Raw genomic sequence first — 144179 nt, 5'->3', positions numbered from 1 at the left:
AAAAGTTCAGTTAACATTAAAAACACATGATCGAAAGTAGATAGTGTTTTCTCTTCAAGATTACAGCTGCAAAAGTAACTGGTGATTTGTATTTAAAATAATTACCATGGTCTTTATTAATCCAGTGATGCCCTTTTATTTTAATGCGTGTTAGGGTTAGGGTCCGGGAAACCCTGTCAACAATAGAACGCATGGGCAAAGTCAGGAAGTATCCCTGGAACCAGGAGCATGTGCAAGACAAGAAGGAGGTTTGTAAACCAGGGCACTGTCCCTTTCAATAATGATATACAGGTTACTTATATCTTGGAGACAATCAATGTGAATACACATTTTCCCCATGACGCTAAAGGAGCACATGCCTGCATGCCTTCCCCCTACCATCTGGCAAATTTAGATTCATGCTCACACCCTTGGCTGGAACATGCATTCCAACATCACATCAAATTGTATCACTCCATTTTTTTCCTGATAAAACCTGGCTGCATTATGTTCAGTGAGTGTGGTTTTAAAGCAGCCCCCAGATGAACTGCAGAAATATTAAAGTGTACCTGCTCCTCTCTCATCTAGGCTGTAGCTGAGTAGATGTGAGGTAGTGAGGTACTGGCACACTCCCACAATGAGTTAAGAATTAAGTTGTGGATGGAAAAGGGAGAAAGGTAATCTAAAAACAGCCTCAAATTGCCTGGCAAAAGGCTGGATACTTTAGAAGGCCCTGGGTCACTTGGTGAGTAGCTTTGAGCAGTCTATCCTGTTTATTGTGTGTTAAAAACAGAAAGACCATCTGCAGTGATTTAGCCAACTGTACCTGATAAATGCAGTCAGAATTCTACAACCAGAATTTTAAGCCAGTTGTTGTGGGCAGACAAGTTATTTGCTTAAACCCTATCTGGAATAATGCTTTGATAGGTCATGATTGTTAGTCCCCTTTGATTTCAAACTGCTGTCCTTCAGGCAAGAAACAAGTGAGTTCCAGCAGATGAGTTTCTTGCCATGCTTTACACAGACGTTGGGATAGATTCACACATCCTCAATAAATCTAACCAGAAATGCATGCACCCCACTGTGATGACACTATTTGTACACATTACTGGGTCTTACTCTCAAAAGTTAAAAATTATTTATCACTTTAAAAGTTCCAGAAATGATTAAACAATATTTTAACTTTGACTTGCAATCCAATATAGGAGTTATTCACATGACTGGTGGTGGGGTTGCTGCTACTATACCTTTGTGATGAACCAGCCTGCCCAACACCCCACAGACAGAGTTTAAGGCTAAGGCCTAACGGGCCTTGTTTCTCTGTGGCAGGAGGGAAGCAACGGGCAGAGCAGAAGTTCAGACACCTGGATCCTATCACTGGGAACTTGTTGTAATGATCTCTGGCAGTCAAATAAAGGGAAAGTAATTGTTGCTCCAACCACAAAAGGGAAATCAAAAAAAAAACAAAATGCCTTTAGTTTTGACTTCATTAGTTTGTTCATAGAGATTTACAGTTAAATTTATAATCTGCTCACAACGACATCAGAATGTTACTTGTCATGAAAACAGCACTCTCTCTTACTCAGAAATCTACAGGAAGAAGGCAGGATCAGTTTAGGAAAGTTGTAGAACCTGTGTCAACTGCTACATTTCCGGCCAATCTCTGCCAGATGGGCAAGGTTAAATATAGCCAAGTTGCATGCAACATGAATCATGATCCAGCTGCAGATTTCCAGATGCTGTTGCTCAACTATCATTGCTAAAAAGTTCTCACTTACTGGAAACATAGGATCATTGAAAACACGCTTTGAACAGTACTGCTATTTCAGACTTTTGTGTTCAGCAGCATTTTGCCTCTTTTTTAACTGGTTATGTGCACTTGACAGGCAGTGTATCTTGACAGCTTTATCCAACAAAAGTATATGGTTCCTTTTAAAATTAGGCCAAAAAAGTTTTATTTTGTGAAGGAGTTAAGTTATGTAAGTTGCATAGATTATGTAATTCTTATGTAAGAATAACTTATATAAATGTCTGCACTTGCAACTTTGAAAACAGTAAGTGACATATTAAAGATGACACTAAAACATTTAATTCGATTGGAAGATAACTTGTTGTGCTACCCGCAGCCTGATTTGGATAACATAAACCGAAACTTAAACAGCATAGTGGTTTTGTGTTTCTTTCTTGTTTAATAAGGATGATAGTTACCCTTTTTTGCAGCAGGTTTCTAAATCAATTTGCCAGTAATGTTGCAAACTGGATGACAGGCTGCTGTTCACAGAAATTGCTGGATCTGTCACGGTTTTGTGCAGGGCTATGGGAGAAAAAGATGTGAAAGTGTAATTTGGCAAATGCCAATTCTCTATGAGGCTATGCATGGGAACTCACTATAAGTATAATCTCCCACGATAGCAAGAACTTGTAATGTAGCAATTCCCAATAGGGAAAATTTGGAAAATTTAAATCTGGTTAGTAATGAATGCCTGTGGTGGATAACAGAATATTGTAGCATTGAAGGCGGGCAAGAGTCAGAATAGTTCCTCTCTCCTTTTCCCTATTAATAAGGTGTATAGTTTGGCTAAGATCAAACATCCAACTTCAAGCCTACAGCATTTCAAGGTCACTTTCAGTGGCAGAGTCCTGCATAAAAACAGGTTATTTAATTTATGGTTGAGCAAGTATTCTCACTTCCTCTGAGGGTGATCTTATAGTTCAGACTCACATAGTTTCTGAACCAACTTTGGCACAGTATTTGAAAGGAAGTGAAATCTCATTTAATTAGTAGTTAAACTTCAGATATATTGTACATACAAAAAGACCAGATAGATAGACTGGACTGTAATATTTAAAAGATCAATATTTCTTAAAGAATATAGATTCTTTATTTTTTATAAATGCAGGTAAAAGTTCCATTTCTGATCCGGCAACAGTTACTAGATAAAAATGAATAAGCCAGTAGATTAGTCAAGAGATCCAGTCATTGCAGTGCTAAAATGAATTTTTACCGTGGTCATGCAGCAAACTTGCGCAATCATTTTCCCCGTTCACACCACTTATATTGTAGAGGCAAGAAACAAAATTAATTTCATCCCAGTGAGAATTGTTTGTTTTTGGATCAGTAGTCAAGAAGTCTGAATTAAGAAGTTGAAATAACACCAAAGTAGCTTGATAACTTTGAATTCTGTTAAAAAAAATGAAAGTGAAAAGCTGCTAATTATAAAATTATGACTACAAAACTGTCAGTTTGTTATAAAAACCAGCTGGGTTAGGTCCAAGCCTGTTTCTTAAGGAAGGAAATCTGTTGGTTTGGCCTTCAGTGACTTTGTTCTGAAACCTGGATATTTCTCCACAAAAAGCAAAACATACCAAATACAGCTAAGTACCACCTTGTCAGGCTGCTCCCATTGTCAACAAAGTGACAGAACGTGTTAACAATGCTATCATACAATGACCCACTCACTGATACACAGTTTAGGTTTTGCCAGGAATGTTTAGTTCCAGAATACAAAACAGTTTTGATCTAAAGATGGTCAAAGGAGGTGGGATGCAGAAGTAAGTTGCAGGTGACTGGTCTTGAAATCAGGGCAGCATTTACTGAGTTCTTCAAAGACCAAAAATTCTTTCACCACTTCTTCAATAACCTTCTGCCCTTTTGAGGGTACAAAACTATCATTCACAATTGATTAAGAAATTAAGTGCATAGAGCAGTAACTCCATAAAGCTTAAGAGGAAACAGCAAATGTAGAAACAGTTTTATCCTGCAAATAATCATCAGAAAGAGAAATTGGGTGCAATCTTGCAATTGAGTCTGTCTAAATTCTGCCTGTAGCCACTTGGTCCAAAGTACTCAGACAAGGCAAATCAGAGCCATGACTTTTACTTGATTTGTTGTATTTGCCAATCGATTTGCACTATGGGACTAGCTGTTTGGAGTCAACTTAACTTCTACAATTTGACTGATCCAAAGGCTTCTTGACTTTATAACTCTTTGGCATGTGGTATTATCACCCCTTTAGAAGACAAAGCTGCATGGAGTTTCTTAATTGAATTGAATTGAATTGACTTTATTTCTTACGTCCTTCACATACATGAGGAGTAAAAATCTTTATGTTAAGTCTCTGTCTAAATGTGCAATCATAGTAATTTATAATCATTTATAATAAATAGAACAGTCAATGTAATACAGAGTACACTCAAATCAGCGCAAGTTAATCAGTCTGATGGCCTGGTGGAAGAAGCTGTCCAGGAGCCTGTTGGTCCTGGCTTTTATGGTGCGGTACTGTTTCCCGGATGGTAGCAGCTAGAATAGATTGTGGCTGGGGTAACTCGGGTCCCCAATGATCTTACAGGCCCTTTTTACACACCTGTCCTTGAAATGTCCTGATTCATGGGAAGTTCACAACCTCAGATACGCTGGGCTGTCCACAACACTCTCTGCAGAGTCCTGTGATTAAGGGAGTTACAGTTCCCATACCAGGCAGTGATGCAGCCAGTCAGGATACTCTCAGTTGTGCCCCTGTAAAAAGTTCTTAGGATTTTGGGGCCCATACCAAACTTCTTCAACCGTCTGAGGTGAAAGAGGCGCTGTTGTGCCTTTTTCACCACACAGCTGGTGTGTACAGACCACGTGAGGCCCTGTGATGTAGATGCTGAGGAACTTGAAGCTGTTTACCCTCTCAACCCCAGATCCATTGATGTCAATAGGGGTTAGCCTGCCTCCATTCCTCCCGTAATCCACAACCAGCTCCTCTGTTTTTGCAACATTGAGGTAGAGGTTGTTTTCTTGACACCACTGTGTCAGAGAGATGACTTCTTCCCTGTAGACCACCTATTACATTGGGTAATGTAAACAAAACATTACCCAATGTAATAGCATTCTCATTAGTAAATCTTTAAATTTATCATCCCAACGGCATGTGGATGACACTAGCTTGCTAAATGTTTAATTTACTCTTACATGCAATCCTTTCAAATGAAAGAAAACACCAGCGGTGTGGAAACATCATTACCCTTGATTGGAAAAGCCTACAAAAATGAGTGGATATAGCCCATTTCATTACAGATGAAGCCCTCCCCACTACTGAGCACATCTACAAGAAGCGCTGCAGCAGGAAAGCAGCATCAATCACCAAGGACCCCACCATCCGGGCCACGCTATTTTCTCACTGCTACCACCAGGAAGGAGGAGAAGAAGCCTCAGGTCCCACACCACCAGGTTCAGGAACAGTTATTACCCTTCAACCATCAGGCTCCTGAACCAGAGTGGATATCTTCACTCACCCAATAATGAGCTGATCATTGAATACAACCTATGGACTCTCTTTCAAGAACTCTACAACCCACGTCCTCAGCATTAATTAATTGATTAATATTTTGGGTTTTTTTGTATTTACACTATGTCATCTTTTACATATTGGTTGATAGTCCGTATGTGTTTACGTGTAGTTTTTCATTGATTCTGTTGTGTTCCTTTAATTTACTGTGAATGCCTGCAAGAAAATGAATCTTAAAGTAGTGTATGGTGGCATATATGTACTTTGATAGTAAATTTACTTTGAAGTTTGAACTCTCTTTAACACTATTAAAGAAGAATGACCAAAAACCTGATTGCAGGACTAAGGTAACCAAATCTGAACTAGAGCATGTATCCTAAAGAAATTTGCAACAAGCAACTGGAGGTTTGCCAGCCCTTGTGGATGACCTTACAGTCACCTACAACACTAAACAGGAATAAAGTTCACAGTTTTTCACTGCGTCATCAATCTCTGTCAGTGATAAACATCCATTCTTAGCTCATATCCTTCCTTCCCTCGCTTCCATTGCAGCAATCAGAAGCAGAAATTGTTGGGGAGAAAATAAAGGATTTCTTCTCTGTAAGTGCAGACTTAAGCAGCTTTGTTTGTGCACTTCCCCTGTAATCTTCTATGCAGCAGCTTATTCCAATCTAGAACAGGGAATTTCTGTTACTTTCTGATCTGCATTCAGCGAGTTGCTAAAAAAATGTTCAGGCTGAAAATTCCATGAGTTTGGGATGATACCAATGCAGCTACAGATTAGTGTGCAAGAATTGTCTGGTGCTATTATGTTGTTATTTTCTTCAAGAACTCAATCATCTTTTTCAAATATTGATTGAAGGTCAAATACTCATCAGAGCACTAGGGATTATTCATCCATCTTCAAAATAGTGTGACAGGATCTTTTAAATTGGAAGGAGCTGACACGTTTAAGTTTAGCGTGCAATCCAAAAGATGTTAGCTCTGACCGTCAGTATTCCCTTGTACCATGCTCAAGTTTTTGGAATGAAGCTTCAAGCTGGAGCCTTCTAAGTAAGAGGTGCTACTGCTACCAACAAAACCACAGCTTACACTGAAGCTATACACACTTAAAATGCTGCAGGAACTGAGCAGGTTAGGCAGCATCTATAGAAATGAATAAACAGTTGACATTTCGGGCTTATGTTTTCCCACCTCACTGTTCAGAGGAGCAGGGCGTACAAGCCGGAATATAAGTCTGGTCAAGGAACATTGAACCAGGATTTTCAGATCATCACTTCAAGGAATCTTCTCCGCTGGCTGCCTGGAAAACTTACAGGCAGATTCTTTGTAACACATTCTCTTAGAATAACACACATTTCATTACTGCTTATGCCAAGATTTCAAGCCAATTTAATCTGTTCAGAATGAAACATTTACTTTGTGCCTCACTAAATAGCTATTCCAGTTCACCTCTTTCAGACCCCATAAAAATTTGTGAGCTCACAGAGCACCAGAACCAAATTTAAACTGCAGATTGTTATTTGATATGAATGTTATTTTTTTTTTAACATGGTGCTTTTCTCTTGCCTTTACCAGTGTATGTTTTAGGTATCAGATGAAGACTAATGCTGAGAGAGAAGGTTTCTCGCAGATTGTTAACAGCAAATGATTGAAAGATATTTTGTCACCAGGACTAGGAACGGACTACTTGAGTAGACTGGTGTTGCATCACTGCTGCCTCTGAACATGGTTCTGACAGATTTGGCTGGACCATGTGTCTTTTCCTAGAAAAAATGAGGTTACATTTATAAATGCACAGGACCTATAACTTGGCTATATGTCACAAAGCAATTCATGGAGATAAAATGAGAATCAGGTTTAATATCACTGGCATATGCTGTGAAATTTGTTAACTTTGTGGCAGCAATACAATACAATAGATGATAAATATAGAAGAAATAGAATCAAAAATAGGCAGTGAGTAAGTGATTGGACAATTAAGAACAATGTCAAAAGATTATAAAGAAGAAATAGCAAGGCATCTGGATAGAAGTGGTTTTATCGGGTAGGTGCAGCATGGATTCTTGAAGGGCAGGTTCTATATGACAAACTTACTAGAGTTCTTTGAGGACATAATGAGTGCAGTGGATAGAGGGGAAAAAGTAGATGGTGTAAATTTGGATTTCCAGAATGCATTTGATAAGGCGCAGCATAAAAGGCTTATCCATTATGATAGTAATGTGCGGAGATGAGGTATTAGCATGGATAGAGGATTGGTTAACTAATAGATAGTAGTGAGTTGGGATAAATGGGTGTTTCTCATGTTGGCAGATAATTGTGAACAAAGTGTCACCGGAGTGAGTGCTGGACTCAATTGTTCACAATATATATTAATGATTTGGAACAGGGGAGGGGACTCGGTGTAGGGTATCTAAGTTTGCTAATGACACTAACTTGAGTGGAAAAGCAAGTTGTACAGAGGACATGGAGAGTACGCAAGGACATATAGATAGGTTAGTAAGTAGGCAAACGTCTGGCAGATAGAGCACAACACTGGTAAATGTGAGATCATCCACTTTGGAAGGAAAAATAGATCACAAAAACACAAGAGATTCTGCAGATGCTGTAAATGCAGAGCAACGTACATAAAATGCTGGAGGAACTCAGCAGGTCAGGCAGCATCTTTGGAAAGGAATAAAGAGTTGACATTTTGGGTGGAGACCTTCAACAAGTTTGGAAAAGAAAGTGAGAGAAGCCAGAATAAGAAGGTGGGGGGGGGCAGTGGTAGAAGGAGTACAAGTGAAAAGGTGATAGGTGAGGGGAAAGGTAGATGGGTGGGGAAAGTGGAAAATGAAGTGAGAAGCTAGGAGGTGATAAGTGGAAAATGTAAAGAGCGGATAGGAGAGGAAAGTGGACCATGGGAGAAACGGAAGGAAGAGAGGCACCAAAGGAACATGATAAGCAGGGGAGGAGAACGGAAGAAGTAAGAAGTGAGCTAGAATGGGAAATGGAAAAAGAAAGAAGGGGAAGGGGGAGAAGTTACCAGAAATTAGAAAGTCAATGCTCATGCCATCAGGTTGGAGGATACCTAGATGGAATATGAGGTGTTACTTCTCCAACAGAGAGGCCCGATCGTGGCAGTAGAGATGGCCATGGACTGAGACATCAGGATGGGAATGGGGATTGGAAGTAAACTGGTCAGCCAGTGGGAAATCCTGTTTGATGCAGATGGACTGAAGGGTGATTGACAAAGTAGTCTCCCAATCTTAGACCTCAGCAATATAGAGGAGGCTGCACCAGGAGCACTGGATACAGTAGATGGCCCTAAAAGAGTTGCGGGTGAAGTGTTACCTCATCTGGAAGGACAGTTTGTGTCCCTGAAAGGAGTTGAGCAATGAAGTGAATGGACAGGTGAAGTGCTTCATCTGCTTGCATGGTTAGGTACTAGGACGGGGGAAGGAATGGATGGAGAAGGGAATCACATAGTGAACAACTCCTGCACAAAGCAGAGAGTGAGGGGCAGATTCCGGTGGTAGCATCCTATTGAAGATGATAGAAGTGTAAAATATAAGATCAGAGTTTTTATAATGGTGAAAGGTTTCAGCATGCTGTTGTGCAGAGGGACTTGAGAGTGCTTGTGCATGAATCTCAAAAGGTTGGTTAGAAGGTGCAACAGGTTATCGAGAAATCAAATGAAATGTTGGCCTTCATTGCTAGGGGGACTGAATTTAAGAGCAGGGAGGTTATGTTGAAGTGTAAAGGTTACTGGTGTGGCCTCACCTGGAGTGCTGCATGCAGTTCTAGTCCCTATTTGAGGAAAGTTATACTGGCTTTGGAGGAGATGCAGAGGAGGTTTACTTGATTGATTCCAGAGATGAGAGGGTTAGCCTATAAAGAGAGATTGAGTTTCATGGAACTATACTTGCTGAAATCTAGAAGAATAAGAGGGTATCTTATAAAAATGTAAAATTTAAGAAAGAGATAGATAGCATAGAGACAGGAAGGTTGTTTACACTGGTAAATATGACTAGAACTAGGAGCAGCACCTCAAGATTTGGGAGAATAGATTTAGGATGCTGATAAGGGGAAACCGCTTTTCCCAGAGAATAGTGAAATTCTCTGCCCAGGGAAGCAATAGAGATTACCTCATTAAATATACTTAAGACACAGCTAGATAGATTTTTGCATAGCAGGGGAATTAAAGCTTATGGGGAAATGGCAGGAAGGCCGGGCTGAGTCTATAGCCAGATCAGTCACGACCTTATTGAATGGTGGAGCAGGTTCTTATGCGGTGCTGCCTTTCTTTGCTGCCGCACTCAGTAAAATGCTTTGATAATGAGAACGGGGAAAATCCACCTCGCTATATCACTCTTTCAACCACTATAGACCAAGGCTACAGGAAAGTTAAGTAATTATAACATCATCTATACTTTAATACTTCTCTGTACTTTGACAGTTTACTTCCTGTGACCATGACGGTTGAAAGTTAATCATTATTGTACAAAACACTTTAGTTTTTAGAACTAATAACAGAGAGTTATTTATAATGTTGAATCCCAATGCTATCCTATTTCCATACCCTGACCCAGAAATTAAATTATATAGCATGGTTTATGTCAGTGCAGTTGAAAGCACATTTGCTGTACCAAGGAGTAGAATGTGAACCCATTTCTGGGTTGCCTACATTACCGTAGAAATTAATTTGGGATTTATTTCTGCAGAGTTGGGTCAGGCAATATTAAACTATACTAATCCTCATTCCCTACTTCTTTTGGGGTATTACAGTGGGAAATTAACAACATAATTCCAGGAATGAACATTGATCAACACTTCATGTTCACTTTGCACAACATCAAGCTAGATCCCACAAGGTAAATCCTACTCTAACATTTCATCCTTTGGCTCTTCTCCCACAGCTCACTACTCTCTAATTATTGATCCCCTCCCGGCCTACCAAGGATCCTGATTCAATGATTTCCTGATGCCTCAGATGGAGACTCTGATCTATGTAATTTTCCCATCACTTTGTCTATCTACGGCAACTGACCTGATCACTGATCCGAGATCATATCCTGATCTTAATCACTAGCTGACTGTTCCTATTTGTGACGTCCAGCCTCATCACTGTCCTCTTCCATTCCTGTCCCTCCACCTACCTGATCTCCAAAAGGAGCTGTGTAAGGCAGGGGAGCTCTAACAGTTTTTTTGGCCCTGATAGTCCTAGACTGCAGATCCCAGTGGGATATGAGCAATAATGAAGAGACCATTTTAGAGTAGCCATTGAGAGAGAGAGGGAGAGGCTGATGTGAGACTGAAGTGCTGTATTTGAGATACAAGTGCTAAGGTTTCAGCTTGTGAGGCATTGACATGGAGGCTAAGCAGTATGGTAAGATAAGGTATGCTTTTCCTCTGTGGCCTTGGTGTTTATGAGATGGCAGGAAGGTCAGCTGTTTGCTCCTCTTACAGGATGTGAGAGATCATAGAAACTTCCAGTGTCCCTGGTGTCTATACCCATGGGAAATGTGTCCAGTGCAGCTCCTGACTGACTGCATTGTGCAGCTGGAGTTGGACAACGGGTGGAGGAGGTGCGATGAAGTGAGAAGCTAGAAGGTGATAGGTGGAAAAAATAAAGAGTGGTCGGAGAGGAGAGTGGACCATGGGAGAAAGGGAAGGATGAGAGCCCCTGAGGGACGTGATAAGCAGGGGAGGAGAACAGAAGAAATAAGAGGTGAGCCAGAATGGGAAAAGGAAAACAAGAGAAGGGGAAGGAGAGATCCTCATTCACAATGCTGAGGACATCATATACAGGACCATTGATGAAATGGTCACACTGAATGTGCAGGCAGAGGGTTGCTGGGTGACAACTAAGAAAAGTAGAAAGGAAAGCTATGAAATGCAGAGTTCCCCGTGACCATTCCCCTCACTAACAAGTATCTCATTTTGCAAACAGTGCAGGAAGAAGGGATTCACGTTCTTGGACCACTGGGACCTCTTCTGCGGCAGAGGCCACCTGTGCAAAAGGGATAAATTGTACCATAACTGGAACAAGAGAAATGTCCTGGAGGTAAGATTTGTTACAGATACTCAAAAGGGTAAAGAACTAATCTGGCATGAGGGATGGGACCCAAAGAATGACAGATGAGAAAATTGGGGGAAGTATCAAAGTTAAGGAAAGCAAGTTCAGTAAGCAGGACACACAAGGATATTGCAGGGGTTAAAGAAGGTTTCATAAACTAAACTGTATTTACCTTAAAGCAAGAATACTAACAGGAAAGGCAGATTAACGTAAGGAATTGTTCAGTTCATGGTACTGGGGTGATACAACAATAGCTCAGTGTTCTGGGGTACTGATGCTACAGGGATGGTAGACGTGGAATTAAGAGAGGAGGAGGACTTCTGTTTTTCATTAGGCTGAACATTGCAGGTTTTCAAAGCTTGCAGAGAGACTTAGGCCAGTTAGAAGATTGGGCTGAAAGATGGCAGATGGCGTTTAATGCTGAAAAATGTGAGGTGCTACATTTTGGTAGGACTAATCAAAATAGGACATACATGGTAAATGGTAGGGCATTGAAGAATACGGTAGAACAGAGGGATCTAGGAATAATGGTGCATAGTTCCCTGAAGGTGGAATCTCATGTGGATAGGGTGGTGAAGAAAGCTTTTGGTATGTTGGCCTTTATTAATCAGAGCATTGAGTATAGGCGTTGGGATGTAATGTTGAAATTGTATAGGGCATTGGTAAGGCCGGACTTGGAGTATTGTGTACAGTTCTGGTCACCGAATTATAGGAAAGATGTCAATAAAATTGGGAGAGTACAGAGGAGGTTTACTAAAATGTTACCTGGGTTTCATCTCCTAAGTTACAGAAAAAGGTTGAACAAGTTACGTCTTTATTCTTTGGAGCGTAGAAGGTTGAGGGGGGACTTGATAGAGGTGTTTAAAATTATGAAGGGGATTGATAGAGTTGACGTGGATAGGCTTTTTCCATTGAGAGTGGGGAAGATTCAAACAAGAGGACATGAGTTGAGAGTTAAAGGGCAAAAATTTAGGGGTAACACGAGGGGGAACTTCTTTACTCAGAGAGTGGTAGCTGCGGGGAATGAGCTTCCAGCAGAAGTGGTTGAGGCAGGTTTGATGTTGTCATTTAACGTTAAATTGGATAGATATATGGACAGGAAAGGAATGGAGGGTTATGGGCTGAGTGCAGGTCGGTGGGACTAGGTGAGAGTAAGAGTTCGGCACGGACTAGAAGGGCCGAGATGGCTTGTTTCCATGCTGTAATTGTTATATGGTTATATGATATATACCGTGGTGGGGGGGGTGTGATCCAGTGATGGAATATGGGGAGAAATAAGAAGGCATGATCACTTTGATGTGAGTGTACTATGTGGCCTAAATTATCTAGTGGAAATTAGAGGATTAAATGTGAAAGGAGTTTGTAGATACTGTAGCCGTAGGAGTAAAAGAGATGTAATGATTGGTGATTTTAACTTCACTTATCTTGCTGGAGTTTCAATGAGACAGAATTTGTCAAGGGTGTCCAGGAAAGTTTTCGCAAGCAATATCTAGATGATGCTACTAGAGAGGGGCTACACTTGACCTCCTGTTGGGAAATGAAGCTGGGCAAGTGGCCAAAGTGTGTGGGGGGGGGCACTTTGGGACCTGTGACCTTAATTTTATTCTTTTATGGAAACTGTAAAACTATAATTGTAACTATGGCTGGTCCACAACTTAAAGTCCTAAACTGGAACAAGGCTAATTTTGGTAAGAGGAAATTGTAAGGATTAATTGGGAAAAGCTGTTAGCAGGTAAATGACATCTGGCAAGTGGAATGTTCTTAAAGGTGAGAAGAGGAGAGTTCGGGGACAACAGGTTTCTGTTAGAGTGAACGACAAGGCTAGTATGATTAAGGGACTCTGAGAGCAAGGAAAGACCCAAGGATTGATCGATTTCGGCATTTGGCCAAATTGGGAAGGTTGGGGGTGAGGCTAGGGTCTGAGAGAAAGAAACCACCTGAAGTTTGGACAATTTAAGCACCAGGAAATATTGAAATAATCAGGGTGTCAAGGCCAGAGGCGATGGACAGGACAGTTTAGCTTGTTGATCTGCGAGGTTTACTTGTTGCAGTGCTGAACTGAGGCTGTGGCCTGCAACTAATAGGCTCCTGAATCGACTGCAATGATGACTGGCTTCATGGCTGTGGACTCACTTTCATGAACTTCAGTTCTGAATCTTATTTGCTTACTTTCATTGGTCGCATGATTTATTTTTCTACACATTGTGTGTTTGACGGACTGTTTTTAATGGGTTCTACTGGGAGTCTTTGTTTAGTGGTTGCCTGTAAGAAGATGAATCTCAAGGTTGTGGATCGTATGGTTGGTTGGCACCCGTCTGTCTCAAAGGACAATGGGTGATCGTCATCATCACAAGCCTTGATAAAAGGTCTGGAGATTCTGGGATGCCCATTTGTCGAGATCCCCCTCTCAGCCTCACTGGTGTAGTCGAGAGGAAAGTGAAGCAATACCTCTGGCATCAGCTTGGCTGCAGGAGCCGGCGGAAGTGTGTTCAGTTATGTCCAGCCACCTTAGGGGCTCTACTCCAGATTTGCTGTCTGGGTTCACTCCTGGAGACTTCGTCTCTCCCGAGGCTGCCCACAAGGCAGTGGGGCTATTTACCATTGCTGGGGATCTGGTTCACAAGCACCAGGGCACGTCCACACGCTGGTGGGCCTGTGCGCTACGTATGCAGGGACTGGACCTCCTCCCCATCCTCTGTAGTTTAGCCGGAGTCCGAAAGGAGTTCAGTTTCCGTGTGTCGCCAGTGAGGAGGCACGATAGGAAGCTTGCTGTTGGAGTGGCCATATACTGGCAGGAGGAGACTTACACATTCAGCTCTCCCTTTTGTGAAACTGTTAGTCAGCAGTGGAACTGCACTTTGCGCAGATAAATGGAAAGGACTAAAGTCTATACTTTAAAATATGATCTTATGCTTTTAGATGATTCAGCTGTTCACCTCTGGTCAAATTCTGTGTAAAGCTGGCATCAGCAAAACACATTTATTTCAAGATATGATTTAACATTTTTTTATGATTTTGCCATGCAATACACTTTACCAACATGAAAAGTTCCATATACCTCTGTATAAAATCTTAGTATTGTTGAAAATGTTATTCTGTACACAACAAATTATGCTTCTTCTTTATGAAAAATCATTATTCTTATAGAAGGTAGCAAAATCAAATACTGTATAAATATGTTGCAACTATTTAATACGGAACTTTTTGAATGATATCATTTCTATTAATAGATCATATTTGATAGTAATGCCATAGTGTAATATTTTTTCACATTTAGTAGTCTTGTAGCTCAATTTTAGGAATGTCTTTTTGTTAATCCTTAAAGTAAATGTCCTAGGATTCAGAGTAATTTCTTCAATTTGTCTCTTTAGTCAAACTAATACATTCCATCTATTACCAGAATTCTTTGTCTGTTTCTATCTTTTCTTCAATTTCAATGCCGCTGAAATATCTGTTCATACTTTCATCACTTTAGAATTGGATTCTGTAATGTTCTGCTTACCAGCCTTGAATTGTGCATCCTTATTATTTATTTCTTACTTATATAACGTTTTGATTTTGTCCTACATTATGTTTTATTGATCTGAATTGGGTCCCTTTTCAATAATACGTCCTCCCACTCATGAAACTCTACCTACCTCACCTCCTAGCTTTATGCCACCTAATCTCTACATTAGGGTGGCAGGGTGGAGCTGTGTCTCTACCAAAGAAAGTGTAAGACGCTCCTTCCCTCTGCTAGCCTGCAGGTCACCCTTGGGCAAGGTTATCCCCTGATCAGTGTCATGTGCAGCCATGGGAGCTGGTGGAGGCAGGTCGTATGAGCAGCAGATGCATATAGCAAGTCCTGGTTATATGACCACTGACACCAGAAAGAAAATCTATGAAGAGTATTGATAATGGATAGGGTCACCCATCTTGTAAAGATACTGCCCAGAGGAAGGCAAAGGCAAACTACTTCTGTAGAAAAAATTGCCAAGAGCAATCATGGTCATGGAGACCATGACCGCCAATGTCATATGACACGGCCCGTAATGATGATGAATCTCTACATTAGAGACGCAAGAAATTGTAAATCAACTTACTGGATGAACTCAGCTGGGCAGGCAGCATACCTAGAGGAAATGGACAGCAATATTTACAGTTGAGGCCCTTCATCTGGACTGTAGTAAAGAAAGGAGTTATCCAGTGTAGAGAGGAAGTGGTGGAGTAAGGGCAGGCAAGTGATAGGTGGATCCAGATGAGAAGGGATGATTGGCAGATGAAGAAGGTAAGTGCAGAGAATAAAAATAGGTGCTAGGAGGTGATAGGTTAATTAATTTAATTTCCCTTCCCATTCCCACCCTGACCTATCTGTCCTTGGCTTCTTTCATTGCCATGATGAAGCCAAATGTCCTGCTGAAAATTCACCTTTTCAAACAAAATATTCATCACCATCCTATTTCAGGCATTGATGATTGGTTGTCTTCATCTGCTTTTTCTGCTGTTCGTTCTTTCAGATCTCCTTCTGTGACACATTTAGGATTTGTTTTAGATGTCTCAAGGTGCAAATTAAAGTTATGGTTATCATGCATAGTATGATTTTTGCAGTTGTGTGAGCGTTTCCCATTTTATGTGACATTTATATCAGTCCTTTTTTAGACTTGATCTATAGTTTTGATTACCTCTCAAGACAGTCCTTGAAAGGACACTCTGATGAAAAAGCATTTCCTGCTCAGAGGTTAAATGCAGATTTCCCTGATCAGAATTCTTCAGCATACCATAATGATCTGTTTCTTTGCCATTTGTGACAAGATAGACAATCTTTGAAAATAATTTTCATAACAAGCTTGGGCAGTGTCAAGTAGTTCTTTGTTAATGTGGGCTCCAACAAGGTAGAAGGCAATAATTTAATACAAATGCACTCAAACTTTGTGATCTCAGCATAGGACAACTACTGGGAGAACCTGAAAAATCACAGGGACGTTGTTCAAAATGCAATTATGAAAATGTGGCACAGCACAACATGGGTGTAAATAAAATGTTTATTATATTTGTTTTATAACTGATGCTATAATTGGAAGAAAAATGAAACTCCCATTTTGTGATGATATTTACCCTGGTGAGCCTAAAGTTTCTATGGAATTGTGAATTTGGAATTTACAGTTGTTGAAGTGGACAAGTGCCAGTGCACTCCATCATAACTGTGTAATGATCCCAGCAACTCTGGGATCCACACATGCATATGGAATATGGAATTAGCTTTCAGTGATTTCCTGCCTCATCACAGAGTGCACTGTTGAACTTTTCACAGATGTGATCAACACAGGTTCAGGGCATTGGCATAATCCTCAAAGTTTTACACATGATTTATGTAAAAACCATTGACATGGTTAACTTTTGTTCAAATACGTCAAGCAGCAGGTCTAATGTAAACTTACCTGCTGAGCAACCATTCTGACTTCAAATCCCTCCCTCACAACAGTAAAAATCCATGATTTTTATGAGTACAGAATACTGCATTTATTTCATTTTTCGAGTTTGTTAATTGATGTTAATTCCAAGCGTATGCTTGGATCTTTGCTCTCTGATGGAAATGTGAATTATAAAACTTGTTTTTCACTTCCAGGTCTGCCAGATCTATATACAGTTTATTACATTTTTAAATGAGTTCTTTTTTCCTTTAATCTTCATTTATTTCCCTGTCCGTTACATCACCTTCAACAAGGGTAAACCACGATTAAAAGATTACGTTAAAATATTTTGAAAAATGATTATGAGAAGAGCGAGACAGTGATCAGAGGAAATTTGTTAAATTTTCTTTTAAAAACATCATAACAATCATATATAAGTCATATCTTCACGTACTGAGTAACATGTCTAAACTCGGGCTCTTAATTTCCTGTCTACCAAACATCTTCTATTCCAGGGAGATATACTTCCTAATATTGAATGTTTTATTTTTAATAACCCTCTTATAAAACAACTTATGAAGTCTAACTGGAAGCCTAATGCATCACAACTTTATGTGCCTTTTACATTTCCAAGTAGCCATATTATGAAAGTTCTAATAATATATTAATGATTAACCCATGTGTTTTGATCTCAATCTGTAGATTCCCACACACCCTTATACTCTCTACACCAGAGGAATATAGGTCTGGTACAAATCAGAGCACAAAGAGATTGCTTGCTTTGTTCTTGTACCATGTCCTTGCCCTCCGCACTTTTAACCTGCTACCTATCTAGTGTTATATTTTTCAGGAAGGTAGGCAAGGGATTTGTATATATGTGGAAAATTGTGTTGATGTTACATCTGTTGTGTGTACTAATCTTGGGCTTAAAACCCTGACACTGAGCAGAATCATCCAAGTCCATGGTAATATTGAAATGTTAATTTTAAATAGAAATTCTGGAAAACCCCAAGCTTGCTTTCTCCACTCCTGAAACCACAAAGACTCTGTATCTCCTTTTACAACACTATTGTTCACTTGGTTCTTTAGTTAGTGTCCCATTCCCACTTGTGTCACTTTGTTATTTCCACAGTTTGAGCAGAAATACTACCTCCTGTATACTTTCCTCAACTAACTAGTCCAGCTAAGGTTGGCGCTTGCATTTCCCTCTTTCATGTTGCATGACATCCTCAGTTAACGTCAAGTTTTGAGTTTGCTCCTTGCTCCTAACTGACATGGTTACGCAAAGCATTCTTCTCCTAAATCGGGGTGAACTTCTTTCCAGTCCGAGAGGACAATTTGCAATTTAAGAAGGATTGTAAAATTGTGATGAAAGCCATTCCTATCTCCCTTCAGCAATATCAGCTTGCATGCCATAATGGCCAAATGACTGAAATGTATTGAATTCGGTCAATGTTTTTAGAGCCAATTCCTTTTGACAGGTATTTTTCACAAGTGTTCTACTTCCACTGCATACGCGTATATTGTAACTTCCATTGTCATTTGCAAAAACTGATGATTATCTGTGCCATATCTTAATCCTGCAATACTAGATTCCCTTCTTCTTTCCTGAATAGTCCTTTTCTCTCTTTTCCTTTATATACGCTGATATAAGCCCTTACTATTTCCTTTTATGTTATCTTCTGTGTTCCCTTTTAGCTTTTTAATCTCTCTGCTCTATTTTCCATATAGTTCAATGTTATCTATAATATTTTTGCATTTAGTTTTATCATAATGCTCCCTTTAAAGTTCTCAGGTGAATTTTAATCCTTCTATTTACGCATGAAGCTTTACACTTTGATGTATTTTATTTTGTCAGGTAAGAAAACATTTTCAATTCTATTCATTTTGATAATTTCCTGTAATTGATTATTCTAACTGCTTCCAGATTTTCTGTCTCATTAATATGAGCCAAATCCTTTTTTGTTAATTACAGCTATTTTAATATTATTTTCATTCCTGTCCCTGTGACTTTGAACTGTTATTATTATACTTCCTTCCTTCGTTGAATCGAACCATACTTTGGTCACTACTTTGTATTTGTTCTTTCATGTTGAGATCAGTTAGTTGTAGCACTTAATTCCTCAGTGTGATGTGTCTTACTTCTTGTACTGGAGATCTGCTGAAAGCAGCTTCAGATACATTCCAAATAATAACCCTCAGTTTGAGACAATATACTACCTTCATTTAAATTTACTGAATTAGAATTGCTTCTTATTCTTGGTCTGTTCTGTTACTGTTGCACTGTCAATTCTGCTGGCATCACTCAACTCAAGTCAAGTTTATTTTCATTTAACTATATACATGTATACCGTCCAATGAGACAATGATTCTGTGGACCACAATAGTACACATAACAAACATGTAACACGCAATAACTGAAGAAAGTGAGGATAAAATCTACAGATGAATTACATGTAAATGAACAAAGTAAAGTGCATAAATTAAATATTGTAAGGTCCAGAACAGGTTAACTGGTGTCACTTCGAATGTGATCTAGCAGGGAGTTCAGAGGCCTAAATGTTTGGAAGAAGAAAATGTTTCCCAGCCTGACCATTCTTGTTTTTATGCATCAGAATCTTCTGCCTGATGGTAGAAGTCAAAGAGGATGCTGGAATGATGGGTGGGATCCTTGATAATACCAATGGCCTTGCATTCGAAGTGCTCCTGATAAATGCCCCTGATGGATAGTAGGAAGATCCCTATGATCCTCTCAGCCATTGTCACAGTCCTTTCTAGGGACTTCTGGTCTGATGCTTGGCTGCTCCCATACCAGACGGAGATGCATCTTGTCAGGACACTCTCAGTGGTGCTCCTGTAAAATTCAGTTAAGATGGGTGAGTGGGGAGCCTTGCTTGCCTCAATATCCTTGGGAAGTGGAAGCCCTGTTGTGCCTTCTTTTTGAGGGTGGTGATACTGAGGGACCAGGTGAGGTCATCCGTGATGTGAACTCCTAAGAACTTGGTGCAGTTAACTCATTCTACAGAGAGCCATGTACTTGCAGAGCCACGTACTCCACTCTTCAACTATGCAAAGTTTGCTGTTAAGCATTTCTCAGAGTGCTGTAACAGTTCACAACCAATGAATGTATTTATTTGGGGAACACACACACACAAGTGCTGAAAGAAATCAGTAAGTCAGGCAGCATCTACGGAGGGGAATAAGCAGTTGATGTTTCAGGCCGAGAAACACATCCCCTGGTCGACATTTTCATGCTATGACAGAACCCAGAATCAGAATTAGAGTCAGAATCAATTTTAATATCACTGACATATGTTACAAAATTAGTTATTTTGCGGAGACAATGTAGTGCAATAAATAAAGTATATAAATTACTATATATATATATATATGAAAAACTAAATTAAACAAGTTGTACCAAAAGATAACAAAAATAACAGTGAGGTAGTGTCCATGGGTTGGTTCATTGTCCATTCAGAAATCTGATGGCAGAGGGGAAGAAGCTGTTCCTAAAGCATTCCATGTGTGTCTGCAGGTTGCTGCACCTCCTCCCAATTGGTAACAATGAGAAGAGAGCATGTCTTGGGTGATCAGGGTCCTTAATCATGGATGCTGCCATTTTGTGGCATCACCTTTTAAAGACGTCCTCGATGCTGGGTAGGCTAGTGTCCATGGTGGAGCCACTTGAATGTGCAAATTTCTACAGCTTTTTCTGACCTTATGCAGTAGCCCCACCATACCAGACAGTGATGCAACCAGTTAGAATGCTCTCCATGGTACTCTGTAGAAATTTACAAAAATGTTTGCTGACGTATCAAATCTTCCCAAGCTCCTAAAGAAGTATAGCCTCTGTCGTGCCTTCCTTGTAATTGCATCAATACTTTGGGCCCAGATTACATCTTCAGAGATGCTGACTTCCAGGAACTTGAAACTGCTCACAGGTTCCACTGCTCATCCCCCAATGAAGACTGGTGTGTTTTCTCTTGACTACCCCTTCCTGAAATCCACAATCAATTCCTTGGTCTTACTGACTTTGAGTGTAAGGTTGTTGCTGCAACATCACTCAACCAGCTAATGTATCTCACTCCTGTATGCCACCTCATCACCATCTGAGATTCTACCGATAGCAGTTGTGTCATCAGAAGATTTATGGAGCTGTTTTTGTGCCTAGCTACACATTCATGGTTGTAGAGAGATTAGAGCAGTGGGCTAAGCACACATGCTTGGAGTGTACTGGCGTTGATCATCAGCGAGGTGGAGATGTTATTTCCCATCCATACTGACTGTGTTCTCCCTAGAAGGAAGTCAAGGATTCAGTTGCAGAGGCCCAAGGTTTGAAGCTTGTTGATAAGTACAAGGTATGATGGTGTTGGACGCTGAGCTGTAATCATAAAGAGCAGCCTGACATAGATATTGCTGTTTCCTAGGTGGTCCAAGGCCAAGTGGAAAGCCAGTGAGATTGCATCCATTGTAGATCTATTTTAGTGGTAGGCAAATTGCAGTGGACCAAGTCCTTGCTGAGGTAGGAGTTGAATCTCACCATTACCAACTTCTTAAAGAACTTCATCACTGTAGATGTGAGTGCAACTGTTGAGGCAGCTCAACCTGACTCTTCTTGAGCATTATATGACTGAAACTCTTCTGAAGTAGCTGGGAACTTCTGACTGCAGCAGTGAAAGATTGAAATTGTCCTTAGTCACTTCTGCCAGTTGGTTGACACAGGTTTTTAGTGCCCTACCAGGTACACCATCTAGACCTGACACCTTTCAAGTGTCCACCTCCTTGAAAGATGTTCTGACATCAGCCTCCCAGTCGGTACAAACAATACTGTATATAGTGCATTGTTGTGGTGAGGTTTCTTTTTATTCTTCCATGCCTGTTTTGCCAACTGGCCCAAGTTGGTAGCTACCCTCACAACGTGAACATTAAATTGTTTAAGAGAAACCTTGTCTGTCAAAATGGAAAGCAAGAGTCTACATGTGTTGATTGTTTCCACCACAGTACTGTGGAATCTGATGGTGGACAAAGAGAAAACTTTGCCTCACTTAGCTTTCTTCGTACTAATGGTGTGAAAGAATATACAGTAGAATACTTCACTGTATTCTATGGAAAAGGCAATCCAATAAACCTCTGAAGTCAAAGCTTTTCTGAACAATGAGAGGAGCATCATTAATAGAGTGGAGTTCTTTCATCAGGGCTTGTCCACATTTATCTTAGCTTTCAGACATAACAGAGTAAAACAGTTTCCATCTTATTATATATGCAAATGTGTCTGTTAATTTTGACAAGGGAATAGAGAAGCAAAGAGAAAGAGATGCCAAAGAGAACATTTGCAAAGTGACTTGCTGATGTTTGCACATGTATATGCTGTGGAGTGGTTCCATCTTTCCATCAGAAGAGGAGGGGGCAAGGGAGGTATGGAAACAAATAATACCTTCCATCTTGAGAAGTTTAGCTGCACTTGGATACAGAAGGTTCAACATCAAGACTATCCATAACAGGTGGCTGTGGAAAGGATTCATACTCAGAGTGGAAAATCATCATCACTTGTAAACATGGTTGTGAACTGCCTTTCCCAGTGATTATTATATGCGTACTTCTGTTAGTGTTTCACCATCTGAATATTTTAGAGATTGGCTTAGGCAATGGTAGGGCCAAGTGTTTTTTGTTGTTTCTTGAAATGTGAATTCCTTGTCAGAGTTGATTTAATATAGGTTTGAAGAGAATCATGCTGTTTTGTGGCAGCTGCTTGGCTAGTTTAAAATTTGTCCTGGTTTATAATTAATCCTTAATTTGTCTGACAGATAGCCTCTGTTTTTTCAAGCACAAGATAATCTGCAGATGTTGGAAATCCAAGCAACACACAATGCTGGAGGAACTCAGCAGGCCAGGCAGCATCTATGGAAAAGAGTAAACAGTCAACGGTTCTGGCTGAGATCCTTCATCAGGACTGACATTTTTGCTTCAGTGAGTAGTTCTGTTTCTGTAAGTTGGATATAAACCAAACTTTATTCCAATATTTGGCCAAAGCCCCTATGATATTGGATTTAATTGAAACATGGAAACTATACTCTGGTAGAACTGAGGTTTTTTGTTCTATCTGAGACCAAGCCTAATGTTGTCATTTTGCCGACACAGGTTAATAGAAGATCTGTGAATTTTTATCTGCATTACTTTTTATTTTGCTATGACTAATCGTCTCTTCAATTTCTGAAACTGAAGCATTTTCAAGTATGATTTCTTGCCTACAAGTTAGTGAAATGAAGATGTGGGAAGAAACTGCCAGTGTATTGTTGATATCATGTTGCCATAAACGGTGTTTGCAGAGTGAATCGCTTTTTTAAGACTTCAATATTTATTATTCAGAAATTATGACAAAGGTCACTATCAGTTGAAATGGTTTCCACCAAGTATCTTTCAAGTGTAAGTTATTTTGCAAAAAGTTTTCTGAATGAAACTAGACACTTGATGAATCTCTTAGTGCATAAGTGACCTGAAAAGGATCATTCTAAGGGCACGATAACAAAATGTAAAGGATGATTCTGTGGGAAAATTGGTCAATTTCTATTACTACTTGAAAAATGGTCAATTTGCCACTGCTGAGCTGCACAGACAGTGTATAATTTAGCAAAAAAAATGGTTCATGTTCTCATTTGTTATTTTCTGGTGTACGTACAACAAGGAGCATTAGAGATTAAAGTAAACCAGATAGATACCTGACAGAGGTTTAGTTTGAATTATTATTCTGGGTTCATGAAAAGCATTATGTAGCTTTCCAGTTTATTGTGTGTTATCCTTATTTTTGATCTCTTTACAGGATTGCCACCGGAATTGTTTAAGGTCAGTCCAGGGGTAAAGCAGTCTAGTGAACTACGAAGCTTGTTTCTCCTATATTAAAAGGTTTGCTGAATTGAAAGTGAAAAAGGTTTCTGCAGGCAGAACGAGAAAGTACCGGCAATATGATTTTCAAAACAAGCAAAGAACAGATTTAATTTTTTTTGAATTACAGAAATCCAGGAAAAGGAGTGGGAATAAAGTACAATGTAAGTAAGGAATTTTAAAAAAATCTTCCAGAATATAGAACTCTGGAATTGAAAATCAAGCATACTAAGTGAATCTCGTGTTAATATTATAAAAATTAATACATACACAGTCAAAACAATAAACCCATATATATATATGGGCCATTTATGCTGATTTTGGCAACTGGCACCAGGAAATTGTAGGCTAAATGCAGTATGCATTAGCTGCATTGACTCTTTATAACGTGGAAGTATGGAATAACCCAAAGATCAAGTGGCTTTGCAACAGACTCGACTTCAATAGATTTAGACATGAAGGCAAAGTCTGGCCAGATCAAGCAGTTGTTTTTATTTTTTGGACCAACCCTTTCTCATAAATATGTAATACTAAATTTAATGTGTACATATCTATGCTATGACACGCACCCAACTGCGTCACATTCCGGGGTTTAAATGTTCTAACTCTCCAGAGTACGGATAGCTGGTGCAGTTTAGGATTTAGGACCGTCCTGTTAATTGACAACTATGTTTTGCTGCCAAGAATTCAGTATTTAAAGAGAACCTGAATGGAACCTCAGTGCTCAATTGTAAGCTCAACTAGAGACATTGTCCGGCCTTTTGTTTTGTGCTTGTCCAGATTCATACCGTGTCTCGATCCTTGCCTCGTATGCTCCGGCATTTGGGTCCTATACGATTGATCCAACATGGACCCACCAGGCTATCAGAACCTTTCGTCTTCTGTGGCTAGCTACAGCACCGTGCATCAACTTTCACAAGGAGGTAACCAAAGTTTCTCGAAAGAGGCTTTGCAGAACTAGGACATTTTTCAACCCCGGAGAGGCTCGATGGTGACCCAGGATTTTGCCACGGCTTTCTCACCAAATACTCACTAGCGTTTGAACTCCAGCTGCCCTGCTTCCCTTCCGAGCATGGGAAGGTGAGCTTCATTATCTCTCTTCTGACTGCATTGCATTGCCACCATGCATTGGGAATGAAGGTCGGAAATACGGTCGGAATCAGAGGAATTCAAGGCCACCATGAGGAAGGTGTTCCATCACCCCGCTGGGGGAAGCAAAGCCTTAGACCAACTGGTGAAGATGCGACAGGGTAGTTAGTCAGCGGCCGATTACGCTATCGAGTTTTAGACGTTGGCCCAAGAGAGTGGCTGGAACAGGGAGGCCTTGGCCTCTCTATACCACCACAGACTCCGAGACGAACTGAAGGATGCCCTTGCCTTGGGAGAGCTAACAGAGGACGTAGGGGTTCTGATTGACCAGTTCATCTACCTTGATAATCATCTGGCAGAGCAAAAGTGGATCTGCATCAAGAGGTCAAAGACGGTTAGCCCAAGCTTGGCCTCAGTGCTTCACAGACCTTGTACCATGACCAGCCCATCCCCTGCTCCAGATCCTGACGAGCCCATGCAAAGCGGCTGCACTAGACTCTCCGCCAATGAGAAGTCCTGGAATTGGAGAAAAGGCTGCTGCTATTCCTGCTGGGAGACGGGTCACCTGCAGGCTGAATGCCCGAGGCTACAGCTGCCAGGAGAACTGTTAAGACCCTCCTGTGCTGGAAGGACTGTGACAGTGAGGGTTTTTGTGGACTCTGGGACAGCTGGTAATTTACTGGACTTGGGGACAGCCGGTCAGCTCAACGTACCGCTGCGAGAGTTGAGCCTGTCCGTGCTCACAACTGTCTTGGTTGGCTGTCCATTAGGTCCTGGGCACATCCAGCAACAAACTGTGGTCTTGCAGACGAGGATAGGGGATCATGTGGAGGATGTTAGTTTCCACATCATTGACTCACCTCTCATACCCCTGATCTTTGGCAACCCCTGTTTTTACCAGCATAACACTTCTGTGAACTGGAAGGAAGGGAAAATCATTGCTGGTCCAGTCATTGTAAGGGGGTATGTTTGGGGCATGGAGATCTGACCCCCGGACTCTTCCATGACCAAAGTTTAACAAGGGTGTAGACCTCAGTGTGGGAGAAGTCTTCTGGAGGCCTAGAGACTGACAAGTCGCTTGGCCAATGGGATTGTGCAAATTCTGACCCTGTCTAGTTGGGGGCAAGCTGGGATTAGACAAAGGGAATCTCTAGCCTCGGGCGAAAACCAAGGAGATGCCCAAGCAGTCAGAAACTCTTGCAGCTAAGCCTAATGGATCCAGCCGCCAGGTCCTGACTAAAGAACAGACTCCTAAACGCAAACCTCTGGAGCCTCTTCCCAGCAGTGCAAAGACCATCTGTAACACATTGTTGCCATGGCCAGAGGGTACGGACAAGGATTTGGACTCTGAATTGTCCACTGGTGATGGAGTGAAGGGATAGGTAAATGGGGGTATAGACTAAGAATAATGATTAACTAATGATCAATCACCTTGTGGGCGCCTTAGCTTACTGTTTTGGACAGTCAAAAGACGCTTTACCCATCAACCGGTGATGTACTAGTCATTGTTCTCTAAAGATAGGCAAAGGTTCAAATAGGAACTAGCTGATCTTGCAGAAGCATCTCAAGGTATAGCTAAATATGGGAAGTATAGTGTAAGGGCTAGAATGATCTGGAGAAAAGGGGAAGGGTCCGAATGAGGAAATGCTGGGCTAGTTTTGGCTTAAAATAATTATAATTAACTAACCAATGACTATTTTACATCTAATTGTATCTTAGCATGTGATTGAAATGATTCTAATATTATCTAAACTTGTAATCGTAAGATTTCCTGCTACCTGACCAATGTTATAAATTGTGGAGAACTGTGTAATTCGGGGGCAGTGTCTGGACTGGCTCTTTTGGGAGATCAGTCTGTAACTTCCCCTATAGCATGCTATGAGTAAACAATAAAGGTTTGAAAAAAGAATTACGAGTGTTAGTGTATTTGTGGTACTGTTGTCTTTGCATCGGTCGGTCCAGTATGACACTGGTTCAACGAAAGAGTCTAGTGAACCTAGAGAGGAGACTGAGAGGTTGGTCGAACCATACCTGCCACTCAAGAAGCCTCAGGAGTCATTCTTGAAGGAGGGTTCAGAAGAACTTGCAACACCCCGACCAGTTGAAGTTCCTTCCATATACAAGGACTTGGTAGAGGTCTTCAGCAAGGGAAAGGCCTTGACTCTTCCACCACACTGACCCTACGACTATGCCAGAGATCTTCTACCTGATTACTTGTCCTCCATGGGGTCGATTATATGTGCTCTTAGCCCAGCGAGAAGTGCAATGGAGGAGTATATGAAGGGGCAAGAGTATTCACTAAACTAGACCTACGGAGTATGTACAATCTGGTCCGTATAAAAGAAGGCGAAGAGTGGAAGACTGCATTCAATACACTGACAGGCACTACAAGTAGCCGGTTGTGCCCTTCAGCCTTACAAATGCTCCAGCAGTTTTTCAGGTCTTTATAGTAGACTTGCCCCGGGATACTGTCCATAATTATGCCTTTGTCCACTTGAATGACATCCTAATCTTCTCGAAGTCCAGGGAGGAGCATGTTGCTCACATCAGGGACATGGTAAAGAGGCTTCTAAGCTATGGACTTATGTCAAGCTGGAGAAGTCCAAAGTTCATGCAATGACCATTTCTTTTTTGGGTTTCATCATCTCCAATGGCAATCTCAGGATGGACCCTATGAAGACCCAGGCAGTCAGAGATTGGCCACAAATATCTGGTGTCAAACATCCAATGATTTCTGGAGTTTGCTAACTTTTTCTGGACGTTCATTAGGAACTCTCAGTAGCAACTCCGCTGATGGCGCTAAGAAATCTATGGGCCCCTTTGGACTACTGAAGTGGAGGATGATTTTGCAGAGCTTAAACAGCGATTCACTTCAGCTCCCATCTTGATTTCACCCAACTGGACATTCCCTTCATCATGGAGGCGGACACCTCGGACATCAGAGTGGGGTTATTGTCTCAATGGTCACCTTCGCATAGTAAAAGGCACCCATGTGTGTTCCTCTCTAGGCAGCTATCCCTGGAAGAGAAAAACTATGACATGGGGAATCAGGAGCTACTTGTGGTTAGGTTGGCTTTGCAAGAATGATCTCACCAGCTTGAGGGGGCCAAGAACTCTTTTATCATTTGGACACACTTCAAGCCAAGAGACTGAATTCCAGGCAGGCCAGGTGATCTCTTTTCTTTAATCGCTATAATTTTGTCTTGATATATCAACCAGGGTCAAAAAAACAGAAACCAGATGCCTTGTCCCATCAGTCTTATGAACCCGAACGAGAGAAGCTGCCTACCACCATTTTGCCCCAAGATGACAGTGCCAATTAATTGAAGAATTGACGCTCTTGTTCGCAAGGCCCAAGCACAAGAAGAGATTCCTAAGAATAGCCTTCCAGGTCAGCTCTTCGTCCCAAGTTCCATCCAGTCTCAAGTACTCCAATGGGGAAATTCATCGAGAATGACTGTTCATCCAGGGATTGCCAGGACTCTTGAGTTCATCAACAGAAGATATTGGTGACCCAGAACGGTGAAAGAGATTTGGCAATACGTGCAGGCACGTGAGGTGTGCACCCAGAACAAAGAGCCATGTACCCAACCTTAAGGTCTTCTCCACTGTCTACCTGTTCTGGAAAGGCCATGGGCCCAAATCTCTATGGACTTTGTTATGGGTCTTCAGCCATCCAAGGGAAAAATTGTCATCATGGTAATTGTTGATAACTTTTCATAGCCTGCAAATTCATTGCCTTAGACAAACTACCATCTGCAATGAAGGCGGCCAAAATTGTCCTGGACCGGTTCTTCAGAATCCATGGATTCCCAGTGGACAATTTACATAACGTTTCTGGAGGACATTCTGTAAGCGACTTGGGGCAAGAGTGACTCTTCCCTCTGGGTTTCACCCACAGTCCAACTGCCAGGCGGAGTGAGTCAACCAAGATTTGGAATGAACCCTAAGAAGCCTGGCCTCAGGAAGACCTGGGGAGAGCTGCGACCATTTGATGATGTTACCCACAACACATTATAGCACTCGGCACTTGGGACGTCACTGTTTGAGTGCTAGTTTGGGTATCCTCCGCCACTCTTCCCGGAACAGGAGGCCGAGGTTGGGGTACCTGCAGCTGAAGATCTTGTCCAGCACTGCAAGCAGGAATGGACTACGGCAAGAGAGGTTCTACCTGGATGGTAGAAACCAAGGCTAACCGAAGGAGAAAACAGGGACCTGCTTTGCCACCTGAGCAACAGACCTGGCTGTCCACTCAGGATTTGCCTCTTCAGGTGGAGTGTAGAAAGTTGGCACCCCATTTCATTGGCTGCTTCAAAGTCCTCAAGAAAATAAACCCAGTGGCTTACACCTTGCAGCTCCCCAAGACCCTGAAGATCAATCCTATTTTCCACATCTCTAAATTAAAGCCTGTCAGCATGTCAGTGATTTCAGGCAAGACCTGTAGCGGTGGTATCTGTATTTACGTAAGTAAGACCTGGTGTACAAAGGCTTTAGCAGTCCCATCCCATTGTTCACTGATGATTAAGTTCATTTTTGTAAAATGCAGACCACTTTATATACTGAGGGAGTTCACTACAATTGTGTTGGTAGCTGTACATGTCCCTCCATCCTCTGGATGGGAGGGGAGGAAAAGATGGCAGCGCAACACAGCGCACGCGGCCGCTCCGAATTGATATTGCATTTGTTAAATAGGGGCCGTGCACAATCCTGATTTGATGGAGACAGACGTGAGAAGCACGGAAGAACATCTGGTGAAACTTCTGAAATGCCTGCTTCGCTGCCGCTGCTACTGTGCGATCGAGAATCTCCGGAGAGGAAGGCCCCAAATCCTCGGCTTTGCCTATTGCCTGTTGCCGGGGCTGGGGTCGAAGCGCACGGCAGAGATGGTGCTTGGTGTTCAGTGTCGGAGGCTCGACGTTTTCGGACAGACTCAGAGTCGGACTGTGGTTGGGTGCTTCTAGGATGCTGCATTGGCAAGTTTGCGGTGGTGGAAACTCATGGCAGGGAGAGTTTCTCTCGTCAACTGTCTGCGTGAGATGATAGAACTTACAAGAGACTTTGAGACTTTCTTTTACCGTGCTCATGGTCTGTCCTTCATCAAATTACGGTATTGCTTTGCACTGTTGTAACCTTATGTTATAATTATGTGTTTTTTGTTAGTTTTTTTTAGTCTTGGTTTGTCTTGTGTTTCTGTGATATCATTCTGGAGGAACAAATTGTATCATTTCTTAATGCATGCATTACTAAATGACAATAAAAGAGGACTGCGTGTCCACATAATCTAATCTAATGATGATGAGGCACTGCTTGAGTTCTACTGCACTATCAGTGACTTTCAAACCAAACACTCTGATGGTATCTTCATTATTGCAGGCGATTTTAACCATGCGAACCTAAAGACAGTCCTGTCTAAGTTCCACTAGCATGTTGGTTTTGCTACCAGATGTGAAAATACATTAGACTTGGTTTATACTAACAAACCAGATGTCTATAAAGCAGTCCCTGGACCCCGCATTGGATTGTCAGATCATTTATCTGTAACATTAATTCCAGCATACAAGCCAGTGATCAAACAGGTCAAACCAATTCTAAAGGTGGTGAAAACCTGGCCTCAGGGTGCAATCTCTTCACTGCAGGATTGCTTTGATAACACGAACTGGGAAGTGTTTGGGGAGGCTGCTACCTATGACAACCATATTAACATCAAGGAGTATTTGGATTCTGTGACCAGCTACATAAAGAAGTGTACTGAGGATGTTAACATCACGAGACAAATCCGGGAGAGGGCAATTCAGAAGCCGTGGCTTAGTGCAGGGGTCCGTGCACAGCTGAGGGATTGTGATGCTGCCTTTAGATCGGGGGATGCGACAGCTCTCAGGAAAGCAAGAACTGTGCTTTCCCACTCCATCAGGAGGAAAAAGTGGGAGCATTCTCAGAGAATTTACAGCCACTTCTGTGATACCAGAGACACAAGACGTACGTAGCAGGGAATTCAGAGGATTACAGACTACAACTCTACCCTGAACGTCAGTGACCAGGATGCTTCAATCCCTGGGAGGCTGAATGTCTTCTACACCAGGTTTGATGCCCAGAACAAAGTGCTAGCAAGGAAGATCCTGGCCAGAGTCAACCCGTGCAAAGCAGCATGGCCCAATAATATACCAGGTTGGATTCTGAAGGATTGCACAGTCTGGCTGATGGCGCTGCTGATGGATATGTTCAACATCTCTCAGGAACAATCCATTGTGCCTTTGGTTTTCAAAGTGGCAAGCATCGTTCTAGTGCCAAAGAAGGCGACAGTAACCTGCCTAAATGACTATCATCCAGTGTATTAACATCAACTATTATGAAATGTTTTGAGCGGCTGGTCATGGAGCACATTAAAGCCTTTCTCCCGGCTACATTTGACCCTTTCCAGTTCGTTCCTCATTCAACTTGATCCACTAATGATGCAATAACCGCTGTCCTCCACTCTGTCCTGTCCCACCTGGGAAATGGGGTCTCGTATGCCAAACTGCTGTTTATAGACTTTAGTTCAGTGTTCAATACCATCATACCCCAGAAACTGGTGGGGGAACTGTCCTCTCTGGGTATCAACACCTCCCTCTGTGACTGGATACTGGACTTCTTAACAGTAAGGCCACAGTCAGTCCGTGTGGGAAGCAATGTCTCCAGTCCCATTATGCTGAGCACTGGCGCTCCCCAAGGCTGTGTCCTCAGCCCACTGCTGTTCACACTGCTGATGCATGACTGTGTCACAGGATCCAGCTCAAACTGTGGCATCAAGTTTGTGGATGGCACAACAGTGGCTGGCCTTATCAAGAACAATGACCAGATGGAGTATAGAGAGGAAATGGAGCTGCTGGTGGACTGGTGTGAGAAGAACAACTAAAGACTGAACATGGAGAAGACCAGGGAAGTCATCGTGGACTTCAGGAAGATGCAGATAAACTAAACCCCCTCAGCGAATAGATGGCTCCTCCGTAAGTTAAGTGTGCCAAGTTCCTGGGAGTTCATATCACAGATGACCTCACCTCCCTGAACAAGAAGATACAACATCCACTTCCTAAGAAGATTGAGGCAAGCAAGGCTCCACCCCTCCATCTTAACTGCATTTTACAGGAGCACCATTGAAAATGTCCTGACAAATTGTATCTCTATCTGGTATGGGAGCAGTCAAACATTGGACCAGAAGTCCCTACAAAGGACTGTGAGAATGGCTGAGAGGATCATGGGGGTCTCCAACCATCTATCAGGGACACTTATCAGGAGCGCTGCATACAGTACATATGGCACATAGTTTCATTAAGAATCCCACCCATCCATCCAGCATCCTTTTGACTTCCTACCATCGGGCAGCAGTCTACGATACATAAAAACAAGAATGGTCAGGATGAGAAATAGCTTCTTCCCTCAGTCCATTAGGCTTCTGAACTCCTGGCTTCATTATATTCAAAGTGTCACTGGTTAATATGTTCCATACCTTACAATATTTAACATTAATGCACTTTATTTTGTTATTTATGTGTAATTCTTCTGTAGATTTTGCCCTTACCTTCATAAGTTATCATCTGTTATGTGTGTTATGTGTACTACTGTGCTTTACACCCTGGTTTGAAGAAATGTTGTCTCATTTCTATATACATTACATGGTTATATACATTATATACATGTATATACAGTTGAAGTCAGAAGTTTACATACACCTTAGCCAAATACATTTAAACTCACAATTTTTTCACAATTCCTGACATTCAATCCTAGAAAACATTCCCTGTCGTAGGTCAGTTAGGATCATTACTTTATTTTAAGAATGTGAAATGTCAGAATAATAGTAGAGAGAATGATTTATTTCAGCTTTTATTTCTTTCATCACTCTCCCAGTGGGTCAGAAGTTTACATACACTTTGTTAGTATTTGGTAGCATTGCCTTTAAGTTGTTTAACTTGGGTCAAATGTTTTGGGTAGCCTTCCACAAGCTTCTCATAGTAAGTTGCTGGAATTTTGTTCCATTCCTCCAGACAGAACTGGTGTAACTGAGTCAGGTTTGTAGGCCTCCTTGCTCGCACGTGCTTTTTCAGTTCTGTGCACAAATTTTCTATCAGATTGAGGTCAGAGCTGTGTGATGGCCACTCCAATACCTTGATTTTGTTGTCCTTAAGCAATTTTGCCACAACTTTGGGGGTACGCTAGGGGCCATCGTCCATTTGGAAGACCCATTTGCGACCAAGATTTAACTTCCTGGCTGATGTCTTGAGATTTTCCTTCAATACATCCACATAATTTTCCTTCCTCATGATGCCATCTATTTTGTGAAGTGCACCAGTCCCTCCTGCAGCAAAGCACCCCCACAACATGATGGTGCCACCCCCATGCTTCACGGTTGGGATGGTGTTCTTCGGCTTGCAAGCCTCACCCTTTTTCCTCCAAACATAACGATGGTCATTATGGCCACACAGTTCAATTTTTGTTTCATCAGACCAGAGGACATTTCTCCAAAAAGTAAGATCTTTGTCCCCATGTGCACTTGCAAACTGTAGTCTGGCTTTTTTATGGCAGTTTTGGAGCAGTGGCTTCTTCCTTGCTGAGCACCCTTTAAGGTTATGTCAATAGAGGATTCGTTTTACTGTGGATATAGATATTTGTCTACCTGTTTCCTCCAGCATCTTCACAACGTCCTTTGCTGTTGCTCTGGGATTGATTTGCACTTTTTCTGCCAAAGTACGTTCATCTCTAAGAGACAGAATGTGTCTCCTTCCTGGGCAGTATGATGGCTGCGTGGTCCCATGGTGTTTATACTTGCGTAATGTTGTTTGTACAGATGAACGTGGTACCTTCAGGCATTTGGAAGTTGCTCCCATGGATGAACCAGACTTGACATCATTTTCTGACCTCAATCCGATAGAAAATTTGTGGGCAGAACTGAAAAAGCGTGTGCGAGCAAGGAGGCCTACAAACCTGACTCAGTTACATCAGTTCTGTCTGGAGGAATGGAACAAAATTCCAGCAACTTCCTGTGAGAAGCTTGTGGAAGGTCACCCAAAACGTTTGACCCAAGTTAAACAATTTAAGGGCAATGCTACCAAATACTAACAAAGTGTATGTAAACTTCTGACCCACTGGGAAAGTGATGGAAGAAATAAAAGCTGAAATAAATCATTCTTTCTACTATTATTCTGACATTTCACATTCTTAAAATAAAGTAGCGATCCTAACTGACCTAAGACAGGAAATGTTTTCTAGGATTAAACGTCAGGAATTGTGAAAAACTGAGTTTAAATGTATTTGGCTAAGGTGTATATAAACTTCTGACTTCAACTGTAATTAAATGACAATAAACTTGACTTGACTTGACCAGCCCCTTAGTCCCACTACCATCAGCCTCCCAACACCGAGATTTATCAATGGGGAACAGGTATTCACGGTGCGAAGAAGTTTGGATTCACAAGCTGTGTGGAGTGTTTGGCAATACCTCGTGGGCTGGGAAGTATTCGGACCCGAGGAGAGGTGCTAAATGCCTGAAAAAAGACACCTTGGATCCATTTCTCATCCATGGCTACCATCACCATCTCTCCGTGCAGTTTGGGCCATCAGGAGTTGGCTGTAGGGGAGGGGGCCCTGTTATGAGCTGCACCAAAATGCACCAGCTTTCGGAGTTTAGACGCTCCAACTCTCTGGAGTATGGAGAGTGCGGACCCTTTGAGGGTTCAGGACCGTCCTGTTCAGGATTCGGTGTTTAAAGAGCACCTGAATGGAGCCTCAGTGCTCAATTGCTATCTCAACTAGAGATATTGCCTAAGTGTTTTGTTTCGTGCTCAGTTCTCATTCCAGTTTCAGACTGTGTCTTAATCCTTGTCTCCTAACCATTTGAGTCCTAACCATCCTCGTCAAGGTCTTTTGTCACAATCTGCATGGGAGTATTGTTGGTAAGGGCAGCATTTATTCCCCATTCCTAATTATCCTGAAGATGTGGAGGTAATCTGCCTTTATTAATTGCTGCTGTACTTCTGGTGAAGGTAGCTTGACAATGTTGTTGAAAAAGGAACTTTAGATCCAGAAATGACATTAAGCAATTTATTTTTTGAAATTGCAATATGGTGCAGTGGAGTAACTTCCTAGGCTATAAGAGGGGGTCATTTGAGTCCAGTCCGGTGCTGCGTGATTGTATTAGCATGTTGACCAGAGCGAGTAAGGACGTCAGATGCCATTCTTTAATGACATGACAGAAGAAAGGTTTTTAGAATAATCATTTAGTATCATGATCAGCATTACTGAAACTAGGTTGTACAGTAATTCCTAATGGTATTGGATCTTCCTGCCCCAGCTCACTAGCCAGACTAACTGCTCATGGTGTCTACCTGCACATATTTTTTTGCAGATGTGAAAGACTTGAGGAGCTGACCTTCTGGAACAACACACATAACATGCTTGATGAACTCAGCAGGTCAGGCAGCATCTATAGAGGGAAATTAACAGCCAATGTTTTGGGCTAAGACCCTTCATTAGGACAAGAAAGAAGCCAGAATAAAAGATAGTGGAATTGGTTTATGGCCACATGTACCAAGATACAGTGAAAAGTTTGTCCTGCATATTGTTCATACAGATCACTCCATCACATGGTGCATTGAGTTAGAACAAGGTAAAACAATAACCATGTAGGATAAAGTATAACAGCTACATAGAAAGTGCTGAGCAGATCATAATCGTGCACTTTATTGAGCGGTCAAGAGTCCATCTTATCATACCAGGGAGCTTTTTAATAGTCTTACAACAGCAGGGTACAAGCTGTCCTCGAGCCTGGTGGTTTCAGGCTTTTGCATCCTCTGCCCAGTGGGAGAGGGAAGAGGAACAATTGTCTGCTGGGATAGGTGGGGTCCTTGATTACGCTGGCTACTTACTGAAGCAGCACCAAGAATAGACAAAGGCTTTAGAGAGGGGTGGGGCTGGCTGGTTTCCAAGGTGCGCTGAGCTATGTCCACAGCTCTCTGAACGTCCTTGTGGTCACGTGCAGAGCTGTTTTCATACCAAGCAGGCACAAAGTAGCACAAACTGGCAAGGGATAGGCGAATCCAAGTGAGAGGGGATAGCTAAGTGGGGGCGGGGGAAGTGAGAATGATTGTGACTTTTCTCTTGTGAAAGCTGTTATTGATTTGAAGTTTCAAACAGGGAGTTTACCTCGGGTGCTGGATACTAAGAACCTCAGAAAGCTTTGACTGCCATTCACAACCAGCAAAGTGTCAGAGACAACAAACAACTTTATGACTAAAAACACTTCCAGTTCACGTTGGACTTCTGTCTTCTGCTCTGCATGTGTCGAAGCCTGAAAATGAGTCAGATACTCGATCTGCTGCCCTGCACTAGTAATCTCCAAATTTGTTTCTTAGTGCCATTTGTCCTGTCCCTGAATTACAAATTCATTAACATAACTTCCATGGTAGAATCAGTGTGAATTTACAGGATTAATTTTAGCCTTTGTAAAGTTGAAGACGATCCCTTCTGGCCATTCCTTGTCCTCTGCTATGATCTGTCTGGTGTTCAGGCATCCAGAACACAGACATTGCAATGACATCATCCCATCAATGAAATTACTGTTCTGCTGCTTTTGATGTTAAATTAGGTCATTGCCTGCCTTCAGCAGGAAGCTTGGCCAGTTTCAAAGTCAATGAAATTTCACGGTTGCCAGGTGGGAATAATGCAGCTTTAGACAGCTAGTGGGGACACGGCCAGATTTTAAACCGATGCCGTGCTCATATCACTGGCTGGAGAGTGGGGAGTCAAAACTGACAACAGAGAAAAAAATCAATAGAATTTAAGTAGCTCTGAAAACAGTAAGCAGAACAATATCCTGGTCTAGAAATTGCTTCAAAAAATATCTCTTAAAAAAATCTGTTCTTAAAATAAGATAAACAATGAGCTATGAACCTTCACAGATTGCTGGACAATTTGTGTCACTTCTCCTTAGCCTCTGTAAAACTAGAAAAATTACAACCTTACAGTGAGACTTCTCATTGAAATTAATTGCATGTCAGGAAATTGTTGGATTTGGGCTATGATGCATATTAATCTTGTCATTTTGAGCTCATAATTCAAACCTCAAGCCCCTGTTAACAGAAGACCTGTGACGGTGACATGAAATACATCCATTGAAACCCAGAATATGAAGTTATGGAGCTTCACTTCAGAGGGTGGGGAATTGTTCCTGAAGGTTTTTAAAATGTTTATTTTCTGACAACTGTAGTTCTGAGCTGAATTTGCTATACCAGCCAGGAGCAAAAATAATTTTCTACTTCCTTGCTGTGTGCCATGTGCAACCGATGTGACGGGGTGTGTAAAGAGTTGGACCTGTGAGTTTATTAAAGTTATGCATAGGCTTAAACTTAAATGCAAAGAACAGTGGCTCATGGGGCAACTTCTGTGCTATTTGTGTGGGAGTCTAAAGGGAAGGAGGACGTAATGGCAAAGTGAGTTTCTTTTATGATGCTGAAATAGGCATCAATAAAGTTCTGAGAGCAAGGAAGCAGGAGGATGATGAATTAGTGCATAGTTGACAAGAGATGGGATTAATTTAGATTGGCGCCATATTAACCAACATTATCTTGCAAAATTCTGGTCTAACAGCTTAAGTTCCTATTCTGATGGCATGCCATTAGAAATGTCTGATGTGAGCATTTCCCATTGGGGTATCCGTAGATGTTCCTAGTCAAATCAAACCATGCAAAGAGTGGATAAAGTGTCATTGTCGAATATAGATTTTGATGTGTAAAGTGAGTTAAAATGATTGGTGACAGGACTCTACTAATCCTGCACTGTTTAAATCACCCAGCATCAACCTCCAACCTATTTTAGTTAGCCGTGATCAGATTCAAAGCCATGAGAAAGTGTAACAAAATGAATGATGGGTTCAGATCTAGTCTTCTTATCTGACCTGTGTTCAGTTAATACATATGATGCTTGTCTGGGAGAGAGTATTACAAATTTCATGGGTTGGCTAAAATAAGTTGTGACTGAAATAAATTGTTGGCTAAAATAAATTAAGAATAACATAACTCAGTCATTAAGGTGATAATATCTTATTCCAGAATGTCAAAGTTCAAAGCAAACATATTATCAAAGTACATATCTGTCACTATATAGAACACTGAGATTTATTTTCTTGTGGGCATACTCAATAAGTCCATTATAGAGTAATTACCATAATAGAATCAATGAACGACCACATTAACTGGACATTCAGCCAATGAGCAAAAGACATCAAACTGTGAAAATACAAAAAGAAAGAAATAATAATAATAAATTAATAAACAATCTTCACTTCACATACAGATCAGTGGCAAAAGCTTGTCTATTCAATCTAGGTTTGATCTCCAAATAAACTACAGATTGAGAGGAAAATATTGTTTTTCTTTCTTTTCAAATTTTTTTATTGTATATATAGGAAAAATAACATGAGTACATCGAAGTAACAACACTTACAACGCCTCAAAAAAAACCCATCATCTTAAAGATTGAAAACAAAATTTTGTGATAACAAAAAAAACCTACTGAGCAGAAAAGTGAGGGAAAAAAAAAGAGAACCCATTAGGTGTACAACCCCGGAGCCATGCGTCATACAAAAAGCTTCTAAAAATGAACATCAAACCGCCAGCAAGAAAAGAAAATATACTAAAAAAATTTACAATTAGATCGTGGAAAAATTATATCAATTAACTCAAATGTTAATAATGAGCAAATGAACCCCATCTTTTCTCACAATCAAATTGATAGCTAGGAGGGCCATTTTGTTGAAGTGGAAGGATACATCAGCTCCCACTTTGTCACAATGGTTCTCTCAAGTGATGCTATGTCTTAGTTTGGAGAAAATTAGAAGTCGAACCTTTGAAAAAATTGTTTAGCCTTAGACCCTTTTTTTTATCTTCTAGTCCTCTTGAAATGAATGCTAACATTGCATTTGGATTCTCTACCACTTACTCAGCCTGCAAGTTAAACTTTAGGGCATCTTGCACAATGGGTCTTCAGCCATCCAAGGGAAAGATTGTCATCATTGTCGATAACTTTCCATAGCCTGCAAATTCATTGCCTTGGACAAACTACCATCTTCACTACACTGCATGCCATTTGCCACTTCTTTGCTCATTCTCATAATTTGTCCAAATACCTCTGCAGGCTCCCTGCTTCTGCCCCTCCACTTATCTTTGTATCATTCACAAACCTGGCCACAATACAATCAATTCCATCATCCAGGTCATTAACATATAATGTGAAAAGTAATGGACACATCACCGACATTGCAAGTTATTACCAGTCACTGGCAGTCAACCATAAAAGCCCCCCTTTATTCCCACTCTGTGCCTTCTGCCAGTCAACCAATCTTCTGCCCATGCTAGCAGGGGTTTCTTTTTTTTATGTCACTGCGTAGTCTAATTAAAATGGCTTATTTGTTATGTTATAATTGAAAGGGCTTCTTCGTTATGTTAACTGCTGAGAAAGTCCTCCCGCTAGTAGTTTGTTTGGATCAAGTTACTGATAAGAAGGTGTTATGAACCAATTGGGATAGTTGTTATGCTTTCTGTGTGTCTGTAAGATATTGTGATGCGCGGGTTTTTGGGGAGAAGGCGGGAGAGAGAGAGAGACAGAGGATGGACCAGGTGCTATGAGTCCGTTAACGGGGTTGGACCCCGAGCAGGAGTCTGAGGTCCAGGGTGTTCGGCGAGGAGAGGAGATGGAGATGGACTCGTGTGGAGTGTCTGGTTGACCACCGTTGTTGGTCCCAGGCAGCAGGTCAAGGTGGTCCAAGGGGATCGCAGAGTGAAGAAGGAGGGTCCTGAGCTCCAACTGTTTGTGCACGAAGAGATTGAATTCTGATAAGTGTGGCACCTTTTATTTTCCTTTTATATGTTATTCTCTATTAATTATATAGTTCCAGTAATATCTATAAACTGTCATTCATTTAATCGTATCTGGTGTATTGTCTGTTATTTGGCTGGGGTGGGGTACATCACACAGCATCCACACAAACTATTACCCAGTTTGGCGGGGCCGAGGGCTATTTCCCTAGACGACAGCAAGCTGAGCGACCCTGAGGCCGGCCGAAGGGCTACACTAGTATCTTTCTTGTAATACCATGACTCCTATCTTGTTTAGCTATCTCATGTGCTGTACCTGTCAAAGGCCTTTTGAAAATCCAAATAAAAGACATCCATTGACTCTCCTTTGTCTGTCCCTCCTGTTATTTTCTCAAAAAATTCCAATAGGTTGTGTCAGGCTGGACTTCCCCTTAAGGAAGCCATGCAGACATCGGCCTATTTTATCATGTGATTCCATGTACTCTAAAATCTCATCCTTAATAATAGACTCTAACATCTTCCCAACCGCGAAAGTCAGGGTAACTGGCCTATAATTTCCTGCCTTTTGCTTTCCTCTCTTCCTGAACAGTGGAGTGACATTTGCAATTTTCCAGTTCCCCCGAACCTTTCCAGAATCTAATGAATCCTGATAGGTCCCAGTTGAGGATGCCACAATTTCTTAAGCTCCTCTTTCTGAAACCTGGGGTGTAGTCCATCTGGTCCACAAGACCTATCTACCTTCAGACCTTTCAGCTTCCCAACCACCTTCTCCTAAGTAGTAGCAGCTACACTCATTTCAGCCTCCTGACATTCTTGAAATTCTGGTTTCCTGCTGATGTCTTCCACAGTGAACACTGATGGAAAATATTTATTCCGTTCATCTGCCATTTCTTTGTTCTCCATTACAACCTCACAAGCATCATTTTTCAGTGATCTGATGTCCTCTCCTGCCTTCCTTTTACTCTTTATACAGTATATCTAAAAAAAACTTCTGATGTTCTCTTTTTATTTTATTGACTAACTTACTTTCATATTTCATCTTTTCTAACCTGATTGATGATAAAGGGTCTTCTGTTTGTTTTTAAATATTTTCAATCCTCTAGCTTCCCACTAATTTTTGCTATATAATATGCCCTCTTTTTTTGCTTTTATGTTGTCATTGATTTCCATTGTAAGTCATGATTGCTTCGTCCTCCCTTTTGAATGCTTCCCCTTCTATGGGATGAACTGATCCTGCATCGTCAGAATTGCTCCCAGAAACCCCAATGAATTTTGGCCAGCTCCTCTCTCATGCCACTGTAGTTAATTTTACTCAGTGGTAATATTAATATGTACAATTTTAGCTTCTGCCTCAAAAACTGTAGGATGAATTCCATCATATCATGTTCACTTCCTCCTAAAGGTTCCTTTACCTTATGTTCCCTAATTAAATCTGTTTCATTACACAGCACCCAATCTAGAATTGCCTCTTCCTTCATGGGCTCAACGACCAAGCAGCTCTAAAACAACATCTTGTAAGCACCCTGCAAATTTATTCTATTAGGATCCTGCAGCAACTTAATTTTCCCAACCTGCCTACACATTGAAATTCTCCATGACCCTCAAAACATTGCTCTTTCTGTCTGCTTTTATCAGATGCTCACTTTCCTTGCACATGCTAATCATTACTTATTGCTGCTAAATAATAACACTTACAAAAATGCTGAGGGAACTCAGCAGTCATGCAGCATCTATGGAAAGGAATAAAATGCCAACATTTTGGGCTGGGGCCCTTTATCAGGAACAGAATCTCTTGTGCTTATTCTCAATAGTTCTTGTGTGATGGTATTGGATCTGATGACCATGAAGTTTTAAACTCAGATGAAGACCTTAAGCCCTATCGGACATAAATATAAATACCCTCACTAAAGAAGATTATACTATAATTACCCAATCTTCGAAGACCAGTTTCCTTCCCTGTTTACTCTCCATAGTGTGTTTATGTGCCAATACTCACTATTTGAGCAGTGGGTCCCCTCTCCCTACCAGCGAGAAGATACTTCCAGCTAACAAACTTTAAAACACAGGTCATTTATTTTCAGTGATACACATTTAAATACCATACAAAAAAATTCTTAAGACACATTTAAAACTCATAGAGGATTTCTACCTTACAGAACATTTCCAAACTACAAAACAACTCTTAAAACATAAATGATTTCCAAAACATAGGTACAATTCTTATAAGCCTAAAAGAAATACCAATGATGCAGACAAACAAATCATCTGTCCCAGAAATCTCTATGTTTCAGAACTGCTCTGAATGGGCTAACTGGGGACCGACACAAATGGAGATGACTCAGTCCTCAAGGAAAATGTCTCATCTGTCACCAGCTACATCTGTAAGTGTGCAGGTAATGTCAGTACCTCGAGAACGGTCACCTCATGACACAACCAGAAGCCCGGGCTGAATGCAGAGGTGTGCTTCCTACTAAAAGCCCAGGACCCTGCCTTCAAGTCTGGAGACTGAATAGCTTTCAGAGCAGCAGGAAAAGCCTCGTCCTTGGTATCAAGAGCGCAAATACCGCCTATGCACAAAAAGTTCAAGAATTCCTGTTTGATGACAATCCTCAGCATATGTGGTTGGGCATCAAGGGCATTATCGACTATGAAAGGAAAAACAGCATCAGATGTACTAGTAACACACACAAAATGCTGGAGGAACTCAGCAGGTAAGGCAGTATCTATGGAAAAACATACAGTTGATGTTTCAGACCAAAATCTTTCGGCAGGCCTGGAAAGAAAAAGCTGAGGAGTAGATTTCGAAGGTGGGGGGGGGAGGGGAGGAAGAAATGGCAGCTGATAGATGAAACTTAGAGGGGGAGGAATGAAGCAAAGAGTTAGGAAGTTGATTGGTGAAAGAGACAGAAGGTCATAGAAGAAAGAAAAAATGGGGGAAGCACCAGAGGGAGGTGATGGGTGGGCAGGGAGATGACATGACAGAGTGACAAGGAGATAGGAAGTGGTGAAGGGGTCGGGGAGGGAAGCATTACTGGAAGTTTGAGAGATTGATGTTCATGCCATCAGGTTGGAGGCTACCCCAATGAAATATAAGGTGTTGTTCCTCCAACCTAAGTGTGGCCTTATCCCAACAGGGGACATACTGCATATACAGAAAGTTGCCAGAAAAGTAACAGTAACATCTTGAAGGATCACACACACAACAGTTACTTTCCTCAAGCAGTAAGGCTGATAAACACCTCTATGCACTAACCCACTCTCCACACTCCCAACATCACTACATTATCATATCCTGTCAGAGTCAGCTTATGTACACACACTCCTGTGCCTAGCATCACATTATGGACATACAATCAATCTGTGTATATAAGCTTAGGTATTTATATTTATTGTTTATTTTATTATTGTCTTCTTGGTCTTATGTTTTCTGCTACTTTAGATCTGGAATAACAATCACTTTATTCTCCTTTATAATTGTGTACTGGAAATAACATTAAGTATTCTTGAATCCTGAATCTTGAAGCCAGAGGAACGGATTCCAGTTCACCCCATATTTCTTTCATGCTTCTTGATGTTCCTTACCCCATCCCTAATAAGTCAGAACTGCTCTCTACAGTTTACAGTTTATTTGTCACCTGGGTACCCTCACATGCTTGCATTTCCTCAAATTCTCTTTTTATACAAAATAGATTAATTATTGATTTGCTAAGTTATTTTCAATCTATCTGCAAGCTCCCTTGAATTAAACAGCTTAGTCAGTGTTCTCTGTCTGAAACATGTCAAATTAAATAATCCATTGTCTTACGCTGCACCTTTTCAGCAGCTATACACAGATGTTATGGGCTAACACTCTGCTCAAAAGAGAGCTTGTTTGGAAAACTGTATTTGTAACTTCAAACTGATTACTGCTTTCCATTTACATTTCAGGAACTGAGGACTGGCTCCCGTTTATGACCAGAAGCTAAACAAAGCATATAGTTGGAAGTTTAACTTAAACTGTTTGATCTTACAAATGGTAGCTGCTGAGTTCGGTGAGCTGAATGTGGCAAACACAAAGCTCCCTGGCCCAGGAAGTGAATATCCATCAGACTCCAAATTCTCAAGGTCCTGTATATCTCCTAGCAATTCAATCATAACCATCAGTTATTCTGTAGGTAGAATCCACTTGAAAATACAGTTACACACTTAAATAAGGGCAATGAGCTGGTAAAATATAGTCCACAATCAGCAAAGGCAACATTGCTAAAGTGTCTTTCAATGTTTCTGGTTGTAAAATGCAAATTGTTCCTATCTCCGTCATTCAGCCTACATCAACGTGCATCTTTATATATACAAATTGATTTCAGTTCCATCTCACTCATTGTACTCATTAAATGTAATTTCTGGGATAGTGCCAAGGTTACCAGCTCTGTACAATTAAAGCAGTTAATGGACCTTGGCTGAAGAATGTTAATAGCACATTAAGTGTCAAAAAGGTTACAAGCAATTTCATTGCTTCATTTTCTTATTTGCTCCATTCAAATATTTGCTTTGATTTAGACCTTCAATATATAAACATAATTCTATTTTACCACGCTTTCAGTCCTTCAAACAATAAACATCACTGGCCAAGGTAAGTGGGCCAATGGTATGGAAGAGGATTTCCGACTGTACTTCCTTCAACTAAATGTCTCCCACTAGAGGCCCTTGAAAGTAGGTTACTTCAAAAATGTGTTATTTCCTTTCTTTTCAAATCTTTTTGTTGTATATATATATATAGGAAAAATAACATGAGTACATCGAAGTAACAACACTTACAATGCCACAAAAAAACACCATCATCTTAAAGATTGAAAACAAAATTTTGTGATAACAAAAAAAGCCTACTAAGCAGGAAAGTGAGGGAAAAAAAGAGAACAAATTAGGTGTACAACCACGGAGCCTCGTCATACAAAAAGCTTCAAAAAATAAACATCAAACCGCCAGCAAGAAAAGAAAATATACTAAAAGAATTTACAATTAGATCGTGGAAAAATTATATCAATTAAGTCAACTGATAATAACGAGCAAATGAGCCCCATCTTTTCTCAAAATCAAATGTGTTATTTCCTAGTTAACTTACAACAATACTTCGGGTTGCCTGCCATTTCTAAACGCCTTCCACACTGATCTGTCTGTTCTCAGCGTTCTCTACTACCAGAGTGAGGCCCAACATAAACTAAAAGGAAAAACTAAAGGATTAAGGGTCTTAGCCTGAAATGTCTACTGTTTACTCTTTTCCATTGATGTTGCCTGGCCTGCTGAGTTCCTCTATCATTTTGTATGTATTACCTCAAAGTCTTTCTGGGTAGTCTACAACCCAATGGTCTGAACATTGAATTTTTCTATTTCTGGTAACCTTTGTCGCCAATGTTTCCCACACCTACCCTGCTCTTCTTCCCAGCCTTGTCTGATCCTTCTGTGTTTGTTCCCTTTCCCATACCTGCCCTTTAACCCCACCCCGATCCCTGTTACCCATCTTCATCCTCCAGATTCGTTCTACCCACTACCCACACATCTTACTTACCAGATAACCTACTCCCTCCTCTGGTTTCATCTGCCCTTCAACTAGCCCCAATTTGTTCCCATGATCATCTTCCTTACTTATTCGATTCTAGCTCCTGTAGGCTTTGTGTTCCCACTTGTCTCCAACTCCATTTTCTCTACCTAGCACCAAATGCCTATTTTTGCTGGCCTCTATCCATCATGCATGCACCTGATTCTGTCTTTGAATTCCACTCCCCCTGCTGTCTTTCCCTCTTCCATGGTCCACCAATCACCTATGGTCCCTTTTTGCATCTCTCCTTTCAATAAATGCTATTTCTCTCTCTCTCTCTACTTTCAATCTTGATTCAGGATCTTCACCCAAAATATCGACAATTCCTTTCCCCTTACAGATGTTGCTTAACCCACTGAATTCCTCCAGCAGATTGATTGTTGCTCCACATTTGCTAAATCCTTTATTGCTGTCCAGAATTTGGTGAGGTCAATCAGTAACAAGACGCAAAAATGTTTCTTTTTGCTACAGAGTCCTGGTTAAGTATCAGTTAAATCAGTGGAACACTATTACACAGTTAAAGAATTGTATCTGCCAAATCCACCCAGTGCAGGTCCTAATGGAATATATGGAGTTGGTAAAAAGGCAACTAAATATGGAGGCATAAACTCTTAGAACAGCATTTACTTGGCAGTTGATGTTTGTTCAAATTGCTGAAAACTTTGACTGTCCTCAAAGTTAGATTATTTTCATCATGTCCTCCAAAAAGTGTTTGGGTGGTGCCCAGTTGAATTGTGGTGAATATTTTGAGCCCCACAGTTTTCTCCTTTAGATGAAAGAATTGCTAATTATATCTATGTACACCTTCAATCAAAAGATTCATAATCCACCATGACTTTGTCTAACTCCAGGAAAGTGAATGATTCTATTAATAATGAAGCATTATATATATCATTTTCACATAAAAGGAGATCAGATTGACCGTATATAAGTTCTTTTGTGGCCTTACTTGAAGTTAGCATTGAAGAGACAGTACTGGAGTCGTAACAGTATGTACACATTTTTCTCTCTAATGTAGTTCAAATTGTCATTTTGACTAAATGACTGCATTAATTACAATTAAGATATATCATATGAGGGAGAAATTTATATTTTTATTTCTATTTTTCTAAGTCATCCTTTATTCTTCTGCATAATACTTTGAAAGATTTATGTAGAATATTTAAGATGTTAAAGACCTATGAGGAATTTATTGTCAGAGACGGTGCTGAACCTCTAGAATTTTCTATCCTTGTGGGTTGTGGAGGCCAGATTATTGGAAACAGATGCATGTTCGAAAGATCTGGGAAGTTAGGATGAGGGCGATCTGCCACAGAAGGTGCTGTGGGAGGTCAGATAGGATCATATTGAATAGAGTGGACTTCGGGGGGGGGGGTTTGCCTCTGTGTTCCTGAAGCCACTGAGCCTCTGCTGCTATCACTGTAATAGATTGGTTTTCATCAGACCCAAAAGGCCCAGGCAATTCGAGCATCTAGGAAATGTGTACAAGCACAACAAAGTAACTTAAGCCTGATTTATTATCATAAAGCAGGAAGCCCAAATAAACAACACTAAATACTATGGAGTAAGTTATAAAGATTTCAGGGCTCACGACTCTTCACTTCCACTTGATTGTTGCTGATGTTGGCGGACTTGATTGTCACTATTGTTGGGGGATCTCCGAATTCCACTTGTGAAAACATTCTGGGTGCGTCCTAGGCACCAAGTGGTCATGATTCCTCAGTCTAGGTGAAGTCCCAACAACTCAACGAAAGGTGCCTCAGTAAATAAAGTTTCAATCCACAAACAGAGCAAGATACAAAGAGATATACAAACCATTTGGTCTTTTGTTCTCTTGCCACTAAATCTGCATGTTTTTTTTGGGAGACATGCAGAAACAGATAAACTCTTTGGTCTTTTGTTCTCATGCCATTGGTGCCTTGAGGCCAAGAAAGAATCCAGCCACTATTAGCAAACGTTTAACAAACCCATAGTGTTTAACTACTTGTACAGGCGTCTTAGATGCTGCGAGCTCACAAGGAGTTAAGGTTTCACTTGAAATTGCTCAGACTTCAATCAATTTTTACAAAATTTAATACACCACAACGCAATCACTCATCTCTGTTAATGGGTTTCCTGCAGTGATTTTTTTTTGTACAACTTTACAGGAGCAGTTCTGAGGAAAATCCTGACCTAATCTGTGTGGATTTCTCTGTCTACTTTGCTGAGTAGAGTTTAATAATCTGATCACTAACGGAAATGATAACTAAGAACTTGTCCTGTAGCAGAAAAAAAGCAAATGTACTTTTTGTTTTAGAGGGCTTAAAATAATTAGAATTAGAAAGAAAAATGACTTTATTGACAAAGATTTTAAGAGGTAATCCAGACCTGGTTCCTAGTTATGTAAACTAGCCATGACACAGCAATTCTTTCTTGATATTAAGACAATTACAGATGGACATACGTCCTAGCGTGTATCACCATGCGTCTAGGTCATCTTGGGCAAAGTCTTTTGTCAGTCTAGCTATTTATTCTATGGTTTAGTGCAATTTCTCCTAAGCTTTCGATACCATGAGTTTATTGATACTCTATGTGGACTTTCACTTTTCCAAATAAAAGCATTTGTTTAAAAATACAGCTGAAGTTCTTTCTGATCTGTTGAATCTAATGAGGTGCCCTTGCTGAAGCTGTTGGCTGCTTCTGTCATAATTGTACAAATGACCATTAAAGACCAAGAAACATCCTTTTCCAATTTCTGCTTTCCTCTCTGATGACAGACTCAGTTACTGAGAAGGATCTTGATAGATGCTTACTTACAGTGTAATGTGAATGTAATTAGGTAGATCTTGACTTTCTGTGATAGTGTAAAACAGATGATAATGAGTTAGCTGCCTGTTTTAGATCTTTCCTGTTTTAGATTTTTGTTTCCATTGACTCAGAAGAACAATTCAAAGTGCTACACAACTAATTAATTCCTTTTGAAATGCAGTTCCCGTTCTTTGGTTGACAACTGTGGCAACTCACGTGCAGCAAATCTTATGAATAACAATAAGATTAATGGACAGTATTTTGCTGATGTTGGATCAGTGAGTCATGTTGGTCAGGATGTGACAAGAGCCCTTTATCAAAAAAAAAGTGCTGCAGAATTTCCTACAGCTGCAGAACAGGCAGTTGCTCACTATATTATCTCACTTACGATTGTACCATTGAAATGCGCACCCACTTTATTGTTTACAATAAATGCTGAAATAATAAACACAGATTGGGCAGATGCTGTAAATCTAGAGCCATACACACAAAATGCTGGAGGAACTCAGCAGGCAGGCAACATCTGTGGAGGGGATAAGCAGTCAATATTTTGGACAGAGGGCCCTCATCAGGACTGGAATGGAAGGGGCAGAGGAGCCGGAAGAAGGTGGGGGGGAGGGGAAAGAGGACAGGCTGACAGGTGATAGGTGAAGCCAGGTCCGAGGGAAGATGGGTGAGTGGGGGAGGGGGAAGGAAGTGAGAAGCTAGGAGATGATAGGTAGGAAAGATAAAGGGCTGAAGAAGAAGGAATTTGATAGGAGAAAGGATGAACCATGGGGGAAAAAAGGAGGTGGGGGAGCAGAGGGAGGTGATAAGCAAGTGAGGAGAAGGGAAACAATATGAAGGGAGCCAGAATGAGGAATGAAAAAGAGAGAAGGGGGAGGGGAGAAATTATTAGATGTTGGAGAAATTAATGTCTAGGTTGGAGGCTACCTAGTTACCCATCTGGGTAGATGGAATATCTACCTCCAAGTGGTTTCATCATGACAGTTGAGGAGGCTGTGCCCTGACATGTTGGAAAGGGAACGTAAAGTAGAATTAAACTGAGTGCCCAGTAAGAAATCCTGCTTGTTGTGGCAGACAGGGCAAAGGTGCTCTATTCCACATGGGGTCTTACTGATATAGAGGAAGCCACATCAGGGGCACTGGATAAAAAACTACCCTGACAGACTCTCAGGTGAAGGACTGTTTGGGTCTCTGAAAGATGGTGATGGATGAGGAGGTGAAGGGACATGTGTAGTACCTGTCCCACTTTCAGAGATTAGTGCCAGGTGGGAGATCAGTGGGGAGGGACACGTGGGCAAGGGAGTCACGGAGAGACTGATCTCTGAAGGAAGCAGAGAGTGGAGGGAAGGGAAGAATGTGGTTGGATCCCGTGACGATGGTGGAATTTGCGGAGAATAATGTGCTGGATGCGGAGACTCGTGGTGGTGGGCAACTCTATCCCTGTTATGGCCGATATCAGGGAAATGGAGGAGAATAGGGTGAGGGGGTATCGATGACAAAGGAAGGGAAACTCCATTCTTTAAAAAGGAGGACATCTCTGATGTTCGGGGGTGGAAAACCTCATCCTGAGAACGTATGTGGTGGACACGTAGGAACTGAGGAAAAGGAAATAATATCTTTACAAATGACAGGCTGGAAAGAGGTATGGTCAAGATAACTGTGAGAGTTAAATGCTGCAGAACTGGGATAAGTCAGTGCAAAATCATTCATTTAATTTCTTAGTACCTGGCATTTTTGAGAAGGTAACTGTTTTTTCTCCATCCTAATATTGTAGCACAGTGAGCCAAATTAACTCCCACACTTCTAAAGCCCTCTGTGTCAAATGAAGATAACCCATTCTCTGCAAAAGTCCTGCCTTCAAGTTTACCTGGTCCATTTCCGACACCTCCCTCCCCTTTCTAGATCTTTCTGTCTCTATCTCTGGAGACAGCTTATCTACTGATGTCTACTATAAGCCTACTGACTCTCACAGCTATCTGGACCATTCCTCTTCTCACCCTGTCTCTTGCAAAAATGCCATCCCCTTCTCGCAATTCCTCTGTTTCTGCCGCATCTGCTCTCAGGATGAGGCTTTTCATTCCAGGACGAGGGAGATGTCCTCCTTTTTTAAAGAAAGGGGCTTGCCTTCCTCCACCATGAACTCTGCTCTCAAACGCATCTCCCCCATTTCACGCACATCTGCTCTCACTCCATCCTCCCGCCACCTCACTAAGAATAGGGTTCCCCTTGTCCTCAACTACCACCCCACCAGCTTCCGGGTCCAACATATTATTCTCCGTAACTTCCGCCACCTCCAACGGGATCCCACCACTAAGCACATCTTTCTCTCCCCGCCCCCCCCTTTCCACAGGGATCGCTCCCTACGCGACTCCCTTGTCTATTCTTCCCCCCATCCCTCCCCACTGATCTCCCTCCTGGCACTTATCCTTGTAATCGGAACAAGTGCTACACGTGCCCTTACACTTCCTCCCTTACCACCATTCAGGGCCCCAGACAGTCCTTCCAGGTGAGGCTACACTTTACCTGTGAGTCGGCTGGGGTGATTTACTGCGTCCGGTGCTCCTTCTATAGATGTGGCCTTCTATATATTGGCGAGACCCGGTGCAGACTGGGAGATCGTTTTACGGAACACCTACGCTCTGTCCGCCAGAGAAAGCAGGATCTCCCAGTGGCCACACATTTTAATTCCACATCCCATTCCCATTCTGATATGTCTATCCATGGCCTCCTCTACTGTTAAGATGAAGCCACACTCAGGTTGGAGGAACAACACCTTATATTCTGTCTGGGTAGCCTCCAACCTGATGGCATGAACATTGACTTCTCAAACTTCCGCTAATGCCCCACATCCCTCTCGTACCCCATCCGTTATTTATTTTTATACACACATTCTTTCTCTCTCTCTCCTTTTTCTCCCTCTGTCCCTCTCACTATACCCCTTGCCCATCCAATGGATTTTTCCCCCCTCCCCCTTTTCCTTCTCCCTGGGCATCCTGTCCCATGATCCTCTCATATCCCCTTTTGCCAATCTCCTGTCCAGCTCTTGGCTCCATCCCTCCCCCTCCTGTCTTCTCCTATCATTCTGGATCTCCCCCTCCCCCTCCCACTGTCAAATCTCTTACTAGCTCTTCCTTCAGTTAGTCCTGACGAAGGGTCTCGGCCCAAAACATCGACTGTACCTCTTGCTAGAGATGCTGCCTGGCCTGCTGCGTTCACCAGCGACTTTAATGTGTGTTGCTTGAATTTCCAGCATCTACAGAATTCCTCGTGTTTACCTCTGCAAAATTAATTTGCTTTTCAATCTCTAAGGTACCTTGAGTAAGGAATGTAGAGTCATACAGTCATAGAACACTACAGAACAGAAGCAGGCCATTCAGCCCATCTAGTCTATGACAAACCATTAATCAGCCCTCTCGACCTGCACCCGAACAATGGCCCTGTATACCTCTCCTATCCCATTAATTTCTCTTAAATGCTGAGATCAAACCCACATCCACTACTTGCGCTAGCAGCTCATTCCACACTCTTGCCACTCTCTCAGTGAAGAAGTTTGCCTCATGTTCCCCTTAAGCATAACCCATGACCTTTATTTGTGGTCTCACCTCACCTTAGTAGAAGCTTGTTTGACCTACCTTGCACAAAGCTATGCTGACTATCCTTACTCAGTCCCTGTCTATCCAAATACTTATATATTCAGATCCTTATAGTGCCTTCCAATAAATCTCCCACTCCTGATGTCAGAGTCACTGGCCTATCATTTTCTGGCTTATTCTTAGAGCCAGGGAATTATATAAGGTGAAGATTGATCACGTTTAGCTCGATGAGTCTTTCAGTGGCCAAAAGCAAAGTGCCCTGAAATATATTTCCACGCGTGGAAGAGAATCATGCACACAACTTCTTCAGCCTTGTTTAGTATATTACTTTCAATGTGGCAGTGCCTACATTGCAGAGACTATGTACAGTATCCTGGCAAAAACTACACCATGAAGACAAAAACGCAACTCTGCAAAAAGGTTATTGAAAAGCACAAGTCAGGAAATTGTTACAAGAAAACTTTCAAGTCACTGAACATCCTTTGGAGTACAGTCAAGTCAAGCATCAAGAAATGGAAAGAATATGGCACGGCTGAAAATCTACCTAGAGCAGGTCGTCCTCAAAAACTGAGTGACTGTGCAAGAAGGGGACTAGAGAGGGAGCCCACCAGAAGACCTATGACAACTCTGGAGGAGTTACAAGTTTCAGTGGCTGAGATGGGAGAGACTGTACCTACAACAACTATTGACCAGGTGCTTCACCAGTCACAGCTTTTTGGGAGAGTGGCTAAGAGAAAGCCACTGCTGAAAAAAACTCACATGAAGTCTTGGCTAGAATTTGCCAGAAGGCTTGTGTGAGACTCTAAAGTCAGCTAGAAGAAGGTTCTATGGTCTGATGAACCAAAATTGAGCTTTTTGGCCATCAGACTAAACACTATGTTTGGCATAATCTATTTACTGCACATCATCAAAAACATACCATCCCTACCGTGAAGTATGGTGGTGGCTGCATCATGCTGTGTGGATGCTTCACTGCAGCAGGCCATGGAAGGCTTGAGAAGATAGAGGGTAAAATGAATGCAGCAAAATACAGGGAAATCCTGGAGGAAACCTGATGTGATTTGAGATAAGATTTGCTTTCCACCAAGGCAATGACCCTAAACATAAAGCCAAAGCTACCCAGGAATGGCTTAAAAACAATGAAGTTAATGTCCTGGAGTGACCAAGTCTGAGTCCAGACCTCAATCCAATTGAGAATTTGTGGCTGGACTTGAAAAGGGCCATCTACTCACGATTCCCATGCAATCCGACAGAGCTTAAGCAGTTTTCTAAAGAAGAATGGTGAAAGATTGCAGTGTTCAGGTGATAGAGACCTTTCCACACAGACTCAATGCTGTAAAATTGCTGCCAAAGGTGCATCTAGTAAATCCTGACTTAAAGTGGGTGAATACTTATCCACTAAATTATTTTGTGTCTTATGTTTCAAAAATAGAGATCTGCTTTATGTTTCAAAAATAGAGTTTTGTAGTGAACCGTTTTCACTTTGACACAAAAGAGTCTTTTTCTGCTCAGTGTCAAAAAAGCCAAATTAAATCTGTTGCGATTCAATGTTGTGAAACAATAAAACCTGAAAATTTCTGGGGGGTGGTAGTGAATACTTTTTAGAGACAATGTATGTTCCATTTTCTGCAATTTTCACCTTTAAACCAGCATTGGTCTGTTGTACATGAGCCCCTGGCACAATGGTAACACAATTGTTTCAGCCAGGCAGTCCTCTGTCTAGACACAGCAATTTTTTTCACACTGACTTTCATTCCTGGCTGCAATTCAATTTAATCTCAATTGCTCTTTTAAATGTGAGTTGTGCTTTAGTTAGGAGCTATTTTTGAATGCTTTCTTGAAAGATCCCCAAACTAAATGATCTCTCAGTGTATCGTTAAGATCAATACTGAACTGACAATTCTCAGATAATTTGTTCAATTTAGCCACATTTGCTGAAGTGGACTTCCCTTCATTTTGATTCTGCGTATGAAACTGAAAACATTCTAAATTGAACAGTGGCTTCAGTTCTAATTTTTCCAGTATTACTTCACGAGATCAGCAAAACTCATTTTGGCTGGTTTGGTTGGAGAGGTTAAACTTCTAACTAAACTGTATGCCTTTATATCCAATGCACTCAGCAAAATTGGCACTAGCTTCTCATTGGCTATTTCATTTGCTTCAAAGTACTGCTCAATTCATTCAGTATACATTATTCAGTTTTCTCTTGTGCAATCGGACACATCTATCTTTCCAATGTAGCCAGCCCTTTCTGCTCTTTTTTCATTTATTATTATAATCTGGTACACACCGTTTATGAACCGTTTATGAATTCATCTATTTCTGCCTTTTTCTTTAACTTGATCATCTTTTCCTTTCTGAAGTATGTGTGCTTTGATTTTTTTTTAAACTCAAACGTCTTGCTGCGCTACAACAGGAAGGTAGTTGTCTTGGGTTTGTTTAAGACTTCCTCATCACCACTGTGATGTTTTGTAATTCCAAAATATAAAACAATAATTGCAAGAAAAACTCAGAGCCTGGATAACTCGTGTACATCCTTAGTTTTACTTTTAGTGAGATGTGTTGTCATAATAGCATATACTTTTCATGTTCCTCTTACATATAACCCACGATGCATTATGTAAACACCAAAGAATACTTAATCAAGCAATGTATTTACAATATTACTGAAATATTAAATACACAACAGCAAGCAACCTTCAAACTAACATTGTTTAGCTTCTGGCAGTAAATAGGAGCCAGGTAAAATACAAATGGCAAGCAGTAATCAACTTAAAGCTAAAAACACAGCTTTGCAAACAAGCTCTTTCTATTAGCCCACAACACCTGCCTTGCTTCTCAAGTGGTGCAGTATAAGACAATCGGTTATTTCATTTGGCTTGTTTTAAAACCCACAACACTGACTAAGTTGCTAAGTTTTGCACCTTGGTCCCAGGGAATCGTTGTTTCATTTGGCTGCATCCATGTATCGTTTGAATGACAATTAAATTTAATTTGATTTTTTAAAATTATTTCATTCAAGAAAGCTTGCAGACTAGATGAATACAACATAGCTTATTAATAAGCTGGGAGTTTTATGTACTCAAAGAAGTTAGCTTCATGGCATTGATTATAGGGACTTGTCAAACCAGCTCAATGGGAGATAAACTTCAAGCCCGAAGGAGCATCCTCAGCATTACAGGACTATTTTTGAAAACAGGGACTGGAAGATGTTCAAGAAGGTGGCTACTTATGACCATCACATTAACATCGATGAATATGCAAGATCTTTGACTGATTACATGGAGAAATGCATTGGGTGTGCTGTAAGTGAGGGAAAATCAGAAGCCATGGCTGACAGCAGAGATCTGTCTGGGAACGGTTGAGACACTGGGATGCTGCCTTCAGCTCTCAGGTCAGCAAGAGTTGTACCTTCCTGCACCATTGGAAGGCCAAACAAGATTATGCACAGAGAATGTACAACCATTTCAGTGACACCAGAGACATGAGTGCGTGTGACAGGGCATTTAGTCCATAACAGACTACAAGTCCATTGTGTACATCAATGAAAGTGACACTTCTCTTCCTGATAGTTAGAATGCCTTCTACAATCTGTTTGATGCACAGAACGACGTGCCAGTAAGGAAGACCCCCCCCCCCAATTCCCCCAAGTAGCTGGCACACTGTCTGGCAACAGCTGATGTGAGGAAGACCTTAGCAGGTGTCAACTCATATAAAGCTGTGGGGACTGATAATATAACTGGTTGGGTGCTGAGAAACTGTTCTGCCCCATTAACAAAGGTTCTAGCAGGCATCCGCAACCTACCTCTGGAAGAGTTGACTGTCCCCACAGGCTTCAAGGTGGACTCCATCATCCGGGTGCCCAAGAGGGTGATGGTAACCTGCCTCAATGACTACTGTCCAATGGCACTGACCTCAACAACAATGAAGTGCTTTGAGCGGCTGGTTATGGATCATGTTAAATCCCGTCTTCCTGCTACACTGGACCCTTTCCAGTTTACTTATCACTCAGATCGGTCCAGTGATGATACCATAGCTTTTGCCCTCCAGTCTGTCCCACCTGGAAAATGGTGCCTCATATGACCGGATACTGTTTATCAACTTCAGTTCGGCGCTTAATATGATCATCTCTCTGTAATTAGGTCCTGGGCTTCTCGACAGAGAGACCCCTGTCAGTCTGTGTTGATAGAAGCATCTCTAGCTTCGTCACGCTGATCACTGAGTGCTCCCCAGGGCTGCGTGCTCCGTCTGCTGCTCTTCACACTGCCAACAAATGACTGCATTGCTAGATGCAGTTCGAACAGAATCATCAAGTTTATTGGATGACACAACAGTGGCTGGCCTCATCAGCGTTGATGACAAGACAGTATTTGGAGGAGAGGGGGAGCAACTGGTAAAATGGTGTGCGCACAACAGCTTGAATGTCAACGTGGAGAAGACAAAATAGATGATTGCGGACTTTAGGAAAGTGCAGGCTGACCACTCCTCATTGCACATGTATGGCTTCACTGCAGAGAGAGTTAGGAGCACCAGGTTTCTAGGAGTGCGCATAACAGATGATCTCACCATGTCTCTCAACATCACAGTTTTGGTTAATAAAGTACAGCTGCGTCTCCTCTTCCAGAGGCGATTGAGGTGAGTGAGGCTCACTCCCTCCCCGCCACCTGTTCTAATCAACTTTTACGGGAGCACTATCGAGAGTGTCCTGACCAGTTGCATCACCATCTGGTACAGGAATTGCAAGGCATCTGACCAGAAGTCCCTGCAAAGTATAGCGAGATCTGCTGAGAGGATCATGCACCCATCTCTTCCACCCATCAGAAGCACTGCATACGCAGGGCCCTTAGCTTTGTCAATGATCCCTCTTATCTGGCCAACAATCCCTTTGACCCTCTATCATCAGGCAGGAAATACCATAGCATTAGGACAAGAACTGATAGGATGGGATACAGCTTATTCTCCCAGGCTGTAAGACTATTGAACTCCCTTTCACCATGTATGAATCTTGTCATACAGTCTCATCACATATGAAATACAAGTAGCATTATAGTGTTTGCGTTTTCACTTGTATTATATATGCACCTTATTATTGTTATTTATTTGTGGTAATATTAATTTATGTGTTATGTTCATGAGTTATATGTATTAAGTTGTACATCTTGGTCTGGAGAAACGTTTCATTTTGCAGTATACTTCTGTACAACTGAATGACAATAAACTGAACTTGAACTTGTAATATATATGTGTGAACTCACTCAAGTAGCAGGAGAAGGGTATAAATGTAGAAAACAGTTCAGGCTTATTAGGAATGGAGAAAGGAACATCAAGAAGCATGAAAGAAACATGGAGTGACCTAGAATCCATTCCTCTGGCTTCCATTTTTTTGTGGATGATTTGTTCATTTGTATCATTGGTATGTCTTTTTAATTTATTGGAATTGTACCCGTGTTTTGGAAATTCTTTGTGGTTTAGAAATGGTTTGTAATTTGTAAGTCTCTTATAAGATAAAAATCCTTTGTGAGTTTTTAAATGTGTTTTAAGAATGTTGCTTGTATTTGTGTGTGTATCACTGAAAATAAATGAGTTGTGCTTAATCTACTTTGCTGGAAATACCTTCTCCTTGGTAAGGAAGGGGAACCAGCCACTCAAAGTGTGGGAGTTTACAGCTGAACTCATAATGGAGAATAAGCAGGAAGTGAACTAGTCCTTGAAGATTGGATAGTTGCAGTGAGAGCACTCATGGCTATTTATATCCGATAGGGCTTAAGGTCTTTGTTTGAGTTTAGAATTTTGTGATCAGCAAATCTAATACTTTCACGTAATTTCTTCAGGCTAGTTTGAGTTACCCTTTACTTGTATTTCTTAAGGCACAATTTCTGATATTTGGTCTATTCTTTGATCATTCTTTGTTAAGATTAATCGAGCAGTCACACTTCTAGTGACGATTCTATTTATCATTTCAGATAAGACACCTCCTCATACTCAGATTGAATAGAACATGTACTCATGTTATAGTTCATTCCTATCCCAATATTTCAGACTGTATTGGATTAAAAATAGAAATTTCTGGAAATGCTCAATCAGTGAGAAAAGGAACTAAGTTAATGTTTCAGGAAGAAGAGACTTCTGCATCTGGATTGTATGTTGCCTTCTGGGTGCCAGGATCCAGGGTATCTTGGATTGAGTCCTCATTATTCTTAAGTGAGAGGGTGAACAGTCAGAAGTCATGGTCCAAGTAGGTATCAATGACATGGCTAGGACAAGTAATGAGGTTCTGCATAGGGAGTTCAGGGAGTTAGGTATTAAATTAAGGGCAGGACCTCCAGGATTGTAGTCTCAGGATTGCTACACATGCCACATGCTAGTGAGGCTAGAGCTAGGAAGATTATACAGTTTAATACATAGTTAAGGAGTTGGTATAGGAGGGAGGGCATAAGATTTTTTGATCATTGGCCTTTCATCCAGAAAGGGTCTGACCTGTATAGAAGGGACGGTTTGCACCAAAACTGGAAGGGGACAAATATCTTAGTAGGAAGGTTTGTCAATGCTGCACGGTGGGGTTTAAACTAAAGTTGCAGGGGGATGGGAACCAGAGTGCCAGAACAGTTAGTGGAGAGGTTGTGGATGCAAATGTTGGTAAGACCTCAGACAAAGTTAAGAATCAAAAGGTTGAACATGGTGCAATTAGTGTCCTGACTTGCATACATTTCGATGCAAGAAATAGCGTAGGAAAGGCAGATAATAGTGCTGATGATGAGGTAGCTGGTTTACAAATAGTGACGAGAGGCTGTTGAAAGGGCAAAACTGCAGTCAACAGGATGAGTTGCAATGTAAAAGGCAGATAAAATCAAAAAGAGAAAATATAGGCCTGCAGGTGTTGTATCTGAATGTGCGTAGTATGCAGAATATGGTAGATGAATTTGCAGCACATTTGCAGATTGGCAGATACGATTTTGTTGGCATCACTGAATCATGGCTGAAAGATTATAGCTGGAAGCTTAATGTCCAAGGACACACATTGTATCAAAACAATAGGCAGGAAGGCAGAGGGATGGTGTTTCTCTGTTGGTAAAAAATGAAATCAAATCATTAGAAAGAGGTGACAAAGGGTTGGAAGGTGTTGAATCATTGTTGAGAGAGCTAAGGAACTGCAAGGGTAAAAAGACCCTGATGAGAGTTGTATACAAATTCCCAAACATTGTAATTTGTGGCTCACAAAATTGAAAATGCATGGCAATAGGGTAATTTTACAATAGTCGTTGGAGACTTCAAAATGCAGGTAGATTGGGAAAATTAGGTTGGTGCTGGATTCCAGGAGGGGGAATCTCTGGACTGTCTATGAGATGTAATTTAAGAGCAGCTTGTGATTGAGCCCACTAAATGATCAGCTATTCTGGATTGGGTGTTTTGCATTGAACCAGAATTGATGAGAGAGCTTAAGACAAAAGAACCTTTCGGGGCAAGTGATCATAATATGATAAAATTCAACCTGAAATTTGAGAAGGTGAAGCTAAAGTCAGATGTATCAATATTATAATGGAGTAAAGGGAATTACAGAGGCATGAGAGAGGAGTTGGCCAAAATTGATTGGAAAAGAACAATGGCAGGGATGACTGTAGAGCAGTAATGGCTGGAATTTCTGGAAGCAGTACGGAAGGCACTGTATATATGCATCCCAAAGAGGAAAAAGTATTCTAAAGGCAAGATGACACAACTAAGCCTAACAAAAGAAGTCAAAACCAACATAAAAGCCAAAGAGAGGGCATATAATAGAGTAAAAATTATTGGGAAACTTTTAAAAGCCAACTGAAGGCAACCAAAAAGTCACTAAAAAGGTAAAGATGGAATATGAAAGTACGTGAGCCAATAATATTAAAGATGATACCAAAAGTTTCTTCAGATTATTAAAGTGTAAAGGTGAGGCAAGAGTGGATATCAGACCACTAGAAAACGATGCTGGAGAGGTAGCAATGGGGACAGGGAAATGATGGAAGAAATGAACAAGTACTTTGCATCAGTCTTCAATGTGGAAGACACTGGCAGTATGGTGGATGTTCCAGGTGCTGGGTATGAAGTGTGTGAAGTTACCATAACTAAAGAGAAGGTTCCTGGAAGACAGAAAGGTCTGAAGGTTGATAAGTCACCTGGACCAGATGGTGTACACCCCAGAGTTCTGAAAGAAGTGGCTGTCGGGATCATGGAGACATTAGTAATGATTTTCAAGAATCACTAGATTCTGGAATGGTTCTAGAAGACTGGAAAATTGCAAATATCACTCCAGTCTTCATGAAGGAAGAGAGGCAGAAGAAAGGATACTATAGGACAGTTAGACTGAAAGAAGATGTTGGAGTCGATTTTTAAATTAGTTTTATCTGTATATATTGAAGGGTGGTGACTATGATTAATGTTAAAGTATGAAGCCAACCTTGGCATTTCAGAAGCTTCCTATTGTGTTTTTTATAGTAATACTATGAGAAATTGAATCTCAAGAGGGGGATGTCCATTTAGAACAGAGATGAGGAGGAATTTCTTTAGCCAGTGGGTAGTGTATCTACCCAGTCTATCAAAGTTTACAGGGAAGAGGGCAGGAAAATGCAATTGAAAGGGATCATAAATCAGCGATAATGCAATAGTGGGCAGATTGGCCTAATTCTGCTCCTCTGCCTTGCAGTCTTAAAATTACTCATCTCGAGTTTTCTTTGGTGCTTTAGTCATACTATATATTTCCCGCTTTCTTGTATTTTAAAAATTTTAAGCATATAATCAGCCTTCATTATTGAGTGATTGTCGCCACCATCATAAACTCCTCAATATTTGCCACAGATTGATTGATTGCACAATTCTTACATAGTGCCTTCCTCCAAGTGGACCACACCCTTTTCGTAGGGATTAGAGGCTTGTGTGCCTCAATGACCCGGAGAGCTATGTTGGCTGGAGTCAGGGCTTTATGCTTTGGCTCTTGGTAGGGTCACCCATGCCAAACAGGTCAAAGGATAGAGGTCCCCCAGTTTCAGCTCAGGGCTAACAAATCTGACTGGTCAAAAAAAGTTGCTACAGAAACAACAATGAAGTTTCTTTAAAGGACCTTCATTGCTGTCCTAAATGCCAGTGCTGTCATGGCCAGTAATCACATGATGCCCTGGAACACCCTTTTTTAACAAAATGAGTTAGAGAAGTGATATGAATATTGTTCCAGACAGTGGCTGTGGACCATGAGAGACAAAGGCCCATGAGAAAGAGACGCAAAGAAGAGAAAAGTGACTTATCGCTAAATATAGAGCAGGTATCGAGTACTTTAGTTTGTATTTGGTACTAATAAATGTAAATTTCTTCTGTTCACCCTTAATAAGACTAGTGCCTGCTTACTTATAGTTACAACTGGCTATAATAACATTACTGCAGTTGTGCAGAATGCCTAATGAAATTTAATAAACTACAAAAGACAGCATTTCCTTACTCTATAGTGAAAGACCATTGTTTAAAGTTTAGAGATGATAGTAACCTTGAGGTAATAACTGATACCTTTTGATCATTCCTTTTATCTCTATCCATGTAAATCTCAAGCTGAGCACTGTGGCAATCCTGGAAGTCAATCAGCCCAAAATCCAATGAGACTTAATAACTTCTGTTACCTTTCCCTTACCACCTCCCTTGTGCAAGTGGGCCACCTGGCAATATCTGCTGCTGACTGTAGTACTCCTGATGTGAGCTTGCTTTTGAGGTGACAATCATCTTCGTTACATAATAAGGGCAAACAGGCCCTCGTTTCTTTCTCCCTCCTTTGCTTGGCTACTGGTTGGCTGAGACAATCTTTAATATCACAACATCTTAATTTCTGAATCTCATCCGGGATGGTCAACTACTACCTCAAGATGATCTGGTCAAAAAGCAGAGGTTGTACCTTATTGGACTTCTGTGATGCTTTTGAGTTTATATGTGTTGCTTCAATACATTTCAAGTGTGCAGGCAGTTTTATTGAGATCATGCAACTGGACATGTTTAAAATCTCTAAACACTTTTGATCCCTTCTCTCTGTGCCAACTAAGCTTATTGCATGGTAACATGAAATGCCATACATATGCAAACAAGTTACTCAGCAGTCTTTCTGACACAATAATTTATTGTTTCTAAAGATTATAGCAAAAAGGAACAGAGTCTCTGTAATGCGATCTATTATTGCTCTGTGGACAATCAAAATCTATGCAGGGAGGGATCAGGGTGGTAGAATCAGCCACATGCCTCCTCCTTTCTCTACATTTCACAGAGCTCTCTTGGGAAATACTGGGATACTACAGTTTTGGTCAGCTCCTGGAAATGTGGACCACAGCTGTTTCTTCATGTACTGCTGACTAAATGTCCACTGTCCCCATTTATGTAAAGTGTACTTAGCCACTCTTTCTGCAGCTATTGCTCAAGTGGTCAGGAGGATGGGAATAACTGAGAAGACTAGGTGATTTGTATTTTTTATGAAGTGAATGCTGGCAAATAGGACAGTCTTGGGTTTGGGCATGTTTTAAGTGACATAGTTTGTGGATTGGACTATGCAGTTCACGTTTCTGGTTTCAAGTTCTCCTCTTTTATTGCTATTTTCTGCAATTTTGATCAGGGCGGACTGTAAAATAAAAACAAAAGAGACAGCACCGAATTGAATGGAACTGAACTAAACTGGACATTCCTAGGCTGTTTCAAGGACTCTGTGGTTTACCAAGTAGAGACAATTATTCGAGTACCTTGTTTGAAAAAGTGTAAGTTCCCCAACGACTAAGGAGAATCCATGAGACATGGCTGCTGAGGTTGCAAAGATAGTGATGAAACCACAGAGGCCCAGACTACTCAGGAGGAGTGCAGCAGATCGCTGACTTGCTACCTGTATGATCTATTGGCATCTTCTTCCCTATCTGTGGTGCATCTCTCAATGGCTTTATTTACCAATCAAGAATGCACCAGGCTGAAGGGGTTAACTAAGAAGATGAGAAAAAGTAGTGTGTTATACCAGGTTACTAAGAATTTCAATAACTTTATTTTGAAGTGCAGATTGAATGAATTGAATTGAATTGACTTTATTACTTACATCCTTCATATACATGAGGAATAAAAATCTTTATGTTATGTCTCCACCTAAATGTGCATTGTGCAATTTATAGTAATTTGTAATAAGTAGTAGGTATAACAGGACAATCAATATAGCATGGAAATACAGTTGTATCAGCATGAATTAATCAGTCTGATCACCTGGTGGAAGAAGCTGTCCTGGAGCCTGTTGGTCCTGGCTTTTATGCTGCGGTACCGTTTCCCAGATGGTAGCAGCTGGAACAGTTTGTGGTTGGGGTGACTCAGGTCCCTAATGATCCTTTGGGCCCTTTTTACACACCTGGCTCTGTAAATATCCTGAATAGTGGGAAGTTCACATCTACAGATGTGCTGGGCTGTCTGCACCACTCTCTGGAGCATCCTGCGATTGAGGGAAGTACAGTTCCCATACCAGGCAGTGATGCAGCCAGTCAGGATGCTCTCAATTGTGCCCCTGTAGAAAGTCCTTAGGATTTGGGGACCCATACCAAACTTCTTCAACCTTCTGATGTGAAAGGGGTGCTGCTGTGCCTTTTTCACCACACAGCCCGTATGTACAGACCATGTGAGATTCTCTGTGATGTGTATACCAAGGAACTTAAAGCTGTTCACCCGCTCAACCCCAGATCCATTGGTGTTAACTGAGGCCCGTCTCAATGCCTCCTGTAGTCCACAAAGTAATTGTAAGTTTGCATTACTTGGAGACACGAGACTGCAGATACAGGATGCAGGGTTTCCAACTGAATAGTTGCATTTCTCTCCCATCCACAGGTGCTGCTTGACCCACAGATTCTCCCAGAAGATTATTTTGTATTCCTCATTTTGTTTGGTTGTGTAAAGACTGAGTGAAAGTTCAAAGGCAGAAACTTTATGTCCTGCACCCTGAGTCCCAACGGTATCAACTGATAAAAGAATCGTCGAGTTATTCTGTTGCTTTCTGATACAACATCTGGATAGGCTCAACAGTTTAATCCGAAAACAAATCAGCAGTCTTGCAGTTTGCAGCTGTTAATATAAAGCTTTCAATGAAGGAATTCGCTGAATCTAGCTGAAATATATTTTACTGCAATTGTCTACATAAACTAAATATATAATTGAACTGATATCGAACCAGATTAAGGAAATAATGTGATAGAAATGTCATATTGGCGCGCCGTTGAAGGCGGACATGTGGACCCTGCGGGCGCTCAGGGCTCCCGGTGGCTTTATTCCAGCGCTGGATACCATCGGCATCCGGAAATGATGAAAACTGAAGTCTGGGGAGAAATGGGAAAAAGGAAAAGGGGTCCCTGTGAGAAAAAGTGAAGAAATGAGTTGGAAGGCATAGTGTGGAATTTGCAGGCTCGCCAGTGTGCGTGCTGCTCTCGTCAGGCACCGTTTACCACGGGGGCTGGGCTGGGCTGGGCTGCAGCAACGGTAACCGAGTGGCGCCGTCCGGATACTTTGTAACTTTTTATTAACCCAATAAAATCACCTTGGGGAAAAAAAACAAGTGACTGGGAATGATCTCCAGGTACGTAACCCACGAAAAATGTAGGGTCCAGCCTAGCCATGCTGCGGTGTTAGAAGATGGTCTGTTTGCCCTTCGATCAATGTCGGTATCTGGAACTGTCCCATGTACAGTAACTGTTGATTTTCGGAATTTGAAACAACTGTTGATGTGGTTATGCGACGGCTCGAAGTGGGAACGCGGTGATCATGCTGTAGATTAAACTCAGCACTTCTAACAGGGTAGAGTGGAGAAGCTTTTTTGCTTAAACATTTCAAAGGGTTAGTTCTCTGAGTGTTTTTTCTCTCTCTCCTCTTGTGTTTTCTAAGGGAGGCTGGTTCTGATTCTGGGGTCAGTGCCTGAGTGAGCTGCTTAGCTGATGTCCCAGGTGAAGGAGTTCCCCGGGCCAGAAGGGCCAGAAGACGGCTCTTGCACAGAAAACAGCCTCTTGCCCCACATCGATGGTAAGGAGGCTTTGGGTGGCGGTTTGGGTTCTCACAGGACAAGCGTAAATTCTCTTTTACAGGTGGATTATCTAGCCTTTGACTGTGAGCAGAGTTCGGTCTAAACTTGAAGACCATAGTTTGATAAGGGTACGCTCAGTGTAGATTTAATTAGAATGAGAATTAGAATAATTGGAAAAATATCTCCTCTAAATTTATACAGGAAACTTTGTTTCTGTTAAACACGTGAATATTTTAGAAAGATCAACCAGACATCTATAATAAAATATGCTTTTGATTGGCGAAGCAAGTATTTTTAAAGTCAGGACTTGATTGAAAGTTGAGATTTTTTAGTTTGCGTTTAACTTGAGCTTTTAGAATATCTTAAAGGATACACGTTTTTCTTTACGATTTAAGTAAATAGTTCTCTAGGAGTATTTTCATTCGTTTTAAGTTAATTAATTTCATTTTGTGGTACACACCGCCTTGAAGATTCGGGTGCACAGCATTCCAGGATTGTGGTATCCTCGGTAGTTTTCAGAGCTACACTGGTACTTCGATATGTGCACCCAAAAACAAATTGTACTGGGGGGGGGAATTGCAGCTTAAAAAAAGGATTTTTGTAATGCCTCTCTTTCAAAAATAACATATTTAAAGGAGTCTAATGTGTTGTTGGAATTTAGCAATTCTTTTTCATTTTTTTAGAGTACTGCAATTAAAATTTAAATTAATCCAATCACTCGAAAGCCCCTTTGAAGTAGATTGTTATTGAAATGGCTGCTTACTTAATTTAAGACCTCTGAAAATTTGATTGGACCATGGTTTCTATTGCTGCCTTTACCATCATCTTGTTGATTTTACTTCAGAAGAAAGAAGGCAACATCCTGTTGTCCCCAACTTCACTCATAAACTGAAGTCTTAGTTTCTCTGCTCTTATCAGAATATATGAATTTGCTAACCTCAAACAATTACTGCATTACTAATTGATTTCATATGTAACAGAAATGCAATATTGAAAAGTCAAGCAAAGCTGAGGTTTCATAAATTAATGCAGTGGAAGTAAAAGACATCTATTTGGTAAACAGCTGTTTAACACAAACTGAACAGGCAATATGGCAAGAAGTCAGCTGATTTCATGTAAGATCTAGCTGGAGCAAAAATGTAGTTTGAATGCATGAAATTAGTGCTTGATCGTGCCAGAGTTAAATTTTGCCCGTATTTGTGCTTTGTATTAAGCAGCTGTTTACTGAATAAATGTTTTACTTCCACTGCATTTATTTATAAAACCTCAACTTTGCTTGGCTTTTCAATTTTGCTTTGTTCTTACACATGAAATCAATCAGTAACACAATTTTGTTTGAGGTTAGCAAATTCATTATATTCTGATAAGAGCAGAGAAATTGAGATTTTGGTTTATCACTGAAAGCTAAGGCAAAACGATGTTGCCTTGTTTCTTCTGATGAATAATAGCAACATTTGGTAAGATCATAAGCAACTAACTGTGAATAAATTATGTGTGGTCAGTTTTTATCATTGGAACATTATTTTTTATAGAATATATAAATGCTTAAATAGCTTAATTAACTATTTAAGTTTCATTAATTTACTGAGGGAGTTCACTGCTTTAGTGATTGTGGTTGTACACCCCCCCCCCCCCCCCCCCGGTACTAATGCTGGGGATGTACTGTGTGAGCTCTGCAACACCATTGATAATCTGCAAACCTCACACTCCAATGGTTTCTTTATTGTTGCTGGCAACTTCAACCTTGCTAACTTGAAAACAGTCTTGCCTCATTTCTATCAGCATGTTGACTTTGCCACCAGATGTGAGAACACATTAGATTTGGTGTATACCAACATCCCTAGTGTATACAAAGCTGCTCCCAGCTTTCACCTTGAACTTTCTGACCACTTACCTGCTGTGTTGATTGCTTTGTACTGATTAAACAAGTCATACCAGTTTAATAGGAGATAAGACCAGAAGAAGCTATCTCAGCTTTGCAGGACTGTCTGGAAAGTGGACTGGGACATGGTCAGGGAGGCAGCTACCTGCGACCATCATATTAACATTGAATATACGAGATCTGTTATTGGCTACATAGAGGAGTGTATTGAAGACATCAATATTAAACACGTCTATGTGAGGACAGGTGAGAAAGGCTGTGGGAAAACTCAGACATGGAAAAGTGTTAGGACTGGGTGGTGTGAACCCCCAAGACCCCGAGAGACCCTGCTGAGCAGCTGTGTGGAGTTCTCCATGCATTTTCAGTCTGAGTCTCAGCCTGGAAAGGCTCCTGACTGTGTGGAAAACATCGTGTTTGGTCTCAGTACCCAAGAAGGGCCAACCAAAAGTCTTGAATAACTACCATCCAGTGGTCCTGACCTTGCACATCATGAAGACCCTAGAGAGGCTGGTCTTGGCTCACCTCACCCCTGGTTAGATCAGCCCTCGATCCCCTGCAATTTGCCTACCAGGAGCACGTTGGAATAGACAACGCTGTCATCTACCTGCTGAACAGAGCTTACTCCCATTTGGATAAACAGGGCAGCACTGAGGATCATGTTGTTTTTGATTTCTCAAGTGCCTTCAATGCCATACAGCCCTCATGGTTGGGGGGAAAAGCACTGTTCAATGCAGGTTGGCACTTCCATTGTATCCTGGATAATGGGTTACCTGACTGGCAGACCACAGTTTGTGTGGCTTCAGAGCTGTGTGCCAGATGTGGCTATAAGCAGCACTGGGGTCCCACAGAAGACTGTATTGGCTCCCTTCACATGCATGAGAAAATCTGCAGATGCTGCAAATCCAAGCAATACACACATAATGAGTCCTGCAGAAGGGTCCTGGCCCGAAATATTTGGCTCCCTTCCTGTTTACCCTGTATATCTTGAATTTTAGATACAACACTGAGTCACATCATCCACAGAAGTTCACCGTACAATTTTCTATGAGACGGTGTGCTGGGGCAATGGCATCAATACAAGTGATGCCAACCGGCTCAATAAACTGATTAGAAAGGGTGGCTCTGTTATAGGAGTCAAACTGGTCACACTGGAGGCTGTGGTAGAACAAAGGACTCTATGGAAAATCCTGGAAATTCTGGACAATGCTTCTCACCCTCTGCATACCACCTTGGCTGAACATAGCACTTTTAGTAATAGACTTAAGACAACCGCGCTGCTCCAAAGAGCCCTTTCTGAGGCCATTCTCAACCTAGGCCATTTGGCTCTTTAGTGAGTCAACCTATAGCTGGGAAGTGATGACCCCTCCTCCTGCTGGACTGTTCGAGGTAACTTAATTTTTATTATTTCTTCTCTTCTAATATTTGTATACCTATGCACTTATAATCTTACTGTGACACCGTAATTTCCTTTGGGAACAATAAAGTATCTATCTGTCTATCAAATCTGAAGCCATGGCTGATAGCAGAGATCAGGACATGGCTACCAGATTGGGATGCTCCCTTCAGGTTGAGGGATAAGACAGCTCTCATGGCTTCAAGGCACCCCAGCATCCAGGTGCCGGAGGGCGAAAGAGCAATCTCAAAGATTACCATCTGATGACACTGACTTCAACAACAATGAAGTGCTTTGTGTGGCCAGTTATGGATGACATTAAATCCCATCTTCTGTCATATTGGACCCTTTCCAGTTGGCTTATCGCTCAAATTGGTTCACTGATGATGTCTGAGCCCTTGTACTCCACTCTGTCCTGTCCCACCAGAAAAACAGAACCTCATATGCCCGAATGTTGTTTATCAACTTCAGCTTGGTGTTTAATATGACCATCCTTCAGAAGCTGTTGGGTAAACTCCTTGCTGGATCTCAACACCTCTCTATATGGATCCTGGACATCTCAACAGAAAGGCCACAGTCAGTCTGTGGTGGCAGAAACATCTCTAGCTCCATTATGGTGAGCACTGGTGTTCCCCAGAGCTGCAAGCTCAGCCCACTGCTGTTCAAGCTGCTGACACATGACTGCACTGCTAGATCCAGTCTAAATCAAATCATCAGGTTTGTTGAGGACACCATAGGGATTGGCTTCATTAACAACAATCATGAGACTGCATACAGCGAGGAGGTAGAGCAACTGGTGGAATGGTGTGACCATAACAATTTGAGTCTCAAATTAGACAAGACTTAAAGTGGTTATTGTGAACTTTAGGAAAGTGCAGGTTTATCACTCCTCATTGCATTTACAGGGTTCCTCCATGGAGAGAGTTAGGAGTACCAAGTTGCTGCACATAACAAATGATCTCACGTGGTCCCTCAGCACCACCACTGTGGTCAAGAAAGTACAGCAGCATCCCCTCTTCCTGAGGAGATTGAGGCCAGTGAAGCTCTTCTCCCCCCCCCCCCCCACCCTATTGTAACAAATTTTTGCTGGAGCACCATCAAGAGTGTCACCATCTGATATGGGAATAGTAAGGCATCTGACTGCAAGTCCCTTCTAAGGATTGCATGGATTGCTGAGAAGATCATCGGGGTCTCTGTTTCACCCATCAGAGATATTTATCAGGAGTGCTGCATCCACAGGGCATTTGGCATTGTGAATGATCCTTCCCATCTGTCCATCTCTTTGAACCCCTACCATCAGGCAGCAGGCACTGTAGCTTTAGGACAAAGACTGTTAGGATGGTAAATGGCTTCTTCCCCCAGGCCATAAGACTATTGAACGCTTTGCTACCACCCAGGTCTTATAATATATGATGCGTTAGTAGTGTTATACTGTTCACTTTTTAAATTGTGCCATAAATGCACCTTGTTAGTTGTTAATTCATTTGTGGTAACATTACTTTGTGTTACGTTTGAGTTATATGCACTATTTTGTGCACCTCGGTCTAGAGGAATGTTGTTTTGTTTGGTGGTGTATGTGGTTGAATGACAATAAACTGGAACTGACCTTGAGCTCATTCCCTTTTGAAATTTTGGTTCCTATGAAACATGGGTAGTGAGAATAAAAAATAATCCTGAGTTTTAAGAATTTGATTGTTTCCTTTTCTCCTGAGAAAGAAAATGTAAAGTGCCAATGGATTTTTCACTTAATGAGAAGATCAAACTTTTTATGTTCCATCCCCATCACAAATTCCATTCTCCAGCTGCTGACCCCATTCCTCTTTGCTGTTCCATGTTCCCCATACCCCACAATATGAGTGAGGTTGATGTTCTGGAGCATGTTGATATGAAAGGAGAGGAGGTGTTGGAGTTGTTAAAATACATTGGGGCGGATAAGTCCCCAGGACCTGATGGAATATTCTCCAGGCTGCTCCACAAGGCGAGGGAAGAGATTGCTGAACCTCTGGCTAGGATCTTCATGTCCTCATTGTCCACGGGAATGGTACCGGAGGACTGGAAGGAGATGAATGTTGTCCCCTTGTTCAAAAAGGTAGTAGGGATAGTCTGGATAATTATAGACCAGTGAGCCTTGCGTCTGTGGTGGGAAAGCTGTTGGAAAAGATTCCTACAGATAGGATCTATGGGCATTTAGAGAATCATGGTCTGATCAGGGACAGTCAGCATGACTTTGTGAAGGGCAGATCATGTCTAATAAGCCTGATAGTATTCTTTGAGGAGGTGACCAGGCATATAGATGAAGGTAGTGCAGTGAATGTGATCTATATGGATTTTAGTAAGGCATTTGACAAGGTTCCACACGGTAGGCTTATTCAGAAAGTCAGAAGGCATGGGATCCAGGAAAGTTTGGCGAGGTGGTTTCAGAATTGGCTCGCCTGCAGAAGGCAGAGGGTCGTGGTGGAGGGAGTACATTCGGATTGGAGGAGTGTGACTAGTGGTGTCCCACAAGGATCTGTTCTGGGACCTCTACTTTTCATGATTTTTATTAATGACCTGGATGTGGGGGTAGAAGGGTGGGTTGGCAAGTTTGCAGACGACACAAAGGTTGGTGGCGTTGTGGATAGTGTAGAGGATTGTCGAAGATTGCAGAGAGACATTGATAGGTTGCAGAAGTGGGCTGAGAAGTGGCAGATGGTGTTCAACCCAGAGAAGTGTGAGGTGGTACACTTTGGAAGGACAAACTCCAAGGCAGAGTTCAAAGTAAATGGTAGGATACTTGGTAGTGTGGAGGAACAGAGGGATCTGGGGGTACATGTCCACGGATCCCTGAAAGTTGCCTCACAGGTAGATAGGGTAGTTAAGAAAGCTTATGGGGTGTTAGCTTTCATAAGTCGAGGGAAGAGTTTAAGAGTCGCAGGGTAATGATGCAGCTCTATAAAACTCTGGTTAGGCCACACTTGGAGTACTGTATCGAGTTCTGGTCACCTCACTATAGGAAGGATGTGGAAGCATTGGAAAGGGTACAGAGGAGATTTACCAGGATGCTGCCTGGTTTAGGGAGTATGGATTATGATCAGAGATTAAGGGAGCTAGGGCTTTACTCTTTGGAGAGGAGGAGGATGAGAGGAGAACATGATAGAGGTATACAAGATATTAAGAGGAATAGATAGAGTGGACAGCCAGTGCCTCTTCCCCAGGGCACCACTGCTCAGTACAAGAGGACATAGCTTTAAGGTAAGGGGTGGGAAGTTCAAGGGGGATATTAGAGGAAGGTTTTTTACTCAGAGAGTGGTTGGTGTGTGGAATGCACTGCCTGAGTCAGTGGTGGAGGCAGATACACTAGTGAAATTTAAGCGACTGCTAGACAGGTATATGGAGGAATTTAAGGTGGGGTTTATATGGGAGGTAGGGTTTAAGGGTCGGCACAACATTGTGGGCCGATGGGCCTATATTGTGCCGTACTATTCTATGTTCTCTTTCAATTCCCCCTGCTTTCTAATTTGTACTAACAATTTCATCCAAAAATCTGTGCTGAATGTCCTAACATGTTAAACCTGTTCAGCCAATGGTTTGTTGTCATCAGCTGAAAGCTAATGGAAATTTAAGAAACACACTTCACACTGCTTTTCCAGTACACGTAATCTCTTTGGTCTCTCAAATTGTAACTATATTCTGACAAGTCCTTGGTTCATGAAGGATTTCATGCTGGAATTTTAAAAGCAAAGCAAGGTATGTTTTCTCCTTGAAGTGTTCAGGAAGCTGAAATTTCTCAATATAGATAAGTCACCTGGGCTACATCCTGGAGTTCCAAAAGAGGTAAATGAAGAGATTGTGGAGGTATTAGTTGTGATCTTTGAAGAATCACCAATTCTGGAATAGTTCCGGAGGACTGGAAAATCACAAGTCCTTCCACTCTTTAAGAAGGGAGGGCGGTGAAAGATGGGAAATTGTAAGCCAGTCGGCTTGACTTCAGTAGTTGATGAGATAAACTATTGCAACAGATTTATCAGGCAAGATTTTCCGCTTTAGGAAACTATGCTGTCTTTGACCTTTTTTATCATGTGCCTACAATTACCCTGAAACCTCATCCCTAATGATGGACTCTAATGAGAAACAAGCAGACGGGGTAGACAAAGGAGATTGTCGATGATGCTATCTTGGATTTTCAGAAGGCCTTTGACACGGTGCTGCATGTGAGACTGCAAAACAAAATAACAGCCCATGGTATTATAGGAAAGGTACCAGTATGGACAAAAGATTACCTTCTGGTCGTCAACCAAAGAGTAGGAATAAAAGGTTTATTTTTTTCCAGTTAGGTGCCAGTGACTAATATGCATTGAAAGTATTCTGAGATCTGGGAGAAGTATTCAACTCTTACACACTTGTGTTTAAATACAAATTTGTAATATAGGCATATGGAAAGACTATGATAAACTCAAATTTCCTTCTGATAAAAGCAATAAAACAAATTACATTTTCAAGAATTTAGATCCACTTCTGTTTTCAAAAAAATATTTATTGAAATTTCATTCTAGGAAAGAACTGCTTGGCAAGTTTGCAGTTTAATGTCTTTGAATTTGTGTTTTGGTTTGAAATACTACTAAGGTTATGAATTTACTTTTACCACAGTTTTGAAGTGTAAAGGTTAAGAACTTGTTTTGGATTTTTCCTTTTATATTTATTGAGATGCAGCATGGAATATGTCGTTCTGACCCTTTGAGTCCCATTGCCCAGCAATCTCCTGATTTAACCCCAGCCTAATCATAGGAGAATTTAGAATGACCAATTAACCAACCAGCTGGTACGTCTTTGGACTGTGGGAGGAAGCCAGAGCACGTGGAGGAAATCCACGTGTTCAAGGGAGAACGTACAAACTCCTTCAAGCTCCTTACAGGCAGTGGCGGGTATTGAACTGAGGTCACTGCTACCGTAAAGCGTTGTTCTAGCCACTGCACTATCATGCCATCCCATTTTATAATCCAGCCTCTACTGCTGTACATTAAGTACATTTTTAATATTTTAGGAACCAGTTCTTACAATTGAAATAAGAGCTGAAAATGCTGAAACACTTGGGTCAGAAAAATGTGTGGAAAGCACAAAATGAACTTTTGAGATTTGAGACCTTTTGTCAGAACTAGAAAAGGCAGGAAACAAGTTAATATAATATTGCAGAGAATGTTGGTGGGGGGTGAGTCTGTATGGTCAGGGGAGGAAGGTTCAGACAAGGTTATGTTTGGGAAATGTTGCAAATGCTGGAACCTGAAACAAATGCTGGAAGAACTCAGCAAATCAATTGGCATCTGTGGAAAGAGAAACAGTTAACATTTTGGGTTAAAGCCAGTTCATTGGTACTGCGAAAGAGAGAAAGTCAATATGCCTGTGGTTGAGAAGGTAGGGGAGGACACTGAGTGAAACAGAATCAATGTTTAGTAGGGAGAAATGACGCTGCCATTGAATGGATGGCTAATTTTCTCTGTGTTATGTTTTGCTAACGTTGGCAATGTTAACATCCCCACTGTTGAGCACATTTACAAGGAATACTGCCATAAGAAAGCAGCAGCCATTGTCAAGGACCACCCACCATCCAAACCAAGCTCTCTTCTTGCTACACCCATCGGGCAGGAGGTGCAGGACCCTTGGGTCCCACACCATCGGTTTCAGGAACAGTTATTACCCTACAACTATGAGGCTCCTGAACTATTGTAGATAACTTCACTCACGCCAACTCTGAACTGATTCCCCAACCTACAGACTCACTTCCAAGGACTCTGCAATTCCATATTCTCAGTATTAATTATTTCATTTTATTTGCACTATTTGTCATCTTTTCACTTTGGTTGGCTTTATTGTAACTTTTCATAAATTCTATTTTATTTCTTTTTTCCTTGTAAATGCCGGCAAGAAAATGAAACTTGAGATAGCATATGGTGATTATATACGCACTTTCATAATAAATTGTTTTTTACTTTGAGTTCAGCTTCAAAGTGTGTCTGCTGTTGCATAGTCTAGCCTACTCTAATGTGCAGAGCTGCTGAGGATGTAAGTAAATAGTGGGGCTGGGGTCGGCAGTGTAAAGTAGAGAAATGGTCAGTTTTGGTATCAACAGAAAAAGATCTGGAGTTAAAAAATTCAATTTCCAGGCTGCAGTAAAGATATCTTTAATAAAGTGTTTGTACCTAGAAAGTGAGAATACAGGCAGAGGAACATGAGATGGAGTGAAATGCAGAAGCTCTGGATGTGCATAGCAAGCAGATTCTGTGCTAATTAGGAGAGAACAACAGGGCTAATATCACAGATGGATGGATGGCTTGGAGCAGAAATGACCAGTGCTGATACAGACAAAGAAAACCTGGTACCTGAAATTTTGAATTCAATATTGAGTTTGAAAGATTGCAACATATCTGAGTGGAAGATGATGTGATGACCTTCAAGCCTGCATTGAACTACAGGTGAGGAGGCTGCGGATAGAACAAAATGAGTGGGCTAGAAAACTAAAGCAAATTATTCCTGTTGACTCAATGCAGGCTCTTGTTAAATCAATGACCCTATTTGCATTTGGTTTCCTCAGTTTAATAGAGATTACATCGTAATGGCAGGATGAAATGCACTAGACTAGGGAGGATGGGTAGTGGGTGAGGAGGAGGTGCAAGTGAATTGCTGCTTCTCTTGGTTCGCTGGGTGGTGGATTTAGAAGATGGATAAGGTCAGGTCTCGCATTTTTCATTTCTTGCATTTGTGTAGGAAGGTCTCACAAGAAGGGAAATGGTTGGCCTGGACATAGACCAAGGAGTTCTGAAGGGAACAGTCCATTCTGTGCTGTGCAGCACAGAAGTAGTCCTTCAGCCAGTCCAGCTCATTCATGCTGATTGCGATCCCTATCTACTGTGATCCCATTTGTCTGAATTGGCTCATGCACTTTTACTCCTTTCTTGTGTATTGGTTTTTGACTCCCCCCCCCCCCCTCCCGCCCCCTTCCTTTCCAGTCCTGAAGAAGGGTCTTGGCCCGAAACGTCAACTGTTTACTCATTTCCATAGATGCTTGCTGCCTAGGCTCCTCCATCACTTTTGTGAGTGTTTCTTTGGATTTCCAGCATCTGCAGACTGACTTTTATCTATCCAAATGCCTGTGGAAGTCTGTAAATTGTTGCTGCTTCAACTACTTCCAACGGTAGCTCTATATAATCAGCACCCTCTGTGGTGAAAATAACTTGCCCCTCAGATCCCTTTTCAATTTGGGCTTATGTTGAACATGGAGGGTGTGTGCATGAGAGCTAAGGGTGGGGAGATCTTGCAGAAATAGTTTTGGTGGTGGAATCTGTTGAGGCTGGCAGAAAAGGTGAAGGATCATCCATTGAATGGAATGAAAAGTATGGCCCAGAATTACTCTACCCTCCCTCTATCCAGGAGGGGAGAAAAGAGCTTTGTCAGCTATAGGTAAAGGGAAATCAAAGATCATCAAGAAGGAAAGGCATTTGTTTCCCATTTCTGATAAAAGGACTTAGAGTCTGATACCCGAACTCAGTTTCTCTTCCGAAGTATGCTGCTTCATCTGAGAAGTATTTACAATAGTTTATTTTTGCTGCAGGTTTCCAGTATTTGCTGTTCTTGATTTTTCATTCACTTAAGGTTGAAATGTATTCTAACAGATCTAATGCAATGCTTCAACACAAACTCGACCAAACTTGTGCCATTTTTGCTTGTGCAGTTTGAAATTTGTTTTTGTTGTCAATGCTGCTCTGTATATTGAGTTGAAACCCAGGATTTACTTCGAATTAGTTTGATCTGGTTTAATGTGGTTTGTAGAATTTTGTTTCTCAAATGTGTAGTGCTTTTCACCTGCAACACAGAATCAAATGGTGGACGTACTCAGGAGATCAGGCAGCATGCATGGAAATTAATAAACAGCAGTTGACGTTTCAGGCTGAGACTCCTCTTCAGGACTGAAAAGGAAGGGGGAAGATGCCAGAATAAAAAGGTGGGGGGGAAGGGAAGGAGGACAGCTAGAAGGTGATGAGTGAAGCCATGTAGGTGGGAAAGGTCAAGGGCTGGAGAAGAAGGAATCTGATAGGAGCAGAGAGTGGACCATAGGAGAAAGGGAGAGAGGAGGGGACCCAGGGAGAAGTGATAGGCAGGTGAGGAGAGGTAAAAGGCCAGCGTAGATAATGGAAGGAAAGGGGAGGGGGAAGAAAATACTACTTGCCTGAAGGAATAATCAGTATTCATGCCATCAGGTTGGAGGCAATCCAGACAGAAGCCCCTCCACCCTGAAGGTGGCCTCATCTTCATATACGAGGAGGCAATATTCCAATATGTCGGAATGGGAATTAGAATTAAAATGTTAGGCCACTGGGAAGTTTTGCTTTTGGCTGATGGAGCTTTTCACTTGTTTGCATTTACATTTTGGTTTCTATTAATTTTTCCTCCGAGGTTCTGTTTTTGAAGAATAATTTAGAATGCATTCTTTGTTACCATTAAATGTTGTGTGCAGATTTTTGTCAGTTATGTTTAAGATTTTATGTACAACTATTATGTCAATAGCCACTATTGTCTTCTGTCCAAACTCTGGAGAAAACATAGTGACTCACTACCTTCAGCTGTCTTAATTAATTATTAGGACTCGATCTGAGTTCAGCTGTCAGGTCTTTGGTAAGCATGAGAGAACATCGTAGGACTTGATGGGACTTCCTCCAAGTATTTGGTTGGGTAGGAGTCTTTCTATTCTGGAATTATATTAGTTAATTTGTGTGCTTCCAGGTTGGGAATCGTTGAAAATAATCCTTCCAAAGGAGGATTATTTAACTTTAACCTGTTTACATTTAGCATGTGGTGCAATGTGTTGAAACAGTAAATTGCTTTTCCTTGCAATAGAAAACAAGAATATAGACTAGAGTGCTGTTTTAATCGTTCATTTGAGAAATTACTGTTATCATCAATGACCAAAATAATGGGAAAATTGTAGAGATTCCTCTAAACTGTTCTTCATACGTGGAGAGGCAGGTACAATGTTGAATAATTGTCTCTGGGTTTCAGATGCCAATAAGCATGAAGAAGAGAGAGAAGTTTCACCACAGGAGACTTTACCACCATCAGGTAACTGGGCCATCCATTTGGATGCACCACACCCATCAAACCAGATGAATGACACGACTGGTGACCTCATTAGAAGTAAGTTCACAAAAGGTCTTTTGACTAATGTAAAGCATTGTGGAACAAATTGCTGCCTGACAGTATTACAATAATCCCACAATTACAGATATGATGATGCACAGTTAGCTTGTGTCAAATGTGATAATGTTACTGAACTAACATGCATTGACAGTATTGCTTTAACAGTATGATGGTTGTCATAGAATATTAATACTTTTGTCAAAAATAACAGGTATTGCTGGGAAAATACTGCTTTTTTATTATCATAGAGCCAAACTTGTAAATGAGTTAATTTTGTGTAGCCTGGTGGGGATCTTTAAAATTTGTTGCATTGAAGAACAAATTAAACTGGTGGAATTGGTCCTGTGTGTATTCATTTAAACATCTAGTGAAGAAATCTTAATGTTATATCTGATGAGCTAAGATTAGGACAATTCTCTTCCATACATTTCATATCTTATTTTAACTTGTGTAAAACTGATGCCGTGGGAAGGATTGATTAGTTTTAAATTAAAATCTAAACTAATCATGGCATATATTTACCCATCTTTCTTTCACTAAGTTAGTATGGTAAATCTTATAATAATACACTGAAGAAGAATCCAAAAGGTCAACTTTTGGTTCTTTGTAGATAAACTTTCAAATATTACCGGACTGTCTGAGACGTTAATGGGCACATCCTTCTTTACCCTCTCAAAACTAGATTCTTATGGAATATTATTCAGCCATACGCCTTCAGTAAACATGTTTTTCGTATTCCTGAATTTGGATCTTACTTGATAGTCTGTCACTTCACCCATGAGACCACCCAGTGCTTGGGCTTGGTTCTCATAATACTGAGAAGCAGTTAACCCTATTTTGCTGCTTGTTCTCAAGCTTGATTGAAATCTATTGTATTACTTTTGTAACCCAGATTGCCAGATGATATGGTTTGAGAAATTGTTATTTTGATTGGTATTAGTAATTAATAAACTATATTTCCTCATAAATTAGAAGGTAGGCTTTATACATATTTATCGGTTATCTATTCTTTTTCATACAGAATTATCCAAAATATCATTTTGTGTTTATCTTTTCTCACTGAGCAATTTTAAGTTGTTTATATTTATCACCTCTAAATTAGTAAATTATTTTTTGTCGTCCTTTCCCACCAATATCCCTCCTGGTGTTTATCTATGTAGTGGCCAAGGTGCTACACCTGCCCATTGACTTCCTCCTTCACCTCCATTCAGGGCCCCAAAAAGTCCTTCCAGGTGAGGCAACACTTCAGCTGCAAATCTGCTGCTGTCGTCTATTGTGTCTGGTGCTCCTGTTGTGGCCTCTAAATTGGTGAGACCCGTTATAAATTAAAACGCAAACAACTGGAATTCTGCAGATGCTGGAAATTCAAGCAACACACATCAAAGTTGCTGGTGAACGCAGCAGGCCAGGCAGCATCTCTAGGAAGAGGTACAGTCGACGTTTCAGGCCGAGACCCTTCGTCAGGACTAACTGAAGGAAGAGTTAGTAAGAGTTTTGAAAGTTGGAGGGGGAGGGGGAGATCCAAAATGATAGGAGGAGACAGGAGGGGGAGGGATGGAGCCAAGAGCTGGACAGGTGATTGGCAAAAGGGATACGAGAGGATCATGGGACAGGAGGTCCGGGAAGAAAGACAAGTGGGGGGGAGGGACCCAGAGGATGGGCAAGAGGTATATTCAGAGGGACAGAGGGAGAAAAAGGAGAGAGAGAGAGAGAAAGAATGTGTGTATAAAATTAAATAACAGATGGGGTATGAGGGGAAGGTGGGGCATTAGCGGAAGTTAGAGAAGTCGATGTTCATGCCATCAGGTTGGAGGCTACCCAAATGGAATATAAGGTGTTGTTCCTCCAACCTGAGTGTGGCTTCATCTTTACAGTAGAGGAGTGGATAGACCTGTCAGAATGGGAATGGGATGTGGAATTAAAATGTGTGGCCACTGGGAGATCCTGCTTTCTCTATTATAAATTATTTTTTTAGGCAGATGGAGCAGAGATGCTCAAAGTGTAACTTTCCAGTGACCAAACTTTTTAATTCCGACCTCCATGGCTTCTGACATGTTGGTCCATGGCTTCCTTTTGTGCCCCGATAAGGCCACCCTCAGGGTGGAGGAGCAACACCTTTTATTCCGTCTGAGAAGCCTCCAACTTGACAGCATGAATATAGATTTCTCCTTCTGGATTTAAAAAAAAATTCCTTCCCCCTCACCTCTTCTATTCTCTATTGGGGCCCCTTACCTCATTTCACCAGCCTATTACCTCCCTGGATCCTCTCCTCTTTCCCTTTCTCCTATGGGCCACTCTAATCTCCTATCAGATTCCTTCTTCCCAACCCTTGACCTTCCCAACCCTTGACCTTTCCCACCTTCCAGCTAACCTCCTTTGCACTCCCCCCACCCCCCCAGCTTTTTATTCTGGTGTCTTCCCCTTTCCTTTCTGGTCCCAAAGAAGGGTCACGGCCCAAAATATTATTTATTTATTTCCATAGATGCTGCCTGACCTGTTGAATTCCTGTAGCACTTTATGTGTGATTTTGATTTTTTTTTCGAAGCTGTTCGTTTTGTGATTTTTTTTTTGGGAGGTTGTACTTGCTAGGAAAAGTTGAGCTGTTACTGGTTTTACCGTATGATTCTGTACTTTGTACGAAGTACTTGATTTGAAAATTTGCTTAATTCAATTTAGTGTTAAAATGTAAAGCAAATTTATTGCATTTATAATTCGGAATTAAATAATTTTAGCAAATTAGTACATTAAAATTGTTTCCAAGGCAGCAAAGGGAAAAACGATTGTTTTGTTGGTGTTAATTGCTGAGGACACAGAGAGATCTTTCAATAGAATTGAATGAATACTCTCATCTGAAAGAGAATGGCTTTAGATTAGTAACAGCCTTTTACTCGCAGCCTACTTCAAATTCTCAAACCTCTGGTTGTACCTGCCTCATACTGATTTAGAGCAAGAGGGTTACAATAATGACAGACAATGCTTACATTGAGAAAGAAACAAATTATAATCACAGCTGTGTGCATTGGAGTTTATTTTAAAAAAATTATTGGGTGCGATGCTTCAAACCTCTAGAGTTTCCACAAGGATGGAAATCCTGCCGGAAGTGAGACAGGATGAGAGTGACGCACTGCTGATGTCACTGATACTGATATGGCAGTAGCTTGTAAGGTTCTTTGAGGGTCAGTTTAATTAGCATTTGTATCTATTGCAAGTGGTGCAAACTTCCCTGATTTAGGAATTGTTTCACTTTGCTGCAGGATTTAAAGACCTGCAGGAGTTTAACCCCTGTTAATGGTTTTGGCTGGAGTAAAGTGATTAGGTTCACTTTTTTGGTACATAAAATTTAATAGTCATTCTCCTCATGGGTTTCTTTGGCAGGCAAAGCTACTGCTTCATCCTGCCAATAAGAACTCAAAATCAAGCTACTTCTTTTGTCTGTTACTAAAATCTGAAAGGGGATTTTAAGAAAGTCATATCACAGGAACAGCACTAAACTGGTTAGCATCTTGAGCTTGTTCTGCCTTTCGTTGAGGTATGGCTGGTTGGCCTTTCATCCTTTCATTACTTTACGTTGACAAAAGTCAGCCTCAGAACTATTCCAGCTGATTTTAATTCCATTTGATTTTCAAACTTTTATTTACCATTTTCTTGTAGGGAAGTGTTACCTAACTATTTCTGCAAAGCCTGGCCTTGTTTAGACCAGGAGTTCCCAACCTTTTTTTTAAATGCTAAGGACCCTTAACATTAACCAAGGGGTCCTTGGACTTCAAATTGGGAACCTCTGCCGTAGACCATCTCCCTCAGAGCAGTGGAGAGAGAGTATTAATGATGTGACTGCAAAATCCTAAATCCATTGTTAAAACCATCAATCCCTGGGCATCCTGGCATTGGGGCCATATTTGCACTTAATTAGCTGCTTTGGCAAGGCCACACCAATCTTTTGAAACAGACATATTATTCTGTGTTCTTCCAAGTGAAGAGATTACTGAGTGGACAAAGGAAAAGATTCAAGAATGTTCTAAAAATCTGTTGGAAATGCAACATCGCCACAGAATTCTGGAAAATACTGGCCCATTTTGCTCAAAGGAACAGTGGAATATATTTGGAATCTTCAAATCCATGAATTTAGAGAAAACAGAAGTACACTGTAAATGTGGAAGGAATGCATCATGTCGCAAACAATGCCCAGATGTCTTTAGCATAGTTGTTTAATTGTATATAGAACACTCTCTTCACACGATACAACATAAATCTTAGGACTTTCAAACAGTACAGTGCATGTCCCTTGGCCTTTGAAGTGCTGATCTTTTAATCTACTCCAAGATCAATGTGGCAATTACTTCCACATACCCCTCCGTTTTTCTTTCAGTCATGTGCTTGTCTACGAGTATTGGACGTTTCTGCCTCTAGAACATAGGCATTTGTTAAGGTACCCCATGCAAGGCTTATTAAGGGAAAAGAAGGAGGCGTGGGATCCAAGGGGACCTTGCTTTGTGGATCCAGAATTGGCTTGCCCACAGAAGGCAAAGTGTGGTTGTCTACTGGTCATATTCTGCATGGAGGTCAGTGAACAGTGGTGTGCCTCTGGGATCTGTTCTGGGACCCCTTCTCTTTATGATTATTATAAATGATGTGGATGTGGAAGTGGAGGGATGTGTTAGTAAATTTGCTGATGACACAAAGGTTGGGGGTGTTGTGGATTATGTGGAGGGCTGTCAGAGATTACAGTGGGATATTGATAAGGTGCAAAACTGGGCTGAGAAGTGGCAGATGGAGTTCAACCCAGATAAGTGTGAGGTGTTTCATTTTGGTAGGTCAAATATGGCAGAATATAGTATTAATGGTAGACTCTTGGCAGTGTGGAGAACCAGAGGGATCTTGAGGTCCAAGTCCATAGGATGCTCAAGCTGCTACGCAGGTTGACTCTGTGGTTAAGAAGGCATAAAGGCATACGGTGCATTGGCCTTCATCAATGGTGGGATTGAGTTTAAGAGCCGAGACGTAATATTATAGCTGTATAGAACCCTTGTCAGACCACACTTGGAGTTCTGTGCTCAGATCTGGTAATCTCACTACAGGAAGGATGTGGAAACCATAGGAAGGGTGCAGAAGAGGTTTACAAGAATGTTCAAGCAACACACACACACACAAAAAATGCTGGTGAACGCAGCAGGCCAGGCAGCATCTACAGAAAGAGGTACAGTCGATGTTTCGGGCCGGGTCCCCTTGTTGCACAGGCCAGCTCCCCATTTGTACTTGTCGATGTTACAGTTATTTAGTCATTGCAACATATGAAATGTTGATGTAAAGATTTCTAATACTTAAAAACATATAGATTTTAATTGAGTTATTGTATGGCTAATTCCACCCAATACTTCACGTGCATACTGAACAAATCTATAAAATAGTAACTATAACAGAATAAAGAATGACCACCAAACAAGAACTTTCAACTAGTGTACAGAAGACAGCAAACAGTGCAAATGCAAAAAGAAGAAACAATAATAATGAGTAAGAATACATTTGAATTCCTGTTCAAACCTATGTATGTATATGCTTGCATGGGAGTCCCTAACATGTAATTATGAATGTCCAGGCAGAGGGCTGGCTTTTAAATAGAAGTTTTCAGGTCATGGGTGTTTATGATAAAGTATATAGAATAAAATGAGTGTTCATGTTTGAGCCACATGTTCCAGAAGTTTTTCTTGACTTTGCTTTGTTTAATGAGTCAGATGTTTTTTGACATACATCTTATTTGCAATGCCACACTTGCATTTCCTCTTAATCCATACTGAAATTGTTTTATTTTTGCACACTTCCATGATGTTTGAAAAAACTGGGATGATGGCACGATGTTCAGTATTGTTGCTTTGTCTCCACTGCGTTCTGACTGCAAAGATTTGTATGTATCACCACCCCAGCATCAATCACTTTGGTACTCCTATGCTAGTGGCTTGTCATTCTGTCAGTCACCACTACTTACAAACCTAGCTTAATAGCTTGCCATCTGTTCCAGTAGCACAATAAGCTTTCTATACCGTTTGTTGGCTAAATTTTAGAGTTCGGTTAAATGATAATTCCTTGTTTTCAATTCCAGTTATTGCATTGAAACGGAACTTCAGTCTGTCTCAGAGCTCTGCAGATAACTTCTGACTTCATAGCATTTATTAAGAAGCATTTAAAAAGAATCACTGGTATTTGCTGTTTGGTGAGAAGTATATAGTGCCTTGTAAAAGTATTCTGCTCCCAACACTTTGTTCACATAAATGAGTATTGGAATCAGGGATTTTGATCAATTTATCTGATCATTTTTATTTGTGAATTGCATACTCCTTTCCCCCGCCCCCCACAGCAGAGCCCAAAATAATAGGGAAAATCGTAAAGCATGAAAAATAAAAATTCAAAAACTAAAATGTCTGCAGTTCAAATGGGTTCATCCCCCTTTGATCAGTACTTAGTTGAACCACCTCTCGCAAATATTACAGCCACTATTCTTTTTCAATATGTCTCTATTGGCTTTGCACAATGTGATGGAGCAAGATTTGCCCATTTCTCCTTGCAAATTTGCTTAAGCTGTCCCAGGTTAATTGAGGAGCGGTGGTGGACAGCAATATTGAGGTCATACCAAAGATGTTCAATCGGTTTACGGTCAAGACTCTGACTGGGTCACTCAAGGACATCAATTTTCTTCACTTGAAGCCACTCCATGGTGTTCTGGCAATGTACTTTGGGTCGTTGTCCTACTGAAAGGCGAATTTCCTCTGTAGTTTAAGTATTCTGGCGGAGACCAGCAGTTTTTTTATCCAGGATCTCTCTGTACTTATGTAGCAGTATTCATCTTCCCATCAATCCTGACCAGATTTCCAGTCCCTGATGCTGAAAAGCATCCCCATGGCATGATGCTACCTCCACCATACTTTACGTGTACAATAATGTTACCAGGCTGATGCACAGAGTAAGATTTACGCCATACGTACCACTTAGCATTGAGGCCAAAATGTTCCACATTAGTTTCATCCGACCACAAGACCTTCTTCTACATCCTTACGTGATCTAAGTGACACTTTTCGAAGTCTTTATGGGCAAGGATATGCTTTTTTTCAGTCACGGCTTCTTTCTTGCCACTCTTGCATAAACACTATTTAGAGATTGTGGAGCCATGAACTTCATCTTCAGTTGCAACCACCGACTTTTGCAGGCCACCCTGTGACTGTTGGTATCACAGTAGCCTCTCTTACAAATGCTTTTCTTCTCTGGTGACTAAGTTTAAAAGGGTGGCCTGACCTAGGCAGTGTGGCCATGGTTTTTCCACTTTTTCATGATTTACTGCACTGAGCTCTGAGGTATGTTCACTGCCTTTGAGACAGTCTTGTACCCTTCCACAGATTTGTACTTGTCTATTATCATCTCTCTGCCTTGTCTTGAATCTATTGGTTTGTTCTGTTGAAGGTCTACCATGCTGTTGGACCCTGCAGAGAGAGGGGGTATTTCTTCTTGTGAATTAATTGAAAACGGGTGATCTTCTAATTTTTTTACATTGCCAACTCGCCCAATTTGTTATTGTAATACAGCATATTGTACCTGAGGATAATTAGTGTCATAATTACAAAGGCCATGAATACTTTTTCAGCCTCACAATTTTGGTTTTTAATTTTTAGTAAATTGTTGACAGATTTTGGAATTTTTTTTATTTTAGACTATGCACAATGCTTTGTAGATTAGTTCAAAATTCTGATTTCAGTACAGGGTATATTGTAAATTTAGAAAATGAGTGAGTAAAATGTGAATATAATTGTGGGGACTGAATAGTTTTATAAATCACTATAAGCGAGAGCCAGAAGTCTCAGAAGGGTAATGAACAGCAAGATTTTCCTGTTGAAAGCAAGTGTTTCTTCCTCCATTTTCTCCCCCCCCCCCCCCAACCACCTTCTAACTCTGACTCCTCAACTTTTTTTTCTCCAGTCCTGATGAAGGGTCTTGGCCCGAAATGTCGACTTATACTCTTTTCCATAGATGCTGCCTGGTCTGCTGAGTTCCTCCAGCATTTTGTCTGTGTAGCAAGATCTTTTTCATATTTTTTCTATGTAGGCAGTGATACAAGGACCCCAATTTACATTCTGCAGTGTTATTATAGCTTGTTCAGTTCATTTGGAAGATATCAAGTTTCACCTACAGATCAGTCTGTAGTTTTCCCCCTCAGTACAAGTTTTTGATCTTGTAGCAACAATTATTGTCCTGTATTTCCTGGCACCACTCCACAAGTTACACTATTTAAATCTGAAAAGATCAGTGTGGTCTGGAGGCAATTGTTCACTTTAGTCCAATTGGTAATCACTTGTTATGAAGAATGTTTTGATGGGCTGTAAATATACTACTTCATCCGTGTGCCTTTAGAGTGTAGTGCTTCCAAATTCCTTCCTTCAAAGAGTTAGAGTTGATGATGTTCCCTCATCACACCATGTATAATTTCAGTCACAACTCCACGAATGAAGAAGCACGTGCCTGCTTGTATCAAGGCCTAAGCAACTTTGGGCATAGCTGAGAAAAGGCAAGTAACAACTGTGTCACAATTTGTTTCCAATGCCAAGGAGAGTATAAGCATCTGAATTGGATTAATTGGCATTGCTATTCTTCCACCAATATCGATCAGAAATTCAGCCAGACCAGCTGAGTAAGTAATATGGTTCCAAGAGCAGGTCAGATACTGGCAAGTAGCTTGCCTCCTGATTTCCCCAAGATCTTCCACCATCTATAAGGCACAAGGCAAGAGTGTGATGGAATGCTTCCAAATGCCTGAATGATTTATAGAATCAAAGTAGTATGCTTGATTGGATCCTAAATATTCATTCCCTCCACTACCAGTGCGTGATGATTTTATACTATTTACACATTATTGCATTATTGTTATGTGCTCAGGTTACTCTGACATTATCTCCCAAATGGTCTAAAGGTAGATTTTGGCAACACTCACAACACCGCTGGAGGAACTCAGCAGGTCGGGCAGCATCCGTGGAAACGATCAGTCAATGTTTTGGGCCGGAACCCTTCGTCAGGACTGTAGAGGGAAGGGGCAGAGGCCCTATAAAGAAGGTGGGAAAGAGAGGGCTGGTAGGTTTCAGGTGAAAAACCAGTAAGGGGAAAGATAAAGGGGTGGGGGAGGGGAAGCAGGGAGGGGATAGGCAGGAAAGGTGAACAAGGATTAGGGGAAAGCACAATGGGTAGTAGAAGGAGGTTGAACCATGAGGGAGGTAGTAGGCAGCTGGGGGAGGGGGCAGAGTGAAACTGAGATAGGGGAAGTGGGGGGGGGGATTACGGAAGTTGGAGAATTCAATGTTCATACCAGGGGCTGGAGACTACCCAGACGGTATATGAGGTGTTGAAGGTAGATCTTACTTGCCTGCAGGTTTCACTCCAGATCACAAGTGATCCTGAATTGGAAATGGTTGTTCCTGCATTGCTGGCTCTAAATACTGAAGCACGGTACCAGTATAGCACAGTGACAGTATCTTCATCAGAAAAGTGCAGCAATTAAGAAGGCAGTTAGTTCACTGCTGTCTTAAGAGCAATTAGAAACGGACAATAAAAGCTGTTCTTGTTTGTTGCATCAGATTTTAAAAAAACGGGTAAATCAGAATCAGGTTTAATATTACTGGGATATGTCATGAAATATGTTTTTGTAGCAGCAATACATAATAAAAACTCAATTACAGTGTGTGTATTACTGTGTGCCTTCAGCCTCCTGTATCTGCTTCCTGATGGTAGCAATGAGAACAGTGCATGTCCAGAGTGATTGGGGGGGGGGGGGGTCCTTAAAGATGGATGGTACCTCTTTGAGGCGTCGCTCCTTGAAGATGTCCTACATGCTACAGAGGCTAGTGCCTATGATGGAGCTGACTGAGTTCACAACTGTTAGCTATTAGCAAGTTCATGTGCCAAACAAAACAGGAGTTAAAAGTAGTGCTATCTCATTAGCACAGTTGAATGTTTTGGAGCATTAATTTTTTTTTTTTTTGCAGAATCTCATGGGAGAACTTGTAAATGCCTCTGATTATATATAGTTCTGGTCTCCACTGAAGGCTCACATTTTCCATTTTGACTATTCCACTTGGCATTCTTAAAAATGCAAAACTTAGACCAATTTTGGATAACTGTATGTTTGTATTTATCTCGTACCATTGGTGATGGAATCTCCTCAAGCTTCCTGTCATTGGTCTGACAAGTGTTTAGAGAAAGTTCGCAATATTAATTGGCTTCTTAGTAAAATCAAGATAATTACGTCTAATTGTCTAATGCAGCAGGATCTTGATGAGTAGCCATAAACTAAATTGAGCAATATTTTGTTTGCATTCTGTGTAGCAGTGGACAGTTGATTTTTCCACATCTGTTTGTGATTTTTGAGATTTAATTTTCCTGAAGACAAAGTCTGCCTGTTCTGCCGGAGCAGTGGAATTTAGGCTTGGAGTTGGTTTAAACAGAGTGCCCAAATCTCAGCAAAGGGCAGTACGGTGAATGGAAAACATTTGTAAGTCATTACTTCTCTGACTTTTCATCATAAAAACAAGCACATGCTAAAACATGGGCCGAGAAGTTGTATTTAACCTGTAAAATTAGTCTATTTGAAGCTTTGGTGCCTGCATTTTTCATCAAAGAATGCATGGAATGGGTAAGACTAATTTCACACAACAAAAGCCATAATTTTAAAATGCGAAGGAATTAGAAGGTTGTTCTGTGGCAAGCTGTTTTTTTATGGTGACCATCTACAATTCTAAATGTCAGCACAGTGGGAGGGAATAGTTTAATTAATAGACTTTTTAGCCTTTTTAACTCAGGATATTTATACTATTGTATCAACTAGATGTCATAGGATTTTACAGTAATGACTTTAAAGACTTCTCTTTAATGTCATAAGTACATGAAACTTGTCTGTGGCAAATTATCTTTCAACACTTTGTTGAAAGAGCAAAGGGCTACCAAATAAGACATTACCTATGTTTTTGCAATCCGAGTGTTCCCTTGTCATTTGAGAAGTTCTATCAGAACAAGATGTACTTTGCATTTCTACAAATAAATGCCAGAACTGACTTTATTATGAAACCAATTGAAAACTTTAATCAAGCTAAACTTTCCTTTGTACAGGACATTCTACGTTTGAAAGTTGGAGTTCAGTTTGCAACAGCCATTTGAAGCTTGGTAAAGGTGCAGGAAGTTTAAAGGGAGTAGAATATATCTTTTAATATAGCCACAAACCATTTTCTAAATATGGTCTTCTAAAGGAAAACTACGTTAGATCTATTTTTCCAAGGAGGTGTCGTCATGGCCTTAGCTGGTCAACTCTGAACTTTGTCATTGAGTGTGCTTATCAGCTAATAATATTCCATTTTTCCTATGTTCTGAGCTGATGTAGAAACTGCTTAAATATGACACTTGTGAATTTTGCATCCTTTGAAGTATCTTCTAAAGTGTTGAGTAATTTCTAAGTTTTAGCAGTGATATGGATGAGCTGTTTGCCTTCATTACAATCCTTTGCAGAGATGTTTTCCCCATGGTCACTACAAAGGTGATCTGACTTGGGATCTATTCAAGAACAAAATGATCCTGATGAAAACTGATGATGGTAGAGCATTAGTTTGGATACTGCATGTCCTGAAGTACTGATGGATCAGCTACATTTTAATGGAAATAAATTTTGGAAGGAGAACTCCTAAGGTTTTGTTCAATACAGATAAGTGTACGGCACTAAGTGTAATAGAACAGAGAGATCTAGGAATACAGGTGCATAGTTCATTGAAAGCAATGTGGCCCAAGTGCAGGACTGTCTGTGTGGGCAGCATGGTCTCGTTGGGCTGAAGGGCCTGTATCTTTGCTGCATTGTTCCATGAATCTGACTCAATGGTACTTGTACCTAGGGGTGCATTGGTGTCCTGTAACTTCTCTGAATAGTGCTTTGCTGATTCAAAATTACACCAGAAAGAATGAAGGACTAATGCAATTCCTTTAAATTGCATCTCTTTTGAAGAATCTTTTAGTGATGCAAAAAATGTGACTTAAATCCCAACCAAATTCTTCTATAGGGTTTTACGTTTTGTCAGGTAAAGTTAAGTTGGTCACATTAAATTGGGCAAACTTCAACAAGCCTTGTCCCACATTGATCTAGTCCATATCAGTTGATTTTATTTTTTTGCCATCTGCATTGAGAACATCCATGGCAGCAATTAATTTTTAAATGCAGGGCAGTTTATAGAGACCTGATGAATGGCCTACCTTGTTTCATTCGGTGACCTAACTTAATTTGAATTAATTTGAGCCTTGTTTAATTCTTCAATGCAAAATGAAGATGGAGAAGAATCACCTTGCTGTGTAATTTGTTGTCCTCTGTTTTTATTATCAGCACTAATTCTGGGAGAAACTTGAATTGGTCAGCAAGGACATAGGACAACATATTATTATTATTGTTACTACATGGATTTTTTTTTAATAAAGCATGGTGGCATCTTCTGTGGTAGTGGATTTGTTTTTTCTGTGTCTGGGCAATTGCAAAAAAATAATAGTGATTTCTTAGACGCATTTTGTTCCTGTAAGAATGATCAATTAAAAATCCAGATGTACCCATGTATCCAACAACTGCCAGTATTCATGATGGTGTTTGGCACTGTCTTCTACTTGGCAGGGATAGGTCTATGTCTGGAGGGGAAAGAAATTAGAAATATAGAGCTGTCATGGTCCAGTTACATATACAGTGGTGGCATGATAAACCGATTAACTTGAGAAAAGCACATGGCCAGCTGTCTCAATAGAAGGCAGAGGTACAGCTGGGAATATCCTTTTGTGACCAGATTCTCAAAAGCGGAAGTTAGACATCTGTAACCTCCTTAACTTCCTCGGTACAGCATGTCTAAACACTTGGCAGGTTTCTGTTCTTTTGAACTGCAAGAAGAACAGCTTATCGAAAAAAAAACTATTGCTTTCAGTCAGCATGCTATTTCATCCAATCTCTTGTACATAAGCTCTTCCTCTTTCAGAGGAAACTTGTTTCTAAAGTTGTTCTGTATTGATTAGATCTGCTGTTCAAAAAATATTGATGTGGCATTCATTGTAGCATCATGTTATACAGTAATAAGTGTCATTTTCTAATGTATTTGGTGCAAGATACAGGATGAGTAAATTTTGTCACCTTTAGTAAATTTGTATGGTAGTAGCTGTGTCTTTTGTTTCAAATATGATTTGTATAATTTATGCTTTTCTTTTCTCATGTGAACCTGACATAAGAGTGGTGTGTAATGTTTGAAATAAATCCATTAGAAGAAAATAAAGAATTAGAAAATTTACTGAACTGTTTTGTTATTTAAAGACTACTTTATGATTTTTTTTTTCCTAAACTTAGCTTAATGGGATTAGTTTTAGCTCTGTGCCAGGAAGAATAACAAGTCTTGTTAATCATTGTGCAGAACTACCTAATGTTACGGAAATGCTTGATTTGTTTTGTTTCTGAAATGATAATTTTGCAATGTTAGTTCATATAGTGGTTTAATAGTGGAAGTTTGCCAGGTTTCTGCTATCTTTGTCCAGAATGACTTGGGATTAGAAGAAGAATTGAATGGTCTAGAAACATGTTTTGGTTTTCTGGATGGTGACCTTGTGCTGTTCAGCTGTTTCCTACTTAAAACTTTTATTTGGGAGAAGAAGCAAATGAGGGACAGGTTGCTCACAGGTTGTTCTCGTAAAGAGCATTATGTGCGATATTTTAATTTGCATTCTTTCATGATTACGTAATGAAGAAAACTATGTGAAGAATTACGTATATTCTTTGCCAATGTAGGTAAATAAAACAACCCATAAAATTTGGTCCTGAGCACATTACATAAATTTAACACATCTTATTTGCCTCCTCCCCCTCTCCCAGTTTTACCTATCACCTGCCCACCTTCTTCCTTACCCCCCTGCCTACCTTCTTACTCTGAATTCTCTCCTTTTCCAGGCCTGATGAAGGGTCTCGGCTTGAAATGTCGACTGTTACTCTCTTCCATAGATGCTGCCTGGCCTGCTGAGTTCCTCTAGCATTTAGTGTGTTGCTTTCGATTTCCATTATCTGCGGATATTCTCATGTTTGTAATTCTTAAACACCCAGATTTTGTTGATATTGCAACAATTTTCAAGTATAACATCCTTTAAATGAATATTGAATATTAATTAAGTGTTTTTGTCATCAGCAAAAATGTGGAGGTTGCTGGTGATGTCATATGGAACTGAGGTTGTGGTGGGCTTCCAGGAGCTGCTTCAATCCTAGCAGTAATAGACTACCTACAGTGATGCTAGACTGGGAGTTTCATGGACTTGGATCCAGTGGTGATAGATATTCAATTCTGAAAAGAGTATAGCCTAGAACGGACTTTGCGGTTGGTGGCATCCAATTTATCTATTGCCCTGATCTTTCTAGATGGCAGAGCACACAAGTGTGACATTTCCTTGTGCAGTTCATGAATAGAACATGGTGCAGTAATGAGGGAAGAAGTGGACGTTTAAGATTGGGTGTAGATGCTGACCCTACAGCCTATGTCATCCAGCCTGTCCTTTTGAATTTTGGAGGATTTTAAAGCTATGATCAAACACAGACTGAGATGACAATGACAAAGTACTGAAGTTGGGTTTTGAGGAACTTGAGTGGGAAAGTACTAGTGAAGGCAGTTTTAAAGAGTTGAGGGATAGTGATATATGTGTCCATCACCAGTGGTGGGGTGGAAAGATACACAGAAGTCATAGGCTGGCAGATGATGGCTGTGAATTAGGAAGTCATATGAGATATGGTTTTGGAAGACCATGTGGGAATTTAAAGATGAGGGTAAGAATTCTGATGGCATTGTAACAAGTAGTCAAACCACCTATGAAAAGTGGTTAAAGCAGGAACTTGACAAAAATGAAGCTTGGTGCAGGATTGAATTCAAAAGGTAAACTTCCAGATGAAGTGGAAATTGTGGATTCTGTACATCCAGGAATATCAGAACCACTCAAAGCATTTGGGATGATACTGAGAGTCTTGACTCCATACATTTGATAACACAGGTGCCCTGTATTAACATATAAGGAATACACCACCTTGCAAACTATTCAATTGCCTACCTTGTCTGCTTTCCCACTTCAAACTGCTCAGTTACTTCGGAACCCACAAAGCTGGAGTGGATGCAAGTCCTTGTGAATCCTGGGGGACTGCAAAAGAAAATGGTTAAATAATCTGAAGGTAGAGAATACTGGAATTAATATCTTGGTTGATGGCTTTGTATTGTAGTAACATTAAGCAATGTAGCATATAGGTCCCAGTGACGAAGTTGAGGTATGTCCCTACCAAAGGAGGTGTAAGGCGTTCCTTCCCTCCGCTAGCCTGCGAGTCACACTTGGACAAGGTGTAGCACCTGTCACCTGCTTAGTCCTGAATCAGGGTCATGTGAAGCCACAGGAGCAGGTGGTGGATGATGGAATGAGCAGCTGGTGCACATCACAAGTCCTGGTTATGTGACCACTGACCCCAGGCAGACAATCTCTGAAGAGTATTGATAATGGCTAGGGTTACCTGTCTTGTAAAGACATTGCCCAGAAGAAGGCAGTGGCAAACCACTTCTGTGGAAAAAATTGTCAAAAGCCATCATAGTCATGCAGGACTATAGTCACCTACATCTTATGATATGGAGCATAGCGAATGAACGACAAAGATGTATGGAAGTGGTTGGAAATATCCAGACTATATTTCACTGAGAACTATTGATACCTTGTCAGAGTTATGTTCACCGGCAGTGTGGTATGTTGGTTAAGCTTGTCATATAGGGTTTAATGCAAGCAAGTGTCAGTTGTCAGTTCCACGCTTTTGATTCCATTGGCCTTAGTGCAGCCATATCCGTAAGATGTGACTACAACTGCAGCAGTAAAGTTTGCATTCAACTTTGAAACTTTTGTTTAACTGGAGTAAGTAGCCTTTCATTTTTAACTAGATGCCAAATTGTTATGTGCATGAAATTGAATGTTTACAAAGATAGCGCTGTAGAGTTAAAGATCGGAGTCTACAATCGCTACTTAGAAAACAAATTTTAATAATTCCACCAGAAATGCCAATTATAGGTTTTCTTTACATTTCCTTTATTATTTTCATATGTCCAGGTTGCACGATTTCTTCTCCACATTATTTCCTTTGTTAAACCATAGAAACTACAGCACAGAAACAGGCCTTTTGGCCCTTCTTGGCCATGCCGAACAATTTTCTGCCTAGTCCCACTGAACTGCACACAGACCATATCCCTCCATACACCTCCTATCCATGTATCTGTCCAATTTATTCTTAAATGTTAAAAAAGAACCCGCATTTACCACCTCATCTGGCAGCTCATTCCATACTCCCACCACTCTCTGTGTGAAGAAGCCCCCCCTAATGTTCCCTTTAAACTTTCCCCCCTCACCCTTAACCCATGTCCTCTGGTTTTTTTCTCCCCTTGCCTCAGTGGAAAAAGCCTGCTTGCATTCACTCTATCCATACCCATCATAATTTTATATACCTCTATCAAATCTCCCCTCATTCTTCTATGCTCCAGGGAATAAAGTCCTAACCTATTCAACCTTTCTCTGTGACTGAGTTTCTCAAGTCCCGGCAACATCCTTGTAAACCTTCTCTGCACTCTTTCAACCTTATTTATATCCTTCCTGTAATTTGGTGACCAAAACTGAACACAATACACCAGATTCGGCCTCACCAATGCCTTATACAACCTCATCATAACATTCCAGCTCTTATACTCAATACTTTGATTAATAAAGGCCAATGTACCAAAAGCGATTTTGGTATTTGCCATTTTCCTTTGAAAACAAAATATGCAAGTTCACATGTAACACAGATTATCAGTTCAGTGCAAAGCATCTATCTCTACCTGTGTAGATTGCTTGTCCAGCAGACATTACATCATTAGGCAGACAAAATTGAAAAAGGTGAATGCAGGATTAGAGGTGTTGTATTTGAGTGCGCATAGTTTATGGAATAAGGTTGATGTACTTGTAGCACGGTTACAGATTAGCAAGTATGATGTTGTAGGTATCGCTGACTCATGGCTGAAGGAAATGGTGTGCACTTCAGGTTTTTTGAAAGGGGTGGCTGAAGAAATTATGGAGGCATTAGTAATGATCTTTCAAGACTTCTCAGTAACAGTTCAAACAAAAAAAACTTTATAGGTTCAATTTTGGAGAAATCCTGCTAATGGAAAATATAATTTTAACAAACTAGAGAAGGATTATAGATGGTTGAATAAGCAAGGTGTATTTTGGCCCAAAGTAATATGGATGTTGGGCCGAATAAATATGGCAGAATGCACCCAGAAACTGAAGGTGTTGGGTAGGGGCTGGCTTAAAACATTTAAGAACAATACCTTGTTTAAGTTCAACGCTTGGTGGAATTTGGGATCCAAAACATTTCTATCAGAATTGCTATCTTTACATTTTAATTTGGTGCAGTAGAGGGATGTCAGAGTGTTAGCAGTTCCGTGCCTCACTTGGACCAGAAGTACAAATGTTGTAGTTCCCTGTAGGTCATCACCAGGAAAGGGTATGGCTGTGTGGATATCATGGAAAACATTGCAGGACAGGCACTTGGAACAAGTAGTGTGAAAACTTGCAGTCGAAAATGCAAGAATGATGGCTTAATTGTTTGTGGTTGAATGATAAAGTACATGAGAGCAGGATGCTATTAAAGTGACAACATCCCAAGAAAGGTGGGAATGGATGGTTGTGACTTTCAGTTGCTTGCAGAAAAACTAAAGTGATTCACAGATCCAAAAAAGGCACTTCAACAACATTGCCTCCAACTTCCACCCTGCCCTCAATTTACCTGGTCCATTTCCAACGCCTCCTTCCCCTTTCTCAATCTCTCTGTCTCAATCTCTGGAGACAGCTTATCTACTGATGTCCATTATAAACCCACTGACTCTCCCAGCTATCTGGACTATACCTTTTCCCACCCTGTTACCTGTAAAAATGCCATCCCCTTTTCTCAATTCCTGCGTCTCTGCCACATCTGCTTTCCGGATGAGGCTTTTTATTCCAGAACAAAGGAGATGTTCTCCTTCAAAGAAAGTGGCTTCCCTTCCTCCACCATTAATGCCACCTTCAACCACATCTCTTCCATTTTGTGCACGTCTGCCCTCATCCATCCTCCCACCGGGGATAGGGTTCCTCTTGTCCTACCACCCCACCGGCCTCTGCATCCAGCACCTAATTCTCTGTAATGTCTGCCATCTCCAACGGGATCCCAATGCCAAGCACATCTTTCCCTCCCTCCCACCCCCACCCCACTTTCTGCTCCTACATGACTTCCTTGTCCATTTGTCCCTCTGCACTGATCTCCCTCCTGGCACTTATCCTTGTCAGCGGTATAAACAAATGCTACACCTGCCCCTACACCACCTCCCTCGCTACCTAAAACAGTCCTTCCAGCTGAGGTGACACTTTGTCTTTTGGGGTCATCTGCTATATCCAGTGCTCCTAGTGTTTCCTCCTATACATCAGTGAGTCCCGATGTAGCTTAGGAGAACTTCGCCGAGCACTTATGCTCCATTCACCAGGTAATGTGAGATCTCCCAGTGGCCACCCATTTTAATTCCACTTCCCATTCCCATTCTGACATGCCAATCCATGGCCTCCTCTACTGTTGTGATGAGGCCACACTCAAGTTGGAGGTGCAACATCTTGTATTCCATCTGGGTAGCCTCCAACCTGATGGCATGAACATCGATTTCTTGAATTTCCCGTATTGACCCCTCAATCTCCTTCACCATTCCCTATTCCCTTTTCCCTCTCACCTTATCTCATTACCTGCCCATCATCTCCCTCTGATGCTCCTCCTACTTTTTCTTTCTTCTATGGCCTTCTGTTTTCTCCTATCAGATTCCCCCTCATCCAGCCTGTCTCTCTTTCACCAGTCAACTTCCCAGCTCTATACTTCACCCCTCTTCCCACCCCCCCAATTTCACCTATCACCTTGTGTTTCTTCCTCCCTTCACCACCCCACTCCTCCTAAATCTGACTCCTCATCTTTTTTTTCCCCTCCAGTCCTGATGAAGGTTCTTGGCCCAAAATATTGACTGTATTTCTTTCTGTAGATGCTTCCTGGCTTGCTGCATTCCTAGAGCATTTTGAAGATCTTGCTTGGATTTCTAGTGTCTGCAGATTTTCTTTTGACTGAGAACATTTTATAGGATAAAGGACTGGTACTGGGATACTCAATTGGTAACTGACTCTGGGCATGTATATTTTTTTGAAATCAAAGAATATTTGATTTTAAAGGGTGAAATTGAAAGCAGCGCTGTGTGGGATAAATGCGGCTATAGTGGAGAAAACACTTCTCAAAGCACCTCCTGGGCTCTGGTTTTGGAAGATGATGAAACCAGCAACAGGAAGGGACAAGGCTGATTTGGGTAAGCTCAGATAGCTATCAGCTGTGGTCTGGTAGCGCTAATGAAGGCAAGGTCCACATCAAGACTAATGGGGATCTCTCACACAGCCTGAAGCAGGATCACATAAGTACCAACATCTGAGAATGCTGTTTCAAAGATTGCAGAGTGTCTGAGATTTTGCTCCTCAGCCACATTGCTAATCATTTAGCTCCTCACAAGGGTCAGCCCAATGCAGATGGAGTGGGACACCTTGAGAGCAGACCGCATAGTACTTATGGCTTTGGCATTGAGTTACAGGATAGGCAGCGAATCACTGAGAAGAAGGTGTCTGGTTGAATGCGGTGTTCACTCATAGTTCCTTCACTGTGGCACAATGGTTTTTTCGTGAGGGTGGAGACCATGATCTGAGAAAATGAAACCTGTTTTGATCAGAACTTGGAGAGTACAGAAATGAAACTTTTGATAGGGTTTTGAGGGTGCGGGATTCATAAGACCATAAGATATTGGAGCAGAAGCAGGCCATTCGGCCCATCGAGTCAGCTCCACCATTCAATCATGGGCTGATTCAATTTTTCCAGTCATCCCCAATCCCCTGCCTTCACCCCATACCCTTTGATGCCCTGGCTAATCAAGAACCTATTTATCTCTGCCTTAAACACATCCAATGACTTGGCCTCCACAGCCGCTCGTGGCAACAAATTCCACAGATTTACCACCCTCTGACTAAAGTAATTTCTCCCCATCTCAGTTCTAAAAGGATGTCCTTCAGTCCTGAAGCTGTGCCCTCTTGTCCTAGAATCCCCTTCCGTGGGAAATAACTTTGCCATATCTAATCTGTTCAGGCTTTCTAACATTCAGAATGTTTCTATGAGATCTCTCCTCATCACCAGAAGTGATGGGGATATTTACAAAGAATGTGCTATTCCCATTGGCTCCTCTACCCGTCTCCCCTTTGCTCCTCTACCAGTCTCCACTTTGCTGCGATTTTCCTTTGAACCTAACTCAATTAAGTTATTCGCCTTGCAGACTCCTTGTGTAGCTTGTTAAATTTTTTGTTGGTGCACATATGAAGTGTCTTGTAATATTATAAAAAGTGCTGTGTACATAAAAGATGTTACTGAATTTGTCGAGCTTTCAGAGTAAAAGCTGTCTGTGTGCTACTTTAGAAATCACAGGCATGTGCTCAGTAAATAGTCAGCCGTGCTGGTCACTCAGCATGCCAGTTTGCAAAGAGCCAGATAACAAAGCTTTTATTGTAATTTGCCTAATGGTTTCCCTAAATTTAAAAGTAGAAGGAAAAAATTGTTTTTGACTCCTCGTCATGCAAACATAGAGCATCTGAAAAAGTGTCTTTACAACGGAATCATTCTTTTTGAGGTTTCATCATTGCTTTGTGGGACCCTCTGCCTGTAAAATGATCCAGCTTTAGAAATTGTGCATCAAATGTCATTTTTTTTTAATATTAGTTGGGCAATGTTTACCTATATAGGGTTGGATGTAATTTTACATTGATTCTCCCCCCACCACCCCGGGTATTGTAGAACGGTCCTTTCTTGTTCTGATATGTTAGGTTTAAAGTTTTTGTTGTTTTTGTTCAATCCAACGTTCACTGAAATCCCAAGTTTTCAACATTTTACTATTCATTGCCCTTTTCCAAAATGTGAGAATATATTTTGTTTGAGAAATTAAACTGAATCATCTTCTTACACTTTCAGCTCAACCTCAATCCACAACAGCACTGGAACAGACCGAGGGGGAAACTGGCAAATTACAAAATGGCCACACAAGCCTGAGTAATGTAAATGGAATTCACAATGGGATCACACATGGGATTTCGGACCACAGAAAGCTTTCTGCTCCAGTCTCTCAGAAAATGCACAGAAAACTCCAGTCAAGCCTTTCAGTTACTAGTAATGCCAGCAAAAAAAGCAAATTAAGCTCGACAAATTCTCAGAAACCAGCATCGACACCAGAAGGTATGTTTAATCATCCAGAATTGTAATTTTTTTTTGCACACTTACTTTAAGCATTCTGGAACAAAGTTCAAATTCAATCATATATCTAGGCTAACCTTTTTTTCTAAGAAGACATGCTTTTATAATACATATGAAGAAAAATACTTGGGGACGTAGTGTAATTTTCATTTGACATTGTCAATTAATTTATTTAGCAAACTGCTGCAAGCAAGTAGAAATAAATAATATAGATTCCTTGTGAGCTTGAGAATCATTTTACTTTGCCTGGCCATCCTGACCCATCAGCAAATAGCAACTGAAAATACTTCAAGGTAATTTGGGGATCTGTGATGATGCAAAGTTTCTTCAGATACATAGTGTTACAAACTTTCTTCAGGTATATAAAGTGTATAAAAGAGGTGAAAGTAGATATCGGATCACTGGAAAATGTTGCTGGAGAGATAGTATTGGCAGATCAACTGAATAAATATTTTCTATCAGTCTTCACACTAGCAGTATGCTGGAAGTTTAGAAGTGAGTGAAGCTGCCATTACTGTGGAGAATGCGCGTGAGAAACTGGAAGGTCTAAAGGTAGATAAGTCACCTGGAACGGATGGTGTGCACCCTAGGATTCTGAAAGAGGTGGCTTCCTACAAAGTGAATCCCAATAGCATGAAAGGTAGCGATGCTTCACTACTAGATGGTCTCAATGCCTTTTATGTCCACTTTGAAAGGGAGAATACAACTACAGCTGTGAAGATCCCTGCTGCACCTGATGACCCTGTGATCTTTGTCTCAGGGGCTGTGTTTAAAGAGGGTGAACTCTCGCAAGGTGGAAGGTCCCGATAGAGTACCTGGTAAGGCTCTGAAAACTTGTGCCAACCAACTGGCGGGGGTATTCAAGGACATTTTCAACCTCTCACTGCTATGGGCAGAAGTTTCCACTTGCTTCAAAAAGACAACAATTATACTAGTGCCCAAGAAGAATGATGTGACCTGCCTTAATGCCTATCACCCAGTAGCACTCACATCTACAGTGATTAAATGCTTTGAGAGGTTGGTCATGACTAGACTGAACTCCTGCCTCAGCAAGGACCTGGACCCATTGCAATTTGCCTATTGCCACAATAGGTCAATGGTCGATGCAATTTCAATGGTTCTTCACATAGTCTTAGACCACCTGGACAATACAAACACTTATGTCAAGATGCAGTTCATCGACTATAGCTCAACATTCAACACCATTATTCCCACAATCCTATTGAGAAGTTACAAAACCTGGGCCTCTGTATCTCTCTCTGCAATTGGATCTTCAACTTCCTAACTGGAAGACCACAATTTGTGCGGATTGATGATAATATCTCCTCCTGGCTGATGATCAACACTGGCGCACCTCAGGGGTGTGTGCTTAGCCCACTGCTCTGCTCTCTCTATAACCATGACTGTGTGGCTAGGCATAGCTCAAATACCATCTATAAATTTGCTGATGATACAACCATTGTTGGTAGAATCTCAGATGGAAATGAGAGGGTGTACAGGAGTGAGATATGCCAACTAGTGGAGTGGTGTCGCAGCAACAACCTAGCACTCAACGTCACTAAGATGAAAGAGCTGATTGTGGACTTCAGGAAGGGTCAGATGAAGGAACGTATACCAATCCTCATAGAGGGATCAGTAGTGGAGAGAGTGAGCAATTTCAAGTTCCTAGGTGTCAAGATCTCTGAGGACCTAACCCGGTCCCAACATATCGATACAGTTATAAAGAAACAAGATAGCAATTATCCTTAATTAGGAGTTGAAGAAATTTGGCATTTCAACAAATACACTCAAAGACTTCTATAGATGTACTGTGAAGAGCATTCTGACAGGCTGCATCACTGTCTGGTATGGGGGTCTACTGTGCAGGACCGAAAGAAGCTGCAGAGGGTTGTAAATTTAGTCAGCTCCATGTTGGGTACTAGCCTACAAAGTACCCAGGACATCTTCAGGGAGCGGTGTCTCAGAAAGGCAGCGTTCATTATTAAGGACACCACCCAGGGCATGCCCTTTTCTCACTGTTACCATCAGGTAGGAGGTACAGAAGCCCGAAGGTACACACTCAGCGATTCAGGAACAGCTTCTTCCCTTCTGCCATCCGATTCCGAAATGGACCTGTGAACACTATCTCACATTTTTAATATATATTGTTTCTGTTTCTTTGCACAACTTTTAATCTATTCATTATATGTGTACTGCAATTGATTTACTTTATTATTATTTTTTCTTCTATGTTATGTACTGCATTGAACTGCTGCTGCTAAGTTAAAAATTTCACGGCACATGCTGGTGATAATAGACCTCATTCTGATTCTGAAGAGATTGTGGAGATATTAAGAATGATTTTTCAAGAATCAATTGATTCTGGCATGGTTCCAGAGAAATCGAAAATTGCAGATAACACTGCAGTATTCAAAAAGGAAGAGAGGCAGAAGAAAGGAAAGAAAAAAAGGCCAGTTAGTCTGAACTCAGTGGTTGGGAGGATATTGGAGTGGATTGTTAAGTATGTGGTTTTGGGGAACTTAGAGGCATGTGATAAAGTAGGCCAGAGTCAGCATGGTTTCCTCAAGGGAAAATCTTGCCTGACAAATCTGTTGGAATTCTTGAAGAAATATCAAGCAGGATAGAGAGAGGAGAATCAATGGATGTTGTGTACTGGCATTTTCAGATGGCCTTTGACAAGGTGTACACATGAGGCTGCTAAACAAGTTAATAGCTCATGGCATTACAGGAAAGATATTAGCACAGATGGATTGGCCGGAGGCAAAGAGTGGGAATAAAGGGTTGGCTGCCTGTGACTAGTGATGTTCCACAGGGATTTGTGTTGGGACTGCTTCTCGTTACGTTTTATGGCAATGATTTGGATGATGGATTTGATGGCTTTCTTGCAAAGTTTGAGGATGATATGAAGGTGGGTGGTGGGGCAGACAGTTTTGTAGAAGTTAAGAGGCTGCAGCTGGACAGACAGATTAGGAAAATGGGTAAGGAAGTGGTAAATGGAATAAAATGTCAGGGAGTGTATGATCATGCAGTTGGTAGAAGTAGTAAGAGGGTAGACTACTCTCCAAAAGGAGAGAGAATTCAAAAATATGAGGTGCAAAGGGATTTGGAAGTTTTTGTGCAGGATTCCCTAAAGGTTAATTTGCAGATTAAGGTGAGGAAGACAAATGTGATGTTAGCATTCATTTCAAAAGGACTAGAATATAAAAGCAAGAATGTAATGTTAAGGCTTTGTAAAGCACTGGTGAGGCCTCACTTGGGATATTGTGAGCAGTTTTAGGTCCCTTATCTTAGAAAGGATGTGCTGACATTCGGAAGGGTTCAAAGGAGGTTCACGAAAATGATTCTGGGATTTAAATTCTTGTCATATGAAGAGTGTCTGATGACTCTGGGACTGTACTCACTGGAATTCAGAAGAATGAGGAGTGTTCTCATTGAAAACTATTGAATGTTGGAAGGCCTCAGTAGAAGGATGTGAAGAGGAGGTTTCCTATGGTGGTGGTGTTTAGGGCCAGAGGACACAGCCTCAGAATAGAGTGGCATCCTTTAGAATAGAGATGAGGAGGAATTTTTTCATCCAGAGTGGTGAATCTGTTGAATTTTTTACCATAGGTGGTTGTAGAGGCCAAGTCAATGGGTATAGTTAAGGCAGAGATTGATGGATTCTTGATTGGTCAGAGCAGGAAGGGATATGGGGAGAAGGCAGGAGATTGGGGGCTGAGGAGGAAAATGGATCAGCCATCATGAAATGGTGGAGCAGGCTTGATTGTCCAATGGTCCAATTCTGCTCCTATATCTTATGGGCTCCTGATCTAAATCTGCTTGCATGTTATATGACTATCAGTTTGAAGACTAAATGGTTAAAATGTTGCACAAATTTTCTAGAAGCATTGCAAAAGATTCAACTAATCATCAGACCCCATCTCTTGTTCACCACCTCCCCCCCCCTCCATACCTATGTCACCAATTTATAAGGTCATAGTTGATCTTTACCTGCAGGCCATTGTCCTGACTACCCCACAATCCTCATCTAAAACACTGTCCGTAACCATCTTTGTGCTCAGTGAATGATTTACCATTGGCATCATGGATGGAAAATTCCAAAGGTCCTTTGCCTTCTCAGTGAAGAAAAGTCTCTCTGCCCTTGTTTTGAATGGTAGATTCCTTATTTTGAGACAAGTGCTCCCTGGATATGGGTACTCTAGCCATGGGAAATATCAACCTTCACACCTACCCTGTCAGGATCCTGAAGAAATTTATGCACTCTGTAAGCTTGTCTCTCCATTCTTCTAGGATTAAACTTGAGACTCTGTGCTTAATCCCCCTTCTTACAACAAGCCAACCATCCTTGCCTTAGTCTGGTTATTCTATTCTAAATTTATCCTTTTTTAGTTAGGGAGGTAATTCATCTTGAGCAGGGCCTTGTAAAATTGGTGCAATAACTTACAATATTGCATCCAAGCTTATTTGAGAACCATTCATAAAGATTTGGACACTTTCACACTTAGCAACCCTGATCTTACCCCTTTGTGATACCAGAGTGTATAATGAACCCACCCTTGTCTGGTTGAAATCATCTAACTTAGGACAGTATAACATTTGACTTTGAAAATTGCCTGCCCATTGTTCAAAATGGCCTTACTGCTTTGGCATTGTTTTGGCTCCGAGGATTACTTTGAGTAGAAAAATATCTGTTCACAATAAGAGAAAATCCACATTATTTGTGTATTCCCTAACACAGAAGTGATTAGTTTGGCAATGTAATAGGCAAAATGTATTGGGACAGAGCTTGTTGTCAGCCATAGACCGTAGGTGCCCACCATGTGAGAAAAGTGACAATCTGGGGCCTCTTGCCTTTATGCCAATACCACATTCTGTTAATACTGATTAATGACTGTCCCATGTTAAAACATCTGCAGAAACAGCTTTCACTCGGTGTGATTGAGTCATCCTCAATCCCACGGAACTGCTTAAAAAGGAGGAGGAGGAAAAATATGGACTTGCCATCTGTAGCATCACTGATTTCAATATCTTAAGTTCAATGTTATATCATGAGGCTGTGCACAGAAGTGGAGTCTTGCCATAAGATCACAAGACTATAAGATATAGGAGCAGAATGGGGTTATGCGGGTGAATCGAATGAGCCCTGTTCATGGCCTCGCTGGAAAGCAGTGGCAAAAAGCATTTGAACAAGTAAACAGAATTAAATCACCAAACACTGAAAATGCAAACATATACTTAATTTATTTGCCTTTTTTCTTGCTCCTAGCCTTGTAGCTACTCCTGTATATTGAAATAAATTGCCTCGTGTATCCTTGCACCATGTCTAACCTGGCTTGCTGCTTCCCTAGCATAACAGGCATCTCTAGTGTCCTTCTTGAGGAGAACTAAACTCAGAACGTTCTCACACAGATTACTAGTAGAACTTGTGCAGAAAATACAGAACTCCTAAACCTCCTGATATTTAAGGGCACTTGGTATTTTTTTGGGTGGTAGATTTAAAAATGCTTTATTTTGCACAGTTAACAAAAAGGCTCTAGGGTAGAAATTGCTCCCTTTTGTGTCCATTTACTGAATAAAAAGTTATGATGAAGAGAATTTTGACATTAAACTTCTGTAATACAGTAAATAGTCTAGATAGTGGCCCAAATTTCAGATTCATTAATTTATGACATGTACATTGACACGGAGTGAAATGTGTCATTTTTGTCAACAAATAACAGCAATCAAAGGAGATGCTGGGGGCAGCCTTCAAGTTTTGCCACACAATCTGGCACCAGTATAGCATGCCTACAGCCTTCAGCAGAACAACACAAATAACAGCAATACAAAAACAGCAACGAAATATAACAACAGCCAAACATGTCCCTTTTCTCCCTTCTATTCCCAAAGAATTAGAATCAGAAACAGGTTTATTATCACTGGCATGTGCTTGAAATTTGTTAACTTAGCAGCAGCAGTTTAATGCAATACATAGTATAGAAGAAAAAAAATCAATTACAGTATATGTATATTGAATAGATAAAAAAAAATCGTGCAAAAGCAGAAATAATATATGCTTTGAAAAAAAGTGAAGTAGTGTTCATGGGTTCAATGTCCATTTAGGAATTGAATGGCAGAGGGGAAGAAGCTGTTCCTGAATCGCTGAGTGTGTGCCTTCAGGCTTCTGTATCTCTTACCTGATGTTAACAGTGAGAAAAAGGCATGCCCTGGGTGCCGGGGGTCCTTAATAATGGACGCTGCCTTTCTGAGTTACCGCTCCTTGAAGATGTCCTGGGTACCTTGTAGGCTAGTACCCAACATGGAGCTGACTAAATTTATGACCCTCTGCAGTTTCTTTCGGTCCTGCGCAGTAGCCCCCACCCCATCTCCCCCATACTAGACAGTGATGCAGCCTGTCAGAATGCTCCCCATGGCACATCTGTCTTTAGAAGCACGGGTCTCCATTCGCAGAATGGACATGCTAATGTCCAGTCCCTGGCCTGACCCGCAAATCATAGGTTTCTGACTTCCAGTGCCACTGACCCAGGGGCCTTGACCGTGGGCCTCAACGTTTGGATTCACTGACTTTGACATTTGACCATTAGGTTTTGACCTTTAGTATCAAGCCGAGGACTGGCCGATCATGGGACTTTCAACTCTGAACATGACCATATGGACCTCCTATTCCAAAACTCAGTGCCCTGGGTTGTCACCAGCCCTGTTCCCTGGGCCTGCTGACACAACATCTGTCTGCACGGAACACTGATCTTCTACTGCAGAATGCTCCAGCCTGGACTCTGGCTCTTGCCTCGACGACTCATTTACTCCACCTAACCTGTGACCTGTAACTCCCCTCCTCTCTTTCCCTAAACCCTAACCTGTCACTTAACTCCACATGCTGCCCCCAAAACCACCCTGTGAACTTTCTAAAAAGAACAATCAAGTCTGAGCCACTACCTCAGTGCCAACAGCAGCTCGGCATCTTCTTGACTGGATTTGGATTTTAGACCCCTTGTGCAATTAAAAGAGGAAACAAACTATTTGTTCTGCAGTGTCTTAGAAGCTAGTGGAGCAAAGTCAGGCAATATTCCAATTAGAATTCTTGGCTGGTGCAACCAAGCACCAATTCCAGGCTTACTTTCAATGCTCTGGATTGTAAATCCATTACTAGATACGCACCTGGAAAAGGATGATTTTCAATTTCCATGCACACAATTTGTTTAACACAGAAGGGAGTTGAATAAGTTTTCAGTCTCAATTTTTATTTCCATTGTCCTCTGATCTTAAATATTTGGACTCGTGCTGTATACTTTGCAGGTGTGGTAACATAAACTGTCCTCAAAGCCCAAATACAGATATGCACTATGATTCCAAATACTTGTGTAGTGATAATAATCATTCCAAGGATACTTGAACACTTATCAAATGAATAAGAGACTGTTGTCAGTTTTGCTATAAATTTTTAAAAACTGTTTTGAAGTACAGTTGGATTTTGAGTTGTATAGTATGGAAGTGGACATCCTGCCCACTGAGAGATTGAACGTCAGTCATCCAGTTTCACCAGTCCCATTCTGTTCTGTCTACCTTCCCCTTGACTTCCTCATGGACTTTTCTCGTACCTGTGGAAATTCATAGGCCAGCTAACTTGCAGAGGAACTTGTATTAGAGGAAAGAAGAGCACACGGATGCGGTCATGGAGAAGATGTGCAAACTCCACCTGGATAGATGCGGGAGGGGTGGGGGGTGGCCAGGATTGAGCCTGGGTCACTAGAGTTGTGTAAACATGGCTCAGCATACTATATGTTTTAGAGAAAAGTACAGCACAGAAACAAGTCCTTCAGCCCATCTAGTCTATGCCGAACTATTTAAACTGTCTACTCCGATAATCTACGCTGAGAGCTCCATATCCCTACTATCTATGTACCTATCCAAACTTCACTTAAATGTTGAAATCAAGTTTGTGTCACCATTTGCGCTGGCTGCTCTTTCCACACACTCACGGCACTCTGTGAAGAGGTCTCCCCTTGTGTTCCCCTTAAACTTTTCACCTTTTGCCCTTAATCCATGACCTCTTGTTGTAGTCCCACCCAATCTCAGTGGGAAAAGCCTGTTTGCATTTACCCTATCTAAACCCCTCGTAATTTTGTATACCTCCATCAAATCTCCCCTCATTCTTCTGTAGTCTAAGAAATAAAGTTCTAATCTATTCAATCTTTCCTTATAACTCAGGTCCTCCAGACCCAGCAACATCCTTTAAATTTTCTCTGCACTCTTTCAAACTTGTTTGCATCTTTCCGGTAGGTAGGTGACCAAAACTGCACACAATACTCCAAATGAGGTTTCACCATCGTCATATACAATTTCAGCATAGCATCCCATCTCTTGTACTCAATATTCTGATTTAGGAAGGCCAATGTGCCAAAAGCTTTCTTTACAACCCCATCTGCCTGTGCCATCACTTTCAATAAATATATTCTGTATACACCAGAGTAGCTGCAACTAACTGATATTTGTTTTAAATATTGCCCAAGTTCAGCAATGTAAGTAGGTCAGTATATGCTGTATAATTGTGGCTTTTCCCACATTCAACCAATACCTATCTGGTGCCATCAATACAAAAGGTAGGAATGTAATAGTTTTTAAAATTGGAACTGGCCATGTATTTCATGTGTACCCTTACATTTATTTCTCCATTGTTTCAGTTAGTTGATTAAAACTCTTCAGTGAGATCAGTTAAATTATTGCTTTATTGTACGGCCAATTGCTGAATATGCAGAGTGACAATTAGAAAGCACGAACTCAACTTGCCTCATTTCAGGTTGCTCCTGAGAATAAGAAAAATATTAAACTGTGGCAATATTCCAGTGAGTCGTAGGGCATTGAGTGCAGTGGAACAAAGGGATCTGGGAATACAGGTCCATAATTCTTTGGAAGTGGTGTCACAGGTTGATGGAGTCATAAACAAAGCTTTTAGCACATTGGCTTTCATAGATCAAAGTAATGAGTACAAGAGGTAGGATATTATGTTGCAGTTGTATAAGATGTTCGTAAGTCCTAATTTTTAGAATTGTGTGCAGTTTTGGTCCCCTACGTACAGGATAGATGTTAATAAGGGTGAAAGAGTACAGAGAAAATTTACAAGGATGTTGCTGGGACTGGAGGACTTTAGTGAAAAGGAAAGATTGAACAGGTTAGGACTATATTCCTTGAAACTTAGGGGACTGAGGGGAGATTTGATAGAGATATCAAAATCATGAGGGACATTGATAGGGTAAATGCAAGCAGGCTTTTTCCATTGAGGTTGGGTGGGACTACAGCTAGAGGTGAAAGGTGAAAAGCTTTAAGGGGAACATGGGAGGAAACTTCTTCACTCAGGGTCATGAGAATGTGGAACAAGCTGCCAGCAAAGTGATACATGCAAGCTTGATTTCAACGTTTAATTCAATGTTTAAGAGAAGTTTGGGTAGGTACATGGATGTGAGGGGTATGGAGGTCTATGCTCCCATTGCTAGTCGATGGGACTAGGCAGCTTAAATGGTTCAACATATACGAGGTGGACTTGTTTCTGTGCTGCATTTTTTTTGTGACCATGACTCTTAATCTTTAAGAAGACCATTTTGATTGGCTTCCCATATCAATTCATTGCTAAAAGATGGAGTCTAACCTCTTATCCAATAAGATTTAGCCAAGAGCACGTTTTCTGTTTCTATTTCTGGACACATTGGACTGGTTGTGGTTTTTCAAGTGGTTAAGTGACCTCTATGAGTGATCATTTTATTAACCTAGAGAATAAGTTATCTTTAAAAACGTAAATATTGATGGTTATTATGGTCTGCATCATAGCCTTGACCTATCTATACTAAATGGGTGGCTGCTTGGGTGGAATTAAGAGGAAAACAAGATTCCTTTTTTGAGCAGCATTGATTAATTGGGCCAGAATTTTGTTCTTGGTTTTTGTAGAACATATAACATTGAGGCTGCCTGACATTATGTGCTCTGATTCTGAATTTTGTTTCCAAGTGGAATACAATGTCCAGCTTCCTCTACATTTCGGGGGGTGAAGAGGGGGACTAGGAATTACCTTTTACGCTGCTTTTGCCCTCTGCTCTAAGCTAAATCATGCAGGCCTACAAATTTTAAATCTTCTTCATGATTGGAATGCAGAGAGAATAAAATGGTTTAGGGTAGTGTTAGTGTAAAATTTGTTACTTGATGGTCAGCAAGGACTCGGCTGAAAGGCCTGCTTCTGTACTTTATTTCAATGATTCTGACTGAGTTTTGTTACCAATGCTAAAACTACTACGTCTCAACCAGAATTGTTCAAAATGAAAGATTTTAGACATTTTGAACAAATGTAAATTGAGGTTTTTTTACAATCCAATATTTCTAGAATGGAGCAGCAGAAACATTGCCCTGTATTCAGTTATTAATATCAAGCAGAAATATAGTAAGAGGTACTGAAGCAAACTATATGTATATACATATGGGCTTTGTAGTTTTATTACTTATAGTTGTTCTGTGGTGGCTATCTGTCTAAAGCCTTCCCATAACTTGAAGGCATGAGTAAGAAATTTGATAGAACTTTCCTTTTGGTTGTCTAGAAGAGGGTAGTGCTTGGGTTGTTTGGTATAATCAAGGTGAAAACAGCTTACATAATTAGAATTCTAACCACTAATCAAGGCCAAAACAGCTTGCATAATTAGCATTCTATCCACCAATGGTTCTTCATAGTTGCAGTCTGTACCATCTGCAAAATGGAGGAGCTTGCCAAAGTTTCTACGCTTGATCTTGATCTGGATCTAATTTACCACCAGGTCAAGGACGATGGACACACTTTTTAAAAAAAAAAAGCACATACATCCTGATTTGAAAGTGCATCATTGGTTCATTATCCTCATAGGGTTTTTAAGCGTGTCGTACCAGACGCTTAAAAACCCTATGAGGATAATGAGCCAATGATGCACTTTTAAAAGTGTTAAACTTCATACCTAGAATAAAGCAGATTGGATGGTGACTGAGTTCCATCTTTTGAAGGGAAATTGAGGATAGGTATTAAATATTGAACTTGGCTGTGAAACCACTTCCTATAGTTTAAAAAATATCAAAATTCATCTTTCAAGTAGATATTCTGGTCCAGATTCTACATGATGAAAAGCAGAAGCATGTGTTATACAAATGCACTCTTAGTCTTTAAGAGAAGAAAGTCTTGCTTAACTGTGTGCTGATCATCAAATGACACTCAATGGTGCTATAACTCAGATAGTACTGTGCATATTTTTGAGGAATAACTAAGTATTCCATTTTTTTTATTTTGATCTCTTCTAGGGTTCATATTTATGTTGCTTAAATATAAAAATCTCTGAACGTTATCCCTTCCCTAGGTTTAAAATATATGGATTAATCAAATGCTTAGTTAGCTCCTTTTCTAATTTGCATTTAAACGGAGAATAGTCTGTTCAGTTTCTGATCTGCATTGAATAAAAATGTGATTTATTCATATGTGCAAATTTCTCTTTCGGTTAAACCAAACCTAGTAGTTTATTTTACCAGTGCCTTATTTGCATTTAATAATGGAGTATGCGAGTAATTCCTGAATTCATATTTAACCAATGAAATACCAGTTAACTCTTGTCCTTGGTGTGTTTTTTTTTGTTTTTTTTTCTTGAATCACTTCAGGTTTAGTGAAGCTAGAAAGTACATTATAGTGTTTTAATCGATGTCATGAACTTGGATAATACCTGAAAGTGGAGATAAATTGATGAGTCAATTACTGCTTCTGCCTTCGGGGCCTAACAGTCAGTTATATTAACGATAATTAATAGGCTTTAGGGAGCAACTAATTTTTCAGGAAATCCAAACAGGATGTACAAGACATAAAGGAAGTGAGCTGAGGACTCCTTGAAATAGAATATTAATGACTGATTTTTTTTCTTAAAGAACCAAATCGTTGATTATGGACATTTGTTGACTTAATGCTGCAATGTTTTGAGGTAAAAAAAATAAGTAAATTTGTATGAATTTGTAAAATAATTACAAATATTCCATCAATAGAATATAAATATTCAGAGATTTTATGCTTTTTGTTTTGTGAAACCTTTTCTGCCATAATGATTTATATATGAAAGGAAAAAGTTACTAGAAACTGCATTCATCGCTGCTTTGTACTGTGGTGGATTTCAGGTCCTTGCTGATGCAGTGTTTAACATTACTGCAGAATTTTGCCCACTTCAAATCGAATGAAATATACTGTCTGGCAACCTTGCTTTTTTCCCCGCTGCCCCCTCCCCCACGTTTCTATATTCCTGTGCTTTGTAAGTCCCATTGTTTGACCAATATTCAGATGTCAGCCATAGAAAAGTCGGCATTTGCAGTTATTGTTCGTGTATGCTGTTACAGCAGTGAATGACAGTTGTCATAATGACTACCATTGGCGAGTCAGTGAATTTGAATTTTTGCTTGCTTTGAGTAATAAATTAAAAGTGAAATGTTGGGTGCTACAGGGGGTCTTCAGAAATGAGATGTGCTATATCAGTAGCATCATTGAGAAAATACTTTGCTACAGTAAGTATGGCCAACTGTTTGTGACAGTTACAAGAGCAAGCATCCTGTAAGGGTGGAGAGGATGTTTCCTGTAGTGGGCGAGTCTAGGACCAGAGGGCACAGCCTCTGAATTGAGTGATATCCACTTAGAACAGAGTTGAGAAGGAATTTTTTTAGCCCAAGGGTGGTGAATCTGTGGAATTCATTGCTCCAGATGGTCATGGAAGCCAAGTCATTGAGTATATTCAAAGTGGAGGTTGATAGGTTCTTGATTAGTCATGGCATCAAAGGTTATGGGGAGAAGGCAGGAGAACGGGGTTGAGAGGGATAATAAATTGGCCATGATGGAATGGTGGAGCAGACTTGATGGATGGAATGGCCTAATTCTGCTCCTATGTTTAATGGTCTGAGGGGATGTATTTCTGCACAGATAACTTCAGATCAAGATGGGATGGTTATTGGCCACTCAATATTGCAGATCTGCATAAGTGATTTTTACCTTGCCTGTCAGGAGACTGCCAGGATCTAGTGTATTGGTGGGTATTCACTTTGCTTACTTTACTATCACTGAAGTCATTGGAATATAATATGACCTACAATTCAGTATTTTACCTATGGGTTTCCTTTTCAGTTAGTTACAATTAATTTATTGTATTGCTTTCAAACCCCCTACATTTACATTTACTTAATATGCATAATCTGCACAATTTTGGGACAGTGAAATATTGATCTAGATTATGTACTTGTAAAACCAATTTACTGGTGTCATTGTACCACCAACCTGACAGTACGGGAAGAGTTGATGCCAAAATCTTGAGGTTGGAATCAATAATTCCCTACTGTTCTTGAAGTATGTTTTTTTTGCAATCTTCTCTAACGTAATTGAGAAAAATTGTCACGGTGAGAACTTGAAGTACATATTATTGCTGTAAAATACTCTGGAAAATTAACTTTTTGCATCAGCTATTATTGCCATGGTAAGCCACAATAAATATTACACCATTTTTGTTCCTTAAATCTGAGTTTATATGTGTAGGTTTTAATTACGTTAGATAAACAAAAATATAATACAATGGATTTTTAAAAGTTTGATCTGCCATCTGTATATTACAATCTTAATATTGTGCTCTGTGAAATGTTTTAAGTTAAAGTTTAAAGGTTCATTTTATTGTCAAAGTACATATGTACAATACAATTTTGATATTCGTCTTCTTCAGATAGCCATGAAATACAGAAAAACCATGGGAGTTGTTGAGAACCAAGACATTAACCCCATTCCCCCCGCATGAAAAAGAAAAGGAAGCAAGACTTGCAAGCCCCAAGCCCCCACCCCCTCCCCCACACAAAAACTAACAGATCACTCACAAGGGAGAAAACAGCAGCTAGAACATCAAACCCCAAATCTCCAACCCCTCCCTTGCACAAAGTTAATTATTGCACTTTTTTATTTTCTCATTGGTGTCTGAGCTGATCAGGTGCTGTGGGAAACTTGGTTATTGGTAGCCTTTGCTTCTTTACTGGTTACATAATCCAGACTATTCATTTCTTCAACAGTGGAAATTTTCAACTTTTAGTGAGCAAAAAGCACCTGAAATCTTTTTGATTGTTATTTCTGTTCCTATTAAATTCTACAATGAAGTTTTTGCTGACATGTTTTTCTTGTGAAGAGGGCAGTAATGTGTGGTTAGAAGCTTTGCTCCTCTCCTTACTGGGCTCCTTAAATTTGGTGTTCTCCCACAGTGTTTAATCTAGTGGCCCAGTTGATGGGTGTAAAAGCATAATTAGGATTTGCCACCTTTTAGTTGAAACTCCAGTTAAATGTAGATGGTGCCATTCAGCTGTTCATCATAATCGTTGAACCTAAAACTTGTTTGTTCAAAGGAAGGACATTATTTATTCTCTTCTCTTGTTCTTTTCTTTCTTCTTTTCAATTTACTCCTTTCTCTATCCTGCATGAAGAAAGAATCAAATATTTTAATTAAAAGCATAATGTATTTCATTCTCTGCAGGCCGGGCACCTGTAAAGGGAGGAATCCATTAACATTTCAAGTCAATGACTTAAAGCATTAATTCCATTTCTCTATCCACAGGTACTGCCTAACCTGCAGAGTATTTCTAGCATTTTTCATCCTCCACAATATTTTTTCATTTGTAATAGTAAGTGAATATTTAAGCTGTAATGCTATGTGTTCTGTAAGATACGGGAACTCAAAGACATACAATGTAAAGGTAGCTGGAAGTATGCATACAGAAAATTTTAAATAAATCTGCTTTTTTCAGTGAAGCTGCATTTACTTTATTGACTTTGTTCAAATCTTTCTCTCTGCATTAGACTGCTGTGCTTCTTTGGTTCTGGCCTGTCTTTTCTGTCACTGCACCGAGCTCACCCTTGGGCTGCTTGAAGTTTGCTCCTTCTGTCAGCATGGTTTCTCTGATTCCTGCTGTGTTTTCAGTGGCTGTTGCTGCATCAGCCTTCAGGAGACCCCTGCTGAGGATCTCAACTGTGCCTGTGACTTCGACTTTACACTCTTTGATTCTTGCTGTGAGACAACTGAATGTCTGGAAATTTGTTTAGAGTGTTCTGAACTCTGCCAGCATAGCTAGCTGAAATGACCAGGACCAAGGTTTGTGTTGTATATGTTAATGTCTTGTTCAATTTTAAGCTAACTGTTGAGGTGAAAACCACTGAAATAGATGCTGAAATATATAGTTCAAATTTGAAGTGTTTGCATCATTCAACTTGTATGCTCAAACACCATTCATCTTCAGATTGATTCGCTATGAAAACTACTTTTAACTTGGATAAACCAGGTTTCTGTTTTTATTTAGCAAGTTTGCACAAATCTTGTGTTAAATTTCTGGTTGCATAAAAGAAAAGCAAAATTAAAATGTCAGGTGTAAATGATCAAGGAAGTAGATGGTGTAGAGGATTAGATAGGGTATTCACAATTACTATCCATGTTCAAACTGAACTCAGATCCCTGAGATAATTGTACAGTGTGTGATTGGTTCCTATGTAAACTGAACCCAGTCTCGTATGCTAAGCTACTATTGGGCTTTTGTGGTAGGTATGAGGTTAAAGACCAACAGCAGTTTAACAGAATTCTAAAATGTTTATCATGTGTTGCTGGGGTGAAGTTTAATAAAGTGTCTGTTGGAATGAAGTTTAGAGGGCATTAAGTAATCTTTTTATGTGCGGTCTTCAGTATAGCAAGAAACAGATGTGCAGAATCCTTGAAGTAGCAGATCAGTTAGCATCTGTGGAGGGTAAAAAAAGAATTAATGTTCCGGATCAGTGATGTGTCAAATGAAGGTCTGCTGTTAAGAAATATTAACTACTTCTGTGATCATAGATGGTACCTGTCCTGTTGAGTACTCCCTTCATCTGCATGATTTTATCCTTCAACAGAGCTGTTTTCTCATCTGCTTCTATTTAAGAGTTTTGGTGATGACCTATAGCAAACACTTAAACCATTTTTTTCAGTGTGTCTGGCTAAATAAGATTCTAAAGAACTCCATTGCATGTATTGATTGAGTCAAACTTGTAAATTGATGTAATACATTTTGGGAGTGTTAAAAATTTTGAATATTTAGGGTTATTGCAAGTAGTAATCAGAAGTGTTTTAAATCTTGACTGTCTTGATCTCTTTTTAATTTTTAACACTTCTAACTAATGACATACTTATTTTAAAAAAAGAAACAAAAAATCGTGCTTCAGTCTCTATTGCCGAGGTGGGATTTTGTGTCAATGTTTTTGTGGGATGGGTATAGGGGTGGGGCAATGTTATAAGGCATATTGCAATAGAATAGTGAGTTTCTTGACTATTTCTGTTAAATGTTAATGGTTGAGAAAAAGAAATTTGTTATGGAATAAAAGATAGTTATGTCATTATAATTTGATTTAATGTGGCTTTTCCTTCCTTTTTCTTTCCCATTTTATAATCGGTTGGATGGGTGATGACCTACACTTGAAGATGGTTGTGTGCATTGCATTCTCGCCTGCCTATTCTGTGAATTTGTCACCTTTTGCAACATTATTCTGGGACAAGCTACCTGTGGTATATGCACGTCTGAAAACACTTGCTGCTGTTGTGGACCAGATGACTTTGGGGATGACTGCAACTGCCCATGTGATATGGACTGTGGCATGATGGATGCCTGCTGTGAGTCCTCAGACTGCTTGGAAATCTGTATGGAATGCTGTGGGATATGCTTTCCTTCATGATCATCTGACTTAACATTTTTTTTTAAATCTTTGCTTTTCAAAAATCGAGATAATGCTTCCTTATGGACATGATGTACCCATGTGATTATTCTCAACAGACCAGATACATATAAGCTTTTACATTGGTATTAAAAACAATTACTGTGGAAATGAAAATCATCTCTGAACTATTATGGGCAATGATCTGGCATGTTTATTTGTTAAATGTGCAGGAAAAACTTCATTAAAGCTTGCAAATGTTGCTTTATTAGGTAAAAAAGTTGTTAGGGAATATTTTGTCTATGATTAGATTATGTACAGTTTCAAAAAAAATCTGCACAGACTTTTATGTATTAATGTTGTGTATTGTTATTAAATGTGTTTTGACTAATTGGATTATACACTTAAAGTTTATAATCTGGGTTTGTAGTTCTCTGTCTTGATTATTTTCGTCTTTTTTAAATTCAAATTAGAGGAAGGGGTTTGGTTGCTGTTTCTACTAAATTATTAATGATATGCACATTAATAGAACTTGCTATCTGTTATGCCACTGGTGTTTAGGGCAACAATGAAGGTCCTCTATCTCTGTCTGTCCATACAGTCATACACAGATATACAAGGATTCTTCATTGCTGTTTCATAACTTTTTTTTTAACTGAAGGGCCAGTGGATCACTCTTTGTCTGGCCTTTACCCTACGACCTGTTTGGCATGGGTAACCCTATCAAGAGCCAAAGCACAAGGCTCCGACTCCAGCCTGCACAGCTCTCCAGGTCTTTGAGTCACACAAGCCTCCTAATCCTGCGACAAACTTGGAGGACATTAATATAAACAAAGTGTATAATCTTTGTGTTTAGTGCCTTGACTTTATAAACAAGTTTTGTAAAAGTTTCCTTTTTGTTGTGTCCAACAAACAGGAACAATTGTAACAAGTCTTCATCTCTGCTTATTTTCTTGAATGAATTGTTATAAATTATAAATCCTCTTAAGCATACCTGCATGGGGAATTAGGAGGGGTTTTGAATACACTCATGTATTTCATTAATTTAAGATCTTTACTTATTTTTTTCTGGAAACTTATTGAGTAGAATAGCAATAAGTCAAATAAAGTTGAAAAGCAATGCAGGTTAATGGGGGGAAATAATTTGTCTTAATTTGTACGTAGCTTCTCTTTCTGAGAGAAGCAAAGGCTGACCATATATTTTTTATAGCTTATCTTATGTTTTTAACAGACTGCAGCATTGGTCCAGGCCATGTACTAAAACCAACCAAGACAAATTTTAAAATAAAAACAATTAGACTTAGTTAAAACTTTGACTATGTTTTCTTTGAAATGTATGATTGCATAATCCAGTTAATCTGTTGAATTTTGTTCTCACTCATAATGATAATAACCTGTAAGACTTTATATTTATGATGGAAAAGAGGATGGGAACCATGTGGCAATATGCAGTGATTAGTGCAATACTATTGCATCAGAGAACATCCAAGTTCGGAGTTCAGTTCTGTCACTGACTGTAAGGAGTTTATACATTCTCCCCATGACAACATGTGTTTCAAATGCCCTGCCCAGAAGAGCCCATTCCCCATTCTCCACACCTCCCCCAATTTCTAAATAAATAAATTTGTTTCTGATTGTTCTCATCTATTCAGGAATCTCTTCTAAGGACATTGTGTACATGTGAAAGAACCCTTGTTCAAGATGGCCTTGTTAGAAAAGATATTTTGCTATCTTAAGTTGTTGCCTTATGGGAGAAAATTACAAATGATTCTTTATAATTATGGTGCAATTCAGATTTGGAGCTTGACTAAAGACTTCAGTCGAAGTATGTTGGCATTTGTCCATGACGTCTGACTTCTTATCACCTTGAACTTGAAGCTTAGTTTGGCGGTTAAATGAGCAACCAATTATTTGGATTCCATATTTTAATGTATAATTAGGTGAAGATTCACTTCAGTAACAGTACACTTGCATATTGCATAGAAATCAAAAATATCAGAAAGCAAATCATTTTCAGGAATTTACTTTAAAGTAGTAAGCTTCTACATGGTCATTATTTCCAAAACTTTTTCTCATGGGAAGTTGGACTAGTTCTCTTAGGTCTGTGAATTCAGAAGAAACTTCATCCTAATAGAACTACTTGAATTGGAAGGGAGAACTTGGGTGAAGGTTGAGAGAAACGCACTCCACTTCAGAGTGATTTGTTTTCACCAATTTAATCAATGGTATTATAAAGTTTGCAAAAATATTAGTGCATATTAAGTTGCCTTCTCTCAGCTGATTTACACAAATACTTTGAACTAGCTTTTGGAATTGATATAGTAAAAGATTTCTGCAGCATTTACAATGGTATCCAGTTTGGCAAATGAACTCAGGATGCCCAAACACAGTGGGTCAGAGAAATATTTCAAATTGACAACAGAGTATGATTCTACATGTGGTATAGTCATCTATAATGGGGGCTCTATTCATCAGACTAAGACAGGCATTGGATTTTAAATTTGTCCTAAATATCTAGAAATTTGGATTACATCCATTTTTGAAGTCCTAATAATGTGAGGTACTTCCGCAGTGAAACAAATTAGTGATCATATGGTCAGGGGGAAATAACTGGAATAGCCTTGCATTACTTATGCTTATTTGTCTTTTCAAGTAACATTAGCACCTAATCACAGTTAGGCAGGTGAGCTATCATTCATCTGGTGGCTCATGGGAAGTAGTCTGGTCGAAAGAGCTTTTGCCGTTGGAGCCACGGATCGCCGAGAAGGGGAGAGAATAGGAACAGAGCACAAGTCTTTATCTGAAATCCCTTCTTTGACACCAGCCCAAGCAACCACAAGCAGTGGCAAAGTTGGGTCATAGAGGTAAGTGCAACCTAATGCATTCATGCTTTACTCTGTTTTCAAGGTAGCAGGTAATGAAAATTTTTAAGACCTTGAAATAACTGAAATGGATGTCTTTGAAAGATACATAATGCTCTGTGTGTGTGTGTGTATTAGCAGTCTGATCCCACTGCAACTTTTAAGTTTGTGCTAATTTCCTACATTCAGACAGACGCACGCTTTAATTGACTGTTAGAGGAGAATCCTAGTTCCTGCCATTTCGATTGAAGTGTGTTAATGTGCTCCACACTGAGTCATCACATAAACAATATATAAGGAAATGACAGCTCTTTTATGGTGAATCATGATGGGAAGTGTTTGGACTAACTTCCTGATGTTTGGTACTTAAATAATGGGAGTAAATGTACCAAAATGTGAGCTGTATTTTTCTCCTGCATGATTTGTGCTTTAGAAGATGTTCAAAATGATTTTTGTAATCCAATCCCTAAGCAGAAAAGTTTGAAATGATTAGATACTGCTCATTAAATAACAAGATGGTCTAAATTTGAAATCAACTCTAGAGAGGAGGAGAAAATTCTCGTGCAGAATTAATCTTCCTTCATTAAAGTGCAAGAAGTCACTACGTTTTCTGATTCTAAAGTAGTTTGCCATAGGTCTAATTGATTAGAAGGAGCAGTTGCAAAAGCAGCTTGGATTGGAAGAAGGCGTTACAATGCTTACGAGTCATAACTGTGCTCAAACAACCTTGTAGCTGACCATGTGTATCGTGCCTTCGTTTTACCACCTGGTGGAGATAGAATTGGAGTCCTTCATTGGATTTTCTACAGTGTGGTATCTGTGATAGTGAAGGTCGTTGTGGATATAATTTCCTGCAAACTGATTTTAGTAATGTTATAACACCAATTAGTTGCATGCAGGAACCCAGTATTCATTACAGGGTAATGTTCATTTTCTTACCCCTGCCGTTACCACATAGTCATAGTCATACTTTTTTGATCCCGGGGGAAATTGGTTTTCGTTACAGTTGCACTATAAATAATAAATAGTAATAGAACCATAAATAGTTAAATAGTAATATGTAAATTATGCCAGTAAATTATGAAATAAGTCCAGGACCAGCCTATTGGCTCAAGGGAGGAGCTGTAAAGTTTGATGGCCACAGGCAGGAATGACCTCCTATGACGTTCTGTGTTGCATCTCGGTGGAATGAGTCTCTGGCTGAATGTACTCCTGTGCGCACCCAGTACATTATGTAGTGGATGGGAGACATTGACCAAGATGGCATGCAACTTAGACAGCATCCTCTTTTCAAACAACACCGTGAGAGAGTCCAGTTCCATCCCCACAACATCACTGGCCTTACGCACAAATGAGCATTGCTGGGTTCCTGGAGTTTGGTTGGGGTCCATTGTTTTCTAATGGCTGAACTACTCATGTAATTGATTCTCAATAGGAAATCCTTTCCTTTGTTTATTGATCAACATTCAGTCTAAGTGACTGGTTACTATCTTGATGCCCAGCTCAGGAAAAACAATTTCTGCCTTGGAAATGTACTGATGACCATTTCATAAACTTTGTAAGGGCATATTCAGTGCCAAGTTTGATAGCAAAAGACATTCTTTGCTCTGTGCCAATACTAAATTCCAATGTTGTATTACATTCAGTTTACTGGGCAGAAGCCTTATGACTGGAGGACAAGGCTCATCTTGTTATCAAGTAATCTCTGATTCATCTCAGGATTGTGGGCACGGGTGAGGTCGCCCAATATCAAGGGCCATCTGCGGTCTGCTTCTGAATTATTCAGGTGGGCATTTCAGTGAGTTATCATTACAATTGAAAGTTGCTTGCTGATTATCATATTACATAGGAGAGTCACATGAGAGCTCACATGCATTTTGAATTATATTAACTTATTTGTGGTAATTTTTTTTGCGTGTTGTGTGTGATGTATGTATTCTGGGTGCACTGTGGTCCAGAGAAGTGTTGTTTTGTTTGGTTGTATATATGTAGAGTCGGATGACAATAAACTTGAATTTGGGATTGAAAATGTTGTATAACTTTTCATAGCAGTTATGCCAGAGGTTTTAAGGTAGAAAACAATTGAGCAGAGATTCTCCTTCCATATTCACCCTCTTGCTAGTGTATATCATTCCCTCTGACCCAGATCTGGCACTTGGTGCAATACCTTTGAGCTGTACACTTGATGCCTGTTACTGCTACATTCCAGTGCAACAGCTGGAATGGCACATGCACGTATCTATTCTAAAGGACTTTTGTCATGTTTAACAAATACTTACACAACTGAGTTACTCTTGTGGAAACACTTGGCACCTAATTTCTCTTTTTGGTTATGTACTCCTAATTCTTATGAGATTGTTCTCCAATGGCCATAATTAAGGCTCACCACTGATGGCATTTAAGATGTTTATTCTGGCAAATTCCAACAATTCTGGATTTTAAATACCCTGCTGCATTAGATTTGGGACCTCTGGCATCAGCAAATTTTGTTGTAGACAGCACCTGTTATCCTGAGATGTCAGCAGTTGCCTGTCTATGGAGCCAAGTTGACTGAGGACTGAAACATTGTACTCCCATCGCTTCATGTAACTATTTCGGCAGATCAGATTCTTCAAGCCTTTTAAAGTTTCTGTTGAAACCGCCAGTGCTGTCAATAAAGACTGCATTGTTGTGGGGCCTCCTTTGCTGCCCACTGGCTGTATGATTAATTATATGGTTTTGGTGTTTTGTAAGTAGAAAGCATGATTTTGGAGCTTGATAATTATTTATTTTGTTTTCAACTGGGCAGCAGTTGTGTGGAATGTAACTATTCATCTCGATCTCGCCTACGTTGGTTGCCTGCTCTCCATCTCTCTCCTCTGTTTTAGACACATAATACAAGTTCTCCCTCTCGTGAGCTGTTTTTAAGACCATTCTGTCTCTAACCTTGTTGCTGGTGCTGAGTAAGGCTCACACTGGGGATCTTTGTATTTTCCTGTGAACTAGTCTCTGAGCCGGGGTCTGGGAGTCCAAGTGGAATGACACCCCCTGTTGAACATAAGAAATAGGAGCAGGAGTAGGCCATCTGATCTCCGCCATTGAATAAGATTATAGAAACATAGAAAATAGGTGCAGGAGTAGGCCATTCGGCCCTTCAAGCCTGCACCGCCATTCAGTATGATCATGGCTGATCATCCAACTTAGAACCCTGTACCTGCCTTCTCTCCATACCCCCTGATCCCTTTAGCCACAAGGGCCATATCTAACTCCCTCTTAAATATAGCCAATGAACTGGCCTCAACTGTTTCCTGTGGCAGAGAATTCCACAGATTCACCACTCTCTGTGTGAAGAAGTTTTTCCTCATCTCGGTCCTAAAAGGCTTCCCCTTTATTCTTAAACTGTGACCCCTCATTCTGGACTTCCCCAACATCGGGAAAAATCTTCCTACATCTAGCCTGTCCAATCCCTTTAGGATTTTATATGTTTCAATAAGATCCCCCCTCAATCTTCTAAATTCCAGCGGGTCCATCTGGTCATGGACTCATCTCCCCATAACCCTTAATTTCCCTACAAAGCAAGAATCTATCCAACCTTGTCTTAAATATATTTACTGAGGTAGCCTCCACTGCTTCTATAATTCTGTACTGTTCTACAGGATTACTCACTCTGCTGCCTCAGGAAGGGAAGGGGGATTACTGACAACCTTCATCTGGAGAGATTATTGAGAACTTTCAGCTCAGCAGACTTCTCATTTACTAGATGCCAAATGATGCTAAACTGAAGAGCAATATACATGGTTGATGCTCTTCAAAATAGGCTTTTCAAAATAAGTAATGAACTGTCAAGGTAGCACCCGCATCCCATCATATATTATTTTAAATTACCAGGAATTAAATTGAAGCCTTTGTTGCATAGTGCTCATTCCTCACCTAAACACTTGTTTAAACCAATTTCTCCAGCCTAATGTAGCTCTAGTGCATCTTGCTGAAACTTTATCCTTTACACATAAATGAGCATTTTGGATTTTTGACATGATGGAAACAATTCTAAGTAAATAAATGTTAAATGCATATTGTCAAGTATTGTTTTTTCTTGGAAGTTCAAGTTGGGGCTAATGGTATGTGGTCAAGTCAAATCTGCATCTTTTATTTACCTACTCATTGGTTGGATTGGGTTATTGCCAATCCTCACCCTTCGAAAAGATTAATCCTGCTCTGTTAAAAAACACCATTAGATAGATCAGCCCTTATGATCTGCTAGTAAAGAATTTTGAAATATTCTGCACATCAAATAATACTTTGTGACCACCTTTATGATTCACAAGCATGATTAAAAGCATCCAGTTTCTGTCCTGCTTTACGTATGTAATGAGTACTTTTTGAACACCATTGTTCTGATCCTGGGAAATGCTATATAATGATGTAAATTCTTCAGAGAAGGATATCAGTAAGGAGAAATTGAAAATGAGAACCTGGCTTAGGTGAGAAAATTGAATTATTTCAGAAATTGCATCCAATCTCATGGTGTTACAAATATCTAATGATATGTCAGTCGTCTGTCTTGGATGTATTTGTGTGGGTGATATTACCTGGCTTGTTTTGACTTTTGCTTTTTTTTTGCTTCCTTTATCTTTCTGGGCTTTCCATCCAATCATCCAGTTTCGTTTTCAGGCAGAATTTGGTGTTGAAGGTCAAATATGATTTGTAGCCTTTTGTAGCTGCGTTCTTTGTCATATCAGACCATACTACAACCCTAGCCTTCTGCTCTGGCATACTCTTTACTTATTCAATTCATTTTCATTTACCTTCTTCCCCTTTCCCTAATCCAGAGATTCCTAGCCTTTTTTTTAAACCAGGGACCAATACAATGAAGCAAGGGGTAAGTGGACCCCTGCTTGACATAAACTGAAATTTAAACCTCCAGTTGCTGTTTCTCATTGCAAATTACTCGATCAAACTAAAGGAGGACGTTGAGTACAGAGGACTCCTTTATCCTCAATCAGTGTCAGGATCAAAGATTCTGAGTACATTTATTATCAAAGAATGTATAAATTATACGAACTCGAGATTTGTTTGCTTACAGGTAGCCACAAAGCAAGAAACATGAAAGAACCCAGTTAAAGAAAAAAATAAAAATAGAAGACTGATGTGCAAGAGAAAGGGGGGAAACACAAATCATCCAGACAATTGAAGTGAGTAAACAACATTCTGAGGCAAAATTGAGTCCTCAGATCCGAACCCCAGGGCAGCCCAGCATCGGCCTAAAGTCTTGCTTATCAGTTCATCATATGAGCAGGCACAGAGCTGTGCAGCCGGGGCAGTCTTCATACCCTTAGTGCCATCATGGCAAATTGGGTCTATTATCACCAACGTGCTTCATGAGGTTTGTTGTTTTGTGGCAGCACTGTAGTGCAAGACATAAAGTTACAAAAATAAATAAATAATGAAAAAAGGGGAAGAATAAGTTAGTATTCATGGCTTCATTGACCGTAAAGAAATCTGAAAACGGAGAGGAAGAAGTTGTTCTTAAAATGTTGCGTGTGTCTTCAGGCTACTTGCTTACCAATGGTAGTAATGAGAAGAACTCCTTTCCCAGGTGGTGAGAGTCCTTAATGATGGATGCCACCATTTTCCATAAACATCTCTTGAAGATGTCCTTGATGAAGGAGAGATTGGTTCTTGAGTGCAATGTCCTTGGGTACAAATGTATAGAAATCATACAAGCTTTTATTTCTGACTTCTCTGTAATTTATTTAAGCTCTCTTGTGCATGTTGTATGGTATGTGCTTTATTTTTTATCTGGCAAGGTTCTTTCTCTATCTACTGTCATATTTTTTCTCTACTGCTGTATTTTGTGAACAAGCAAGTGCAAAATCAAGGCAACAAGGTTACATACTTGTTAAGTACCTGTAATTCTGAACTTGTTGATCATTCTGCAAATTAATTTGTACTGTCAATTAATTATATTTAAAAGCAATTTTTTAGCACAAATTAGACCTTCTCATTGATAGAATGTTTATTAAAGATTTCTTATTAGAAATTATACACATGACAATTACATTTCTATATTGACTGATGAATTTATCTCCTCACTGTTAAGAATCACATTGTGATGTCAAACCTTGGCAAGAAAAATGGGCTCAGATTTATAACAGTCCGTGAAAATGTAAGCGATATTTTTGAGCCAACAATGTGTACAATTTGTCACTTTTGGCGGATTCTTCAGATGAGGAAAATTTTATTCATTTCAATCAGTATACATACTTTCAAATGGAAAAAGCTGCTCTTTCAATATGATTATGAAAAAGAACAAAAATTTTGGAATACTGTATAGCGGTCCATGTTAAAAGATAAAGGGGTTTGTTCCACATGCATGACAGTGCCTGTTGCTGAATTTGTTGTGAGAACTAGCAGGAAAGGAAGGTGTATTCCAGAAATAACCTGTTAACTTAGAAAATTTTACAGAAAAATTGAAGTTTGAACCATGAGGTAAAAATCATCACATTGCTGATAAACTGATCACACACTGTTGATACCACTGATGTCTTTAACCTCTCGTTTCAACAGTGTGAGGTATTTACCTGCTTCAAGCAGGCTTCAGTTATGCCAGTGCCCAAGGAGAACTTGGTAACCTACCTCAGTGACTATTGTCCAGTAGCACTTGCATCCACTGTGATGAAATGCTCTGAGAGATTGGTGGTGAAGCTTATCAACTTGTGCCTGAGGAGAGGCTTGGATCTGTTCCAATTTGCTCACTGTCATAACAGGCCATCAGCAGATGCCATTTCATTGGCTCTCCTCTCAACCCTGGAATATCTGAAGATCATAAGGATGCTCCTCATTGACTACAGCTCTGCATTCAATACTATCATTCCCTCAAAGCTAATTAAGCTCCAAGACCTAGACCTGATCCTTGTGCAGCTGGATCCTTGATTTCCCCAATTCCAGAACCCAGTCAGTTTGGAATGGCAACAACATTTCCTCCACAATCTCTATCCATACAGGTGCATCACAAGGCCTCCTGCACTACTTGGTTTGTAGTTATAACTCTGAGGCCAAGTACAGCTCCAATGCCGTATCTGAGTTTGTTGTCGACACCACTGTTGTGGGCCAGTCCTCATCAGGGGATCAGAGGTGGATAAAGTCGCCAACTTTAAATTCCTTGGCATTAGTGTTTCAGAGAATCTGTCCAGGGTCCAGAATGTAAGTGCTGTTACAAAGAAGGCACGGCAGCTTCTCTACTTAGAAGTCTGTACAAATCTGATAGCTATGTGGACAGGAAAGGAATGGAGGTTTATGGGCTGAGTGCAGGTCAGTGGGACTAGGTGAGAGTAAGAGTTCGGCACGGACTAGAAGGGCCGAGATGGCCTGTTTCTGTGCTGTAATTGTTATATGGTTATATGGTATGTCATCTTAAACCTTTATAAACTTCTATAGATGAACGGTGAAGAGTATACTGACTGGTTGCATCATAGCCTAGTATGGTATCCTTAAATCCTTTAAAAAGTAGTGGATACGACCAGTCCATTACAGGTAAAACACTCCCCACCATCAGACATATTTACAAGGAGTGCTATCACGTGAAAGCAGTATCCATATCACGGACCCCAACCATCCAGGCCGTGTTCTCTTCTCACCGTTGCCATTGGGAAGGAGGAGCCTTGGATCCCACACTACCAGATCCAGGAATGGTTATTATCCTTCAGCCATCGGGCTCCTGAACAAGCATGGATAATTTCACTCATCTCAACACAGAACTACTTCCACAGCCTATGGACACACTTTTAAGGACACTACAACGCATGTTCTCAATAATTATTGCTTTTTTTCATTTTGCATTTGCAGTTGGTTGAATTCTGCACATTGGTTGTTTATCTGTCTCTGCCGTGTGCTGTTTTACATTGATTCCTTTGTTTATTGTGAATGTCCGTAAGAATCTCAGGGTAGTGTATGGTGACATTATGTACTTTGATAATAAAATTACTTTGAACTTTTGCAGGTTACTATCACTAAGTGTTTTATTGAATATATTCATAAACAATTTTCTGCATACGCTATAGTAGCTTTTCAAGGGAAATGTAACACATTTAGGGTTTTCTTTGGAACTGCTAAATTGTTTAATTTTTTTTTACTAAAATGCATAAATGTAGCAGTCTCCTGCTCATAAATTTACCTTATTTGACTTGTGTGATTAAGTACACAATTTTGTTAGGATTTTTTGTCTTTTTGACTATTTTGAAATGATCAAATAAAGTTAATTTTTTTAAAGCATATGTTACTTTTCTAATGAAGCCTCTATAAAGTTGGCATGTGATCAGATATTGAGAATATAAATTTATTTAGCATGATCAATGATGGAACATTTGTCTTAATAGAGTGAATAGAAAGCATGCCAAAGTAGAGTTGAATGATCCCTTGAGAGCGGTATGCACAGTTCAATCGTATTACTTTATGGAAAAAATTTAGATTCTGAGTATGTTTTTCCATTTATTTCATTAGGCTGCTAACTGAGATTTAATTCATGACATTCCAAAATAAATTTGACCTCAGTTTACAAGAAAGCTGCCTTAAATACATGTTCCAGTTTAAGAAGAAAAGAATTTCTGTCTCTCAACCGTTTTACCTGTATTAGCCTCATACTGCTATTTTACTTGGGAAATCTATTAATAGCTTTAGTGCTATTCAATAGCTGGAAATATTTCTGATTGTCTATCTCCTACTGTGGTACATAACATTTTCCAAACTTTTGCGGCTAAGTATAATTGTGATCATGTATTGCACTCCTATAGATCGATTTTAAAAATTATGATTTTCCGAATGTGTATCCCTGCTTTATTTCAGAGACAACTTCAGTATGATAGCAATTATTTATTTTCTTCACCCTACTTCTTTGCTCTTTATTTAATTGAGCATTAGCCTTGCACGAGTCTTCAACGTGGTCTGTAGATTCCCGCACATTTGTCAAGCACGGGAAAGGAAAGCTGATAATTACTGGATTTAAAAGATGGACAATTTCAAACACAGGGTGGTGTGTATAGGGAAACAGCTACCAATGGAAGTGCTTGAGGCAAGAACAGTAACAATATTTAAAAGACATTTGGATGTCTACGAGGATGGGAAAAGTTTTGAGTGATATGGGCCTAATGCATGCAAATAGGATTAGTTTAGATAGACACCTTGGTTGGCATGGATGGGTTGGGGCAAAGGGTCTGTTCTTGTGCTGTATTAATTTGACTCAATAATGACTTAAAAAAGCATAGAAAGCAAAATAAGGCACAGAATATTCTCTGGGTGGCTCCATAGCTGGACCACAGACCGGACTTGCTGCGATTCACTCAAGCGAGCCCAAGTTTCACAGAATGTATTACTTTGCCTATCTAGGAACTGGAAGCTTTCAACTTCATTGACGATGTAAACAGGAACACTGCCCTCCCCCCCTCCCCCCCCCACTGTCTCCAACCCCCTCTTCCTGAAGTTAATCACCAGTCCTTTTGTTTTGCAAACATTAAGGGAAATGTTGTCATCATAACACCACGTTACTAAGCTCGTTATCTCCTTCCTACTCTGACTCATCATTATTTGCGATACAGCCCACTATAGTGCAAACTTGTAGCTGGAGTCACAGCAGAATACGGCCATGCAGCCAGAGTATCGTAGAGTAGGGGACCAAGGATGCAACCTTATGGGGTACCTGTTGTTAGAATGATCGTGGTGGAGGTGTTGCTGTCCATCCTTTGGTTGGTCAGGAAGTGGAGGACCCAGTTGCTGTGGGAGGTGTTAACTTTTGGGCTTTAGAGTTTGGTGATGAGTTTGCTTGGAATTATAGTATTGAAGACAGAGTTGTCATCAATAAACAATGGGTTAACTTAGGGACTTTTAATGTAGAGATATCCAGAACTGAGTAGAGGGCAACTGGCTTCCACTGATATGGGACCATTCTGAGATGGGTTATATTGTGAAAAACCTGTGGTCTGCAATTAGTTACAGTACTGGCATGTACTCAGCAGCGTGGAAGCGCATCCCGGGCAGAAGAAATCCTGCTTATTACAGTGTACCATCAAAGAAAGCTGCTACAATGGAAAAAGAGAGGAAAGTTTTCATTGACTGCTGTCATATTAAGCAAAAAACCACAGATGCTTGTTGAGGTCTGTCACTGCTGGACACATTTCTTGGTAATTCACTTTAGAAATAAATATCTCTAAAATTTTAATTCGGTGTGCAAGTTATTTTTAGCTGGCGCTTTGAATCCTCATCAGACGATTAAACTATTTTCAGTGGATTTTGTCCTCCAAAATTAATGTTTCCTTATATATACTGCAAAGTGTTAAATCTATTTGGACTGGTAAAATTTAGGCTTCAGGGCCTTTAATTCCACAAACTGTCTGATTCCTAGTTGCCATAGTTTACCAACTCAAGTGATTGTATTTGCAAAGTGTTGCTAAACACAGTTTTAGTAATTGACTTCTGCTGGACAATTTCTATAACAGCTGCCTCTACTGTCAATTATAATTGCATAGTACTTTAAATGTAAAATATTTTTGTATTTTAGCACTTGATGTAGCTGACTTGTTCGCTAAATGATTGGGCTGACAACCAGGATATTGAATCAAGATTCCTGTTGACAAATCAAGGGTATGGGTGCCTTGTTGCCTCTTCCTTGAGGTCTGAGGGAGTAGGACAATTGAGAAATTCAGATCTCTTTTGCTGTCTTCAAAGCAACACAGACTAGGGTAGTTTAATGTTTTGCATTACTGACATCACAGCATGAGATATGGTCCACCTTCTAAAAGATAAGGGTTTTGAAACTGTATTTCCAATTCAGCAAAGCATCAAAGAGGGTTTTGTTTCTCTAACTACCTCTTTTTTGTAACCTTATTGATGGAAACTCTTTTGTTATTAAATGTCAACAGGGCTCCTCTTCAATCATACGTTAATTTAAAATCGTTGTTTATATATTTTTACCAAGCTTTGAACATCAGGAAAACACGAAGGAAAAAGAAATTTCCCTTAAGAAAGAAATCAAGTAATTTATCAGTAGATCAAGTTTTCTGGGAAGGCCATTGCAAAAATGAATGCCAATAATTTAGGAGGGAGTTATCTGCAGTGATACATCTGGCTGATGTTGTAGAATGTGGACAGTAGATAAGTCAGTGGGAGTTTAGAAATAAAACAGATTACTTCTTTGTGAGTTGTAATGTTCTTTCTCTTTCGGTTTGAAATTCCTGATTTTTCATTTGTTCATTTTGCGTAAAGTGACTACTTGCGGCTTAGTACAAAGGGTTATTCAGCAAGGTGATGACCCAGTGGGCATGCTTTGATTAAATATTGTCACAATGTTATCTCAGGTAGACAGCTGCTAGCATGTGTGTTGGTGCTGCTGTTTTCCCAAGTACAGTACTATTTCAGAATCCAGGTGCTATTTTTACAGCTGTAATTTATGCATATTTTGTACAGGATGAACCAAGCTTGTTGCACAAAAACCTTTCATAAGAATTTTCCTACTTTTTGAAAATGTACAACATAAATCCTATAAAGGTCATAATTCTTTGCCGTTGAGAAAACAATATTAACCATTCTTTCAGTTATAGCCACTGACACTTGAACTGAAGAAAAATATTTATGTTGAACCAATTTGTAGCAGCATTAGTTATCAAATAAGTTTTTTTTTTAAATTGGGTCACTCAGGTTTCTTTCTTTGTGGCTGCCTGTAAGCAGACAAATTTCAAGGTGTATAATTTATACATTGTTTTGACAATAAGTGTGCTTTGAATCTTTGAGGTGTGAGAATTGTCTTTCAACAGGAGAGTGGGTCCCTCCTCTCTCTTGGACTATTTTTTCAAAAATTGAATTATCAAAAAAGTTGGTTCTTACTGTGTAATATTTTAGTACAATGCCATCTCTTTTATTACTTCTTTACACACAGAAATAGAAATCTGCAAACGCTTGTAAAAACCATTTCACTTAAAGCATACCATTTGCAATATTGCTAAGACATAGGTTTAACAGCTATCTAAATATGAACATTTATTTGCATGGCCAAGTGGTTAAGGCGTTCATCTAGTGATCTGAAGGTCGCTAGTTCGAGCCTTGTCTGAGGCAGCGTGTGTGTCCTTGAGCAAGGCACTTAACCACACATTGCTCTGCGATGACACCGGTGCCAAGCTGTATGGATCCTAATGCCCTTCCCTTGGACAACATTGATGGCGTGGAGAGGGGAGACTTGCAGCATGGGCAATTGCCGGTCTTCCATACAACCTTGCCCAGGCCTGTGCTCTGGAAACCTTCCAAGGCGCAAATCCATAGTCTCATGAGAGTAACAGATGCCTAAAAAAAATATGAAAATGAATGGGAGGGTAAATTTTATTTTTTCTCTAGTACAGTATCAAATAATCTATAATAAGAAATTCTGTTCAGGATCAGTAAAGTCCCAGCAAAGAAAACTACTAGAAAAATTGTAAATTGTGCTTAGTAATTCAAAACAAGTTTGTTGTCTTTTTATATTTTAATGGCTATTAAATGCTTGAAAATGGATCGTAACATTACTTTATACCTTAAAACTCTTGCAACTTGGCACACATTCTACCAATTTTTCATTTCATTATCCATTCCTGTGTCCACATGGTTGTTGGTGGAAAACTTGAAGTCATAATGAAACCCTCTTTCCAATGAGAGCCAGCTATGTTTCCAGTGACTAATTTGATACCTGCATTATTCAGTGTAAAATTGAATACTGATATTTATAATGGAAGGGGTGGGGAGGGGAGGAATTTAATCCAAATAAAATAATACAAATGTTGGTCAAGAAATACAGGTGATTTACTGAGCAACTCAAGTTCCAGGTGCAGTTAAATAAACTGAAGACGAATCGAAGGAAATTTTCCAAATAACTTCCAATAGCTATAAGCATCTTTCTTTCCGCAGGATGTGAATCCAAATGGAGCTTCTTGATTCCACTAATGGTCATTGGACTTTGGACCACGGTTTCAATGAGGTCTAAAGCTGAATGATCCTTATTGAAAACAGAGTCGTTGATTAATGGTAAGTCTGCATGACTTCTTCCATCTCTTTGACCTAGAGCAGATTGAAGAGGTGGCAATTTTCTGATTTATCTTTAGCTTGTATTGTTGCCAAAATATACCTAGCCTGTTTGGACTCCATCAGCAGGTATGTGTAGCTGTACTGAGCTACCTTGGCTAGTTCTGCTGTACGGATCTTCAGTACCAAAGCTCCAATATTGTGAGAAGCCTTCTTGTGTTCAGTGCACTCAATCTTTATTCCATTATTAGTGAAATGAATTGAGTGAAGGATTGCTTCCATGAATTGTGTAAACTACAATTCATTAAACAGGATTACAGATGCTTTAATTTTGTTTTAATACTATTGTCAGGCTCTAATTTTCCTCAAATTTCTTGATGGTAGAACTTCACATTTTCAATCTGACTGTGTGGTTACTTAATTCTGTTTATAATATGTTGGTTTCACACTCCATGTGTGCGGTCTTGTGTTGTACCTTCATCATATTGGCACCTCATTTTCAGTTATACTTGTTGCTTCCTTTAGGACTATTCTTCTGCACTGGCCACAGTTCCAGGGTTGATTTGGTTGTTCAGGTGTAGTGAAGAATGTAATGGTCGATTGGTTGCTGATGACCACAGTGCCTCATGGATGCCAGATTCAGAGCTACCAACTCTCTTCAGAATTTATCTGATTTTTGAAAAAGATAATGTGACATTTGTTAAACACAATTCTGCCCTCGATGCAAAAATATGACATTCCACCAGGTCTGTGCCATGACATTGATCCTTTTTCACTTTGTATCTGAAGCTGAGATAATGCGTTCATGAAGTCCCTTTTCATTTCATCCTTGCCCCCTGTCATCAGCTGAGTCCATTAGCTATATCCACAAGGATTTTGCCATAAGTGATGCAGTCACCTTAGAGACAGGTGTAAATTTTGACAATTAATTTCCTATGTTCACGTTAAAATGCATATACCTTGCTGATCAGTCAAGCAGAGATGTATCTGCTTTATTTGATTACATTTAAATTGTACATCTAATCTCCAGAGTTTAGATGAATGTGACTTTTATTTTGGATTCAGGTTTGGATTAAATTGAGGCCCTGTTTGTTCTCAATTGAATGTAAAATTCTAATGGGACAAGATTGTGTCTAAATAGATTAAAGGAGTTATCTCCATTATCTCTATTACTCTAGTTCATGTTTATTCTGCAGTCAAGTTCTCTCAAATTCCCGCCGCGAATTCATCTCTTAAATAAATTATCTGTTTATTGATGTTGATAGGATATAGTTGCTTGATTTTAAAACTTGGCTGAAGTATTTCTTATTATATTGCAATTACTGTACTTCCCATGTATTACATGTGAACTGGTTGTAAAGTGCATTGGGATGTCCTCTAATTGTGAAAGGAGCTCTATAAATACCAGAACCTCCTTTGCTTCCAATTCCGTACTATGTCAACTAAATATTGTATTCGACAAATTATTTCATACAAATTAAATAGCATTCACCAAATGTGGGTCAACGTCTGTGAAGGGGTACTTAAGTCAAACATTTGCATGAATCCTTGTATTATGACTTGCTAAACATTGGCCAAGCATCTACAGTCAATAAACAACAAGAATTGTAGCAAATGTCTCTGAGAGAAGCCAATAGAAACTATCTTCATGCAGGTCAACAACTATTAATAACTATTGATATTATTACTTTACCGTAGCTCACTGTATATACAAGATTCTATCATGAAAAATAACTTTATGAACGGCATTCAGAAAATCAAAAAATACTGCTTTCAAGCTAGTTTCTTTCACTAACCCAGGAATATATTCATTAGATGACTAATTACTAAGCTTTTTCCCGAGGTTCTGTTCTGCGCCTTTGGTTTTTCAATCCATACCTATGACATCAAATTTATAGCATATGCTTTTTATTGCTGTGTTATCCTCACCAATTTATCTATGGCTTTCATTTGGTAGTACAGGTCAAATACTACTTATCTGAAATTCCAAAATCTGAATTTTTCTTTTAAGCACTGACATGACATCAAAAATGTGAAGTTCCACAAGGTGCTGAGAAGGTTTCCAGGTCTCTATGGACCATAGATAGTTCTGTGAAGTGACGTCACATGTAATGAACAGAAGTTTATGGAAAAATGGAAAAACAGCATAAAATGAAAAATGAAGATCTCCATCCTGTATCACCAGTGACGGAGCAAATATATGCCACTTAACCATATGGCGATCATGAAGCAAGCAAAAACCTATCACGACAAACTGAAAACTGAAGGTAATTGTGAATATTCAGTAGGCTGGTTACAGAAATATAAGCAAAAGTACAGCATTAAATTTTTAAAGCATCTACTGAATATGAAAATCTGGCATTGGAAACAGTCTATGATGCAAACAACAGGTATTTTGCAGATGCTGGAAATTCAAGCAACACACCTCAAAGTTGCTGGTGAACGCAGCAGGCCAAGCAGCATCTGTAGGAAGAGGTGCTGCTTGGCCTGCTGCGTTCACCAGCAACCTTGATGTGTGTTGCAGTCTATGATGCAGATTGTTTTTATACCTTACATAACAGCATTAAATTTTTAAAGTATCACTGATGGAAAACTAGCACCAGAATAAGTCTGTCTCCAATGCTGATTGTTTTCATACCTTACATAATCTAAAAAAATACAAATACAGTGTATTGTAGTCTTTTAACCAAAGCACGACATTGGAGGGAGGGGGAACTGAAAACCTGCTGTTGTTTGTTGTTGTTCTAACAGCTGATTCAGGTATTCTCCCGATGCTGCTTTTGCTAGCCTACACACATTATATTTTCAATATCTTAATGGTACATTATAATTTTTACTGTTGAGTATATATGTGTGATGGATAACTAAGACAAAGACTGCTTACTGATCGCACATAAATTAGAGTTGGAAATGATGGTGATCTCAAGCCATTTTATTATATATTCCAAAATCCAAAAAAATCCCAAATGCCTCCGGCCCCAAGCATTTTGGATAAGGGGTAATCAACCAGGATTAATCATGGCTTGCATTTGAGCACATTACACAGGAGTGGTGTTTTGCAAAGTAAACATTTAAGATTTGTGCCATGTCCTGGGAGTGCACTTTAATCCGTTTTAAGGAATTATTCAATGATGTAGCTAGGAAATCTTTTCCTATTGCTGCCATATGTTCCTGAGTCAGTTCTGGAATGCCATGGGAGATCAATTAGCAATACTAAAATTGTCCATGCCACATGCTTAATTTGCATTAGGAGTTGCTGTCAAAAATTACTCATCTGAGGCTGTTTCCTGTTGACATTCAATTCTGATTCATGGGGCAAAATGTTTTCCCTCAAATGATTGTTATGTATTGTGTTGCAGTAAAATTTAGTTGGCTGATGACCAGTAACGTTCACTAGCTAACTGATTAGCAACACAATTTTCTTGCTTTTGTCAGACCTTTGCAATTGCTTCTCAAAAATTCTTCAGTGAAGGCTTCTTTTGGGTATAACAGACATGTTTTGTTTTTCTTGGGGTAGCAGTAACCTTGGGAGATCCTTTCAGGCTAGATGAGCGTCGTTTTAGAATGGCGATGAGGACGGACGGATTTCTTTGGCCAGAGTGTGAAGAATCTGTGGAATTCATTGCCACGGTTGGCTTGGAGGCCAAGTCATTGGTATATTTAAGGCAGAGGTCGATAGATTCTTGATTGGGCAGGGCATGAGGGAGGGTATATGGGGAGAAGGTAGGAGATTGGAGTTGAGAGGGAAAATTGATCAGCCATGATGAAATGGCGGATCTGACTGATGGCCTAATTCTACTCCTAAATCTTATTGTCTTACATTAAACAAACAATAGAAAATACTATGAGAAGTTGGCACTTCCGATTTTTGTTTTCTTATTTTAGTAAGTATGTTTTATAACTGCCAGAAGTGATTCAGGTAAAACCAAGTGTGTCTGCTTGAATGTCATCCTTATGCTGCAGAGAGCTAAACAAAGCCTAGTTTGGAAACGAGTAAGTCATCTCAACAATTTCAAAAAGGGGACAAAAGTTGTTCTCCACGTCAGACAAGCCCAAGAATATCACAGCAACTACAAATGAAGGACAGTCCTTAGGTTGTTTGCTAGTAAACTCCCAGAAAACAGAAGACAAAAATCCAGTAAATAATTAGCTCTCCTGTGACAGGCTTCCGAATTACTGTGATACATTAATTGGGCAAAATTAGCATGAATTAAGGCAAATAAGTATAACATGTAATTTATTACTTACCAAGCATGGTGCTGCAGTGGAAACTTACGATTTCCCTCAAGATTGCTTTAACAGCTATAATGCATTCTGTAATTTACTCTGTGGAAAATTAATTTTTTTCAGAGTTCATTAAGCACCAATATGTTAGAATGCAATTCCCAAGAGTAAATAGCTACAATATATTATGCAAATTATTTCCAGTGTATTTCAAATATGTAAATAGCAATAATACCAGTGTTGTCATCCTGTATTCATCTGCACCTAAAAAAACCCTATGAATAATTCCCAGTGCAACTCTTGCAAGGAATTTAACATTTTACTTATGAAACGCTTAACAAAAAGTATTTATGTAAGATATAAGTTACTCAGTAAGGATTTTAGGTGTCATTGCCAGCTTTTTGTCCCCCTCATCTCCAGTGCCAAATGTAATTTTGCACCCTCACTGTGTCCAGGTCCAAGAGCCTTGCATTGCATGTACAGTGGATTCTGGTCAATTGGGACCAGACTATTTTGGCCCAATTAACCAAAGTTTCATAGAAATAGTTGAAAAGGTGTAAAAAATGCAAACTGCTATTTAACTAAGTTACAAATTACATAATGAAATACAGAACACATTAGAACACCTCTACAATACTCTAAAACTGTATTAGTTCCTAATGGTTATCAAAGGAGTAATTCATCCAATGTACATTGTCATGTTCTTTCGATTGACTGCACATGAACAATATTTGTGCAGGCACCTATTGCAGATAATAGACTGCCCTCGTACTGTGTTTTCAACGTTTGCATCCTCCAAACCTTCATTTTCATTGTAACAATCAAGATGGTTGTCAATACCTTCAAATTCTTTGTAAGTTCTGACATGTTGAAGTAGTGAAATTGTTTCACTTTCAGTTCTGGCCATTTCCTGCACCTCCAAGCCTCAATACTTGAAACTGCAGTGAGCAAAAACGTTCTGAGTTGTCTTGCTGCTTATTTCTTGCCAGTCATATTGTGAATGTATTGTTTGATTAAATATTCTTTTTAAGAGGAACTAATGCTTTTCTGGCATATATGATGAATAGACTCTTCTTGGGCTTCCAAGTATGGATTCATTGTTTAAGGTAAGCATTCTTTTTTTACATAATTCGTTACGAATTATACGTAAGAAGTACATGAATGGCATATGTCATGCGGTATATGCACACCTCACTAAAGGAAAGTAAAAACTAAGTAGACACAAATCCACACCTCCTATGTTTTTTCTTTTGATTAGTCATTGTCACCGTAATGCAAAAAATTACAGTGGCAATGGGGAAGTTTGAAAATGAACCAAGATGACTGTCTAGCTCATTTTTCTTTGGTAAGGATGAGAGAGAGGCAATTGTTTTAAAAAAATAAAGTGCATGTTTTCCTTCAGAGGGAGAGAATAATGTCTGAGTTTTTCTTCAAAAAATGCTGCACATTTTTTTCTTTGGAAGGGGAAAGGGACGTTCCAGTTTTTTAAAAAAATGCAGAAAATGGACGAAATTCAAGGGTTCATAAACAGTGATTTTACAGTGATAATAAAAAATGGGGGGGGGGAAAAAGCAGAAATCGCTGGCTAAATTGGAAAGATTTGCAAAAACCGCAACAATGTAGGACACATACAAAGAGCATGTCAGACAGACAAAAATAAGTGGTTGCACAGGGAAGAGATAAAGGTTAAAAAGTCAAGATGCAGTTTCAAAAGCACTAATCTGCATGCCGTTGATGGAAAGTCTGATAACGAGAGTGACACAGGATTGGGTAGCCTTGAGATTTTCAATGTGAAAATGAAGAGACAAGAAATATGGCTTAAACCAGAAATAGATGGCAAATTAATGAAAATGGTATTGGACACTGGCTCCACACAAAGTCCTGCCAAGGGGTCTCAGCCCAAAATGTCCACTGTATTTTTTTCCATATGCTACCTGGCTTTCTGAGTTCCTCCAGCATTTTGTGTGTGTGTGTTTTGCTTGGGTTTTCAGCATCTGCAGGTTTTCTCTTGTTTGTGATTGGACACTGGTTCAGCTCTTTCAGTCCTTCCACAAAGTGAGTTTGAACAGCATTTCAAAGATATTGAAATGAAGCCTGCAGATAATATACTGGAGAAAAGATAACTCCCATGGGAATGGCATTTGTAACAGTGAAATACAATGACCAACAAGCCACATTAGGCTTGTATTTCATAAAAACAGGAGGGTCAGCATGGTGGGGCCATGTTTGGCTGAGACAACTACAACTTGATCGGAGATCCATCCACCATTTGCATGCCACATCCTCTAAAATAGAGTCAACTTAAAGTGAATTAAGAAAGGTACTGGATGATGCTGCAGCAGTATTCAAGAATGGCATTGGAAAACTCAAACATATCAAGGGTAAAATGGTGTTAAATGAAAATGCCGCACCCAAGTTTTACAAAGACCATCTGGTTCCTCCTACCATCTGTGATAAAGCAGACAGTGAGCTACATCGCATGGAGGCTGAAGAATATTTTTTCCAAGGTTGAGTGGAGCCCATTGGCAACGCCAGTGAACACAATAGCCAAGATGCATGGGCCTATCAGGATCTGTGGTGATTTTAAGGTCACCATCAACTGAATACTGAAAGAAGATCAATAACCTCTGCCGAGGATAGAGGATTATTTTGCAAACCTCCTTAGAGGGGAAACAATTCAGCAAAGTGGACTTAGTTGAGGCTGACCTCCAGAAGGAAATGGAAGAAGAGCCAAAGTATCTCTCACTATAAACACACACAAAGGGCTTTATCACTGTCATAGGCTTATTTTTGGAGTAGCTTCTGCACCTGCATTCTGGCATAAAACTATGGAATAGGTCCAGCAAGCTGCCCAGGCACTCAGTGATGACATCATTGTTACTGGTGAGGATGACAAGGACCATTTCCAAAATCTCAAAACAGTGTTAAAGAGATTAGAAGATTAGAGTGTAATAAGGGCTCCCTTTCAGTCAGGTCCACCTTCAAGATTTAACAAGCAGAACTTTGTGGCAGTTTTCTCTGAGTTGGGCAATCAACATTAGGGGAGCGTAAAAAGAGCTAGCTTTGAATCAGCATGTGGGTCAAGATTTTAAAGGCAGGCTTGGGTGATGTGTAAATTCTTGTGCATCAAGATACTTTACAAGTGTGAAGAGAAAATTCAAGGAGTGGTGGATTCCCCAAGGCCAAAGAATATGTTACAATTAGATTATTAGATTAGATTATGAGGACACTCTGTCCTCATTTATTGTCATTTAGAAATGCATGCATTAAAAAATTATACAACGTTCCTCCAGAATGATATCACAAGAAAAACAGGAAAAATCAAGACTAAAACTGACAAAACCACATAATTATAACATATAGTTGCAACAGTGCAAAGCAATACCATAATTTGATAAAGAGCAGACCATGGACACGGTTTAAAAAAAAGTCTCAAAAGTCCCGATCGACTCATCATCTAATGCAGGCAGCAGAAGGGAGAAACTCTCCCTGCCATGAACCTCTAAGCGCCGACAACTTGCCAATGCATTGGAAGCACCCGACCACAGCCGACTCTGAGTCTGTCCGAAAACTTCGAGCCTCTGATCAGCCCCTCTGATACAGCCTCTGCCGAGCACTTCAACCCCACCCCGGCCACCGAGCAACAAGCAAAGCCGAGGACTCGGGGCCTTCTCTGGAGATTCTGGATCACACAGTAGCAGCAGCAGTGAAGCAGGCATTTCAGAAGTTTCACCAGATGTTCCTCCATGCTCTCACATCCATCTCCATCAAATCAGGATTGTGCACGGCACCCTACCTGACAAATAACAGACATCACCACCGGAGTGGCCGCTGCGAGCTGCGTCGCGCCGCTGTCTTCTCCTTGTGCTTTTTAAGTTTTCTCAATTTCTATAACAGTTTTCTGACAAATTTGGTTACTGTGCTCCACCCCTTGAGGTCATTATACTAGAGACTGGAAGAAATGGCAATGGACAAAGCAGTGTGGGGTGGCTTTTCAAAAGGCAAAAGAAATGGTGATGTCAGATACTGTACTCAGACATTATAATCCACATTATCCAGTGAAGCTTGCCTGTGATGCTTCACCTCCTGGTATATGTGCAGTCATGTCATATGTTATGAGAGATGGGAGTGAATGTTCATAGCCTTTGCATCATGTTGCCTTATCAATGCAGAGAAAAATTATGCACAGATTGGTAGAGAGGACTTGAGTCTGGATTGAGGTGTAAAATGTTTCAACCAGTACCTGTATGGGAGAGAGCTGACCCTCATTACTGATCATTAACCACTCGTGTCCATTTTCAATCCACAGAAGTGTATTTCACCAACAGCAGCAGCAGAAATGCAAAGCTGGGCTCTGCTTCTTGGAGGGCACAATTACATGATAGAATTCAAGAGTACAACTAATCATGGAAATGCTGATGGTTGTCCTGTTTACCCTTGGAAAAGGAAATGCCAGAAACATTTAAAAAGAGAACTCCCTTCTTGATGTAATCTCCCTAATGCAATCTGAACATCTCCTGATTACAGCAGAGATAATCAAAGGGGAAAACTTAAAAGACCCCACATAGTCTCAGGTGTGCATGGCCACCAAGATGGGTGGAATATGCTGCAGTAATTCCAGTTCCCCCTTTTTACCAGTGCTGGGACAAACTTACTCTTGATGGGGGTTGCCTTATGTGCGGATTGAGAGTTGTTGTACCACCCGAGCTGAGAGATAAAATATGGAGGAGCTGCATGCCGGCCATTTAGTCGTAGTAAAAATGAAAGTGTTGGCTTGAAGCTCTGTCTAGTAGATCAGCAGTTCGAGCACCCTGTCAAGTACTGTTCGGGATGTCAACACATCCAGAAGAAGGGTGTCCAGAGCTTTCAGATCCACCTCTGACAGTCCCAGAGTCAAGTCCTACAACCACCATGGAGGATACCCAGGACCTAAGATTGCTTCACAGCCACGAGTCTCACCTGCCAAGCAGATAGATTTTCTTGTTAGGAGAGGCATTATGTTACATGAGTAAGCAGTTCTCCACAGCAATTAAATGTTTAGTCCTGAATGGAGCAATTTAAAACTTGCTATGTTGTGAAATTCTCTATAGTAGTTGCTATAAATAGTATACGCTGTGTACATATGTGTGTGTGTGTGTGTATATATATATATATATATATATAGAGAGAGAGAGAACATGTGAGTTGAGATGCAACACATTCTATATTGAAGTTTATGGTTATGTGCGGGGAATGTCAAGTATTTAATATTTCAGTATTATTTGATTAAAATTGTAAATGTATTGTTTGATTCAGCATTCTTTGTTTACAAACTTCATTACGGGTTATAGGTAAGAAATACGTGAGTGGCTTATGTCCTTATGACACCACATCATATGTGCACACTGCAGTAAAGGAAAGGCAAGTAAAGAGTAAGTGGACCCATATCAACAGCTCCTGTGTTTCTTTTGTCAATCAGTTTTTGGAGTTTCAAAAACATAATTGTTTTCACTCGATACAGGCTTTCCCAGTTAGAACATTGTGGAGAAATAGAGAATCAATTTTATTGTTAATTATAAGTTCATTCTAGCTCCTATATCATAGAGACCTTTGTTCCTCTTGAAGCTGTAACTGTGCCATACAAAGTTGCGGTTTTCTTGTGATACTGAAAGGAAGCTAGATTTTGAAAGAAGTCCCCAGTTGTTTTCCTATGTTTTGGAGTCATCTATATCTGTGCCTGTGTTCAACTATTTTGTTCTAATCTTTAATTCTTTTCCTTGAATTATTACTGTTTTGCTATCCTTGGACTTTTAAAAGGAATGTAAACTAGTGTCTGAAAAGAAGTTTCCAGTTCAGAAGGGCGGCTAAAATCTTGTTACAAGCCTAATGACAATGAGGTTGAATACCAAAGGAAACTAATATGGACGCTTGAAATCTAAATTTAAAAATCATCAAAAACATTTGCAAGAATTATTCACCCAAGTCAGATAACATCTGTAGAGGAAGGAGCAAAATGAATGAGCTTCTGTCAGTGTTGTGAATAGTTAGAAACGAGCAGGTTCTAAGATGCAAAAAAATGGATGTGAGGTGGTGAGGATGAGAATAGGGAACAAAATGGTAGGACAATGTAGCATGAAGGGCAAGAGAGATTGAAGAATAAAGAGAGATCAGTGCAGAGTGCGGGAGACTAGAATAAATTAAAACAAGGCAAGATTTGTCTTCAGGAATAGCTTCTTTCCCTCTGCCATCCAATTCCTCTATGGACTTTGAACCAATGAATACCGCCTCACTTCTTTATATTATTTCTGTTTTTGCACTATTTTTAATGTAACTATTTAGCAAACTATTTATACAGATTGTAATTGATTTCCTTACAGTATTTATTTTTTCTTTCTATATAATCATATATTACATTGTACTGCTGCTGCTAAGTTAACGAGCTTCATGACCCATGCTGTTGATGTTAAACCTCATTCTGATTCTGGTCTGGAGGAAGTGTGCAAGGATTAACCAGAATCATTATCTGAAGTAAAGGACATGAAATGAGGACAAAAGCCAGGAAATGTTAATTATCTGATGTTGTTCTTTCTATAGCATTTGCTCCTCCCAATAGAGTCTCTTACACAACAGTAGAAAGCATGTTCACTTTCCAGAATATCTCTCTATCCATAATATTAAACTTATGGTTGCTTGTGTATTAATTCTCCAATACTTCCATTTTGGCCCTTCTTTCTTTGGCTGTTTGTGTTGTGGCAAAGAAACTGTCATTTTATGCATTATAATCTTCAGGGCTTGATATTCAGTTCATATAATTTCCATGCTTACATTCTCTTTCATCTTTCAATTTTATTTATCTTTTATTAAGTCTAATGGAAGGAGTAATGTATAAGGATAATTTTTTTTGTCTCTGGGCCTGTACTCACTGGAGTGTAGACATAGAATGGATATGGAGAGGTATTTCCTACCGTGGAGGAGACTAAGACCAGAGGACAGAGCTTCAGAACAGAGGGATGCTTATTTAGAAGAGATGAGGAATTTCTTTAGTCAGTGAATCTATGGAACTCCTTGCCACAGATGGCTGTGGAGGCCAAGTCATTGGGTATATTTAAAATGGAGATTGATAGGTTCTTGATTAGTAAGTGTGTCACAGGTTAAGAGGAGAAGGCAGGAGAATGAAGTTGAGAGGGATAATAAGTCAGCTATGGTGGAATGCCACAGCAAGCTCAAAGGGCCAAATGGCCTAATCCTGCACCTATGTCTTATGGTCTTATAAAAAAGAGACTCATGAATAGGTCATTGAACCCATCAAATAAACTTTATTACCCTAATTCTGAAACTCTGCTCCATTGTTCCAGGTACCCAAAATAGGAGAAGCATATTCTTAGCATCTATCTTGTTAATTCCCTTCAGCATTTTGTATGTTTCAGTAAAAGGAAGAGTTATATCCTTCAAAAATTACAAACACATGCTCTCTCTACAGATAAAGTCTTTTGTCCCTGGTTCACCCTTGTGAATATTCTCTGTGCTACCAGCATTATAATCATCTTCTCAGCTATGGGGATGAAGACCACACACCACTCTAGATGCAGCACCTTGCTAAGCTGCATCACAACTTCTCTATTTGTAAACTGAGTCTTCCGCAGCCTGGGATGAGAAAATCTGCGGACGCTGGAAATCCAAGCAACATGCACGAAGTGGAGGAAATCAGCAGGCCAGGCAGCATCGTTGGGAAAAGAGTAAACAGTCGATATTCCGGCCCAAGACCCTTCATCAGAACTGGGGAAAAAAGATTTAAAGTTAAAGCAATAAGTTGGGGAGGGGAGGAAGAATTACAAGGTTGTAGGTGATGGGAGGGGGAGGGGTGAAAGAAAGAGCTGGGAAGTTGACGGGTGAAAGAGGTAAAGGGCTGGAGAAGGGGGAATCTGATAGGAGAGCCTGGAAGTAAGGGAAGAGGGAGAAGCACCAGAGATCCTAGTCCTCCTATCTTTTGGTGCCCTGGTCCTATTGTATTCTGTTCTATTCATATGACCTCTGTCTCTTAAAATGTATAACTTTTTGTAGTTCTGGTGAAATGTCATTGACTTGAAACCTGAATTCCGTTTGCCCTTCTATGAGATGCTGTCTGCTGAGTATTCTCAACATATTTTGTTTTTGCTGCATTTGATAGCTTAAATTATTCTCTTTGACTGCACTGTTTGAAGTCCTCAATTTAAAACCTCTGATCTTTTTTAGCATACAATCATTTGATTACCATAATGGAAAAGATACATTTAAAATCAGACAAGATAGCATTGGGAATGGAGTTATTCATCGACAAGAAGTATGTTCTCAATTTCCCAGGGGATTGAGGGAAATAAATTCATTTGGGAGATCCTCTGCTGACGACTGAGAAATATTTCCACGACTGATGATGATAGTTTAAAATAAAATGTTAACTCGCAAAATAGGTGGCATTAACTTATGCACATGCTTGGGTTAAAAACATGTACTTCTCCAGGCAAAAGGTAACGTTTCTTTAAGACGAATTTATGTTTGAGTTGTGCAATCTTAATTCTGGAGAATTAAGTCACTTTCATTAGTACAGTAAATACACAGTAAATACACTGTAGGATGTGTGCAATATAGTATCCTTGTTAGGCTCTGGCTTGGAGCAGGCAAGTGTATGTAACCAGTGCTGCTCCAGACCTTTGGAACAGTAGACAATTTTTCAGGCAGTCTTACTGTCCAAATTCACAAAATATTAACTTGGGTCAGAAGAAGATGGCACCAGTGAACAATGCAACCAAGGACAACATCCATCAGGTGGTTCACAAAACTATTTCTTTCAATTCTTTTATTTCTTTTTCTGTCAATTGTGCTTCTGCCACCATTGGAGCCTGTGAGCTACCTTTTGGTGTTTTTGGGTCAATTGAGTGATCTGGCACTTTGCCATCTCCGAGGGGGTTTGGTGAGCTTTTGCGCGAAGTGTACAGCCTGGGGAAGCGACGTGAGTCCATGATTGACTCCATACCTTGCCGATCTTGTTAATTAAAG

The 144179-nt window shown here is 40.3% G+C and overlaps 1 protein-coding gene across 1 annotated transcript; it reads left to right on the top strand.

The window, feature by feature from the left end:
* Positions 1-63798: 63798 nt before the first annotated feature.
* mdfic (MyoD family inhibitor domain containing) lies at positions 63799-116532 on the top strand. The gene is made up of 5 exons (XM_072269364.1): positions 63799-64055; positions 64361-64495; positions 76799-76933; positions 98067-98327; positions 114839-116532. The coding sequence occupies exons 2-5, from the start codon at positions 64411-64413 to the stop codon at positions 115087-115089; spliced, it is 732 nt and encodes a 243-aa protein (XP_072125465.1). The 5' UTR covers positions 63799-64055; positions 64361-64410; the 3' UTR covers positions 115090-116532.
* The last annotated feature ends 27647 nt before the right edge of the window (positions 116533-144179 follow it).

The sequence above is a fragment of the Mobula birostris genome, chromosome 9, assembly GCF_030028105.1.
Source record: "Mobula birostris isolate sMobBir1 chromosome 9, sMobBir1.hap1, whole genome shotgun sequence".
Classification (NCBI taxonomy): Eukaryota; Metazoa; Chordata; class Chondrichthyes; order Myliobatiformes; family Myliobatidae; genus Mobula; species Mobula birostris.
Note: the sequence above shows the minus strand (reverse complement) of the source record. Positions and strands in the feature narration are given on the sequence as shown.

Coding starts and splice junctions, on each gene's coding strand:
- mdfic (XM_072269364.1), top strand. CDS start 64,411: ATGTCCCAGGTGAAGGAGTTCCCCGGGCCAGAAGGGCCAGAAGACGGC. Junction 76,934..98,066: donor GACTGGTGACCTCATTAGAA/GTAAGTTCACAA, acceptor TTACACTTTCAG/CTCAACCTCAATCCACAACA. Junction 98,328..114,838: donor ACCAGCATCGACACCAGAAG/GTATGTTTAATC, acceptor CTACACTTGAAG/ATGGTTGTGTGCATTGCATT.